The 144,179-nt window shown below is 36.9% G+C and overlaps 9 protein-coding genes and 2 non-coding genes across 18 annotated transcripts; 8 read left to right on the top strand and 3 right to left on the bottom strand.

Moving 5' to 3' along the window:
* Positions 1-22,179: 22,179 nt before the first annotated feature.
* Positions 22,180-26,200, top strand: LOC145087586 (proline-rich receptor-like protein kinase PERK8). Its single transcript, XM_079025567.1, has 8 exons — positions 22,180-24,022; positions 24,132-24,557; positions 24,644-24,730; positions 24,819-24,889; positions 25,050-25,126; positions 25,222-25,369; positions 25,462-25,623; positions 25,702-26,200. Exons 1-8 carry the CDS (start codon positions 23,056-23,058, stop codon positions 25,915-25,917), a joined length of 2,154 nt encoding a protein of 717 aa, XP_078881693.1. The 5' UTR covers positions 22,180-23,055; the 3' UTR covers positions 25,918-26,200.
* A 2,818-nt stretch (positions 26,201-29,018) lies between these two features.
* On the top strand, positions 29,019-31,218 carry LOC145087587 (uncharacterized). Its single transcript, XM_079025568.1, has 8 exons — positions 29,019-29,319; positions 29,584-29,698; positions 29,778-29,995; positions 30,084-30,204; positions 30,294-30,378; positions 30,485-30,598; positions 30,687-30,726; positions 30,812-31,218. The coding sequence occupies exons 1-8, from the start codon at positions 29,146-29,148 to the stop codon at positions 30,965-30,967; spliced, it is 1,023 nt and encodes a 340-aa protein (XP_078881694.1). The 5' UTR covers positions 29,019-29,145; the 3' UTR covers positions 30,968-31,218.
* Positions 31,219-33,219: 2,001 nt separating this feature from the next.
* LOC145087585 (putative isoprenylcysteine alpha-carbonyl methylesterase ICMEL2) lies at positions 33,220-35,954 on the top strand. Its single transcript, XM_079025566.1, has 11 exons — positions 33,220-33,604; positions 33,941-34,014; positions 34,129-34,198; positions 34,275-34,355; positions 34,432-34,506; positions 34,584-34,685; positions 34,772-34,909; positions 35,010-35,075; positions 35,156-35,299; positions 35,378-35,468; positions 35,571-35,954. Exons 1-11 carry the CDS (start codon positions 33,417-33,419, stop codon positions 35,730-35,732), a joined length of 1,191 nt encoding a protein of 396 aa, XP_078881692.1. The 5' UTR covers positions 33,220-33,416; the 3' UTR covers positions 35,733-35,954.
* Positions 35,955-44,726: 8,772 nt separating this feature from the next.
* Positions 44,727-48,307, top strand: GEX3 (gamete-expressed 3). 4 transcript variants are annotated; one of them, XM_079025564.1, is made up of 10 exons: positions 44,727-44,853; positions 44,970-45,029; positions 45,341-45,528; positions 45,603-45,935; positions 46,011-46,566; positions 46,652-46,738; positions 46,834-46,866; positions 46,952-47,154; positions 47,247-47,728; positions 47,980-48,306. In XM_079025564.1, exons 3-10 carry the CDS (start codon positions 45,430-45,432, stop codon positions 48,095-48,097), a joined length of 1,911 nt encoding a protein of 636 aa, XP_078881690.1. In that variant the 5' UTR covers positions 44,727-44,853; positions 44,970-45,029; positions 45,341-45,429; the 3' UTR covers positions 48,098-48,306. The 4 variants fall into 4 exon arrangements, with proteins under 4 accessions (XP_078881690.1, XP_078881689.1, XP_078881687.1 ...); XM_079025563.1 differs by having other exon boundaries at positions 44,733-44,853; positions 44,941-45,029; positions 47,980-48,307; XM_079025561.1 differs by having other exon boundaries at positions 44,733-45,029; positions 47,980-48,307.
* A 31,828-nt stretch (positions 48,308-80,135) lies between these two features.
* LOC145087582 (histone acetyltransferase HAC12-like) lies at positions 80,136-86,344 on the top strand. Of its 3 annotated transcripts, none has more exons than XM_079025556.1 (13): positions 80,136-80,544; positions 80,840-80,939; positions 81,676-81,868; positions 81,986-83,226; positions 83,325-83,732; positions 83,831-84,031; positions 84,151-84,297; positions 84,401-84,694; positions 84,767-84,906; positions 84,994-85,072; positions 85,149-85,547; positions 85,646-85,863; positions 85,943-86,344. In XM_079025556.1, exons 1-13 carry the CDS (start codon positions 80,405-80,407, stop codon positions 86,025-86,027), a joined length of 3,645 nt encoding a protein of 1,214 aa, XP_078881682.1. In that variant the 5' UTR covers positions 80,136-80,404; the 3' UTR covers positions 86,028-86,344. The 3 variants fall into 3 exon arrangements, with proteins under 3 accessions (XP_078881682.1, XP_078881681.1, XP_078881683.1); XM_079025555.1 differs by having other exon boundaries at positions 81,637-81,868; XM_079025557.1 differs by lacking the exon at positions 80,136-80,544 and adding an exon at positions 81,023-81,130 and having other exon boundaries at positions 81,637-81,868.
* Positions 86,345-86,447: 103 nt separating this feature from the next.
* On the bottom strand, positions 86,448-91,508 carry LINC1 (little nuclei1). 3 transcript variants are annotated; one of them, XM_079025558.1, is made up of 8 exons: positions 91,021-91,508; positions 90,342-90,551; positions 89,993-90,246; positions 89,643-89,917; positions 89,476-89,555; positions 87,386-89,379; positions 87,104-87,299; positions 86,448-87,038 (listed from the first exon to the last, which is right to left on the bottom strand). In XM_079025558.1, the coding sequence occupies exons 1-8, from the start codon at positions 91,231-91,233 to the stop codon at positions 86,781-86,783; spliced, it is 3,480 nt and encodes a 1,159-aa protein (XP_078881684.1). In that variant the 5' UTR covers positions 91,234-91,508; the 3' UTR covers positions 86,448-86,780. The 3 variants fall into 3 exon arrangements, with proteins under 3 accessions (XP_078881684.1, XP_078881685.1, XP_078881686.1); XM_079025559.1 differs by having other exon boundaries at positions 87,107-87,299; XM_079025560.1 differs by having other exon boundaries at positions 86,448-87,035; positions 87,107-87,299.
* Positions 91,509-108,780: 17,272 nt separating this feature from the next.
* Positions 108,781-110,330, top strand: CYB-1 (cytochrome B561-1). The gene is made up of 4 exons (XM_079025554.1): positions 108,781-109,110; positions 109,477-109,525; positions 109,659-109,858; positions 109,931-110,330. The coding sequence occupies exons 1-4, from the start codon at positions 108,967-108,969 to the stop codon at positions 110,234-110,236; spliced, it is 699 nt and encodes a 232-aa protein (XP_078881680.1). The 5' UTR covers positions 108,781-108,966; the 3' UTR covers positions 110,237-110,330.
* Positions 110,331-114,245: 3,915 nt separating this feature from the next.
* MEE21 (PIN domain-like family protein) lies at positions 114,246-116,444 on the top strand. The gene is made up of 7 exons (XM_079025552.1): positions 114,246-114,426; positions 114,981-115,171; positions 115,273-115,353; positions 115,438-115,558; positions 115,642-115,938; positions 116,018-116,080; positions 116,159-116,444. The coding sequence occupies exons 2-7, from the start codon at positions 114,981-114,983 to the stop codon at positions 116,255-116,257; spliced, it is 852 nt and encodes a 283-aa protein (XP_078881678.1). The 5' UTR covers positions 114,246-114,426; the 3' UTR covers positions 116,258-116,444.
* Positions 116,445-116,764: 320 nt separating this feature from the next.
* TRNAD-GUC (transfer RNA aspartic acid (anticodon GUC)) lies at positions 116,765-116,836 on the bottom strand. The gene has a single exon. It is a non-coding gene; the product is annotated as a tRNA-Asp (tRNA).
* Positions 116,837-128,355: 11,519 nt separating this feature from the next.
* TRNAD-GUC (transfer RNA aspartic acid (anticodon GUC)) lies at positions 128,356-128,426 on the bottom strand. The gene has a single exon. It is a non-coding gene; the product is annotated as a tRNA-Asp (tRNA).
* A 7,172-nt stretch (positions 128,427-135,598) lies between these two features.
* Positions 135,599-136,738, top strand: LOC145090623 (UPF0496 protein 1-like). The gene has a single exon (XM_079028759.1). The coding sequence runs from the start codon at positions 135,599-135,601 to the stop codon at positions 136,736-136,738; it is 1,140 nt and encodes a 379-aa protein (XP_078884885.1).
* The last annotated feature ends 7,441 nt before the right edge of the window (positions 136,739-144,179 follow it).

Here is a 144,179-nt window from a genome sequence, read left to right as displayed (position 1 = left end):
CCTGATCGGCGATGTAACTGCCACCGGTGGCCCTTGGCCACTGATCTCGTCATTTCCGCGATGTAGCCACCGGAAAGGTAGCCGGATGTTTATGGGTTCCAATTTACAACCTGTTTATTATGGTCTTGAAGTTGGGCGTGATATATGGCTGGGATGTTTGGTATAAACTAGTATTTTCGTGGGTGTTGTAGATGTTGTTTGATGACCGGAAAATGGAGGAAGAACCCACCATGGCCGCCAGCCATGGTGGCTGCCGCCAAGCTCAGCTACCGGCCGCCATAATGTGTGTGTGATTAGTTTGTGATTGTGTGTGATTAGTTTGTGAGTGTGTGTGATTAGTTTAGTATGTGTGTATGTATATGGTTAATTGAGATTAGCTTTGTAAAATGTAACTTGAATTTTGGATTAATGAAAAGAATCAAAAACCACCACCATAAGGTGGTGGCCGCCGCCGTGAGCCGCCATGGACCACCACTACCCGAGGTGGTAGTGGGTGGTGCCCCGCTAGCAAACCCTAATGGGCTTAGAGATTGTTTTGGGCCTTTTGGGCCATGTTTGGGTGGAAAACCCTAATTGTGAGTTTTGGGCTTTAGACTAATTGGGCCACTTGTGGGCCATTGGGATTGGATTGTGAATTAAGCCCAAACTATTCCATGCCATTTATCTAGTGGATTAAAGGACTTAATGGATTAAGTCCTTAATGGGTTAATTGAGAAAATACTAATATTTGAGAGATTATCAGCACACGCGGGAATTATTTAATAAGTGAATATTAAATAATAATCATTGGCAGAAATTAATCTAAGCAATAATGGACTTAATAGATTAAGTCCTAAATGGATTAAGTCCCTAGTGTGTTAAGTCCTTAGTGGGTTAAGTAAGAAACACTTAACCCTAGTTATCATTTGATGTGAAACCCTAATTTCACTTGGGCTTTGTGTTGGGCCATCCGAGAATAATCAAATGGACTAGAGTAATTAGTTGGGCTTTAGGGTAAGGCCTATATGAAGGATTGGGCCTAATTTGGAAAATTGGGCCATAGATGGGCCAGAGTTGGGGCCTAGATGGTTGTATGATATTGGGCCTTAGAATGATACATGTTGGACTGGACTGATCAATTGGGCCTTAAGGGAAGTCCATGTAGAGGTTTGGGCCCAATTTGGAAAATTGGGCCATATGTTGGATTTTGATCCCTAGTTGACTTTGGGCCTATGGATTGGGCCTTGGGCTTGGGTAAGCCAAGCTAGGGGTAATGTAGTAATTATCCAAAGCATGTATTTTTAGTTATGTGTTAGAACCCAATTATTAATTGGGTGTTATTTGGTGTTGACAGTTCGGGAATCTGTCAGCCAGCAGCTGGGGTGGAGTCTGCGGGACTTCAGCAGTGTGGGATTGTGTCTACGGGACTTCAGCAGTGTGAGGTGAGTTTCCTTCCAGTAGGAACGGGTCTAAGGCCACAATGCCGGCCCGTTCAGTTAGCAGTAGTTTCCGGACTTCGGTCCGATGCAGTAGTTAGTATGTTTGATGCCTTCGTGGCTTAGACAGGATTTATGTGTTATGCGTTATGTGTTCCGGGCAACGACCCGATGCAGTATGCAGTATATGTTTTTATGCTAGTTGATATGTTATGCTATGCTATGTTCAGCCAGTTAGTCCGGACTTCGGTCCGATGCAGGGGACGGGGTCCCAGTCAGTTAGTCCAGACTTCGGTCCGATGCAGGGGACGGGGTCCCAGTCAGTTTCCGGACTTTGGTCCTGTAACACCCAAAGTTTGGAACGCCAAGAAAATAAAGAAAACCCCAATTTTAAGGGGAGACTCGGCGAGTCCAAGGAGGGACTCGGCGAGTCCGAGCGGGATCCGGGTTGAGGTGTAAGCGACCAACTCGGAGTCGGCCAAGGTGACTCGGCGAGTCTGGTCTGAGCAAGGAAAACCCTAAATCCGGGACTTGGAGCTTATTTAAACGTCTCATTCTCTCCCCTAGGGTTCCTTTACTGCCTCTCTACCACAGAACACTAAACCCTAGCCGCCATAATCATTTTGGAGCAAGATCTACCCTTAGTGAAGCTTTTGAAGCTTGGAGAAGGAAGGAAGGCCTTGGAGGTGCAAGAAGGGACTGTAGATCCGGGATTGAGCAGACATTTCAGACCAATTGGAGGTAATAAGCCGTTACTTGGACTCCCTTTTGCACCTAGATCTATTCTTATGTGTGAGTTTTGGACGCACTGGCACCGCATACTCCCAAGGGAGTCCCTTTGCGTACCGGTCGACTTTTGTCAGTTCGTCTGGGACGATGCGTAAAGCAAACTCCATCTTGTCTGTGAAGGCATTAGTGTATTCATCCACTGACATGCTGCCTTTCTTCAATATCAGAAACTTATTCTCCAACTCCAATAGATTTTGAGCAGAGCAGAACTTGCGCTTGAATTGCACCAAGAACTCTGCCCAGGTCAGTTGCAGTGGCTCATTAGGACTTAGGATCTTCCCCAAAGTGTTCCACCAACAAACAACCCCACCTCTGAACTGACGTACTGCATAGATAGTTTGCAACTTGCCTCTGCAGCCACAAGTCATGAAGGCTAACTCCATTTCGGAAATCCAATCCATAACTCCAATCGGATCCTCCTTTCCATTGAAGGTCGATGGTTTGCAAGTTAGAAAGTCCTTGTACTTGCATCCCATTCCATCATTCCTTCCACCATGGTTGTCTTGCCTAACTATCGGTGGGTTGGCTTGACCAACAGACCCACTGAAGTTTCCACCTTCCGAGTGCCCTTCATTTAATTCAGGCTCCTCCACACGAATTGACAGTTCTTCACGATTCTGTTGAAGCAACCGTCTAGTTTCATCCATCTGACGATCCAACATCGTCTGAATCATCATTTGTACACCAGCCATGGTTATTGGCTCAGGTGCTGCTGCTACGACAGGTACTTGTTCAATCACTGGTGGTTGATTCCTGTTTTCATCAGCATTTCCAACTCCACTTCTTGTTCTCACCATTTTTGATCTATACACCGAATAAGGTGAAATTAGATCCTCATTCACGATAGATATTCAAATCATCCTTATCACTCCGAAACGTTTACATGCTAGTTCTAATGACGTAGACGCACGCTTAGAATCCTACACACATAAGGTTTCCAGATCCGGTCGGCAACAGACCATAGATCCGAACAAATAATAGCATCAATATAGCTATCACACAAAACATTTAGCACATAAAAGCATTTTAGGCATCATTCCTAAAACGAACTAGTGCTTGTGTCAATTTAGGTGTACTACCTAACATATTTTAGACACACTCCTCCCAATCATCACTTAGCATTCTAAGTTTAAGTCTAGAAATTTCCTACAAATTCCTAGTTCGCTTAAACTAATGCTCTGATACCAACTGTGACATCCCCAATTTTCACGGCCAGAAAAGACCGATTTGCTTATGCTTTGTTTTATAAATCAGAGTGATCGTTTAAAGAAAACGGTTGCGGAATTTGTTCCCAAAATAAAATATGATAACCATTTATCAAAACATTTCTCAAAGAGAATGTATTTCCATTAAAAAATAAAACCTCGGGATGTCATGTTCCGATACAGACCAAAAGCATAAACAATATAAGATAGACCTTACAATAGTTATTCAACTACTGATCTATAAACCAAAACCTCTCGTCAAGTCCACCAACTTATACTCTTGTGTCATTACCTGTAATGCAAAGAAAACTGAGTGGATCAGGCTTGGGAGCCTGGTGAGCATATAGGGTTTTCAACCCACAATAATACAATTATTATATTCAACCATCAAACAATCAACTCAATTACTCATCCCTATTATGTTTCTTAGGATTTTACCCTAGGAATTCAACTACTCGTCATTCCTTCATTCCTAAGGATCGACCTAAGGAATTTACACAAACTTCCATTGCTACATAAGGCGCATCTGCCAACATTATCCTTTAAGCGCCTCTGCCAGGATTACGTCATACACTATGAGGCGCGACTGCCAGGTTTATGACATTCTCTTTTAGGCACATCTGCCGACATTATCTTATAAGCGCATCTGCCAAGATTATCCTATAAGCGCATCTGCTATTATTATGACAATCTCTATTTGGCGCATCTGCCGATATTATTCTCCAGCACATCTGCTAGCTTTATGACATTCTTTAATTGGTGCGTCTACCAATATCATTCTTAATTATCTTTCATACCTCATCACTTTATCACATACCAACTATCTCATCTACCCATGTTCTACCCAACATATTTGTAGATATAGAATACACATACAGTTTATCTATTTTAAAAACTATATAAAACATTCATTCCATACTCATCTCAAATAAACAACAATATATAAACACATAGCACGTATTTTATACCAAATACTTCATATTTATGTGTTAGAAGAAATTAACCACACACTCACACATATAAACCACAATATAATTAATACACTCAAACCATACTTGTATTATTATCGTGTTTATGAAAGGTAGTATACACTCACTTGATCAGAAGATGATCGGACAGCACTACGGCTTATAGAAGTAGTAATCCACAGCAGATCTGGAAGATCTTCACAAAAATCGAACTTCTCGCGGGCAGAGCTTCGACTCGGGAACCGCACTTCTCGGGATCTTCGGGATCTCGGGACTTGCCTCGGGGCTAGAGTATGATACCGGGGCTTCGGGGTGGAATCGGGAGTAAAAATGCAGAGCTTCGGCACAAAGATGAGAAGAAATGAGCAAATAAACCCAGAACCCTCGCATCCTATTTATAGTGAAAATATCTGATGTACTCGCCGAGTAGGGGACACCTACTCGCCGAGTTGGTCCATACTCGCCGAGTAGGGGACACCTACTCGCCGAGTTGGTCCATGTGGCGGCTTTCTGGTGGTGCCACATGTTAAATTCTGGGTTGTGCCACGTCACCCCTATCGCGTGTTAGCCTTCGAACTTAGAAAAATCATAACTCTCGCATACGAGCTCTGTTTTTGACGTTCTTTATATCCACGCGTAGGTAAAATCAAGATCTACAACTTTCGTTTAGACTCCGTTGGCTAAATCTTGACCGATCTCAAATTTAACAGTAGGAGGCGTTTAGACTGTTAAATGACCGCGAAGAATTCGTAACTCCTTCATACGAACTCCGTTTTCGTCCATATTTTTACAGTTGAGTTCCTATTAATGAGACCTTCAACTCTCATTTAGGTCGCGTAAGCCAAAAACCGCTCGAACTAAAATTCGAGTTTCGGGTCGTGCACTGCTAAGCCGAATCTTAGAAAAATCATAACTTCCTCATACGAAGTCAGATTTGGGCGTTCTTTTTATTGACGCTCTTATCTTAACATATTCTACAACTTTTGTTTAGATTGATAAGGCTAAATCTCGCTCTATCGTAAATTCACTATTTACGCTTCCCGGTGCCGTGCCGGTTTTGCCGTAAAACTTCGACAGGTCATAACTTCTTCGTTATAACTCGGATTTTGGCGTTCTTCATATGCACGGAAACCTTGTGACATATACTACAAATTGGTTGAGATTAATCCTTCTAGATAATCTTCCATCAAAAATTCATTTTTGACGCCTATCGTCTTAAAATTGACTAGCCCGAATCTACGGGCGTTACAAGATCCATGCTTGTTTTGGTCTAGAATCCCCTAAAGTATCAGCCCTTGGTATGTTGAAGATGTATGTTTGCCATAAACCCTAGTTTAACGTGTTTTGAGCCTAGATCTCTTAATCTACACGTAAAGTTTGCCACTTTACGTAGGGGATAGGCCTTAGAAGTATGGATCTATAAGTTGGAAGCCCTGTTTGGCTCGAAAAGTCACTGCATGGATTAAGGACTGAATAGACTCGGCGAGTCCTTCGAGTGGACTCGGCGAGTAGCTTGAAGATGAGGAGGAACTCGACGAGTGGGATGAACAGCTCGTCGAGTCGGATGAAGTTAGGCATGAACTCGGCGAGTCGGAAGAACAACTCAACGAGTTGGTTGAAGATTGCCTTGGGCTCGGCGAGTCTATTCTTGGACTCGGCGAGTCAGGTCGTGAAACCCCAAACCCTTCGAGTTGAAACTCGAATCAGTGAGTCGGGTGGAGACTCAGCGAGTTAGACAGGTCAGGACTCGGGAATAGTTGACTTGGCGAGTCGAGTCGCGAATAGAAAGACCTTGAGCATATGAACTCGGCGAGTTATTAAGTGGACTCGGCGAGTAGGGTTGACCTGGAAGGTTGACTTTGACCAGGATTTTGACCTTGACCAGAGTTGACCTAGTTGACCTTTGGAGGTCAGTTGGACTAAGTGTGATATTGACATTGGTAGCTCGAGGAGCTAGTGGAGCAGCAGTTCGGAGTCAGAGGTCAGGTAGCAGTCAAAAGGATTAGCAGCACCAGTTCAGCAGTCTCAGGTGAGTTTCCTTCCAGTAGGAACGGATCTAAGGCCACAATGCCGGCCCATTCAGTTAGCAGTAGTTTCAGGACTTCGGTCTAATGCAGTAGTTTCAGGACTTCCGTGGCTCAGACAGGGTTTATGTGTTCATGCTAGTTGATATGTTATGCTATGCTATGTTCAGTCAGTCAGCTTCGGACTTCGGTCCGATGTAGGGGACAAGGTCCCAGCCAGTTAGCTTCGGACTTCGGTCTGATGTAGGGGACAAGGTCCCAGCCAGTTAGCTTTGGACTTCGGTTCGATGTAGGGGACAAGGTCCCAGTCAGTTAGCTTCGGACTTCGGTTCGATGTAGGGGACAAGGTCCCAGTCAGTTAGCTTCGGACTTCTGTCCGATGTAGGGGACAAGGTCCCAGTCAGTCAGCTTTGGACTTCGGTCCGATATAGGGGACAAGGTCCCGGTCAGTCAGCTTCGGACTTTGGTCCGATGTAGGGGACAAGGCCCCAGTCAGTCAGCTTCGGACTTCGGTCCGATGGAGGGGGCAAGGCCCCAGTATGTGCTTCATATGTTATTGCATGGTATGTGGTAGTTTGGGGGAGCTCACTAAGCTTCGTGCTTACGGTTTTCAGTTTTGGTTTCAGGTACTCAGTTTTTAAAAGAGGAGCTCGGGAAGATTACAGTGCACACACCATTTGTTTAGCCTGGGATGTTTATACTCAGATATATTTGACAGTTGTTAAGATATTTTGAGATGAATTCTTTATGACTCTTATATGACGTTTGATGAATATGGTTTTATTACTTATTTTAAAACGAAATTTTCAGACTGTATTCTTGGGATGTTACAAGTCCGATGCAGGGGGCAAGGCCCAGTATGTGCTTTATATGTATTGTATGGTATGTGGTAGTTTGGGGGAGTTCACTAAGCTTCGTGCTTACGATTTTCAGTTTTGGTTTCAGGTACTCAGTTTTCAAAAGAGGAGCTCGGAAAGATTGCAGTGCACACACCGTTTGTTCAGCCTGGGATGTTTATACTCTGATATATTTGACAGTTGTTACAATATTTTGAGATAAATTGCTTATGAGTTTTATATGAGGTTTATTGACTATGGTTTTTATTATTAAATTAAACAAAATTTTCAGACTGTATTTTTGGGATGTTTCAAGTTGGTATCAGAGCCTTGGTTTGAGGGATTCGGGCGCACTCCCGAGTGTGTCTGAACTCAAACTAAGGAAGTGGTATAAAGTTTTCAAGAGAAAAACCATGGTTACAAAAGAATTTGAGAAAAGAAAACAATTTTAGAAAATTATAAAGAAAAGAGTTTTAGAAAAAGCAAAAAGAGTTTTGAAAAGAGAAAAAGGGTGTGGTGCATGCAATCAGCCGAGCTCAAGTAAGTACTCCCAAATTACCTATACAAGTTTATGATCAATAGTTTTAGTTTCAGTTCCAGTTTCAGTTTCAGTTTCAGTAGAACAACATGCTAGTATAGGACTAAGGATCTAGGAGGATGCCTTATGTGCCTGCTTTATGTGTTTCAGCTTGATAAGAATTTCATGCTAGTATTGAGTAGACAGTAGTAGGATAGCCTGTGTAGGTTATGCCTGATAGTATGAGTTTAGCATTATGTGCTAGTACAGTTTCTTGTCATGAGAATAGTTTTGCCTGAGTATGTTTCCTTTATCCAAATGTTGCTTGCTTTGTGCTTTGTGGGACTCTGAGTGATGGGAGTTAGCCATTAGGTGAATACGTCACATCACATGTGATCAGAGTTGAATAATCTCAGAGTGCTGGATTTGGCCCTACTGCGCAGCTCTTGTTTGAGTCTAACCGTTGTAGGGATGAGACTTTTACTCGAAGGATTATCCGAGCCTCATTGCATGTGATGGTATTCAGGTGGTGACTAATTGGCATTACAAGGAGACCTTCAGCAGCTGAGGACTGGTTTGGGTGGAGTCAGAAGTTCCCTAGGGAAAGCCTAGGAAGGTAGTAGCAGTAGAGTGACTTGGTGGAGTCGAGGCAGTTCTTGAGGAAAGTACGGATAGATGTGGAAGGTAGTATGGGCCCGTACTACTGAAAGCAGAGGATCCGTACTCGAATCAAGGAAGGCTGAGATGAATCTAGGGAACTTGTAGTGTGTGAGATCCCTCGAGATTGGGTGAGTATTGTGATGTTAGTGATGGCATGTTGTCGAGTATAGTGACGCTACGTGGTAGACCAGATGGTAGTTCTGGTGTCGACAGGGGATCAGGCTCGGACTCTGGAGCCGGGCAGATTGATGATCAGATGAGAGAGTTCATTTCATTTGAGAATTTTGCGCAGTATCACTGACCAGACTCCTGTGATCCTCAGTGTGATCAAGGAGGGCATTATGGAGATTTTTGATGAGAGTCCGAGTGCATTCTGAACTGAGATAGCAGTCATGATAGAGACCCTTACGTTGATGTTTCGGGAATTCACAATTGTGAGGCTCCAGATTGTCATGGGGGTTAGGGACCCCATTGTTAGCAGTAGATGGTTGGCAGATGTTGCCAACACTTTTCGTACCAGACGTTGTCTTGAAAGGAGACAAGATCTGACTTACTTCCTGTCACCTGAGGGATAGAGTACGAGATTGATAGGAAGAGGTCGGTAGTGAGTTGTGTGATGATGCGGTTAATGCTAGGTCATGGGATGACTTTTAGACTAGATTCTAGGCAGAGTGTGCCTAGGAGTTTGAGTTGCAGCAGTTGGCACAATGGTTGTTAGATCTCCACCAGAAAACTGAGACTGTGGCAGAGATCACTGCCAAGCCTCGGGAAAGAGCTTATATGGTACCACAGTATGCAGCAGATGAGGAAATGAAGAAGGTAAGTTATCAGAACATAGTGTAGAGTGATAGCAGGGAGATTGTGAGTATCTCGGGGTGCAAGACCCTGAATGATATGACTTCCATAGCTCAAGAGCGGGATATGGACTTGGAGCACATTGGTAAGAGGGAACCAAATCAGTTGCTTATAGTGAGGGGTATCGGGAGGAGACCGTAGATTTCAGATTAGCTTTCGAGAGACCAGCAGGACCATATTCGGTGCAACACTTGCGGGATTAGGAAGTACAATGTCATCTTGGTTTATTCAAAGACTGAGGAGCAGCATGAGAAGCACCTGAGGGAGGTGCTAGAGATTTTGAGGAGGGAGAGAATTTTACAAGGTTCTCTAATTGTGAGTTCTGGTTGCGCGGGGTGCAATTTCTTGGGCACCTTGTCAATCAGAAGGATATTCTAGTCGATCCGGCCAAGATAGAGTCTTGATGCAGAGGAGAATTCTGAGGTCTCCAACTGAGATTCGGAGCTTCCTGGGTTTAGCATGTTATTACCGGAGATTTATTCGGATTTTTAGAAGTTATGTGATCTTTTGGATTAGCTAGTGTTGAAACACTAGCAATGGTAAGTGTGGTTTCTAGTAGATTGGTCATGGGTGGCGAGAAGGATTGGGAATTCTTCCAGTTTTGTGTGCTGTAGGGCATTAGCTGAATCAAAGTGGGGGAGAATCACCCAAGGATTTGGAATCGGAAGCAGTTTTGAGACTAGGATAAGATTTGCATCCTTGTCTGAAAAGGAAGACAGTCCATGTGGTTGTATGGTTCGGGGAGAGTGTGATATGGAAGTTCGGAAAACTTGCCAATACGGAGATCGCGTTCCCGTAATGTTTTCTAGCAGCCAGATAGTGTTAGAGTGTTGTAAGTCTGCGGGTGTAGTCGTAGCGTTCACTAGCAGCCAGATAGTGATAGAGTGTTGTAAGCCTGCGGGTGTAGCCGTAACATTCACTAGGTTATTAGATAGCGTGAGTGCGTCGTTAAGATGCAGGAAGGGCAGTAGTACCCACCCGTTCGGGTATATCAGTGAGGATATGGAAATCCACAGATTGGATTTCGGAGTTTCCCAGACGAATTAGACCTGGTTAAGCCAGTGATAAGACTGTAGAAGCGCCACTACAGAGAAGAGAGCAGAGAAGTAGTGGATTGCTTGAGGTCATTTATGACATAAGGCTACCAATGGTCATGTAACAATCACTTTTTGCCTTGGGTTTGGTGACGTTAGGATTCAACGTATGGATTCGATCAGTTAGATCAGAAAGTTATTAGAGCCTCAGTGGCATGGTAACCAGTGGCAGCTAGTTCTAGAGAAGGAATTTGTTCAAAAGTCATGTGAGGCGACTATATAGGGAGTCCTTTGGCTCCGCAATCGGACTGGAAATCGGCATTTCAGATGATTGACGAACCAATTGAGACCAGGAAGGCCTAGATAGATTTTGGGAAGCAGCCATGTAGCAACATACTGCTTCATGCAACTCAGTATTTCAAGCAGTTCAGTGTTTTCAGGCAGATCAGTGTTTCAAACAGTTTTAGGTCTCCAGCAGTAATGGTATTTGTGGGATTTCATGTATGGTTAGAGTCACAGATAGCTTGGGATATGCTAAGTCACTTATAGCAGGATGATCCGAGTTTTGGCCAAGTATAAGTGAATCACAGGGATAAGTGGACTTGTGATTCTGTTTTCTAGGGTGAGCCCCGAGTTGTCAGAAGTTAAGTAAGTAGTTGAGAGATAAGTGGACTGTATACAAAGATAATGATTCAGTATGAGTGGTCTGTAAGGGATTCAGACCATCTAGAGACATCAAATTTCAGACGGAGTAGATGTTATCTTGTTGCGAAGAATTCTTTCACCCGAGGCTTTTAGGGCTTTGCGAAGATTGGTCACGACTACCTTGGGAAGGCTAGGGTGTTCCAGGATGGTGAACATGTACTTGAGTAGTTAGCGTGTAAAGGATGGTCAAGAATGATTTCGAGGACGAAATCTAATTTAATTAGGGGAGACTTGTAACGCCCCGTTTATTTAAATAAATTAATAAATGTAAGTCCCGGACTAGTTTGTGAAGAATTTTGAAAGTCGAGGGCTAAAAGTGTATGTTCAGGACTTAAGTTGAAAAGATTTGAAGGCTTAAGGGTTTATTGGTGATTTAGGGATCTTTTATGAAAGAAATTTATGGGATCAGGGTTTAAAATGTAAGTTTTGGATTCAGTTTGTAAAGATTTATGAGGTCAGGGTCTATTTGGTATGTTTTGGATTTAGTTTGAAAACAAATTAGGATGGAGGGGCTGAACTTGAATACATTGATCAAAGTTTCATGAGGACACGGGATATACCCGGTGACCCCTTCCCCATCGTTGGAAAAACACAAACCCTAAACTGAAGGGAGCACCTACAGCCGCCACCCCCTTCCTCTTCTCCTCCTAGCCGCCATCACCAAAGAACCACCGGAGCAGCCACCTAGTTCCACCGCCGGCAAGACGAAGAGACTCAAGGGATTAGGAACTCGTTCGTGGGTAGGTTGCTATTTGCGTTTGGGTGGCTGCCTCAGCCCACGTCCGTCGCTATGGCGTTGAGGAGCAGCGGTGTTGCCGTTTAGTGCTGCCACCTCCATCGTTTCCCAGTGACGTCGACTATCGTGTTGCCATTAATAGAAGCTGAGCAAAGGACCCTTTTCTGTCGCCGTTCGATGCTATTTCTGTTGCGCCGCTAATGTCGATGGCGGACTCTCATCGTCACCTGATCGGCGATGTAACTGCCACCGGTGGCCCTTGGCCACTGATCTCATCATTTCCGCGATGTAGCCACCGGAAAGGTAGCCGGATGTTTATGGGTTCCAATTTACAACCTGTTTATTATGGTCTTGAAGTTGGGCGTGATATATGGTTGGGATGTTTGGTATAAACTAGTATTTTCGTGGGTGTTGTAGATGTTGTTTGATGACCGGAAAATGGAGGAAGAACCCACCATGGCCGCCAGCCATGGTGGCTGCCGCCAAGCTCAGCTACCGGCCGCCATAATGTGTGTGTGATTAGTTTGTGATTGTGTGTGATTAGTTTGTGAGTGTGTGTGATTAGTTTAGTATGTGTGTATGTATATGGTTAATTGAGATTAGCTTTGTAAAATGTAACTTGAATTTTGGATTAATGAAAAGAATCAAAAACCACCACCATAAGGTGGTGGCCGCCGCCGTGAGCCGCCATGGACCACCACTACCCGAGGTGGTAGTGGGTGGTGCCCCGCTAGCAAACCCTAATGGGCTTAGAGATTGTTTTGGGCCTTTTGGGCCATGTTTGGGTGGAAAACCCTAATTGTGAGTTTTGGGCTTTAGACTAATTGGGCCACTTGTGGGCCATTGGGATTGGATTGTGAATTAAGCCCAAACTATTCCATGCCATTTATCTAGTGGATTAAAGGACTTAATGGATTAAGTCCTTAATGGGTTAATTGAGAAAATACTAATATTTGAGAGGTTATCAGCACACGCGGGAATTATTTAATAAGTGAATATTAAATAATAATCATTGGCAGAAATTAATCTAAGCAATAATGGACTTAATAGATTAAGTCCTTAATGGATTAAGTCCCTAGTGTGTTAAGTCCTTAGTGGGTTAAGTAAGAAACACTTAACCCTAGTTATCATTTGATGTGAAACCCTAATTTCACTTGGGCTTTGTGTTGGGCCATCCGAGAATAATCAAATGGACTAGAGTAATTAGTTGGGCTTTAGGGTAAGGCCTATATGAAGGATTGGGCCTAATTTGGAAAATTGGGCCATAGATGGGCCAGAGTTGGGGCCTAGATGGTTGTATGATATTGGGCCTTAGAATGATACATGTTGGACTGGACTGATCAATTGGGCCTTAAGGGAAGTCCATGTAGAGGTTTGGGCCCAATTTGGAAAATTGGGCCATATGTTGGATTTTGATCCCTAGTTGACTTTGGGCCTATGGATTGGGCCTTGGGCTTGGGTAAGCCAAGCTAGGGGTAATGTAGTAATTATCCAAAGCATGTATTTTTAGTTATGTGTTAGAACCCAATTATTAATTGGGTGTTATTTGGTGTTGACAGTTCGGGAATCTGTCAGCCAGCAGCTGGGGTGGAGTCTGCGGGACTTCAGCAGTGTGGGATTGTGTCTACGGGACTTCAGCAGTGTGAGGTGAGTTTCCTTCCAGTAGGAACGGGTCTAAGGCCACAATGCCGGCCCGTTCAGTTAGCAGTAGTTTCCGGACTTCGGTCCGATGCAGTAGTTAGTATGTTTGATGCCTTCGTGGCTCAGACATGATTTATGTGTTATGCGTTATGTGTTCCGGGCAACGGCCCGATGCAGTATGCAGTATATGTGTTTATGCTAGTTGATATGTTATGCTATGCTATGTTTATCCAGTTAGTCCGGACTTCGGTCCGATGCAGGGGACGGGGTCCCAGTCAGTTTCCGGACTTCGGTCCGATGCAGGGGACAAGGCCCCAGATAGTCCGGACTTCGGTCCGATGCAGGGGACGGGGTCCCAGTCAGTTAGTTCGGACTTCGTTCCGATGCAGGGGACGGGGTCCCAGTCAGTTTCCGGACTTCGGTCCGATGCAGGGGGCAAGGCCCAGTATGTGCTTTATATGTATTGTATGGTATGTGGTAGTTTGGGGGAGTTCACTAAGCTTCGTGCTTACGATTTTCAGTTTTGGTTTTAGGTACTCAGTTTCAAAAGAGGAGCTCAGAAAGATTGCAGTGCACACACCGTTTGTTCAGCCTGGGATGTTTATACTCTGATATATTTGACAGTTGTTACAATATTTTGAGATAAATTGCTTATGAGTTTTATATGAGGTTTATTGACTATGGTTTTTATTATTAAATTAAACAAAATTTTCAGACTGTATTTTTGGGATGTTTCAGTAGGTTGACTTTGACTGAGGACTTTAACTTGGACCAAGGGTTGACCAGTTTGACTTCCAAGGGTATTTTGGTAATTATTGGAGTTTATTGGTTTTGGTTATTTGGTAATGATCAGTGGTGGAGTTCGTGCTGGTGGTCGGAGCAGCGTGGTCTTGTTTCTTCAAGTCGGCAGTTGCAGGTGAGTTATCCTCACTATATCAACAGGGTCTAAGGCACCAAGGTCGACCCTTTATCGGATGCAAATCCGGGTAGTTGTTGTTATGTTATTGCTTTGCTATGTCTGCATCATGGTAGTTAGGATGGTATATGATAGAGACCTAGTGAAGGTCGGTATCCTGGTATACAGGATGATGCTATGCTAGTGATCGGTTAGGTCGGTACCCTGGTTAGGATGTTGCTATGTTATGTGATATGTTGGGTCGGTTTGATTAGTTGTGTGATGTTATATGATTATATGTTTATGTGCACATAGTTGTTGGAATGGGGCTGGGTTGAGGCGGGTCCTGCTTTTTGCTGTAGGCCAACATACCCAGGGCGGACCGGTTAGACCGAAGGCCCAACGAGCGGTCCGGATAGGCTGAAGGCCCCAAGAGGACGGACCAGACGTGCCGAGGCTCGGAGAGTGGACCAGACAGACTGAAGGCCCGGTACGGGGCGGACCAGTCACACTGTAGACTCAGAGAGTGGACCAAGTGGACTGAAGGCCCGGTACGGGCGAACCAGTCATACTGCAGACTCGGAGAGAGAGTGGACCGGGTGGACTGAAGGCCTGGTGCAGGCGGACCAGTCACACTGTAGAATCGATATGCATGGTTGTTCTATTTATGATATGATATGATATGTGTATGGTATTGTGGTTGGTATTTTGGGGGTAACTCACTAAGCTTTTGGGCTTACAGTTTCGGTGTATTGTTTCAGGTACTTCAGGAGATCGTGGCAAGGCAAAGGCGTGATCGTACCGCTCTTCAGTTTTGTGTTGATGTCTTGGAATACTCTGATAATAAATGAGTTGTAAACCTTTTTGTAATAATTTAATGAGTATGGGTCGTCTTTGAAAAGTTTAAATTGGTTGTAAATTTTCACGGTGTTACATTTGACCACCAGCCACGTACGCTTTGTGTACGTTTGAGTACGCCCAACGTACTCAACAGATCACGCGTTTCTCATTTAAATGACAATGGGACCAATTTGCAACAAATTTCATACTTAAGGGTAGAAATGGAATATACCTGGATCAAGGTGTTATAATTCTCCCCCACTTGAATCAGACTTCGTCCTTAAAGTCCGCTGTTGCGAATAACGCGGGGCAGAGCTCTCACATCTCTGCCTTGGGTTCCCAAGTCCATTCGGAACCCTTCCAATGCTGCCACTGAACCTTGACCAATGGAACCACCTTGTTACGCAATGCCTTCTTCTTCCTATCCAGAATCGCCACTGGTTTCTTAACATAATTCAGACGATCATCAACCTGAATATCATCCAAAGGAACAGTTGTTGAATTATTAGCCATACACTTCCGAAGCTAAGAAACATGGAAGGTGTTGTGAATCTGACTAAGCTCCCCAGGCAAATCCAATCGATAGGTTACCCTGCCTACCCTGGCTAGAACTTGAAACGGCCCACTATATTGATGCCCCAAACTGCCCTATTCCTGAAGCGTATTACACCCTTCCAGGGTGATACCTTCAGTAAAATCATATTGTTGACATGAAATTCCAACTCAGATCGACGTCTGTCAGCATAGCTCTATGACAACCGAGAGGTTTCCGTCACTGATCGCCATTACGAAAGAGTAGAAAATATATGTAATAGCTTAGTATCGTAAAATCTGATTTTAAAGATAATAAGAATTAAATGTGCTATTACATTTATTTGATAAAAACATCCATTAGGCTCGAAAATCAACGTCCGGAAAATTGTAACGTTTTCTAAGATGGTTAACATAATTGGATAGTACGCGTTAACGTGATCTCAATGATATAAAATTCGTAAAACTCCGACTCCAAGGGAAAGAGTTACGGATTTTATAAAAATAGAAATCAACCTCGTAATTAAACTTAATTACGTCAAAACGGTACTTAGAGATTGGTTGAGTTTTTACTAAAAGTGCAAAAAGGAGTTTCGTAGTACTCCTCGAAATAAACTTTAAGAAAAAGTTTGTCGAAAATGGAGTTCATACGAGAGAGATATGATTTTTATAAAATCATTAATTTTTAACCTAAAATCATTAATTTTCAACCCCGTTAGGCACAAAAATGAAAGTTAAAACTAGCCAAAACAACCTAAATGAGAGTTATAGTACCCATTGAGATCATCACATAGATATAGAAAGGGTTTAGATTTGAGCTCGCACGAAGAAGTTACGATTTTTGCAAAAATCTTTCTTGTGTGCCAGGTGCTTGTCTCCGCCAGACGCACACCTGACACCGGATTTGAGTAGATTGTGAAAGACGTGGCCGAGTGGGGGAGTGACATGTGGAAACTTCCAGATTGAGCTATGATTGTTACGCGCGGCGCACGTAGATATCTGCCTGACGTGCACCTCCAAAACTCGACTATAAATAGAGGGTTGTGCTATTCCTGCTTCACACACACTTAAACTTCTCTCTCTTTAAGTCTCGAAGTAGTTTCCATATGGAGCGATCCCCAGAGTCCTGAGCCCGATTCAACCCTACATCAAAGGTTTCACACGACTAGGGTGAGTTCACGACCCCTATTTTACTGTTTTAAATGTTTTACTGGGGAGGGGGGATACATGCTTATAAAATGGTTTTATCAAAATATGTTTATTGTTATAAATATCAAATCATTTTATAAAGCTTAAAACCTTAGGATAGTGTAGCTGTAGATACTATGCCTGGTGTTAAGCTATGATATTATGCCTAAGAGATATGATGTCTAATAGTCTAGGAAGAGATAATACCTAGATGTTATAATGGCCAAATCCCTATGATAACGTGATACCTAGAAGTTATGCTGGTCAAATATAAGGATATACAATGTACTTAGTTGTTACTTTGCCTAAATATCATGTTTTCAAATAAACATAATTAGGGTATATATGAATACTAATCTATACAAAATAATTATGAGATCAAAGGTTATACTTGTCAAATATAAGATAAAAGATTTATATTGTGATAGTTATAGGAAATCCCTAGGAATGATTAAGGTAAAAGATAAAAGATAAATACCTAAGGTCAGTGCGTTAGTGAGATGTTAATTCATTCAAAGGCCTTAATTAAATTCGACATTCCCCAGATACCTATAATCATTAATCTTGCGAGAGCTAGAAAGATATTTATAGATCTATACGGGGTTTGACAACCCCACATGCGATTGCTAGCTACAATCCCGACAATATAATTTTCTTATTATTTACTATTCGACGTCCGTGAAGCGTCGTGGCAGGGCACAATTATTAGTCAAAGAGTGTCGATTATGGGGGCTCATGATAAAATACGTTAGGATCGTTAGATATCTTACAAAGATAGTAAATCAGGATTAATAAAATATATCATAATAAGTTAATAAGATATGATCATTAGATATTCTAAAAGACAACAAGATATGATCGTTAGATATCCTAAAAGATAGTAAGTTAGGGTTGATAAAATACTTTAGGAAATGTTTTTCTGAAATAAAAACGATTCTTAAAATAATACAACCCAATAAAAGCCGAAAACTATAAAAAACTTGTGCACTCACCAACATTATGTTGACGTTTTTCAAGAATACATGTATTCTCAGGGAGATGTGTGTGTATGAGAGAGAGAGAGAGAGAGAATCGAATGTTGTGGAAAAGGATTGAGCTTATGGCGTCTATTTATAGGTTGATCAGCGACCATGCGCGTCGTGCAAAGTCCATACCCACCACACAAAGGGTCGATGTGGTCCCTCAGGTGCGCTGGCATGCGGCAATCAATAGCTGGGGTGTCATGGCAACTTCTAAAAGGTCGTGTGCGGGGCGCAAACACATGCGACAAATTTCAAATTTTAAAATTATGTAACTTCTTCATACGAGCTCCTTTTTTGACGTTCTTTATATCAACACGTATCTATTGGCGATATCTACAACTTTTATTTATACTCTGTCGGCTAGTTTTGACTTTATTTATTTTACACAGGCTTAGACTGTTAAGGCTCGTATAAAATGCATAACTTTGTCATCTGATGTCCGTTTTTGACTGTCTTCTTATCGTTGGACTCCTACTAACGAGATCTCTGACTCTCGTTCAGATTGTTTCAGCTGACAATCAAACGATCTAAAATTCAATATTTGAGATGTCTACTACTACGTTGAATCTTAGAAACATCGTTAACTTCCTAACTGAAGTTAGATTTGGATGTCATCTATATATACGCTCTCGGTTTAATGACTACTATTACTTTTGTTTAGATCACTAAGGCTAAAAAAGTAATCTAACTAAAAATTATTATTTACGACGCGCTTTGCCGAATCGAGTCGAATCACGAAACTTCGACAGACCATAAATTATTCAGTATAAGTCTGATTTAAGCGTTCGTTATATCCCCAGAATCCTTGTCACAACTACTTCAACTTTTGTCAAGGGTATTTAACCTAATTATTATTTTGTTTTGGACACATATTTTATCCTTATTTTATTATATTGTCGTAAGCATGTATACTACAAATAATTGCACATAAATCAATATTACTAAAATAGTTTCCTTTTATTATATCAAATAAGTTACAATGTTGACCCTAATCATCTAATTAATGCATAGCGAGAAACACAGGTGTTACACATACATCGTTATTTCTCCCTTAAAAAACGATTTTTGAGTGTAGGATGTTTGGTCTTCAAGCTGAAGCACAATATGAAGTTTTTGTAGGATGTTCGATTTTGTAGGGTGTTCGATTTTCCATTTATGTTCGAGAACACAACTTTGATTTCTGGGTTTGTCTTCATGTTCTTCAGCAGATTTTTGGATTTATGTTTTTAAGTTCATGTTTGTTGTAGATTTCTGCATTAGAGATGGAGTATTGTGTGTGTTGTTGATCTAAAAATAAAAAATTAAATTACTTTAGATTTATGGTCGGATACTTGCCGGAGAAGACGATCGGAGTCTCGCCGGAGCTGCCAAATATGTCGGAAACTGACTAAACCTCCGATAACAAGTCATAATGATATATTTTGAACAATTTAACAAGTTCAATGGGAAATTATGGACAAAAGAAAAATAAAAGTCAATGACTAAATGTGTGTAAATCAAAAAACATGTTATCCTTTTAAGTCATTATTCCGCCAATTTAATCCAAACATCCATTGAACATTTGATATTTCCGACCGATCCAATCCAATTAATACTAAAAATATTACAAACTTTGTTTTCTCCTTCAGATGTTCAAGAGATTACAAAACAAGTGATTCACCTAGCTAAATCTGAATAGTTACACATCAACTCTTAACAAAAAAAAAACCCGCTACACTATAATAAGAATATAGATATAGATTTATGAAGCCCTAATTGGCATTACATTATGTAAACCCAAAATACTAAAGACAAACAAAAGTAAAGAAAACGAGGCAAAGAGAGAAGAATGTATTTGTGAATCTATGGAATCAAATGACAAATGAACACGTTCGTTTATTGTATATGAATGGATCCACCAAACTTAGATTAGACCCGTGAAGCTCCAGCTTAGACCTGCACATTTGCGATCCTGGACTGGTCTCGTGTTGACCTTGAAACGGTCCGGTCTTTTTGTAGTTGGTCTCGTAGCGGTCCGGTTTTTTTCGGATCGGTCTCATCCGGTTCTGAGTCGGTTTTTTTTTTTTTTTTTCAAACGGGTCTCTTTCGGTCTGATCTTTTTTGGGACCAGTCTCGGTCTTTTTCTGTCCGGTCTCGCGGTCTTTTTCGTGCACTTTTTTCGGTTCGGTTGTCAGCTTTTTTCGGCCGGTTTCTATATTTATTGGTTTTTTTAGTTTCAACTTTGAGTTTTTCCTTCAACAAATACGTGATTAATACAAAAATGATACAATACCGTTCTGAGACCGGTCCCAAAAATACTATACCCTTCTGAGACCAGTCCCAAAAAATACTATACCGGTCTCAGAACGGTTCAGTTTTTTTCGAAACTGTCTTGGACGGTCTTATGTCGATCTTTTTTCGGTCCGATCATTTTTAGGACTTGTCTTTTTTCAGTCCGGTCTCGTTTTAGACTAGTTCATTCTCGGTCTTTTTTTGGGTCCGGTCCAAGAATGGTTCTTTTGTGTTGGTCTACTCCAGCTTAAGCCCTTCTGCTCCAGCCCAGCAACATCCTAAGCTTTGATCCTTCCAGCCCAGCAACAAGATAAGCCCAGATCCATTCCACAGCAGCTCAAATCTTCTTCAATCTCTAGCCCACAGAACTTTATCTGCACAAAACTAAAATACATATTAATTTAAATATTAAGAATAAGAAAAAATGTTTTACCAATCTTAGAAACAAGATTTAATATTAGGAAATTATAATTTATTCAATTTTAATCTTGGTCAACCGATCCAATTAAACATTAATTTTTATTTTTATCTATTGGATATTTACTTTTATTATGCAATTGATCCATCATTAGATATCCAAGTTTTATCCAATTTATCATGCAAATATTTGTTTACTCCTTTTCCTTTCACGGCTCATGACACACACTCGCAGTCGCATGAACTGAAATCAATCAAAACATGACCAAAGTTCTCAAACTTAACCCCTATATACCCTTTGTGAAAAGCACCCTGAACTTTAGCCTTATTACAATATGCTCCCTTACATTATAAATTAAATGTTCACAACTTATACTTTTATGTCAAAACAGTGTTCACATAAGTTGATAATTATAATTATTACTTGCTTTATTTATTATATTCTTTGTATTTATGTAAAATTATTATTTTAAAAACTATGTAATGCTTATAATTTTATATTAAACTTTTTTTTATAAATCCGTGTAATACACGGGTTTCACACCTAATAACATATAACATGACCAAAGTTCTAAAACTTAACCCCTATATACCCTTTTATGAAAAGCCCCCTGAACTTTAGCCTATTATAAATTAAACAAATTTTCATAACTTAAACTTTTATTTAAAGAAAGTATTCACATAAATTGACAATTATAATTAAATGTTCTTACACATATAATATTTATACAAAATTCTTCATAAAGTTCAACTTAATGAAAAACTTTTATTCGGATTTGATAAATGACTTATATGAACCGAGATGTTATAAAAATATACATCCAAACAAACAACTCTTCAGATCTCGTATAAAATAACATATATTAAGATTTTTATAAAATAAGCAAACCAAGAATAAAATGTTCCAGCGAAGTAATTGAAATGGCAAAAAAGACATGTTGCATAAATGTGGAGTAAAGAAAGAGTGTGAAGAGGCATTTTATAGCTGGAGATCTCAACTAACATGATGAATTATTCAATATAGCCTCAACATTACACTTCAATTACGTTTATATTATAATTTAATTAATATATTGTCAAATTGTTTATTTTTAAATATTTTATTACGATTAGTTTAACAAACCAGTCGGAGAAGTGCCTTGGAATAAGCCCAGGTAATTCATTATTATTAATGCATGTCGTCTTAAAATAATTAGATATTAGTTTGTTGATAAAATAGTTAATATTAATAAAATAACTCTATAAATCAATGTTTTCAATTAAGTATTGATAAATAAAAATGTGATTTTAATTAGATGGATTTTCCATTTAAATGAATGTATTGTTTTGACGGTGTTTCGGCTATTAACAAGATATTTATAATAGTTATTCAAAAAAAAACTATTTTTTTAGCCTAAAATGTATCGTTTTTATTTTGGAATTATCTGAAAGTATGGTTTTAAGGATTTAAATTGGAAGTTGATCTTTTTTTTTTTTTTCGTGATAATTAATACAATGTCTAACGAAGTTTTTTCAATTTGTAGTTTGTGCGTTGTGTTTAATACAAACAAAAATCAATAAATAAAAATAAATAAATAAATAAAGCACAAAAATGGAGGATTGAATAAAGTAATGTCTAGAATGATGAAATGTTATCCCTGTTCGTGTCTTCATTCGGTCGTATATGAAATCGTGGTTGCAATCACATGACATGACAGACCACAAATACATGCCCTTCATGATGTTTGCTTTGACTTCCCTTCTACGATGTCGATCACCTTCAATTTCACTATCAACAGTTTCAATACTTCTTCAAAGTCGCTCCCACGTTAACTTTGCACAAATCTAGGCCTACACCAACACCAACACCAGCCCTGCCATCTTCTCTAAAGCAAAGATCTTAACGAAAATTCAAAACCCCCACTTGAATGATCAAGGTCCCAGTCTTTTGACTGTGGGTTGAAGGAGAAGGTTAGGTAAATTATAGCAAGAGATAAAAGATTTTTGTTATCGCTTTAAAGCAGAGTTTATAGGGTTTTTCGTTGTCTACTCTATATCATACTTGATTTTGTGCTGCATTTGCATTTGAATCTGGATTTTGGCCGTTTGATTACTCGTTGGAACTCTGGTTTTGGGTTGATTTGAGTTATTTCATGGTGGTATTGCCAAAATCTTGAGTTTTGAGATTGGGATCCGATTACATTATAGAATTGCGTACTAGGTGTTCGGTGAAATGTTTTGACTTTTTGTTACTGATTACTGAATCTTCAGTTTGGAATTATTCTTGGTGTTCTTGCCTAGATCTTGAATTTTGAGATTTGGGTGAGATTTCTGTACTGGGTGATTTGGGGTTTCGTTACATCAGAGAATCCTCTACTAGATTTATAATTAGACTCTATAAATCAAAGATTTCTAGGGTTCTTGAGATTTAACGATTGGTGTTTCCTGCTACATTGTGACATTATCGATGGGAATTTTGGATTTAAATTAAGCATTTTGTTGGTAAGAGAAGTTTGATCTTATTTCAATGGCTTCGACATCACCTTCTCCAGGTTCTTCTCCCTCATCGGTTCCTCCTGTTGCTTCAAACCCTGTGCCTGTTTCCCCTGTTTCTCAGCCTGATCAGGCCACCGGATCACCACCGCCTCCTGCCCTCCCTTCAGCTCCACCTCTTCAATTGCCTCCACTACCAGTCGCCAGTCCACCGCCTCCATCTACACCAGATGCATCACCGCCACCAGATGCATCACCACCACCACCACCGGAACTACCTGCTTCTCCTCCTCCATCACCTGCAGCACCACCACCAGAATCCCCCGCAACTACTCCTCCACCACTACCACCTCCTGTCACCGCCACTCCACCTGCAAACTCACCACCTCCTCCAGATTTATCTCCTCCACCACCATCAGATGCATCTCCTCCACCAGAACCAACAACTTCCCCTCCTCCTCCAAACCAACCTGACGACACAGTCTCTCCCCCCTCTCCATCTCCACCCGCACCTGTTTCTCCTTCTCCACCACCTCCAGAAAACGTTCCATCACCACCACCCCTCTCCACCTCTCCTCCCCCACCACATGCAAACCCACCTGAAATCCCCGCACCACGTCCACCTGCTCCACCCTCAAACACCTCCATCACCCCTCCATCTTCAACATCCTCACCTCCTCCATCATCAACCCCAATCCCAACCAACTCCTCCACTCCCGCATTCGGAACCCCACCTATATCCCAATTAGCACCACCCACAGAGAAACCAACCGCAAGAGCAACAAACACCACCACAAATGCTAACCAAAATGGTACATCCGGTGGTGGTTCCCGTGGACCAAGAACAGGTGGCGCAGTGGCAATTGGTGTTGTTGTGACATTTGTGACACTCAGTCTCTTCATAATGGCTGTGTGGTTCAAAAAAAGACAAAAGAAACGTGGTGGACGCCCTACTGGTAACTACATCATGCCTTCACCTTCTGCTTCCTCCCAAAAATCAGGTGATTATTTATTATACTACACAACCATTTATGATTTATTACATCTGGTATGCCTTTATTGCGTTAGTTGGGTTCATTAATATTGTTTTTATGTTTTTTTAACTTACAGATGCTCAATTTCTTAGTTCCCAACAATCTGCTCATAACCGATTGGGTGGAAGCCCATCAGGGGTGGGGAGTAATTCCATTTCCATGTACTCACCGGAGGGTGGTGGTGTAGGAAACTCGAGGGCATGGTTTACGTATGAAGAATTATCGGAGGCTACAGATGGGTTTTCAGTAAGCAATATTTTAGGTGAAGGTGGATTTGGGTGTGTTTACAAGGGGTTGTTAACAGATGGGAGAGAAGTTGCTGTTAAACAGCTGAAAATTGGTGGTGGACAAGGTGAACGTGAATTCAGAGCAGAAGTTGAAATCATTAGTCGTGTTCATCATCGTCATTTAGTTTCACTTGTTGGTTATTGTATTTCTGAGCATCAAAGACTACTTGTTTATCAGTTTGTCTCAAACGACACCCTTCATTTCCATCTTCATGGTAACTTTTCAATTCTGTAATCCATTCCAATTTTTTTCTTTTTGCTTTTTTTTTTTAATTATAAATCTCCTCCCTTTGCTTTGTAGGCCCAGACAGGCCGGTTATGGAGTGGTCCACCCGAATTCGAGTTGCTGCTGGTGCAGCCCGTGGTTTGGCTTACTTGCATGAAGATTGTAAGTTCACGTTCTCAATATTTATTTATTTATTTATTTATATTTGTATATTGTATAAGATGTTACATTTTTGTTGTACATGTATCAGGTCATCCAAGGATCATTCACAGGGATATTAAGTCATCGAACATTCTATTAGATGACAACTTTGATGCCCAGGTATCTTATTAACCTTTCGAACCATTGTTTGCAAGATGTATTGTAGTTTTCTTTTTTCTGCAATCAAGAACAATGGTTTGTTTGCAATAGAAAACCAGATAGAGTGATTTATGTATTTTTGAAATGCATATTTATATTTGTGTGATTGGCACTTACTCAGGTAGCAGATTTTGGGCTTGCAAAGTTAGCCATGGATACTAATACGCATGTCACAACTCGTGTCATGGGAACCTTTGGGTAAGCCTATGACTATATGACTATATCCATTTTTTTGGACGTTATAATGTCCTGTCCTGTTTTGTTAAATTTATTTATTTTTTGAAAAATTTCAGATATATGGCTCCTGAATATGCTTCAAGCGGGAAGTTGACTGAAAAGTCTGATGTTTTCTCATTCGGGGTAGTGCTGTTAGAACTAATCACTGGGCGTAAACCTGTGGATGGGTCTCAGCCCCTGGGGGATGAGAGCCTGGTTGAATGGGTAGGTTTATGACTCACTCAGCACTCTTTGACCTAGAAAAATTAAAAAGTTTCATTAAATTAATCTTTCTTCTTCATCATGTGTGGTTTCAGGCTCGACCATTGCTGAATCAGGCACTTGAACACGAGGATTTTGAAGAACTGGTAGATCCGAGGCTGGAAAAGAATTATGTGCAGGTTGAAATGTTCCGGATGATTGAAGCAGCTGCAGCCTGTATACGCCATTTAGCCCCAAAAAGGCCACGAATGAGTCAGGTAATCATCACATCCATGCTTCATTCTGGTAAAAATGAAAATATGGAAACCCTAACCCTAATATCATGAGTGGTGCAGGTGGTGAGAGCTTTGGACTCGATTGTCGAGTTCACAACGGATCTGTCAAACGGGATGAAACCAGGGCAGAGTGAAATCTTTGATTCGCGAGAACAGTCTGCACAAATTAGATTATTCCAAAGAATGGCTTTTGGTAGTCAAGACTACAGTTCTGAATATTTTAATAATAATTCTCAGACCAGTTGGAAGAGTGAAGAATCACGACACATGTTTTGATAATTAACACACACATTCTTTTCTAATTCTCTATCCACCAAGTAAAGATATTATTAAGATAGTATGTATGTATGTGACCACAGAGCTGTTTATTTGTGTGATTCTCTTACACTACACTGTTGGCCCGTTTGGTGTATAGAAAATTGACATGGTGGTTGCCATCTTGTTCATTCTTTATGGAAGGGAAATCTTGTGCCAATTTTTCCATGTAAGTAAATTTTGTTGTCCATGTGATCTAACAATGTAAGAATCTTTTCTTGTTATTCTTCTCTTTCAATGTGTATTTGTGATCCTTTGTTCTGGTGTTTCTGTTAGCACTGTTTCCCTAACATCAAACTCGACTGCCTACAATTAACCACCATTGTGTAAATTTACGAATAAATACTTAATATTACAAGTCAATTGACAATTGTAACATTTGGTTTCCCAAATTTAATAATACTCTCCCCCATCAACATTATGCAAACACCACACTAATACCATCTTCTGGATATTTAAATTTGTTTTCAAGATGTTTGTATCTTTAAAGGACTGTTAGAAAAACATGGCAATGATTATCAAACTGAATTTGGATATTTTTTAGATCGTTTTTGAAACACATTCCAAAACATGTAATTTCAACCCTATAGCCAAAAGGTTACATGAAATTAATCCCAAAAAATTCAATCTTGATTTAAGGCAAAATCCAAGATTCAAATAACAGAATACATGTTATTGTTGTATGTTCTTCAAGACAACAAATTTGCAACATAAAGGGAAAAAAATAAAGCCTGTAAAACCATAACCATACACTTATAGGTTTTGGAAAGTATTTATAGAACGAAGACAATTAATATTTATGTTGAAACTTGACTGGGAAAATCGTGTCTATTGGGAACAAACATGTCAGTTGATTTTGGCAAGAAACTAACAAACAAGATATACTACATGTTACCTATGGATATCATTTTGGTCGGGGTGCTGCCCCACTCCCCTCAAACTCCACCTGAGGCATTGTTCTCACACCCGGTGTCCTTGAGATCAAATCAACTTATGCAATCATACATTCGGGAACCTCCTAAGTTCACAATATAGCAAAAATTGAGCTCCCCAGCTAATCCTGAACATACTAAATGACTTGATAACACTAAAATCATCAACAATGAAGACAATTTTAGAAGAAAGACGGAAATAGTTGAATCTGTAGGAAGGGAAACGATTGTAAGAACTAGATAATCAATGGTTAGACTATTTTATATATATGATGAGAACTAAAAATTACAATTATATGATTTTTTAAAAGAAAGGGAAGCAACTATATGACCATCGGGTATGGTCACCGTTAGGGGTGTTCAAAAATATCCATATTCGAAGTTTCGAATTTCTGAATCCAAATTATCCGAAAAATCGGATATCCGATTTTTCGGAATCAGAATTGGATAGTGTTTTTCAGATTTTTCGGATAACCCAAATATTCGATATCTGAAAATTTTGATTTTAGTTTATACATTATTTATTATTTTAATCACAAATGTCTTATGATATGAATGTTATTAACTAAAACATATTCACAGTGCCCTTAATTAAATACCTATATTACTTCATATGCATTTTTAATTTAAAAATATGTCTTTCTAATTTAAAAAATTTATATGTCTTTAAAATTTGAATAAAATTTCAAATTTTTGGATATCCAGTTTTGGTATCCGAATCCGTATCCGAAATTTCGGATACAAAATCTAATACCAAAAATCAACTATTTGAAATTTCGGATATTCAAATTTTCGGATATCCGATTTTGAACACTTGTACTCACCATAGGAAGTAAACGAGAAAGCATGCAGAATCACACACACTATTTAATGTGGTTTGGTGAATGAGACCTATGTCTACACGACATGAGAGATTATTCTTGTTTGTGAGCTCAAACAGAGCAACTGTACAATCGATACAAACCAAAGACATCGTAATGACTATCAGAAGATCATACAAAAGACCATCATAAATCCTAACTAGTAGCCCATGTTTATAGACTAGGAATAAGACATGAAACCCTGATAGGCCATATTCATCTATTCATAGGTCTAAATAGATGTCAGCCAATCACATGACACCATGCAACTGCTTCTAGAATCTTCAATATTGAGGTAATGTGCATGGCCACCTTCCAAACACCTGGAGTGCCCTTGACCATGCATGATGCACATTCTTCATGCATGCAATGCATTTATGAAGAGCTATCACATGGAGCACCTTTGCACCAAGAGAGGGTCTTTACAACAAGAGTGCACCTTTAGGAGAACCAATGCATTCTCCTCACCTCAAGCGCATTTAGCAAGGTTCTAGTGCATCGTGGAAGGTTAGGATTGCATTTATGAAAACGAGAGTGCATTAGGTAGATCATGGAGCGCATTTATATTTGTGATTTTAAAATTTGTAAACTTATGTTAGTAAGATAAGCAATGTTTTTCTTCGTCGACTGAAATATATAAACTTATATTTGTAATTGTATTTTTTTGAGTTTCTATCTATATAAAAATTGTAATTTTGTAGCAAGAAAAAGAACTTTAGTTTCATTTTAGGGTTATTGTTTGAAGATCGGGACGCAGATGCATTTATATATCCCCAATAGAAATGAGAATGTGGATTTATTCCGCTACTTTCATGTTCCTAAGTTTAACTTAAGGAGATAAATAAAAAGAAATTGATGAAAGTGGAAAGAAAGTAAAAGAAATTGGTGTTTCGAGTTTCATTAAATAAATGAAGTGGAAGGAAATATAATGATCATTTTTCCTTCTAACTTTCCTTCCGATTTGGAAGGATTTGAAGAAAAATAACAAAATGTTTAATTTTTCTCTGGCTTCTTCATAACTCGGGAACACAAAATACAATTTTTTTTCTTTCTATTCTTTTCTCTCCTTACTTCTTTTTTCTTTGCTAAAACTCAGGAAAGGGTTGCAACAGCTGGTGATAGAGATGTTGAGCCCATTTTTTTGTAAACTATAACTTAAAGATCTTTTGAGTGAACAAAAAATCATGAAGGGTTAAAATAGACATATCATATAATTGGTTGTAAAAGGACAACAGTAATGGTTTGGACTTTGGAGAGTGAATAGCCGAAAACCTAGGGGGTGTTTTGTTATTTACCCGATCGTGCAGTATCACTATCATCACAACTCCGTCGTGGTTGCTGAATTTCTTGATAAAGATAAGCAGCGATCAAATTGAAGAGTGAAGAGTGTAGGTATAATGGGGGAAGAACAAGATCCACAGAAGATGAAGAAGATAGCGGCGGCGGCCTATGACTACGAAAACGACCCTAAATGGGCCGATTATTGGTCGAATATTCTCATCCCTCCTCACATGGCTTCTCGCTCCGATGTTATCACCCACTACAAACGCAAATTCTATCAGCGTTACATTGTCCGTACCCATCTTTCACTTCCTCCCTCATTTCTCAATTCGCTCCTAATTTTTCCAATCTTCATCGCGTTTTAATCTGATTGATTTGTGTATTTTGATTAACTGAATAGCTTGACGTTGAACCATCTTTTGATCTTAAAATTTGACTTTTGGTTTTATTTGCAATTGTTAATATAGAATCTTCAGTTCAGTCTTATATGTAAACTCATATTTAGCATTTATGTATCATTTCCTAATTGCACTTGGAATCTATATCGCTATCAGGACCCTGATTTTGTAGTGGAACCGATGACAATCCAAAATACTTCTCAGCCTACAAGATCATCACCTCCACCACCATCATCATCTACAAGAGAACGCAGGCCATCTCAGAACTCAGGTAGATTATCTTCTTTCACATTTATCTGATCTGAATTGCATCATTACTCTTCAACCCCTTGGGGTATTGAACTTTGTAGGATCAACTACACAAGCAACAGGAGCATCGACTATGAATTCAACTCCATTGCGTTGGGATAGACAAACAATACAATTTTCTGTCAATGCTTGGGTGATTGCAGTGGCTGTGCTTGCTATGCTCCCATTCATACCTGCAAGTCTTTCTAATAGGGCATATCGCCTCTCATTTATGGGCACTCTATGTTCATCTTTGTATTCTCTCTACTCTCTATATGGGGTGAGTAATAATGACCTTCAATTTCATCATCATTGAACCTTTTATATGATTGTCATTTCATGATGCTGGTATTCCTTATCGTTTGCAGAAACCAAGGGCATGGAATTTGCAGGCAGTCCAAGTGTGGCTTCAGTCAGTAATTGCAACCAAAGATTTTATCTACTTCATTTACTGCCTCACCTTTGTCTCCTCAAATCTTCAACTTAAATGTTAGTGTTACTTATAAATTCATTTATATGCTCCAAATTTCTTTAAACTTTGCATCTGATTGTTGTTACAATGTTGAATGATATGACAGTTGCTTTGCTTCCCATCTTATGTCGTGCCTTAGAACATTCTGCAAAATTCCTCAGACATAATTTCAGTCAAGCACCCTTGTACAGGTTATATGATATGATATCCCCACTCTTCTTTTATGATCATCATAATTGCACATTTGAGTCATTGTTATGTGTATTCATCTTCATAGTTTCTTTCCATTTTCAACAGGAAGTACTTGGAAGATGCTTGTGTTTGGGCAGAATCAAACACCACAACACTTAGCATATTGTCTTCACAAGCTGAGATTGGAATCGGATTCCTTTTGATTATCTCTCTTTTATCGTGAGTATCTAATTTATCTAGAATTAATCAGTTAAAATAAATCTTTATGTGAGCTGCTTTTTCTAAAATCTTTGATTTGCAAATGTAGGTGGCAGCGTAACATTATACAAACTTTTATGTATTGGCAGGTTAGTTTGATGGTTATAATTCTTAGATTATGTGACATGTTTTGTGATATTTATTTAATTTTTGCATATATTTTTGGGTTTGCAGCTGTTGAAGCTGATGTATCATGCACCTGTGACTGCTGGTTACCATCAAAGTGTGTGGGCTAAAGTTGGGAAGACAGCCACTCCTCTCATCCATAAATATGCTCCATTTTTATACACTCCCTTATCTACAATACAAAAATGGTGGTTTAGGCAATGATCATCATTAAAGGAAACATTGGAGAAGAGTAGAATAAGATTTTTCATCAAGGATTTTTTGAGACAAATATCCGAATCTTGTTAGTTTAACCTAACCTGGATCGTGTTTTTGATTTGTATGTTGGTGATTTTGCAATTTGGATCTATTTGTTTGAGTAGGAGATGGTATCTTGTTGATTCTCTTGAATTTTTGGATTATGGTGTTTTTGTGCTGTAATGAAAGGTATGTTAAGAAAATGAGGCTGCAGCACTTATTCAGGGGTATGACTTTGAAAGTCAACAATGTGTTTGTATATTTGAAATCTAGTAGTGAGAGGAGCATGATGCAAAAGAGCAAATGTGATGGAATGCGATTGACAACTAAAAATAATCCACATAATTCCATGTGCCTTGAAATCAAGACACGTAGTAAGTAGTAACTTGTATGGGTTTATAACTTTTTGTTGATGAATATACATGTCATTTTATGATTTATTTATTTGTTATGATGTTTTGTTTTTGTTAATTATGATATTATTAAATTTTGAATTACTATAAGTTATTACTTTTTGCTTTGGGGGCAACCCACTTGTTTGCGTCTAGTGATTTTTGTGATAAGTTACAAGTTCCTTCGCGTGTACTAGAAAAGAGTTTGGCGGTTGAAATAACAAATGTGAAAAATATTTTTGTTAAAAAAAGAATATCCTGATGTAACATTAGAATGCAGTGGGGTTGAGTTCAAAGTTCAAAATTCGAAGTCAAGATCCTGTGTGGAAAGAAGATGTTTAGAGCAAATGCAACCTAGGGGAAGCAAATCCACATTTATGTAGATAGAAGAAGGGTGCCTAAAGCACTAATGAATGTGATGAAGACTCGTAAATGTCTGATGAAGGGATGCCAAGCATATTTGGCATATGTGGTGGATGCAACAAAGGAGAAAGTTTCTAAGGAATATATTGAAGCTGTTAAAGAACACCCAAAAGTCTTTCCGGAAGACTTGTCTGGATTAGCACTTGATCGTCAAGTGAGGTTTGATATTGCCTTGGCACAAGGGATGACACCAATTGCTAAAGCTCCTTACCAGTTGGCAGCTTTAGAGTTGAAAGAATTGATGACACAAAAATTATGCCTAAGTACTGCGCACCATCCATAAGCCGACGAGCTGAGAGAACAATTCAGACATTAGAAGATATGTTGAGGGCTTGTGTTTTGAAGTTTACGGGTGGCTTGGACAAACATTTACCCTTAATAGAGTTCCCATATAATAATAGTTGTCACTCAACTATTAAGATGGCTCCATACAAAGCTTTGTATGGAAAGAAGTGCATATCCCCATCATGTTGGTTACAAGCGGGTGAAAAGGTGTTTATAGGGTCGGGCCTAATTCACAAGACGACAGAAAATGTTGAAATAATTCGCAAAAGGATGATGGCTACTCAAAATGATGAAAGAGCTATGCAAACCTTAAGAATTGACTGATGACTTTTGAAGTAGGTGATCAAGTTTTGCTCAAAGTGTCACCTTCGAGAGGAGTAATTCATTTTCGAAAAAAAAAGGAAAAGTTAAACCCACAATACATTGGGCCATTAAAGGTCTTGGTGTGTGTCAAAAGCAAACTTACTAGCTCAAGTTACCAACGGAGTTGGAAAGAATACATAATGTGTTCCATGTGTTATTTGAGTATAAGGTTTTGGAGACAAAATGGAACTACTACCTATCCAAGAGATTTGAGTAGATGAGAACAAGTGTTTAATTGAAGAAGGAGAAGTCATCATGATAAGAAAACCAAGAAGTTAAGAAGGAAGATTATTGACTTGGTATTTGTGAAGTGGAAGCATTCGACAAGATCGAATTTTGGAAGACGGTGTCGGAAATGAAAAGAATATATCACCACTTGTTCTTGGACATTGCAATTTTGGGCACGAAATCGTCCTAGGGTAGGTAATTCCGTAATTGTAACATCTCAAATTTATGGCTAATTTTTTCCATTTAATTAATTAAGTAATTAAATAAATAAAATAATAATAATAATAATAAGTAAATAAATAAAATAATTTTAAAACAACAAAAATCAACATTTGTCTTGATAAGCTTTTCCTTAACAAACCCAATACACGTTTTTTAACATATTAACGTCTAAATTATTAAAAACAATATAAGCAAACAACAACGAAATATAATACACGTTTAAATGATCATGAATCCACAATAGGCAATTAGTTGGGATATATAACGGACCTACATCTATTTTTAAACTGAAATTTATGTAAAAAGGATAGGATTATACAAACATCACTAGAAATAATCCGTTTATCTATACAGGGATTATAAATTGGATTCCCTAAAGATTTTCTTTTAGTTTTTTATCCTGATATCCTTTTTACATCCTTGCTATTTTTGAATTTATCCATTTATTCAAAAAAAAAACGCCGGGAATTGGTTAATGCAGGCTTCGAAGCTTCGCTGAAGACATGAAGACAACCAACAACCCTACCTTTGGCAGTGGCACGAGACGGAGAAACTCCAGTAATGTTTCGCCGGTGATAAATTCTGATCAATGCCTACCTCCATCAGAATCCTTCAGTCTCGATTTGATACATGCTGCTACTGAAACTTATTTAATAATTGGTCTTATTTTTACTCTCATCAGCTATCTCGGGTACAATTCTTTTTTTATAATTCTCCGTACTATATATCATTTGACTTCAAATCGTTTGCAGAACAAGTTTTCCACAAAGCTTGAGAAGCTTTCCGCGTTTCATTGATTCTTTACATAAATTTGTATATACAAATTGTTGTTGCGAGAAATGTTAATAGAAAAAAATCGAGTTGCTCCAGTTGAGTATACCGTTATTGCGATCATACAGAATGTAACATAACATTCTGGAGGAACTTTCAGATGTTTCTTAATGGGTTTACAATTAAAAAATCTAGCAATTCTTACATGAATTGTGGCGCTTTAATTTCATTTTTTTTTTTTTTTTTTTTGAATCAGGGTAGGCCGAAATAAGTCGAGGGCTGTTTCCCTCTTGGTTTACACATCGCTGATATCACCTGGCTTGCTCAAAGGTTTGTTTGGTGATGGGTTACTTTTTTCCCTCTCATATCAAGTTTTTTCATACATATTATTAGAACCTCAATCTTGAAATATCATGTTTTGCAATTTAACTTTTAATTTTACAGTTGCATATCAATTTTGCCTCTCAACCCATATCCGTAGAAGTGTGGTTTATGGTGATCAGCCTAGAAATAGGTAATGTCGCCATGTTGATTCGTAATTTAGATGCCACATTATGTTTGTTTATGCATTTAGTTTGATTATTTTCCAGATTGGATCTATTCTTACCAAAAGATAAAGATGGCCCGAAACCTGTCATTATCTTTGTGACTGGTGGAGCATGGATGATAGGGTAAGCAAACACTCAAACTTCATGTCTCCATTATCACTGTGTTTGATGATCCAAATAATTTTTTTCTATTATATAGATATAAAGGATTGGGTGCCCTTTTCGCTCTTCCGTTAGCAGAAAGGGATATCATAGTGGCATCTCTTGACTACAGGTGACTTGACTGACCAAATTCATAAGACTTGAGAGATAAATTATGATTAAAACAGAGATAATTTGGTTTGAATGTAGGAACTATCCTCAGGGTACAATAAGTGATATGGTTGAAGATATTTCTCAAGGAATATCTTTTGTGTGCAAAAACATTGCTGAATATGGAGGTGATCCAAATAGGTGAGCTCCTTGTATACTAATATTTATTGAAATTTGGTATGACATTATATACATATATGCTGACATCAGCCTTGTTTAATTAACAGGATTTATGTAATGGGACAATCTGCTGGTGCCCATATATCTTCTTGTGTACTCTTTCAGCAGGCCATTAAGGAATCCAAAGGAGAGACCATCTCTTGGAGTGTCTCTCAGATCAAAGCTTATTTTGGTTTATCTGGAGTGTAAAAACTAAAAACCATCCATATATCTGTCTTATTTTATTTATTTCTTTTCTTTAAAATGAGAAATTACATTAATCTTTAAACTTTGCAACTCATGCAGCTACAATCTACCAAGTCTAGTTGAACATTTTGATAGTCGAGGCTTCCACCGCTCTATACTTTTAAGGTATTAATAGTATTTTTTGTTTAATTTTAACCCCAAATGCTTTTTTAATTGGTATATTTTGGTAATTAATTAATTAATAGTATCATGGAGGGGGAGGAATCGTTGAAACGTTTTTCTCCTGAAATCTTGATTGAAGATCCAAGTGTTATGAATGCTGTTTCTAAATTTCCCCATGTTATCCTTTTCCATGGAACTGCAGACTATTCAATACCAGCAGATGCAAGGTTTGATTTCCGATACATTTAGTAATATTCGGATATGTGGATGTCTTGAATTAATAAATACTATTTGATTTTTTGCAGTATAAGTTTTGTTGCGAGTCTTAACAGAGTTGGTGTGAGAGCTGAGTTGAAACTATGCAATGGGAAAAGCCATACAGATTTATTTGTTCAAGTAAGTTGACAGTTGATGTTAACTGTTAACTGTTAATTCAAACTAACTCTACTGAATACTGATTGTTTTTTGAGATTTTTCCAACTCATCAATCTGTGACAGAATGCTCTAAGAGGGGGTAAAGATGAGGTATTTGATTACATTGTTGATTACATACATGGTGGTGATGCTGATGCACTTGCTAAGGTTGCTACAGCACCTCCAAGAAAACGCCTTTGTCCAGAACCCATGTTGATGTTAGCTTCCATGTTCAGCCCCTTTTAAGGAGGGAAGTTACTATATTCTTAAAACTTATAATTAAACCACAGCAGGCATTTAAATTTACAGTTTGGAATGTTGTATGTAGATCGATTGTTGTTTGGTGTTGTAAAGTTAGTGTTGTTTGATCTCTTGTAGTCGATTTGAAGACTATGAAGGTTTGCTTACACATAATTACTTGTAAAAATAAAAGGGTTTATTAATTCCACAATAAGGTTTACAAATAAAGTGAATTATTAGTTCTAAGCCCTTTAAATCTTATATATATATATATATATATATATATATATATATATATATATATATATATATATATATATATATATATAGAGAGAGAGAGAGAGAGAGAGAGAGAGATATGGGTCTTTGACTTCGATCCTAAAACTACATGGTTGCTAAATAAACTATGCACAAGCATTAGCATAATAACTGACATCGCTCCCAGCTTTTGCTATTGATCATGCTAAGGTCGCACAAAACAGAAAGAAGTGAACATTATGGTTATTATTAGTATCAGTTGACCAATATTCCTCTAAATTCTGATACTCAATTCAATGATGATGTGTTATATTAGTATATATTAAAATATCATTAAATAAATATTAAATGTTACACATGTCACTATTTAATTGGATAGGATGATTTGTAGGAATAAAAAGTAAGAAGATATTTAATTTCTCTAATTGGTTATAAGTTGGAAGCATTTAAAAGAATAATAAAGATTAGATTTCCTTAGAGTATGCGGTATTGGTCTCGTTGAGACTCGTTGTGGTTGAGGTGGATGGCCGAAATGCCGTTGTAATAGGGGGAACACCGCCCCTACTCATTACATTTCGTTAAGCCGATTCCCAAGGCCGTTGCGACGTATTGAAACGGGAAAAAAATATACGTTGGGGTAATGACCGTTGCAAACGCTCAATATTCAAAATTAAAAAAACAAATTATCTTTTTACCTTTATATATATACTCACTAGGTGTAAGACCCATGTATTATATGGGTTAATTAAAAAAATTAAATATAAAGGTCTAAATATTTAAAAACTTTGAATTTATAAGAAAATAAAAAATAATGAATTATTAAAATTGATTTTTTATCTTTTAAAATTAAATAAATAAACAAAATAAACTAATGAGCTTTAATTTGGGAATTTTGAAATAAGAAGGTTAGTCTATTAATGAGATTAATATTCATTTACTATTACATTTATTGTAATTATTATATTAAAGTATTATGTGAAATTTATTAAAATAGAAAACTCATAAAGTGACATGTGGAAAATAAATTAACTTAAAATAACCACAAAATTAATTGGCAAATTGAATGAGAGTGTGACATGTGGCAAAAAAACCTTTATTTATTAGAGTAGATTTTAATTCAACTTTTACATCTTTCTATCATTCTCTCTATATTTTATACATTTTCTTTAATCAAAAAATGGATCAAAACTTAAACATCCCTTCCATCATCAAACCTAAACACATAACCAAACACAACCTTGCTTTTGGGGTTTGCGGGTTCTAAAAAGTATTTCAACTTTTTATCGTCTCAAAGATTACCACAAATCTCATACCAAGGCGCCGCTTTCAATCTCGCTTCACCACCACTGCAATTTCTCAACTTACCTTACCTTCAACAAAATTCACAACAAAATCTTTTCCCTACGTTTGTTTCGATGCAACAAACAACCACCCAACCACCACCTACAACACAACCATCGATTGAAGTGGAAGCGGGAGGTAGTAGGAGAGGGAAAGGGAAAGGGAAATCGATAGCGATTGAAACAGAAAATGCAGACGTTCCACAATGGTGGACACTAGAGGAGGAATATGCTTTGACGGCGGCTTGGTGTACTACTTCAAAAGACGAACTCCGTGGAAATGGAATGAAGAAATGAGCTTTTTGAGGGTGGTGTGCAACAAGTTTCATGCTATTTTGAAGAAAAAATTGTATCGCGACAATGACATGTTGAGCAGCAAATGGGGTCAAATAACTAAGTGGTGCAGCAAATTCAACGGTATTTACAACCAGCTTGAGGCGCAACAGTAAAGCGGAACCAACGATTTCGATTTGTTCAAATCTACAAAGGAACAATATCGGGTCGAAATGGGACATGTTTTCAACTTTGAAAAATCATGGGAGTTGTTGTGAGTGGATGCAAAGTGGAATAACATGCCTACATCATCGGAGGTTCAATCCAAAAGATCTCGCAATTCGAGTTCGGTCGACGTGTCGGACGCACAGACTCACATCGATCTAATCGCCGACACTGATGAGATCCCGGATGATATCAAGGAGATATCCCCACCACGACAACCGCCCGGACACGACGAAGCGAGGCGCGCTGCAAGGCATGCGGAGGAGGTTGAGGCGAAAGCAAAAGGTGCAGCGGAAATGAGAGCGAAATTCGACGAGCACAATTTATTAATAAAATAAAAAAAAATAAGTTGAAACGTCATCATTTGGAGTTCCTAGAAAGGAAAGCATGGGAGAAGCAAGCGCAAAAAGAGAGGGAACTAATGACACATCAGTTGTCAATTTTCGGACGAGCGATGAGGGTTTGGCACCTGCTGATCTAGCGGTGCTACAAGCGATGAGGGACAAATTAGGAAGCAATATTTGGGTTAATTAGGATTTTATGAGTAATTTGAATGGTATTTTAGTTATGACTTTAGGTTTAAAAATATGTTTTTTTTAATTGTAATCGTAATTTTAGATTTTAAATATTATGTCTTTTTTGTTTTTAAAATTTTATGTTTTATAAAAATATATTTATTTTAGTGATTAAAAAAACGTAAAAAAAAAAAGAAATTCGAAATAAAAAATCAAAAATAAAACATTGATGTTGCATCTTGTTGTTTATTTCCCCACTTGATATTATAACACGATTTGCTTATATGACATGTAAAATGAAACAATTTAATAGCAAAAGAAAAAGTGTCTCTAATTTGTCATGAATAAGGTGTCGAGGCCCTTATACAACCTATATAGGACAAATTACACGAATGGTCCCTATGGTTTGGTGTTTGTTACGCGCCTAGTCCCTAACTCCATTTTTTAACCCTGTCAATCCTTAATAGTTTGGTTTAGTGCACGCCTGGTCCCTCATCTAACCTTCCGTTTGATTTTGGAGTTAAAACCCCCACGTGCCTTGCACGTTGAGGGGTATTTCCGTCATTTTACTTATTCATCCTTTAAAAACCCTAGATTAGTGCATCCCCTTTTCTTCCTCTACGTTTGTTCTCTCATTTCATCTCTCGTTTCTTTAATGGCCAAAAAATCAACAATGATGAAATGTAATTGCGGGCAACCAAGTGTTATACTAACATCATGGACCGACGACAACCCCGGAAGAAAGTTTTATGGCTGCACAAAGAAGGTAAGGTCGTTCTGATTCTAACTCAAGCTTTTGTGTGACAATGACTGCAAATCTGTTGGATTTGAACTTGACAAGGACCTAAATGTAAGTTTATTGGATGGGTTGATGAGGAAGAATGTGGACGATGTACTAGGATAATTCCAGGGCTGTTGAAGGCTAAGAACAAAGTTGAAGCTGAGAATCGACTGCTGAAGATAATCATTATTTTAAGTTGGGTGTTCATAGGAATCATTATTTACAAGTTGTAGTGCTTAAGAAGATCCAACTAGTATGCTATGTATGATGTTTGTCTTTTTTGAACTTATTTTGACTTCTATGATCCATCTAGTTGGTTGTTGTATGTGAATTTGAAGTGTTTCTGGAATGTATTTTGATTAAGTGTTTGTGAATTTGATAATATTTTGGTTAAGTGTTTGATTAAGTGTTTTTGGAGCTTATTTTGACTCCTATGAGCCATGTATTTTCATCAAGTGTTTATGGAACTTATTTGGAAAAGTAAACACTAACAATTGACAAAAACAACTAATAACATATGCTAACAATCTAACAATCGACATAAACAACCAATAACACAAGTGGGATTTAATAAAGGGTAATTGAGTTTCCATACTTTCCATAATATAGTTTCATACATCAACAAAATGGTTAATAGTTTCATACATCAACAAAATGGTTAACCAAAAGCAACATAATTTACCCAAAAGTATTAACCATAAGGACACAGTTTTACCAAAAAGACACAGTTTAACCAAAAGAACTGATTAACCAACAAAATAAACTTTCACTAATAGATCAAGTCTCTTTCCCTCAACCAGCTTTTCCTTTTCCCTTACCAGAACCACCAGGACCACCAGAACCACTAGGAGCACTAGCTTTTTGTCCCTTACAACTCCTTGCATTATGACCAATGTTGTTGCACTTTGAACAAGTAACCGACTGAAGGATTCTTGATGCACTATTACCCTTCACCATGTCATCAATTTCATAAGCTGATTTTCTGCGTTTCTTCTTTGGTCTACCTATTGTGACACGATGTTTAGGAGGAACCAAAGTTGTTGGAAACACAGACTTTTCCCACATGCTTCTCCCATTAATGGGCTCAATTTTGAATGAGTATATCTGTTTCCAAGTATTTAGCCAATATACCTCATGCACCCAAGTTTTTGGTATTCCAACATCCATACTATTCTTCCTCATCTCCCATATAGTAGCAACAACATGTTTGCATGGCATCCCAGTGAGTTCCCATTTCCTGCAGGAGCATGTTTGTTGAACCACATCCACCGCGCATTGGTCCATCCAAGGGCCACTTACCTGATACTTACCATTTCCACAAAATACAGATCTATAATCTTCTGCCTTTTTTTTATATTTTCCAAAGTCTGCATAGCTGTAGGTGTCAAAGGACCAGTACATTTCCCAATTGCCTTTTCTACATTCACAATCTTCTTCATTAAATATTCCCTAATGAACTCTAGGCAAGTAATAATTGGTTTATCACGACCCTCATTCAGTTTTCCATTGAATGTTTCACACAAGTTATTAAGAATCACATCAGAATGTGCTCTCCCTGTCCAATCACATCAATTAAAGTCAATTCTAAAAAACTACACAAACCAGGAAAACATAAACAATGTTATTAGAGTGAAATGTTATACCAGTGAAATGGGACCTAGACCAGTGCTGAGGTGGTATCTTCTTAAGCCACTCATAACAATCCTTGTTTAATTTCTTTAGCTCTTCCATGCCTTTGTTAAACTGTTGTACATGTGTTGCAGTTGCACATGTCCATAAGAGGTCTTCGAAAGGTTTACCCCTCCATTGCTTCCTCATGTTATCCCGAATGTGACGAACACAGTAACGACTTTCAGCACAAGGAAACAAGGTTGCAATTGCATTTAGAATACCCTAACAATCATACATAGATTTTGTTAGTAAACAATTTAGAAATAAAGTAAAAAAATCTATGATTTTAGTACCTTTTGTCTGTCTGTTATAAAAGTGAAATTAGAATTAGTATTCAAGCCAAGATCCTCCCCAAGACAACTCAAAAACCAAGTCCATGAACTGATGTTCTCTGTTTCAACCACCGCATATGCCAATGGATATGTGCCATTATTACCATCTAGTCCCTGCATTTTATGATAAATAACAATCATGAATAGATTTTTACTTATTTTTATGTATAACAATAAGTAAAAGAACCATAACTAAAACTTACCACGGCTGAAAGAATTTGTCCTGGAAATGGACCCTTCATGAAAGCACCATCAAAGCCAAGAAAATCCCTCTTTCCAGCTGCGAAGCCTTTCTTTAAAGCTCCCAAGCATATGTAAATGCGCCTGAATGTCCTCGTTTCACTGTGTGGATTTCCTTCGCTTTCAACATCAACCCTAACAGTCGTATCTGGGTTACGAGTTTGCAACTCAACAATGTAATCTCTGAGTAAACTATATTGAGTAACGAAATCTCCTTGCACAAGGTTTAGAGCCTCAGATTTTGCCCTAAATGTTTTCATCCTAGAAAGATCTACCTTAAACCTCCGTTGAAGCTGTTCTTGCAAAGCCCTAATTGGAATAGTAGGGTTACTTTCAACCTGTTCAACAATGTTAGAAGAGAGGAATTTATACGTACATGCTTTTACTGTTCTAGTTTGAAGACATTTATGGACTTTGTTGTACGTTTTAACTGTCCAGTTGACATCTTTTTTCCATTTACTAGCTAATAAGACCCAAGGACATATTTCTTCTTCATCGTTGACTTCTACATTAGGCCCAAGCTTTGGTATTGTTCCCTTACAAACCCATCTCACTCTATTCTTGTCATTTTTTTCAAGGGCCAGCTCCCTTCTAGTCTCTATGGCATGGAGTTTTACCTTATCCTTAAACTCCTTTGCTGAACCAAATTTTTGAAAAATATAGAAGGGTTCACTAACAAGTGCTTCATCATTCTCATGTGCCCTTTGAATTGCTCTTATTGATTTCTTTCTTTGACCATTAATCCCCTCATCTGATGATGAATCAGATGCTAAAAAGTCAGTGTTAATCACCTCTAAAGCTTCATCCTGTGTGCCTTCATTAACCACAGTGTTAGACGACCCTCCAACCCATTCCACATCTTTGTCGATATTCATTTCAAAATCTTGCATATCCACATTAATATCATCTAATATATTTTCAATGTCCACAAAAAAATCACTATCATCACTTTCATCATTGTCACTCTCTAACTCACCAAACTTACCAAACTCATTAGCATCATTAACCAAGTCATTCTCCATATGATCAGTGAGAGTAGCATCATTACCCAAATCATTCTCCATATGATCAGTGAGAGTAGCATCATTACCCAAATCCTTCTCCAGATGATCTGTGGGTGTAGGATCATTACCCGATTCTTTCTCCATGTGATCCATGTCATCCTCCAAGTCAACAGCAGGTGTGTTATGCCACTCCAGGAACAGTCTCTTTGAAGAAGATGGAGGTTCAGTAATCTCCGTTATACGAACTTTACTGTGGGTTGGGGACATTAAATAGGTGTGCAGAGTAGTTTTGTCATGCTCTATATATACCTCAATTAACTTATGCTTAGCCACAAAACTCCCCAAAAAACGAACATCTTCATCACTAGCTAAAGCGAATAACCCAAAATCTAAATCGCCTAAAGGCCTTTCAAAGTGATAGTAAAGTGGTTTACCTATTGAAGCATACCCTAGGTCTTCCATCATCTCATCAATGTCATGAACGGAAAAGGTATCAATGTCCAGTAAATCAACAAATGTTTGCTTCCCACGAATATACTTCCTTCCAGGAAAGCTTGTAAACTCACCTCCATGGTGCATTCTTATTGAAAACATTGTCGGATGTCCAGATGTAGAGGAGAGAATCGTTTTTAGCTAACAAAATTAAACAATTAACAGTCAATATCATTCAAACGAAAGTCAATCAAACATACCATAACTTTGATCAACGTCAATTTCAGCCATTTCACCACGAATGCGCCAAGAAACCATTGCGATTCTTCGTTCTTGCAGTCGTCGCTACTAGGGTTTTCACGTAAGGATTTTGAACATAGCTATGTGTTTTTTTGGGTATACGATTGTGTAATGTAGAGTATGATCGTTTAATTGAACGCATCGATTTCTTAAACTGGCGGTATGAAGAATAAGTAAAATGACGGAAATACCCCTCAACGTGCAAGGCACGTGGGGGTTTTAACTCCAAAATCAAACGGAAGGTTAGATGAGGGACCAGGCGTGCACTAAACCAAACTATTAAGGATTGACAGGGTTAAAAAATGGAGTTAGGGACTAGGCGCGTAACAAACACCAAACCATAGGGACCATTCGTGTAATTTGTCCACCTATATAAGGATATTATCATTGTCTAAAACCCTAATATTGGACTAATCCAGCCCATTTTGTATCCATAGGGTCTATTTCATAGCCATATGACCCATTTTGCATGAAGGGCTCAAAAATAGTGGCTATTTGGGCCTTGCTTAATTTTTATCTAAATCCTAAAACAAAGTAACAAACTTATGAGATTTGTTTAAATTTTTCCTTTTCTTGCTCTTTCTTGTTTCATTTAAACTTCTCATGAACTTGTAACTTTTCAGTTTTACCAAAAGTTCAAGTTCAAGGTCACTAACCGGTAATTTGATGGTTTTTGTTCTATGGTCGCCTCCCATCAGCATTCATAAGTATTATTTACTAACAAAAATTCATCCACTTCAAAAGAAAGAGAAAAAGAAAGTAAATAGAGCTGAACAGTTTTGGTTGCATTCATATTTTTTTATATTGATTTTTGGCATAGGTTATTTATGTTAAAGGACATCAGAGGATTCAACCCAATTCGAGTAATAACAACGGGGTTTAGTGTGAAAAATATTTAACCAAAAAAGTTTCATGTCATCATCTATTGACTGAATAAAGTCATACCATCATAAGTTATCTTATATAGTATACTAGTTTATAACCCGTGAGAACCACGGTTAGAAAACTAACTAAACTTTCTAAGTAAAAACTCAAAACTATTAATTAATAATTTTAAATAACTTATTAATTAAAATATATTTTTTTGTTATATATAAAATTATAATCGTTGATTCAAATAAATACGTAAAATATATCATCTTATAATTTATATAAATTTTATTTTATTATAATTTGTATAAACTTTATTTTATTTTTATTCTAATATTATTAATATTAATTTAATGTAATTAAAATGTGATTTAAATTTTGAAATTTGAAATTTAAAATGGAGAATTAATAGATTGACAAGTGTCAATAGACAAATGTCATGATATTAATTACAATGCCTAACATTGTGACACATGGCAAAAGAACTACTCTTTTATTAGATAGGGAGATGGGTATTGGTTATAAAATACAATCTTTGATATTTTGTCAAAATCATAAAAATGAAAATTACTTAATTGATATAAAAAATGGATTTTCTAGATATTTAATCAAATTTTATTTTTTAATTATTATTTATTTTTTGCATTTTCCCTTTTTATATAAGAAAAATCAATGGTTTTTTTTACATAGTGGGCCACATTGGTCAATAGAGTTTACGTAGAGGGCCTCATTTCGAGACATTGCGGTGTTTTTTTTTTTTTTTTTTTTTTTTTTGACCACGAGACGAATTAGCCTCCACAGTTAACAGTCCACTCCTCCAGGTGGATCGGCAGGAACACTGTTCCGGCGACGGTTTAATAACCGTTCCTACATTTGAAATCCTCGAGTATGAATTACCTTCACTCTCCTATGAAAACCCTTGAACCTTTTCGATTTTTTACTCAACCATGTCTCTTACTCTTGAATTTTTCAGTATTCTTATACTGTTCATGTTCCGATTAGTTTCTGCTGCCTCGGAGTCTGGTTTTCTTAATCTCCCGTCGTATCAACACTTTATATCAGGTTTGTTTCCAGTATCAAAGTAATCTTACATTAATTCTTAGTGTCTTCTGCTATCCTTGGTGTTTCGATCTCTGTTAAGAAACAAGTAAGCATTTTATGATCATATCTAGATTCTAAATTGAAATTTGGGCTGACTATTGGCTGTTCTTTGATGTGGTAAACTTATGCTTTTGTGTATAATTCGAGGAGCTTCATATCAGCATTGATCAGAATAATATGTAGATTACAGCATTGATAAAGTACTCACGAAATTTACATTTGCAATACATGCTTTTTTCTTTTTGTTTTACCAATTATATGATGTGTTTTAGATAAAGATCGACCAACTAAATCACTCAGGCTATCAAACCCTTTGATTGGTGATGATCAGAAGATTTACACATGTCTGGAAAAGAACTTGATGATTTTCCATAACACCGGCTCCATTTCCAGGATGATACCTCTGAATTACACATGCAATCTTGGTATAACGCCGGTTCTTGGAGCTTCAAGAAAGATAGTATGCATCTATCAAACTCTTGATTTATAGGACCTCAAATAAAAACTGGTTTATGACTGTTTTTCTACTGGCAGGTGTATTTGGTTGCAGGGAACAGAGTTCTAAGAGTCGATACTACCAACACCCGAATTTCTAAAAATGCTACACAAGTGTTTTTGGGTCCAGAAACAGGTGTAGAAGGGATGAATGAGATTATTGGGCTCTCAATAAGCATAACCAGTTTTTGTGTACTTGTGACTATAAAAAGAACGGGACTCTTTGCTTACAGCTACGATGGGAAACTAAGGTGGAGTACTGGACCTGTAATTACTCAATCAAAGAAGTATCGCCAAGGTTGTTGGAAAAACTTCACAGACTGCTTTTTTGATTCAGCCCCTGTCATCGATCATTGTGATGCTAACATTTATGTATGCCAAGTTTCCAACTTCTCCTTTCCTTTTTATCTCTTGAATTCTTAAATTCTGATGTTTTTACAATTACAGGTGTGGAATAATCAAGGGGAACTGTATGCAGTGTCAATTCGTAGTCCACATTTTAAGTGGATTCAGAATCTTAGCTCATTTGGGAAGAATTTAACAGTTACAGCTGGAAACAATGGGAAAGTGTATATCACTGTAGCAGATAGAGCCATTGTTCTTGGTTTAGATGCTGGAACTGGAAGCGTTGTATGGACGCAAAATATAGGGCCATTAAGCACACAAGACCCTGATCCAGTTGTTGATATCAGTGGTTGGATATCTATCGGTTCATTGGATGGGTTTCTGTATTCAATTTCACCATCTGGGACTCTTAAGAAATTCCCAGAGAAAACTGTTATATGGATGCAAAGAATATATGTCAATGATACAGTGATGGTAGTTAATCCGGTTCTTGATTGCTCTGGATATGCGGTTTATATTTCTCAGAGAAAATTCGAGGGAAAGATTAGCCAAATCATTGGTGAATACACTTATGTTTCAGCAGGGACGCCATTGAATGCCGATTTCAAGTTGGTTGTTCCTACAACAGGATCTGTGTATTGGAATGCAAGCTATCCTGGTGATCTGGTTTCCTATGTCACTTGCATCAACTTACTATTGAAAGTTACATAATTTTGACTTTTTTTTTAATTTAATCGAGATAGGTTCGGTGTCAAACTTATTCTACGAGAGTGATCTGAGGCATTTTCTTCTTGATGAGAGTGTACTTCTTGCTTTTCTTTCTGTTTCAGGTAAGTTTTTATTTTATTTTTAATGTTATCAATGAGCTCGTCATGTCGAATTAGTACAATTGAGATTCACAAGTTGATGTTTCTATTTGATGCAGATACTGGGAACCCATTTCCATGCTTTGGCACACGTAATGATCTAATAACTTTTGTTATAAATTATAATCAGATCGAATCTTGTTTTATATATAAACTTTATATTTCAATTTTCAACAGAAGAGAAGCATGCATTAAGATGTTCAATGATGGAAACCAAGCATGTTACACTCTACACAGGCAATGAGAAAGCAATTATATTATTTCTCTTCTTTGAAACAATCCTAATGATAGTACTAGTAGGCCTGGTACAATTTTGTTGCATATTTTGGATGAAAAAGAAGGTTAAAAACCAAGATCTTGCCAAGTTCCTTGAAAAAAGAGTAAGCTGGATTATAGTATACTATTATTTATACACATCTCTTTCCATTTTGTAACCCTTGAGTTATCCAACAATTTGTCGCATATTTCGCAGAAATCGCTTCGGATTCAAAAGAAAGTGTTTGATAGGACAATAACCGAGCTTCAGAAAAAAGCAGCATCGAATGAAGAGATTGAACAACTCGGGGATTTGGTGAGAGAAAGAGAAGACATAGAGAGGAAGCTTTCCACCACTTACAGTTTAGGAAAAGATACGACGACCCAAGAATCAAAATCCCTAATTCCACTCTCTGATAAGAAATCCGGGAGCTTGTCTTTTAAAAGTGGAAGAAGGAAAGAAAGTATGGCGACTATTAGTAACAGTTCTTCGGAGGATGATAGCGATGATGATAATGAAGTTGAGGAAGGAGAATTGAAGGGTAAGGGTTCTATGGAGATAGAAAGTTTTAGTGATGATGAGGCTTTAAACATTGTTCAAACACAAGTGAAGATTCTTGATGAGGGAGATAACCAGAGAGATTTGCCAACTGGTGGTGGGAGTATGCGAAGGAGACCATTATCTTTAAGAAGTACGAAGTAAGTCTGTAAAGAGATCATTATCATTCTGCAGAAGCTTCTTTTTGTGCTTCTTGAATTTGTGTGTGTGTTTTTCAAGAATCATTGGGGAATGGCAAGTATTATAAGTTTTTCATTTTTATCACCCATTGTTATTCTGTAAACGTTCCTAGGTTAAATCCATGTCATCTTGATATTTCATAATTGTGCATTTCTTATATTTGTGTTAAGGGTAAACGGTTAGTATTAATACAATTTTAATGATATTATAGGGAGGTTCTGAGGTGTATTGGTCTCATTGGTTTCCAAGAGGTTTGGTTAAGGTTCACGTTGCGGTTTGAGATGAGTTTCTCACTATATTGTATGGATGTTGTGAATCATTTATTTTAGTTCGTATGTGCTTGTAGGATGTATGTGGGTAGTACTACGTTGTGTTACTATCTTGTAGGTATATGATATCGGCTCAACATAATGAGGCATATGCGTATGGTATTCGCTCAAAATACCGAGGAATACATATAGGACATTTGCTCGACAAACTAAGCAATATAGGAGGGCTGAACATGGGATCAACATTAGCCGACGTGTCCCAAGATAATGTATACTTGTTTTTTAATTTGTTCTTAGATTTACATGTGTGGTTATGTTGTTATATGTTAGTTGTATCCTTATGAAAGGGATAGAACATGTGTAATGTTATATTGTGTATGTGTTGAAATCTACTAAGTTTTGTACTTACACTTTCCCTTAAAAACTATTATTTTAGTATCATCATGTACGAAGGATGGCAAGGTGTGACCGTATACATTGGATCAAATTAGTTATGTTGGAGTTTTCATAATACATTTGGTTAATGCTTCCGTTTAATTTTGGGATTTATAACTTACAAATGAGTTTTAAAGATTTATGTTGATTTTGGGAGTGGTTATGGAACTTTTTAATAATAAAGTTAATGACTTGGTTGTAATAAATATTGTTTTAAAAAGTTCAAATTTATTGTAAATTTTTGGGCGGTACATATAAAATGGGAAGTGATTTATACACAACAGTTTTTTGTCATACACAACAATTCATGCGTTATATAGTTGTACAATACAACATTTTAAAGCATCAATTGTTGTGTACGGAGAAAAATTGTTGTGTACGGATCAACTCCCATATAAAATATGTTAAATCATTTTTAATCATCTTTCTCTTTGTAAATTTCTCCAAGTCTACCTTCTTTTTCATTTTTATGCATTGTAGATAACAGAAATAAAAAGAAAATAGCAACAAGTATGAGTAACCAATAAAACAAAAAATGTTGTTATATAGAGAAAATATTAATCAATTAGGTATCATAAGTTATAAAACCCTTGAGTTGTTGTAATGCCTCAATTCCCAGGTATCAGTTTTATTAGAATTTTCTTGTTTTCAAGGTCTACTCGACGAGTTGGTCGCCCTACTCGTCGAGTAGCAACGAGTTGGTCTGCGTGATTTTGTGACCTACTCGTCGAGTCCAAGAAGGGACTCGACGAGTAGGAGCTGGCAGATGAAACCCTAAATTTCAGGGTATTGCACCCTATTTAAAGGATCATTGGCCTCCCTCAACCTCCCTTTTACAGCTCCTTGGCACCCTTAAACCCTAAATTGTGTGTGTGTGTGTGTGTGTTTCTTTGGTGTGTTAAAGCTTAGAAGAGGAATCTTGGTGAAGAAACACTTGGGAAACAAGTAAATTGAAGCAAGGAAACTCGTGGGAAGCAGAGATCTACTTCAGTGGACACCCTTTCTGAAGGTATTAGGTTGTTACCTTGGCTCATTTCATTCTAGATCTCTTTTGGGTGGATTTTAGGACTTTCCTAGTATGTTTGGAAGCTTTGCTTGTGTATAAGCTAAGATCTGAAGTTGTAACTTCAGATCTGAACTCTCTTGGGTCTTTAAGTCCATAAAGCTTCCAACTTTTGCAAAGATGAGACTCTCCTTGAGTGCAAAACCTCCATTGCAAGCTTAGTTTGTCATTTTAAGACTTTAGGGCTTTGCATGCACGTAAAATTTGCAACTTTACGTGATAAACATGCCTTGGGGGACTGGATCTACAATATGGAGCCTTAGCATGGCTTAAAAAGCCTCTGTATGGATAAATGACTAAATGGACTCGACGAGTCGGATGAACGACTCGGTGAGTCCGATGAAGATTGTCTTGGGCTCGGCGAGTCAGTCGATGACTCGACGAGTCGGCTAAGGTTTTCCCAACCTTTGGACACGTATGAACGCGGCGATTTTTAAGGGGAAAACTCGCCGAGTTGGCCAAGGAGTTATGGCCACTAACACTAGGAACTCGACGAGTCACTCAAGTGACTCGGCGAGTTGGTGAGTATGCTAGGAACTCGGCGAGTGGCTAGATGTACTCAACGAGTTGAGGTCAACATGGACTGTTGACTTTGACAGTTGACTTGGACCTTGACCAAGGGTTGACTTTTTCGACTTCAGGAACATTTTGGGAAATTAGAAATTTACAAACATGGTTCTATGGTGCATTTAGGTGGTGGAGTTGTACCGGTAATCCAAGAGTTTGAGTTTATCTTCGAGTCGACAGTGCGTTGTGAGCTATCCTCACTATACCAATGGGTCCAAGGCACCAAGGCCAGCCCTTTATATATTTGTATTTGGATTATGGCATGATATGTTTATTGATTACATCCTGGTAGTTAGGATGGTGGTGTCACGCTCGTAGATCCGGGCTAGTCAATTTGGAGATAATATGGGTCGAAAACGAATTTTCGACAAAGGATTATTTAGAATAAATAATCTTAACCAAGTTTTAGAATATGGATCAAGGGTTCTGTAGAAATAAAGAACGTCGAAATCCGAGTTATAACGAAGAAGTTATGACCCGTCGAAGTTTCGTAACGGTACCGGCACGACACCGAAAAGCGTAAATAGTGAATTTATGATAAAGTGACTTTTAGCCTTATCCATCTAAACAAAAGTAGTAGAAAATGTTAAACCGAGAGTGTCCATAAAAAGAACGCCCAAATCTGACTTCGTATGAGGAAGTTATGATTTTTCTAAGATTTGGCATAGCAGTGCACGGCCCGAAACTCGAATTTTAGTTCGAGCGGTTTTTGGCTTACGCAACCTAAATTAGAGTTGAATATCTCATTAATAGGAACTCAACGGTAAAAAGACAGACGAAAACGGAGTCCGTATGAAGGAGTTACGAATTCTTCGCGGTCATTTAACAGTCTAATCTCTTCCTACTATTAAATTTAAAATTGGTCGAGAATTAGCCGACGGAGTAAAAAGGAAAGTTGTAGATTTTATTTTTACCTACGCGTGAATATAAATAACGTCAAAAACGAAACTCGTATGCGAAAGTTATGGACGAAGCTTAGTCTCTACTTTTCGAGCGCGGCAAATTCGATACATTTTTGTAAATCCGAGATAGATTGAGAATTAGCCAACGAGGTCTAAATGAAAGTTGTAGTACTCATAAATACCAACGCGTGGATATAAATATCGAAAAAAACGGAGATCGTATGTGAAAGTTATGGACGAAGCTTAGTCTCTACTTTTCGAGCGCGGCGAATTCGATACAGTTTTTGTAAATATGAGATAGAAGGAGAATTAGCCGACGGGGTCTAAATGAAAGTTGTAGTACTCGTAAATACCAACACGTGGATATAAATATCGACAAAAATGGAGATCGTATGCGAAAGTTATGGACGAAGCTTAGTCTCTACTTTTCGAGTGCGGCGAATTCGATACAGTTTTTGTAAATATGAGATAGAAGGAGAATTAGCCGACGGGGTCTATATGAAAGTTGTAGTACTCGTAAATACCAACGCGTGGATATAAAGAACGTAGAAAACGGAGCTCATACGCGGAAGATACGGACAAAGCTTGGAGACTACTTTACTATAAAACTCCTATAAATAAAGGGTGAACTCCTCATATTTTCTTCACACCATAAACCTTTTTTTCTCTAACTTCTCTGTAGCCTCCCTAAACCCCTCCCAAGTCTAGGGAACCTCCCTAGCACGAGAAGGAAGCCCCGGAGCGCCCGACGGCTCCGAGAAGAAAAGCTTTCGGCTCGGAAACGTTGCTCCAGCGAAGCCCGGTTTTTAATAAAAACCCGCTGTAAGTGGGCTACGCCTATACTATATTTATTATAGCTTTTATTTAATTATAGTAACATTATTAGAAACTTAAAATAATTATCTGGGCTATTATTATGAGTTATATTGAGTGTTATTTAACGCTTATATAATAGTAATAATAGCTAGACTATTAATTAGTCGCGGTTAACGTTAAAAACTAAACCCTAATGGTATCGATACTAGGTTTTGTCGAGGAAAATTGTTTTGAGATAACGAAGCGTTGTCTGAGTTCGGAATCACCACCTAATCAAGTGACTGCATGGTCCCTTTCATCTTACACATAGATATGAAGTATTTTATATAAACTACGTGTTATGTGTGCATATTATCTGTATACTTGCTATCTATACTGGATGAACGATTTTATACAAGTTTTAAATGATTTAAACTGTATACGTATTTTATATCTACAAATATGTTGGGGATGACATGGGTAGATGAATGATGAGAGAGAAAAGATGATGTGAGTAAACATAAGCAGCTATAGACTTAGTGCCTAATAAATAACACCGGTAGCTAAGGACTTAGTGCCTATTGGACAAACACTGGTAGTTATGGACTTACTACATGTTAGGAATTTGTAACATCCCCCTCCGGCACGTATCACAATATTGTCCGCTTTGGGCCACTCGGCACGAGGACTTCCCAGGGGGTCACCCATCCTGGTACTACTCCCGCCCGAGCACGCTTAACTGCAGAGTTCTTATGGGATCTGCTGCCCTCACGGCTTTAAAACGCGTTGTGTTAGGGAAGGTATCCACACCCCTTATAAGGAATGTTTAGTTCTCCTTCTCAGCCGATGTGGGATCAGATCTAACCCACTTTCACCCCCCATTATAGGGTTCGACGTCCTCGTCGAACACATCGACCCGTGCCTTGGCTCTGATACCATTTGTAACATCCCCCTCTGGCACGTATCACAATATTGTCCGCTTTGGGCCACTCGGCACGAGGACTTCCCAGGGGGTCACCCATCCTGGTACTACTCCCGCCCGAGCACGCTTAACTGCAGAGTTCTTATGGGATCTGCTGCCCTCACGGCTTTAAAACGCGTTGTGTTAGGGAAGGTATCCACACCCCTTATAAGGAATGTTTAGTTCTCCTTCTCAGCCGATGTGGGATCAGATCTAACCCACTTTCACCCCCCATTATAGGGTTCGACGTCCTCGTCGAACACATCGACCCGTGCCTTGGCTCTGATACCATTTGTAACATCCCCCTCTGGCACGTATCACAATATTGTCCGCTTTGGGCCACTCGGCACGAGGACTTCCCAGGGGGTCACCCATCCTGGTACTACTCCCGCCCGAGCACGCTTAACTGCAGAGTTCTTATGGGATCTGCTGCCCTCACGGCTTTAAAACGCGTTGTGTTAGGGAAGGTATCCACACCCCTTATAAGGAATGTTTAGTTCTCCTTCTCAGCCGATGTGGGATCAGATCTAACCCACTTTTAATTGTAACGTCCGGGTTTCAGGGCTAAGCATTTTTGTCAATGTAATAGTCTAGGTCAACTCTTGTAACTCTTTTTGAAGTAATAAAGATGAAATATTTGAGTATTATGTGAATTATATGTGTTTATTATTTAATTATAAATGTATAATTAATAAAGAATAAAAATGAGCGTCAAAATTAAAGTGTGAGATAATCCTGATATCTCTACATAAAGTTGTAGAATATGTCTCAAGGTTTTCGTGCATATAAGGAACGCCGAAATCCGAGTTATAACGAAGAAGTTATGACCCGTCGAAGTTTCACGACAGAACCGGCACGATACCGGGAAGCGTGAATAGTGAATTTACGATAGAGCGAGATTTAGCCTTAGTGATCTAAACGAAAGTCGTAGAATATGTTAAACTAAGAACATCGATAAAAAGAACGCCCAAATCTGACTTCGTATGAAGAAGTTATGAGATTTTAAACAGACCAATCCTGTCCCGGCTTGTTAAAAATATAACTTTAAAAATAAAGTCAAAATTAGCCGACGGAGTCTAAACGAAAGTTGTAGAGTACGTCTTCACCTACGCGTGGATATAAAGAACGTCAAAAACGGAGTTCGTATGAACGAGTTACAAATTATAATAGCATATTTACGTATTAAAATAAAGTATAAATCATGTATACGTACACATATATATATACATATGTATATATCATTAGAAAGGTATCGACGATGCGGTCATTATAAGACTAATGTTGAGTTCTTTCGACATTAGTTTAGTACAAATATCATTAAATCCATTTATAATAGTATTATAGAGGGGTGTTTAGTTGTTTATATAACTAAAAGGTCATTAAGTAATTATGGAGGGTAGTTTTTGAAAATTCAATTAGTATAAATAAGAGCCTTGGGCTCTCATATTTCTTGCACCATTCTCTTGATTCAAGAGTCTTTCTCTCCTTATCCCCCGAGCATTTCGGTCCCTCGTGATTCGACTTCTCTTTCTGTAGCTTAGTATAGTAAGGTGAGCGCTGAAGCGCTGCACGAATCTTTCTTAGAAAGATTCAGCGACGAAGTTCTGCCCCTGCAGAGCCCGACTCCTAGCTAAAACCCCCTTGTAAGTAAGTTATGCTTACCTTATTTTAATATAGCTTATATTTAAAATTAGTATTGTTATTATGAACTTATAATAAATATTTGAGCTATTATTATAACTTATATAAGTGTCGTTATAATATTTTTTTTTAACTACTCGCGGTACGGGGAATCTGGTTTAAAGGGCCGCATAGGGTTGTTGGATTTCAGAAGTGCTATATGCCAAAATGGTTCTGCCCTCCGGTGTTTTATGTCTGGCCCCTGTCTGTACATAGTGGTTGGAAAATATTGTTTAACGCTTATATAATAATAATAATACTAAGACTAATAGTTGGTCACGGTAAATATTAGACTAAAATTTAGCGATAATAATGCTAGGTTTCGTCGAAGGAAAATAGAATCGTTAGAAGCAAGCGCTGCCCGATTTTGGAATCATCACCTTAACAAGTGAGTGCATAGTTACTTTCAACTTACACATAGATATGAAGTATTTTATATAAATTACGTGCTATGTGTGCATATTATCTGAATACTTGCTATCTATGCTAGATGAACGTTGTTATACATGTTTTCAATGATTTAAACTGTATATGTATTTTATATCTACGAAAATGTTGGGGTAAAACATGGGTAGATGCAATAGGTGATGTGTGATAAAATGATGAGAGGCCTCGATGTTGATGTTGTTGATTCTGTCATCTAGCGGAGTATGGATGACGACCACGGACTCTTCTAGACAGTCCAGTGGAACACTAGCAGGCTCGCAACCTGTAGGTGTTTGTGAACGATATGTTCACCGGTGTACTCCATCCCCCACATGGTTGCCTTTAGGACATTTATTGCTGAGGAATCCCCTTAGCAGTAGTGTCCGTCCCGATGATGATCCTTAGGCTAGGTCCCTTATGATAGGTGTTTAGGGACGTAAAGTGAGGATAACGGGAACGGGTGATCGGGTTATTGTTGATCGATGAAATTAATAAACTTATCTATTGTGGGTTGAAAACCCTATGTGCTCACCAGGCTCCCAAGCCTGACCCACTCAGTTTTATGTATTACAGGTAGTGGCGCATGAGCATAGGTGTGATGTTTCGGATGAGGGATTACGGATATAGGCCTGTAGATATGAAATAATGTAGTAAGGCTTACATTGTACTGTTTATGCTTTTGATCTGTACGAACATGACATCCCGAGTCTTTTAACGAAATACATTTCTATGGAAATGCTTTTGATAAATCTTTATCATATTTTTGTTTTGGGACAAATTCCGCAACACTTTCATTTAAAATGTAACTCTGATTTTTAAACAAAGCATAAACAAACCGGTCTTTTTTGGCCGTGATTTTGGGGATGTCACATAATTGGTAGCTATGGACTTAGTAGCTACTAGATAAGCATTGGTAGCTGTGGACTTAGTACCTGTTAGGAATTGGTAGCTATGGACTTAGTACCTACTAGATAAACATTGGTAGCTATGGACTTAGTATCGGTTAGGAATTGGTAGATATGGACTTAGTACCTACTAGATAAACACTGGTAGTTATGGATTTAGTACCCGATGAATAAACTATAGCAGCTCTGGAATTAGTGATTTACGAACGAGCATTGGAACTTATGGATTTAGTGCCGGTCCTATAACCCTTGAAGCAAAGGACTTCATAATGAACGAAGGCAGGACAGATGACTCTTAGGGTAGACTCTTGAGAGTAAGGAAGATAATGGGGATGGGTAATTGGGTTGATTGTTTAAGCATAATAATTATATTATTGTGGGTTGAAAACCCTATGTACTCACCAGGTTTCCCAACCTGACCCACTCAGCTTATTTATATCACAGGTGTTGATATGAAGTCACATTACACTAAGAGATTAAGGAGATATAAATCACTAGTGATAATGAATGTAAGTTCTGTTTATGCTTAGGTTTCTGTATTAACGATGACATCCCAAATGTTTTAAAATGAATAAAAATACATTTCTTCGGAAATGCTTTGATAACAAAATTATCATGTTTTTCTGGGAAAAAATTCCGCAACGTTTTTTTATTAAAAGAGATACTCTGATTTTTATAAAACATAAACAATATCGGTCTTTTCTGACCGTGAAAATGGGGATGTCACAGTTGGTATCAGAGCATTAGTTTAAGAGAACTAGAAATTTGTAGGAGATTTCTAGACTTAAACTTAGAATAAGTGATGATTGTGAGATGAGTGTATACTATATTTTAGACACAAGCACTAGTTTATTTTAGGAAAGATGCCTAAAATGTTTTATGTGCTGAATGTTTTATGTTATAGCTATAAAGATGCCTTATTTGCTATTATTTGTTCGGATCTATGGTCTGTTGCCGATCGGATCTGAAAATTTTATGTGTTCAGATTTCTAAACATTTGATTACGGTATTAGAACTAACATATAACTTTTCGGTGTGACAAGGAGATCTATACGTCTATCATAAATAAAATCTTTCCTATCTTAAAATTCTCGCCTCGGTACACCGAACGTCTGCTTGGGTGTACAAAACGTCATGGTGAAGACAGACTAGGAAATATCCGAGGAAGATGACAACTTGAGCCTAAGAATGTGATGGGTCATGTATCGGTCGTTGTGCCTGCACCTGAACCTATCACAATGGCAGAAGTTCAGGAAGTGATGTGAACCATGATAGACTGATAAAATAGAGGAAATGAGATGGCTTACGATAGTGAATGATACCTATCGGAAGATATCATAAGAGAGGTATCTTGCCTTTAGAATACGTCTGATAAAATAGTAGTACGTCTAGAGAAGTACGGTACATATGAATGTACACATTTGATTGGCGGGATGACAGAACGATTGGTGTAATTCCTAAAGTTTTCCTATCATCTGGAATTTCCATCACCAACCGAGTTGAAGCAGAATTGATGATTGAAGATACGCATGGAAGAAGTCCTAGTAGAGTCTAGGGAAATTTTAATGATTATTTGGACACACTCGTATGTGTTAAATTGTTTTGTGATTTTAGGACTTGGGGACTGCGAGACAGTACTTGGGACGAGTATGAGTAGCTGTGAAAGGTAGTAGATGCATATACTACCGGAAGCACATGACTCACGCTTGGATTAGGGAAAGTCACAAGGTTACCAAGAAGCCAATAATTGATTCCGTTTTATTCGAGCATGTCGTTACCATTGTTTCGGTAATGACTAAGAAGATTGTTTTTATTCCGACCCTAGTGGTCATATCAAATTGACTCCGACTACGATGAGTATGTTACGTGGTTTGGAGAACAAAGTTCGATGTAACATCTGACTTAAGCTATAGGATTGAAGTAAAAGATAATCGAAGTGATCGGTAGAGGTATCGCGACGATTGCTTGTAGCTATAAATGCTACCTTTTAAGATGTGATTAGAACATGAAGGAAGGTATATTCTGTTCTGGAATTTGACTCTAAAAGACTTGAGTCCAAGTAATACATCATACGATGAGAGGTCATTAGAACATGACCCATCGTTCTATTATGATAATTGAAGGAAGAAACTTATCTCAAGTTTGTTAAAGAGGGAGTCTCCAATAAATATCGAGATCGTGACATGAAGATCATGACTGACAGTCTAACATGAGATAGAGAGCGGGTCCAAGATCGGGCACCGCCTGCGGTCAGGAAATCTTAGAGTTAGATACTCGAAGAAACATCAAAGTTACAGTTATTATTTAGGATTAAGAGATAACGTATGGAGTCATCATGTGAGCCCTATTTCGTTGATGATTCCGGGATGTAATCATCCTTAGGGGGAGATAATTGTAACGCCCGTAGATCCGGGCTAGTCAATTTGGAGATAATAGGGGTCGAAAACAAATTTTTGACAAAGGATTATTTAGAATAAATAATCTTAACCAAGTTTTAGAATATGTATCAAGGTTTCCGTAGAAATAAAGAACGCCGAAATTCGAGTTATAACGAAGAAGTTATGACCCGTCGAAGTTTCGCGACGGAACCGGCACGACACCGGGAAGCGTAAATAGTGAATTTATGATAGAGTGACTTTTAGCCTTAGCCATCTAAACAAAAGTAGTAGAAAATGTTAAACCGAGAGTTTCCATAAAAAGAACGCCCAAATTTGTCTTCGTATGAGGAAGTTATGATTTTTCTAAGATTTGGCATAGCAGTGCACGGCCTGAAACTCGAATTTTAGTTCGAGCGGTTTTTGGCTTACACAACCTAAATGAGAGTTGAACATCTCATTAATAGGAACTCAACGGTAAAAAGACAGACGAAAACGGAGTCTGTATGAAGGAGTTACGAATTCTTCGCGGTCATTTAACAGTCTAATCTCTTCCTACTATTAAATTTAAGATCGGTCGAGAATTAGCCGACGGAGTAAAAAGGAAAGTTGTATATTTTATTTTTACCTACGCATGGATATAAATAACGTTAAAAACGAAGCTCGTATGCGAAAGTTATGGACGAAGCTTAGTCTCTACTTTTCGAGCGCAGCAAATTCGATACAGTTTTGTAAATCCGAGATAGATTGAGAATTAGCCAACGAGGTCTAAATGAAAGTTGTAGTACTCGTAAATACCAACACGTGGATATAAATATCGACAAAAATGGAGATCGTATGCGAAAGTTATGGACGAAGCTTAGTCTCTACTTTTCGAGTGCGGCGAATTCGATACAGTTTTTGTAAATATGAGATAGAAGGAGAATTAGCCGACGGGGTCTAAATGAAAGTTGTAGTACTCGTAAATATCAACGCGTGGATATAAAGAACGTAGGAAAGGGAGCTCATACGAGGAAGATACGGACAAAGCTTGGAGACTACTTTACTATAAAACTCCTATAAATAAAGGGTGAACTCCTCATATTTTCTTCACACCATAAGCCTTTTTTTCTCTCTCTAACTTCTCTCTAGCCTCCCTAAACCCCTCCCAAGTATAGGGAACCTCCCTAGCACGAGAAGGAAGCCCCGAAGCGCCCGACGACTCCAAGAAGAAAAGCTTTCGGCTCGGAAACGTTGCTCCAGTGAAGCCCGGTTTTTAATAAAAACCCGTTGTAAGTGAGCTACGCCTATACTATATTTAATATAGCTTTTATTTAATTATAGTAACATTATTAGAAACTTAAAATAATTATTTGGGCTATTATTATGAGTTACATTGAGTGTTATTTAACGCTTTTATAATAGTAATAATCGGTAGACTATTAATTAGTCGCGGTTAACCTTAAAAACTAAACCCTAATGGTATCGATACTAGGTTTTGTCGAGGAAAATTTTTTTGAGATAACGAAACGTTGTCTGAGTTCGGAATCACCACCTAATCAAGTGACTGCATGGTCCCTTTCATCTTACACATAGATATGAAGTATTTTATATAAACTACGTGCTATGTGTGCATATTATCTGTATACTTGCTATCTATACTGGATGAACGATTTTATACAAGTTTTAAATGATTTAAACTGTATACGTATTTTATATCTACAAATATGTTGGGGATGACATGGGTAGATGAATGATGAGAGAGAAAAGATGATGTGAGTAAACATAAGCAGCTATAGACTTAGTGCCTAATAAATAACACTAGCAGCTATGGACTTAGTGCCTATTGGACAAACACTGGTAGCTATGGACTTAGTACCTGTTAGGAATTGGTAGCTATGGACTTAGTACCTACTAGATAAGCACTGGTAGCTATGGACTTAGTACCTGTTAGGAATTGGTAGCTATGGACTTAGTACCTACTAGATAAACACTGGTAGCTATGGACTTAGTACCTTTTAGGAATTGGTAGCTATGGACTTATTACCTACTAGATAAACAATGGTAGCTATAGATTTAGTACCCGATGAATAAACTATAGCAGCTATGGAATTAGTGATTTACGAACGAACATTGGAAATTATGGATTTAGTGTCAGTCTTATAACCCTGGAAGCAAAGGACTTCAGAATGAACGAAGGCAGGACTGATGACTCTTAGGGTAGACTCTTGAGAGTAAGGAAGATAATGGGGATGTGTAACTGGGTTGATTGTTTGATTGTTTAAGCATAATAATTATATTATTGTGGGTTGAAAACCCTATGTACTCACCAGGTTTCCCAACCTGACCCACTCAGCTTATTTATATCACAGGTGTTGATATGAAGTCATATTACACTAAGAGATTAAGAAGATATAAATCACTAGTGATAATGAATGTAAGTTTTGTTTATGCTTAGGTTTCTGTGTTAACGATGACATCCCAAATGTTTTAAAATGAATAAAAATACATTTCTTCGGAAATGCTTTAATAATGAAATTATCATGTTTTTCTGGGAACAAATTCCGCAACGTTTTTATTAAAAGAGATACTCTGATTTTTATAAAGCATAAACAAAATCGGTATTTTCTGGCCGTGAAAATAGGGATGTCACAGGTGGTATGCTTATGCTTATTGACCTGGTTAGGTCAGTGTCTTGGTTATAGGATGATGCTATGTTGAGTGACCGGTTAGGTCTGTATCCCGGTTATTGGGATGTTGCTATGAATAGTGATCTGTTAGATCGGTTTGACTGTTATATGATATGAGCTAGCGTATGACATTTACATGCACTTGTCTGTTTAATTGGGGGTTGGGTTGAGGCGGTCCTGCTTTGTGTTGTAGGCTAACATACCCGGTGAGCGGTCTGGATAGGTTGTAGGCCCTGTGAGGCGTTCCAGTCATGCTGAAGGCTCGGTAGCGGTCCAGATAGGTTGTAGGCCCTGCGAGGCGGTCTAGTTAGGCTGAAGGCTCATTATGCATGTTATTCTGTGTTTGTTATATGTCACACCCCCAAACCAGAACGGCGGAATCGTTCGAGAGCGGATGACTTCATGTAGTATCATAACAGTTGAATAAATAGTAAAGAAAGCAAACACAACCATCATAAATATAATTTAAAAAGTTACATTTTTTATTATATTACATGTTTCAAAAGAAATTACATTATGATGATAAAATAAGTTTGAAATTGACACCTTAGCGTCCCTTCCCCAAAAGTTGTTGTTACCTGTATTACTGAATCCCTGAGAAATACAAGTAGTTTTGAAAAAGTGTCCAACAATTAAGTTGGTGAGTTCATAAGCATTTTTGTATAAGAATTGTATGTCTTTTTTTATAAAGTAACGGTGTTTGTATCTAGAAAATCCAATATTTTCCATAAATGAATAGTAGTTTTAAAAGTTTCAAAAACCGGAATGCATAATTATTTTCCATACCTAAAATAGTGTAAGTAGATTTATATATGTATATATAATCACTAAGGCGTTTGATAGCCTCGTAAATCAAATGTTTTAATATTTCATGTGAGTTTTATAACCGTACTATTGACCAGACTGCTTGTTACAACGTTCTTCAGGCGTTGGAATGATATGACGTTTGTCACCCCAGACCTGCTGGTCCAACTGTAGCTAACAGTTTAGGTACGGGATAGTCAATCCCGTATAGATCTATACACAAGTATCACGCTCTCCCTACAGGAGATTATGGTTTAACACAAAACTTGAAATGTGTACTTGAATGTACGTGAAGTTAAAGGTCTCACAAAAGTTTGTATCAAATAGATATACGTATGAAAAGTCCATTTTTCTTGTAAATGTAAGTGTTTCCTTTCTATAGTGTTCGTAGAGTGTAAAATATCATAAATATCTCGTAAACTATACCTATTATAGTTTTTCAAAAGTGTGTTTCATTTGAATGATAAACCTTAGTGTGTTACTAACTTTGTATGTAAATTATAACATTAGCAATAATGTTATTATACGTATTTAACATTTATACACAAAATATAGATAAAGTATTTGAAATTGTATGTAACGATTTGCATTTTAACATAGTTTTTCTTGTGTTTCACTTGTATTCCCCCCCCCCCCCCCCCTTAAAACATAGAAAAGACGTGAAAGTATAAGGGTATGAACTCACGTGGAAAGATTGATGATTTGAAGAAAACGAGATTTTCTCGGGCAGAACTTCGACCGGAAAGTGGAATATTCTTCGGGAATCTTGGAGCTTCGAACCTTCGTCGGGACTTGGATACGTAACCAGGATGACGGGATAGTCTCAAGGGGCTCGGAAGTGAAAAAGTGGGAGAGAAATGGTGCGAATTAGCAATTTGAGTCCGCACCCTCGCATCTTTATTTATAGTGGTGGAGGCAGCCTTGTACGTTGGGCGTACTCTGAAGTACGCGGGGCGTACCTCGTCCGCAGCTCGTACGAGATGCGTACGTCATGTATGACGCCTTCCTAGGCTGCCGGACTTCGGATGGGAAGGGGGTAGAGGGGTGTAGGGGAGACTTGGTCGATCCGAGGCCCCGTATGGCGTACGCTAGGCGTACACCCTCGGTTTGTGTGCCTCAATCTTCTAAAATACGTAACTTTCGCATACGAGCTCCATTTTTGACATTCTTTATATCCACGCCTAGGTGAGAACATAATCTACAACTTTCATTTAGACTTCGTTGGCAAATTTTGACTTTATTTCTAATTATATATTTTTAATAGGCTGGGACAGGAAATGACCATTAAAAATACATAACTTCTTCATTCGATGTCCGTTTTCGTCTGTCTTATTACCGTTGTACTGCTATTGTCGAGGTCTTCATCTCTCGTTTAGGTTGTGTCGGCTAAATATCACTCGACCTCTATTTCGAGTTTTTAGTTGTCTACCGCTACTCCGAAACTTAGAAAAATCCTAACTTCCTGATACGAAGTCAGATTTGGACGTTCTTTTTATGTATGTTCACAGTTTAAGGATATCTACGACATTCGTTTAGATACCTAAGGCTAAAAGGTATTTTATTGAAATTTCGTGTTTTACACTTAATAGTGTTTTACCGATTTTGCTGCGGATTTTCGATTGGTTATAACTTCTTCGTTATAACTCGGATTTTCGTGTTCTTTATATTTCTGAAAACCTTGACACGATAACTATCATTTTATGTATCCCAATTGAGACTTTTGAACATTTAATTTATGACGCTATTTTTATTTATTTATCAATTCAAAATATATTACAATACTTAACTTATGTCATTAAATTGACTTGAAATATCGGTTTGTCACATTATATGATGTGGTTATATTTGTATGGCGTTGGTATTTTGGGGGAACTCACTAAAATTTTGGGCTTACAGTTTCAGTTTATTGTTTCAGGTACATCAGGGGATCGCGGCAAGGCGAACGCATGATCGTACAGCTCCTCATGATTTGTTTATGTTTATGTGAAAACTATGATATTAGATATTTTGAAAACAAAATTTTTAATGATAAATGGTTTTAAATGTTTTGAAAAAGTTTTAATTTGACATGAAATTTTTGGGTGTTACAAGTTGGTATCAGAGCCTTGGTTTGAGTGAATTGGAGGAACACTCGTGTGATTCCAGTCTCAAATCAAGGGAAAGATTTTAAAATGGTTTTTTTAAAATGGTTTTCAAAATAAGTAAGGGAGGATGCAAAGTGTACGATTAGTCGGAGCCAATAAGTAATTTGATGTTATGATATGATAGAACAGCATGCTAGTACTAGGTTAGGGATCCTCAAGAATTGCACGATAGAATTGTCTGATTACGTGACGCCTGCTAGCCTAGGGTTTCTTTACATGAGATTGACATCATTATTGTAGTTGCTTCTGTATGTATCACTATTGTACATAATTAAGATCTTATAGCCCAAGAATGTTTGATTTGACCTTATGTACTGCTCTTATTGATTAGGGCTTAGGGTAGGATCGGATATTCAAAAGTCTATAAGGTCCAGCATTATGTATGATTAGCATACACTAATGCTGCAGGGTTGGTGGAAGTTTCATGAATAGGTGGGTTGTGTGAGGCCGGTAGGTCAGTCGTGATTCAATTAGCCTTCCTTTAGGAGTGAGGATTGAGCGCTCGCTATGCTTATGTATATTGTTAGGGTGTTGTGGTGATACTTGAGATAAATATGGGTAGGTGTGGAAGGTAGTATGGGCCCGTACTACTGAAAGCACAGGACTCATACATGTATCAAGGAAGTCACAACCCCTAGGGTTAGTCGGGAGTTGGTTCCCAGTTATTTATATGGATTATCTGATATATTGTGGTATGTTTCAGAATGGTGATGACGAGACGCTTTGAAATTTAGATCAGTCGATTTTTAGCCAAAATAATCTAAATGAGAAATGAAGATATTGTTAATAGGATTTAAAAGATAAAAAGACATTCGAAAAAGGAGCTCGTATGCGAAAGATATGGACGAAACTTAGTCTCTACTCTTCAAGGACGGCGAATTCGATACAGTTTTGTAAATCTGAGATAGAGTGAGAATTAGCCGATGGGGTCAAAATGAAGGTTATAGTACTCGTAAATACCAACGCTTGGATATAAATAACATCGAGAATAGAGCTCGTATGCTAAAGATATGGACGAAAATTAGTCCATACTCTTCAAGCGCGATGAATTCGATACAGTTTTGCAAATCGGAGATAGAATAAGAATCAGCTGACGGGGTCTAAATGAAAGTTGTAATACTCGTAGATAACAATGTGTGGACATAAAGAACGTAGAAAACGGAGCTCGTACGCAGAAGATAAGGACGAAACTTAGGGCCTACTCTACGATAAAATCCCTATAAATAAAGGGTGAATCTTTCAAATTTTCTTCACACCATAAGCCTTTCTTTCTCTCTCTAACTTCACTCTAGACTCCCAAAACCCCTATGAATCCCTAGTAACCTCAAGTTGCTAGAGGAAAGACCCGGAGCGCCCGAAGGCTCCGAGAAAAAAGAGTTTTTCGGCTCAGAAGCTCTGCTCCAGCGGAACCCGGTTTTTAGCAAAACCCGCTGTAAGTGAGGTATGCCTACCCTACTTTAAATATAGCTTATATTTAAATATAATATCGTTATTATGAACCTATAAATAAGATTTATCAGTGATTCAAATTCGTTATACTAATTGATCTACTTACGGGGATGATGCCTAGGTTGTGATGTAGTGAGGTGTTTAAAGTGGGATTTCCAAAACAGTATACTTCGTATACCAAACAGACCTTACCTCTGATATGATCCTACCTGGTTGTTCCTTACTTGATAGATCATGAAGTAGAATTGATTTAATGATGAATCTAGACTAATAATTAGTCGCAATAAAGATTAGAATAAAACTTTGCGATAATAATGCTAGGTTTCGTCGAAGGAAAATAGAATCGTTAGAAGCGAAGCGCGGCCCGAATTTGGAATCATCACTTTGACAAGTGAGTGCATAGTCTCTTTGATGAACATGATTTTAATACAAGTATTGATTGAAGTATTAAATATATGTTTATGTGCGAGTTATTTGATGTTGCCTGAAATACGTGTTAAAGAACATACCTGATTATATATGATAATTTAGGATAAAGAGTAAACCTAAATTAATTATGGGGAATATTGGACAGTATCTTCTTATGAGTACAAGCGAGTTATACATAGAGAATAGAAGTTTAAATTATGTCATTGATCCGGGAGCATGGATTAGACACAGTCATTGTCCCTAGTCCGAGAGTATGGATTAGACATAGTCAATTTTCATTAATCCAAGAGTATGGATTAAAAGATAGTCAGTTGTCATTAATCCGGGAGTATGGATTAAGACATAATCAGTTGTCCCTAGTCTGGAAGTATGGGTAGGACATAGTTATTTGACATTAATCCGGGAGTATGGGTTAAGACATAGTCAGTTGTCATTAATCCGGGAGTATGGATTAAGACATAGTCAGTTGTCCTTAGTCTAGGAGTATGGATAGGACATAGTTATTTGACATTAATCCGGGAGTATGGATTTTGACATTTGTCCCTAGTCCGAGAGTATGGAATGACACAGTTATTGATCCGAGAGCATGGATTAGATCCGAGAGTATAGATTAAGTAAAAAAAATTTTAAGGTCCGAGAGTATGGATAGTGTCGTTGTGAGGATCGATGGGGTGGGGTAAGCGTTGCTTATATATATATATATATATATATATATATATATATATATATATATATATATATATATATATATATATATATATGGTGAAATTGTATATGTTGAGTTCTCCATTATATATATGATATAACATTGTGGGATTGAAACCCTTATGTACTCACCAGGTTTTCCAACCTTACCCACTCAATTTATTTGTATCACAGGTGTCGATACGAAGCTACATTACACTGAGAGACTAAGGAGATGTAGATCACTAGTGTAAATGTAACGCCCTGTTCTAAAATATTCGTTTATGGAATTTCATAGGACAAGGCCAGGGGCGTTTTAGTCCTTTGTCAAATTTGGAGTTATTATTTGAGAAGTTTTTGGGCCGGGTTATGTTGTTAGAAACGTAGGGTTTCTCGTCACCTTTCCGTGGATATTAAGTTCATCAGAATCGGATCTAGAATGAAGGAGTTATGACACTTTGAAGATTTGGCAAGAATGGCCCTTATAGAGAAAGTTTGCATAGAAGACCATACATGCATGTTGGGGTGCGCGTGTTTAGCTGAGTACGCCCAGCGTAAAGGGGCAAAAGATCACGGGTCCTATAGGCGTACGCCCGGCGTACGAGAGTTACGCCCAGTGTACGCTAACAGCTTAAAAACCCTAATTCTTGGACAAGCACTATATAAAGGACATTATAGCTCCAACCCTAGCCCCCATATCAGCCTCCCCAACCTCGGAAGGAACTCTAGAACGACCCTACCTTCATATTATGAGATCTTGATCTTGGAAGGCTTATCTTAATGGTCTTAGCTTGGAAAAGAGAAAAGGAAGATTAGCAAGGAAGAACCTTGGAGGCCAGGGCTTATAGATCTGAGACAACACCATCCTCTGGAACACCTGGAAGCTGGGAAGCATTCGGAGCAGTAGTCGGGGATTTCTCATTCAGGAGTTCATCAGTCAGCATCACAAGGTGAGTTTCCTTCCAGTAGGAACAGGTCTAAGGCTACAATGTCGGCCCGTTTAGCTAGCAGTAGTTTCCGGACTTCGGTCCGATGCAGTAGTTAGTATGTTTGATGCCTTCGTGGCTCAGACAGGATTTATGTGTTATGTGTTCCGGGCCACGGCCCGATGCAGTATGTAGTATATGTGTGTTCATGGTAGTTGATATGTTTATGTTATGCTTTGTTCAGTTAGTTCCGGACTTCAGTCCGATGCAGTTAGTCCGGACTTCGGTCCGATGCAGTATGCAATATATGTGTGTTCATGCTAGTTGATATGTTTATGTTATGCTTTGTTCAGTTAGTTCCAGACTTCGGTCTGATGCAGTTAGTCCGGACTTCGGTCCGATGTAGGGGACAAGGTCCCAGTCAGTTTCCAAACTTCGGTCCGATGCAGGGGGCAAGGCCCCAGTTAGTCCGGACCTCGGTCTGATGCAGGGGACAAGGTCCCAATCAGTTTCCGGACTTCGGTCCGATGCAGGGGGCAAGGCCCCAGTTAGTACGGACCTTGGTCCGATGCAGTGGGCAAGGCCCAGTATGTGCTTTATATGTTATTGTATGGCATGTGGTAGATTGGGGGAGCTCACTAAGCTTCGTGCTTACGGTTTCAGTTTTTGGTTTCAGGTACACAGTTTTCAAAAGAGGAGCTCGGAGAGGTTGCAGTGCACACGCCATAGTCAGTTAGCCTACGAGTGTTTTACTCTGATAATGAGATTATGTTTTGAATTAATACTCTAAAATTATGTTATGACTTATGATACGTTTTTTATAAATATGGTTTTAGTAATGTTTTAAAAGAAATTTTTAGTCGTAATTTTTGGGTCGTTACAAGTTGGTATTAGAGCCTTGGTTTGAGGGATTCAGATACACTTTGGGTGTGTCTGAACTCAAACTAGGGAAGCGGTAAAACGGCTTTCAAAAGAAAGACATTTTCGAAAAGAATTTTGAGAAAAGAAAAGAGTTTTAGAAAAAGCGAAAAGAATTTTTAGAAAGAAAAGAACTTTGAAAAGAGAAAAAGGGTGTGGTGCATGCAATCAGTCGAGATCAAGTAAGTACTCCCAAATCACCCATACAAGTTTATGATTATCAGTTTCAGTTTCAGTTTTAGTTTCAGTAGAACAGCATGCTAGTATAGGACTAAGGATCTAGGAGGATGCCTTATGTGCCTGCTTATGTGTTTCAGCCTTATGAGAATTGCATGCTAGTATTGAGTAGACATCAGTAGGATAGCCTGTTTCGGTTATGCCTGATAGTATGAGTTCAACATTGTATGCTGGTACAGTTTCTTGATTATGAGAGTAGTTTGCGTGAGTATGTTTCCTTTATCCAAATGTTGCTTGCTCTGTGCTCAGTGGGACTCTGAATGATGGGAGTTAGCCATTAGTTGAATACGTCACATCACATGTGATCAGGGTTGAATAATCTCAGAGTGCTGGATTTGACCATATAGCGCAGCTCTTGTCCGAGTCTAACCGTTGTGGGGACGAGTCCTTTAATCGAAGGATTATCCAAGCCTCGTCACATGTGATGGTATTCAGGTGGTGGATAATTGGCATTACGAGGAGGCCTTCAGTAGCTGAGGACTGTTTAGGTGGAGTCATAGGTTCCCTAGGGCAAGCCTAGGATGAGAGTAGCAAAGATTAGTAGTAGAAAAAAGGGACTTGGTGGAGTTGAGGTAACTCTTGAGGAAAGTACGGATAGATGTGGAAGGTAGTATGGGCTCGTACTACTGAAAGCAGAGGATCCGTACTCGATTCAAGAGGGGCCGAGGCAAAACCAGGGAATTAGTAGAGGGTGTGAGAAGTCCCTCAGCAGCGATGTGTATTGATCAGTAATGTGTTATGTTTTCAGCATGGTGACGTTGCGCGAGATATCAGTTGGCAATTTAGGTGTTGGGGAGGGATCTGGCTCAGGTTCTAGAGTCGAGCAGCTTGATGATCAGATGAGGGGTTTCATTTCCGCAGAGATCATGCGCAACATCATTGATCAGACTCTAGTGATTTTTGGTTCGATTAGAGAGGCCATCGTGGAGCTTATGGATAGTCATTTGGAGGCCTTTAGGGCCGGGATAGTTTCAGGACAGATTGGGGCTCGTATAGAGCCCGATGCTTATGGAGTTCCGGGATCCATCAGGGAGGGAGTTCCCATTTTTAGCTCTTATCATCAGGGGACAAGAGTGAGTGGGACACCCTGTCGCTAAAAGAGACCTCTACATGATTGGATAGTCAGGGAGGTTTCGCAGGCCATTCGCAAGGAGCTGTCTGACATTATCGTGAGGGTCACTGATAGGTTGATCGCGAAGCTCCAGGATCGGACAACGGTTGTTCAGACGATGGATGGGCTCGATGAGGTAACGCATGAGCGAGAGACGGGCAGGGAGTCGGAAAAGAAGAAGAAAACGGATGAGACTCAGGTATACACAGGTTCGGGAAAGAGGCCCAAGGGGTCGGATTCGAGATCGAGGGACTACCATAGCCGCAGTCGATGCGGGAAGTGTGGTAGGACGCACGAGGGTGCGTGCAGGCGTAAAAGTGGTGGCGATGATGGATGTTTCAAGTGCGGCCGGATAGGCCATTTTAGCAGAAATTGTATTGTTACCATCGCCCAAAGACTTGACCTGATATGTTTCCATTGCAGTTAGAGGGGCCACAATAAGGCCTACTGTTCGAGTTTGTATACAATAGGGCAGGTGCCAGCTCCTGCCCTTGGGACTTTGAGAGCTACCAGCAGACATCAGGTTCGGGCAAGGGTGCCTACGGCTCGGAGCCGAGTATTCCGGTTGATTTCATCAAGGATTCGAGCAGTACTGAATGATGGGGGTACGTATCTTTTACCTTCCTGTCAGTTATTATTCATGATATTATTGTTATGTTGCTGCATTGATATCAATAAGCATATGTGTTGGGGTATTATATTACCTGCCTATGGTTAAGTTATATGCCATTTGCATACCTTGGAATTAGAATGCTGAATTGGAGGTCGTCCCCTCTAGATCAGGTTACTTCGGATACAGTAACTGTAGCATGTATGTGTAAAATTCGGTAGTGCCTCACTACTTGCGGAAGGTGTTAGTCAGGTAATGATCAATTATATTCTCAGTAATGACAATCCAGAGCTTCTAGTGGAGTAGCCAGTGGTCGGTAAGGAAGTGGGTTAGAGATGTTCACCCTGAACGCAGACTCTCGGGATGCAGTCATTAAAACAAGTAGAGTTAAGGATTGAAGGGTGCTCGGTTAGTTAGCAAGAATGGTTCGGATCTGGTAAGGGTTAGTTGGTGTGACATCCCCAAAATCTCGGCCAGAAAAGACCGATTTTCATTTATGCTTTTAAAATAATTTCAGAGTAAATCCTTTTGATTTGAAAGAGTTGCGGAATTTGTTCCTAAAAACAAAACGTGATAAAACAATGTTTACCAAAGCATTTCATAAAAGAAATGTATTTTCGTTATATAATCAAAACTCGGGATGTCATGTTCCGATACAGACCATAAAGCATAAATGATAACATTACAAGTCATTCAACAAATATATACATATACAGACTTGTAAACAAAACAACTTGATGGTTCATCCATCTTATGCCCTTGCGCCAGTTCCTGTAATACAAATAAAACTGAGTGGGTCAAGCTTCGGAGCCTGGTGAGCATATAGGGTTTTCAACCCATAATAAATAATTATATTTAATTCCACCAACCAACAATAATCCAATTACCCATTCCCGTTATTCTCACTTTACATCCTTAAGACAACTAACATAAGGGACCTAGTCTAAGAATATTTCATCGGGGCGACAACACATGCTTCGGGGGTTCCTCAGCAATATAAGTCAAATAAGGCAACCATGAGGGGGATGGAATACAGCGAATGAACACCCAAGTTCATTAACACCTACAGGTTATGAGCCTGCTAGCGTTCCACTGGACTGTCTAGAAAAGTCTGTGGTCGTCATTTAAATTCCGCTAGATGACTGGATCAAAACAACATCGAGGCCTCTCATCTGTTTATTACACACCAACTATCTACCCATGTTCTACCCAACATATTAGTAGATAAAAATATACATTTTTATACATAGTTTAAAAACTTGTATAGCATGCTTTAATCAATACATATTCCACATAACAGATGAGGCACACACACATAACACGTATTTCATAGAAAACAAATCAGATCCATGAGATAGAAGAGAGTGAATATACATTCACACATATAACACAAAATATACACATAACACGTATTTCATATAAAATACTTTATAATTATGTGTTAGAAGAAAGTAACCACACACTCACTTGATCAGAAGATGATCGGACAGCACTACGGATTACAGTAGTAGTAATCCTCAGCAGATCTGGAAAATCTTCACAAAAATCGAACTTCTCAGGGGCAGAGCTTCGGCTCGGAAACTCTTTTCTTCTCGGGATCTTCGGGTTTCGAAACTTGCTTCGGGTCTCGGGGTTGATACCGGGGCTTCGGGGGGTTAAAATAGGGCTTATAGGGTGTATCGGGAGTGGGAGAGAAGGGATGGAGCAACCATAGTCGGCTGGCCCTTCAAATCTATTTATAGGGCAAATTTGGCCCTTGCCACGTCGTGGGATCCTTTTTCCACATCGTGGGCTTGGTCGTCATTTCATACGTCATTGCAAGTTGCATCTGGGGGACTCCCGGAGGTGTCAGGAGACTTGCCACGTCGTGGCACTGCTTGCCACATCGTGGTCTCTGACAGTTTTGGGGTTTCGCGCCCCGAACTTCAGAAATTCATAACTTTCGCATACGAACTCTGTTTTCGACGTTCTTTATATCGAAGCGAAGGTGAGATTATGCTCTACAACTCTCGTTTAGACTCCATTGGCTAATTTTGACTTTATTTTTAATATATTATAATTATATTACTTATATATTATTTTTAGTAGGCCGGGACAGGAAACTCCGTTCGAAATTCATAACTCCTTCATCTGAACTCCGTTTTCGTCCGTCTTTCCGTCGTTGCACTACTATCGATGAGATCTTCAATTCTCATTTAGATCACTAAGGATAGATATCTATCTACCTTAAATTCACTATTTACATCGCGCTGGGTCGCGCTGGGTCGTGTCAGTTCTGTCGCGAAACTTCGACAGGTCATAACTTCTTCGTTATAACTCGGATTTCGGCATTCTTTATATATTCGGAAACCTCGTTTCAACCACTACAACATTATCCATAGATATCGGCTTTATCTAACATTTCATTTTGACGCTTATTTTTATTCTTAATTAAATTAAGTCACACAATTAAGCACATAACACATAATACTTAAATATTTCATCATTAATACTTCAAAAAGAGTTACAAGGGTTAACCTAGACTATTACATCAATGATAATTCCTAGCCTGGAAACGCAGGCGTTACAGTTGGAGCGCTATCAGAGGTAAACGTGGGCGGGTAACGGATTGCCCCTTTTCATGGAAGGAAGCTTGGGGAATCCTTTCGACCAGTGAGCAGTAAGGAGTTAGTCGGATCCAAGTGGGGGAGAACCCTCCGAGTATACAAGGATTAGAGCACGCAGACCCAGAATGAGTATGCGGCCTCTGAGAAGAAAAGATAGTAGTAGTAGTGTTGTAAGTCTGCGGGGGGTAGTCGTAGCATGCACTAGCAGTCAGATAGTAGTAGTGTTGTAAGTCTGCGGGGGTAGCCGTAGCATTCACTAGCAGTCAGATAGTAGTAGTAGTGTTGTAAGTCTGCGGGGGTAGCCGTAGCATACACTAGCAGTCAGATAGTAGTAGTAGTGTTGTAAGTCTGCAGGGGGGTAGCCGTAACATTCACTAGCAGTCAGATAGCAGTAGTGTTGTAAGTCTGCGGGGATAGCTGTAGCAGTCACTAGCAGCCAGATAGTATTAGGGAGTTGTAAGCCTGAGGATGTAGTCATAGCATTCGTCAGGTTAATAGTCAGCATGAGCGCGTTGTTTGGACGCGGGGGAAGCAGTAGTACCCACCAGTTCGGGTGCAGCAGTGAGGATATGGGAATCCACGGGTTTGGTTTCGGATTTCCCAAATGGTTCAGTTATGTTTAAGTCGGCGATTTGACAGTTGGATCGTCTCCACAGTTATGAGATCAGGGAAGCAGTGGACTGCTTAGGTTCGTGTATGTTAAGGGCTACCGTTAGTCTGGGAGCCATCATGTTTTTAGTCGTGAAATTGATGATGTCAGGATGTGACGTTTGGACCTGATCGGTGGATCGGGAGGTTGTTAGAGCCACAGTGACAGGATAACTAGTGGAAACTAGTTCAAGAGAAAGATTTCGTTCAGAAGTCGTGGGAGCGACTAAGTGAGGAGTCCTTGGACTCCACAGTTTAGTTGGAACTCGGTGTTGCAGATAACCGACGAATGATTGGAGACCAAGAAGGTCTTGAGGTATTTTGGGAAGCAGTCATATAGGCAGTTCAGTGTTTCATGCAGCTTAGTGTTTCAGGCAGTTCAGTGTTTTAGGCAGTTCAGTGGCGTAGGCAATGCAGTGTTTCAGATAGATTCAGTGTTATGGACAATATGAGTATCGAAATGCAAGTGCTGACGGTATGGTTGGTTGATTTGGAAATGGCAAGTCCCTCTCAGTAGGATCAGTTGAGTCATCTGCCAAATATAAGTGATCTGCAAAGATAATTAGGCAGGTAACCTTTCTTTCATGATGGACGACTCGAGTTATTGGAAGTCGAGTAGTCAGATGAGAGATGAGCAGGCTGGTTCCAGCAGCATCGATTCAGTATGGGTGGCAGAGTGGATAGAACAGTTATAGATAGTCGGAGTATCTTCAGAAGTCACTGGAAGCGACTAGGAGATTACGATGGGGTGTAGTGATCGGTGGGAGTCCGGTAACCCAGATATCGGCAGATTAGTTGGACCAGGGTGGTCTCAGTGCATCCGGTAGACGGATAAGGGGCAATAGAATCTTCAGTCAGAGGCAACAAGTTGACAGAGGGTGCTATGCCTCTCGCAGCAGGGTTGGATAATCTCAGAGGGGAGGGTTTGACCTTGTTGCGTAGCTCCCGTATGAGTCTTAACCGTTGTAGGGATGAATCTTTCACTCGAAGGATTGTCTGACCCATTCGTTGGGACGGGTGCTCAGCACTAAGTTATGGAAATAAGAAGCATTTAGTATGTTCCAGCAGTACTGACCAGCACTGAGAGTGGCTGGAGTGATGGACAAAAGGGTTAGAGTCACCAGGCAGGGCGTGGGAGGCGGATTGCAGGTCAGTTGACCATAGCGGACTTCGAGGACGAAGTCTAGTTTAAGTGGGGGAGAGTTGTAACACCCTATTCTAAAATATTCGTTTATGGAATTTCAGAGGCCAAGGCCAGGGGCGTTTTAGTCCTTTATCAAATTTAGAGTTATTATTTGAGAATTTTTCGGGCCGGGTTGTGTTGTTAGAAACGTAGGGTTTCTCGTCACCTTTCTGTGGATATTAAGTTCATCAGAATCGGATCTAGAATGAAGGAGTTATGACACTTTGAAGATTTGGCAAGAATGGTCCTTATAGAGAAAGTTTGCATAGAAGACCATACATGCATGTTGGGGTGCGCGTGTTTAGCTGAGTACGCCCATCGTAAAGGGGCAAAAGATCACGGGTCCTATAGGCGTACGCCCGACGTACGGGAGTTACGCCTAGCGTACGCTAACAACTTAAAAACCTTAATTCTTGGACAAGCACTATATAAAGGACATTATAGCTCCAACCCTAGCCCCCATATCAACCTCCCCAACCTCAGAAGGAACCCTAGAACGACCCTACCTTCATATTGTGAGATCTTGATCTTGGAAGGCTTATCTTGGTGGTCTTAGCTTGGAAAAGAGAAGAGGAAGATTAGCAAGGAAGAACCTTGGAGGCCAGGGCTTATAGATCTGAGACAACACCATCCTCTGGAACACCTGGAAGCTGGGAAGCAGCCGGAGCAGCAGTCGGGGATTTCTCATTCAGGAGTTCACCAGTCAGCATCAAGAGGTGAGTTTCCTTCCAGTAGGAACGGGTCTAAGGCCACAATGTCGGCCTGTTTAGCTAGCAGTAGTTTCCGGACTTCGGTCTCATGCAGTAGTTAGTATGTTTGATGCCTTTGTGGCTCAGACAGGATTTATGTGTTATGTGTTCCGGGACACGGCCCGATGCAGTATGTAGTATATGTGTGTTCATGGTAGTTGATATGTTTATGTTATGCTTTGTTCAGTTAGTTCCGGACTTCAGTCCGATGCAATTAGTCCGGACTTCGGTCCGATGCAGTATGCGGTATATGTGTGTTCATGCTAGTTGATATGTTTATGTTATGCTTTGTTCGGTTAGTTCCGGACTTCGGTCCAATGCAGGGGACAAGGTCCCAGTCAGTTTCCTGACTTCGGTCCGATGCAGGGGGCAAGGCCCCAGTTAGTCCGGACCTCGGTCCGATGCAGTGGGCAAGGCCCAGTATGTGCTTTATATGTTATTGTATGGTATGTGGTAGATTGGGGGAGCTCACTAAGCTTCGTGCTTACGGTTTTAGTTTTTGGTTTCAGGTACTCAGTTTTCAAAAGAGGAGCTCGGAGAGGTTGCAGTGCACACACCATAGTCAGTTAGCCTGGGAGTGTTTTACTCTGATAATGAGATTATGTTTTGAATTAATACTCGAAAATTATGTTATGACTTATGATACGATTTTTATAAATATGGTTTTAGTAATGTTTTAAAAGAAATTTTTAGTCGTGATTTTGGGTCGTTACAGTAAATGAATATAAGGTTTGTTTATGCTTTTGCTTCTGTATTGACGATGACATCCCAATGTTTTAAAAAGGAATAAAATACATTTATTTCTTCAGAAATGTTTTGATAATATATTTATCATGTTTTTCTGGGAACAAATTTCGCAACATATTTCTTTAAAAGATACTCTGATTTTCAAAATAAAGCATAAACAAATTGGTCTTTTCTGGCTGTGAAAATGGGGATGTCATAATCAAGTAAGGGGCAACCAGGTAGGATCCTATCGGAGGTAGGGTCTGTTTGGTATACAAAGTATACTATTTGGAAATTTCACTTTAAACACCTCACTAAATCCAACCTAGACATCATCCCGTAAGTAGATAAATCGATATAACGATTTAATCTTGTTTATAGGTTCATAATAATGATAATGAACTTAAACATAAGTTATACTTAAAGTACAATAAGCATAGCTTAACTTACAGGTGGTTTAGCGAGAAACCGGACTCTGCGCAGACAAAACTTCTAAGCTGAAAGCTATACTTCTCGGGGCTTTCTAACGCTCCGCAGCTTTGCTACTAACACCTAAGTGCTAGAGAAAGGCATTGAGGTTGTGTGTGTGGGGTGGGGGGAGAGATTTGGATGGAATTGTGTGAGGAAAAGAGTGAAAATCGAGCTCTATTTATAGGCTGCCAGCGCCGATTACACGAGGCATACTAAAAAATTATGCAGGGCGTATTGTGCCACATGTCAGCATCTGGTGGCAAGCCGTGGGGAGGAAGGTGTGGTTCCAGATCGCGACACGTGTCACCCTGAGGTTAATCCGAAAATTAATTATATTTTAAAATTCATAACATTCGCATACGAGCTCCGTTTTTTATGTTCTTTATATCCACACGTAGATATCGACGAGAGCTACAACTTTCATTTAGACCCTGTTGGCTAATTTTGAATTTATTTTTAAAGTTATACTTTAATAGGCTTAGATAGTTAAAGTCCGTTAAAAATTCATAACTTTGCCATCCGACATCTGATTTTAACTGTCTTTATATTGTTGAGCTCCTATTAATGAGATCTTCAATTGTCGTTTAGATTATGTCGGCTAATAATCGGTCGATCTAAAATTCAATTTTCGGGTTGTATACTGCTACGTTGGATCTTAGAAAAATCATAACTTCCTCTAACGTAGTCAGATTATGACGTTCTCTATATGCACGCTCTTGGTTTAACATCCATTATGGATTTTGTTTAGATTGCTAAGGATAAAAAAGTATTTTGTCAAAAAATTATTTTTTACGATAGGCGAAGCCGTGTTGGTTTAATCACGAAACTTTGATGGGTCATAATTTCTTCATCATAAGTCGGATTTCAGCGTTTCTTATATATTCGAAATCCTTGTTACGACTACTTCAACTTTCTTTAAAGGTATTGGGTATAATTATTATTTTATTTTAGACGCGTATTTTATTTCTATTTTATTATATCGTTATAAGCACATATATTGCACATAATCTACACGTGAATCACATAATACTCAAATAATTCTTCTTCATTACATAAAACAAGTTACAATTGTTGTCCCTAACTATAACATCATCTTATTAATGTTTAGCCAGAAACGCGGGCGTTACACCACCGGTGCAGGGAAACTCGCCAAACGCTCAGTGCGGCGCGGTGGCAGAAGAGTATCGTGAAGGTCAACCTCATGATGTTCTAGTTTCCCACGATAACACTTTCAAAGAACGAAATCCATTGGCACCAGAGTCTCCACACCTGTTGGTATAATAAAGATGTGTAATCCTCAGTAGGGGGGGGAGATAGTAAAGACAAAAACACTTACCATCGACAACAACATAGAAAACTGACATCTTCCCCCGCGCACTCCATGAAAGACTTATCCCAACACCAACAAGAACGGCTTCCGAGTAATCGTGTAATGTTCGAGAATTTGGTATGTTTCCTTTAACCCCCTTAATGCATAATTCATCTCATTATCGTCCTAAACTAGTACGCGGGGCGTACTCTACGAGTACGCTTAACGTACTAGCATGTTTCTGGATTGCGCATGCACACCCACGTACGCTGGGCATACGCACGACGTACGCATGACATAGAAAAACCCTAATTTTTAGGGCTTGTGCCCTATTTAACAACTTATACCACCCTTGGACATTCTATTGATCAGCCTTCATCACTCTCTACCCTAAAAACGAAACCCTAAGTATCATTTGTGACTTTTGAGCTTGAAAGTGAGTTTTGGTGGTGTTTTTAGTGAAGTAGAAGAAGAACACTTGGAGGTTGCTTGGGAGTAGCTTGAGCTTGTAGATCCAAAGTCATCTTTATCTTAGCAAGTCATTTGAGGTAAAAAGCTCTCATCTTGATGATTCTTTATGCTAGATCCAACTTAGGGTGTTATTTATGCATTTTTGGGTCTTTTGAGTTAAAGTTGACTCTATGCTCTACTCCAGAAGCCATGGGGGTTAGATCTTAACACAAATGAGGTCCATTGTCCATAAAAATGCAACCTTTATGAGTTATTTTGGTCCATGCAAGAGTTAGGTTCTTTGTTATTATTCTTTTTTCTTATTAAGACATACATTGGAGTAAAGTTACCAATTTTACATGTTAAGTCACTTTCTAGAATCAGATTTGAGAGCTTAACATGTTGGCTTAACCGAATAAGTGCTTAATGAGTTGGGTGGGCTGTCTGGGGAGTATGTGGGGCGTACTTGACTCGTATGTTGAGCGTATTGGCCCCAGAAGGAGTATGCCAAGCGTAAGTCTGAGTACGCCCAACGTACTTAGCTGTTTGAATTTTGGGTTGCCTTCCTTGGGCTTGGGCCATATTTTGGGCTTTTAGGGTTTGGGCCTTATTGGGCCATTGGACTTCTGACTTTAGGCCATGGATAAACTGTAGACTTTCTTGGGATTAGGTCCATGATGATTTTTGGGCCCAATTTAGAAGTTGGGCCTTATTGGGCCTTGGGATGCCATTTAGGAATTTGGGCCTTTTGAGTAAACGGGTGGGCCTTGATTATGAGCCAAGTAAGAAAAAGGGTGAAATGGTATTTTACCCTGGATATAGGAAAAATAACTTAGATTCTTGATTATGGGTCGAGATCCAATTATTAATTAGATATTATTTGATGATGTTAGCGCGGAGATTTTCCGGACCAGCAAACTGAGATTTTATCTGAGAGATTCTGCAGCTTGAGATGATTTTCCTCTCTCTCTCTCTCTCTCTCTCTCTCTATATATATATATATATATATATATATATATATATATATATATATATATATATATATATATATATATTTTATTTATATAATGTATATGATTATTCTTTTTAATTTTCAAAACAGTTAAATCTTATTTTAATAAAAATCATTATTGTTATTTTTAAGATTTCATTGTCTTTATTTTCTTTTTATATTGTATCTTTTTTCTAAATCATAGATATTTTTTGGTTTATTATTTGCAAAACATATAATATATATTTTTAACGGAATAAAACATGTTGATATGTAGTTTATTTAACAATTTACTTTTATTTAATTAAAATTTATATCTATGAAATAATATATTTTTTATTTATCATTATATTTTATTTGGTTTTTTATTTATTAAATAAGTCGTTTGGATGGATCAACTTTAAACAAATGTGACAATAGAATGTAATAATTAATATAATTATCTTGTTAATTACATAATCTTGTTTATTTTATTTCTTAATGTTTTAATTATATAATACTAAAGAAACTCATGGTTTTGTCTTAAAATAATCATACATCCTAGTAAATTGAAGTAAAATTACACAAAAACTAAAGTCATTAAAATAAAAATATATAAATATAAAGGTAAGAGACTAATAAATTGTTTGATTTACCAACTTTATATACAAAAATTAAATGAAAAGGGTCAAATTATTCTTTAACTAATGAATTAAAAATACATGCATTTGGCGCCATCGTCCATAAATTAATCAATATTTTTTATTAGCAAGGTACCACTTCATACGACACCCGAAACCTAAGTCATCACTACTACTCGATATGACCCCACAAAATCAGCCGAGCCGAATTAGATAGAAATCATAACCTATAAATTAAAATGGAAATTTAATTCGATTTACCCTAACTTCCTCATCGCCATCCAAACGGGGGACATTCGATTCGTACTTAGATTTCGAAGATAGAAGAAGCTAACAACGATTCTTTGAACATCGAGAGAAAAAAAAACAAACAAAAAAAAAACTTTCCCTCTTTTTTATTTGCCCAAACTAGGGTTCCTTACCAATCGTTGAATTCCTACCCGTTGCGTGTCTTTCGCAATCTTCCTTGAAATTTTCAGATACCCTGTTCATTGTATGTTCTTGCAATTTGAAATTATGAAAGGATGGTTTACGAATTAGGTCACGTACGCGACCAATTCACGAACAAGAACATTGGTATTCAGAAAGAAGGAGGTGTCGCGAGTAATTTGCACAAGAAGCGACGTTCCGGCGTCAATAATGTTAATAAGTTTATCGGCAGCGTGTAAGTTACTTGTTCTTCTTTTTGGGCTTTTAAGTTTCGAATTTGATAGTGGGGGCTGTATTTGATATTAGTTCTTTGAACATTAAGGCGTCTATGAGTTTTGTTTGGTGTAAGTATGTGTTTCATAATGATGAAAAGACAAGTTTTTAGTGTTAATGTGGTATTACTTGACAACTTTAAACTTTATAGCGTGAAGCAAGGGGACAATTAATGCATACATTAGGGATTAGTGATTTAAGTCAAGTGCATTGAGCATTTATTTACTATATTTAATGAGTGTATATATACTGTGTAGTGCCAAAAACTATATGGAGACAACTGTGGGAGAGAATTGGGCATCTGACCTTATCAATCACTTGAACACCCGATTTCCGACTTCTATCGATTCTCAAAAGGTAACCATTCTTGTTCTTTGTCATTAGTAGAATTGGATATTACAATGTGGATGATTTGGTGGTGGTTTGAATCGCGCGTGCAGCTAATTAGTACCATAATGATCGGCATTGGGACAGAATTTAGGGTTCCAACATGTTGATTGGAGAAAACTCTCGATTGGTTGTATCTAATATGATCTGTGGTAGATTGGGTAATGATTATTCGATTTACTCCAATCGCGTGTGTGTTTGTTCTTTTTTATAAGTAGAATTGAATATTGCAAATGTGCAACAAGATTTATTGTTCGGATGCTTCCATTGGAAAAAAAAAACTTCTCAAAATGAGTTGCATCCGATGTGATTCGTGCTAGATCTATTCGCTAATGATTATAAATGGGAACTTTGTGCTTTTCCCATATAGTGAAATCATCAATTTCATTTAAAGCATTTCAGCTGTAAAGAAATGGGGAAAAGTGGTTATAGCATGCCAACTGCCAAGGGCTTCTAGACTTGTTTTTAGCCTTATGAATATTTATCATATTGAAATCGGAATTTCATGCTTCAAAGGTCTTTAATTAGCTTATTTCCATGCATAAACATTTCTTGTTATTGTTGAAGACTTGCCATGTGGAAAATTCTAAATTTCTAATTGTGTTGATAAATATGTGATATGTCGCTTTTCATATCTAAACTTACATACTTTCTGAAACTCTAATAGGAGTATAATGACCACAAGTTACTTGCCCATGGATTGCAGAACTACATTCAACATGATGCTAATCTTCATCAGATAGTATCCAACACCCTTGCTTCCTCTCATTCATCTTTGCCAGACTTGTTGGTTTCACCTGTTTTTCATAGCTCTACTTCAATCTGTCCTGAAAATTACATGAATTTGGGATACAATCATTACAATTCTACTTCAATCTATAATCCTGAGCTTTGTGGAGGTATGTTCTTTGGCTCTTCCATTCCCATTTTTTCCTAACATGCCCCCCCCCCCCCCCCCCCCCCCCCCCACTAAATTATTTATTATTTATGTTTAATAAAGTAATAAACATCTACAGGATCTGCATTTAACGATTATTCCAAGAATAACCCCAGCACAAATGTTGGTTGTGGTGGGATGAACTTAATTTCCCCATTGGGTGTAAAGCAGACTGATCTAGACCTTATTACTTCACCTGAACAAGTATCATCCATCACTGCATGTTCTTATGGAGATATGATATCTGATTCTGAAGCTTTTGATAGTAGAGCTTATTATCAATTGAAGGCTCAATCAAATATGTTATTTGGCAATGATGAAAAATCCAGAAATGAAGTCGCAATTCAGGCTCAACCACATGTTTTGGAAAGTTCAAATCAAATCTCTAGTTTGCAAGTCCTTAATTCATATATCATGTACAAAGATATGCCAGCAGATTTGAGAAGAGAAGTTCCTTTCCAAAATTATATGCATGCAGCAGAATGCAAGGACAATTTTTGCAATTGCTCCATGTATCTTGAACTGGCATCCCATTTTGACAAGTGTCATGATTCAAATTGCAGTATTTGCGGGCCCGCAAGGTCTTTATATGGTACTAATAAATTTCAATTGGAATCTAAAAAGAGAAAGATAGATGAATCAGAGCCCACACTTTATGCTGATCCGAGTCACACCGGAACACTTTCAGAAGATGCATTATTACCTACAAAATATCAGAAGATGGAAACAATTGTATCTAATGAAGATGTTCAGGAAGTAGTACAACTACAAACAGAACTTTTAGGAGCAGATATTGACTCAAAACTTAGTGCAAATGGAGAAGAAGAAGAAGAAGAAGCCAGGGATGATGATCAGAAAAAGAAGTTGAATGGTGAACAAGAATCAACAGGGCTAAAACAAAGTGATGATAATGGTATTACAAACAATGAAACGAACAGATCAGAGAAGATGAAGATGCAGAGTGTGTCTTTAGCTGATTTTTTCACTGCAGATCAAATCAGAGGGCATTTGTTGAGTTTTACCCCTCAGAAGGATGATGTATCAGGAAATAGAGAACAGTCAATCGGTCAAAACAGATGCCAGCTGTGTACCATGGATAAGCTTGTATTTGCCCCATCACCTATATACTGCTCATCTTGTGACACCCGTATCAAGCGAAATGTCGGGTATTTTCGATCAACAAATGAAATTGGTATACGCCATTGTTTCTGTATGTCATGCTACAGAGGATCTCATGGGACTAATATTATTATGCGCGGGTTTTCTATTCCCAAATCAAATCTCCAAAAAGCAAAAAACGATGAGGAAAAAGAGGACTCCGTAAGTTGTTGATTTTATCATTTTAATGCACTAACCTTACTTGTCTGTGGTCTTAACTCTTAATCTATTTGGTGTTGATGACTTACTTGATCATGCAGTGGGTTCTTTGTGATAGATGTCAATGCTGGCAGCATAGGATATGTGGTCTGTATAATGATGAAAAAGATGTGGAAGGGAAGGCGGAATATATTTGTCCTAAATGTTATTTAGAAGAAATAGAGGATGGAACACGTGTTCCCTTACCAGAAACCAATGCTTTTGGAGCAAAAGATCTTCCAAGAACTAATCTGAGTGATCACATAGAGGAAAGGCTGTGTAGGCGTCTGAATCAAGAAAGACAAGAAATGGCAAAGATTTCTGGAATTGAACCCAATGAGGTACCTGGAGCTGAAGGCCTTGTTGTGAGGGTAGTTGTGTCTGTTGAGAAACAGCTGGAAGTGAGACAGAAGTTTAAAGACATACTTCATGGAGAAGATTACCCATCAGGATTTACATACAGATCAAAGGTAACTATTATTATTATTATTATTATGCTTTCAGCTTACTCATATGTCTAAATAGGCATCTCATCTGACATTATATATCTATATCTTTTTGGCATCAGCTGATCTTTTTGTTCCAGAATATAGAAGGGGTAGATGTGTGCCTGTTTGGAATGTGTGTTCAGGAGTTTGGATCAGAGTGTGGGGGCCCAAATCAACGTTGTGTGTATATCTCGTATCTTGACTCTGTAAAGTACTTTAGACCCGAGAGAAAGAGTGTGAGTGGTGAATCTCTTCGGACCTTTGTTTATCATGAGATATTGGTACTTCAACTTCTTTCACTTTTCTTTTGTTTATTTTATGAACACTTGTGTTTGTGTGTTGATGAACTTGATTAAAAGTATCTCTTTTGTTTTTTTGCCTATGTTATGATGATCATCAGATTGGATACCTCGAGTATTGCAAGACACGGGGTTTCGCCACCTGTTATATATGGGCATGTCCTCTAATAAAAGGAGAAGATTACATTTTTTACTGCCATCCAGAGACTCAGAGAACACCAAAGCAGGATAAGCTACGCCAGTGGTACCTCTCTTTCTCTCTGCAGTCTGCACATAAGGTGTTTGTTAAAATGCCCCAAAGTAAGAGAGTATATTTTGCTGATTTTTTTTTTTTTTTTAATGTTTAGGTACAAGTCAATGCTAAAGAAAGGGGCGGAAGATGGTGTTGTTGTGGACTACACAAATTTATACAATCAGTTTTTTGTTGCTAGTGGAGAGGGGAATAGAAAGATAACTGCAGCTCGTTTGCCCTTTTTTGATGGTGATTATTGGTCAGGGGCAGCTGAAAATATAGTTAGGAAACTTGAAGTAGAAGAAACTAGTGCTGGTGGATTGCAAAGCAAGCTACCTAACAAGAGAATCTTGAAAGCCATGGGACAAGATAAACCTGATGTTGCAGTCAAGGATGTGTTAGTGATGCAAAAGGTAATCTTTTTTGCTTGCTGTATGCTCTGCCTCACTTAGACTCATATTCTTGTTTCTTGATTTTACTTGCAGCTGGGCCAAACTATTCTACCTGTGAAGGAAAACTTTATGATTGTCCATTTACAACATGTTTGTACTCATTGCCATGAAGTTATATTATCTGGAAGCAGATGGTTTTGCAGCCACTGCAAAAAGATTCAACTATGTTCAACGTAAATGACCTCTTTCTCTTTCTCTTTCTCTAAATAAAAACATACGTGTTTACTGATGATTATGGTGTGCTTCACTTCATTGCGCAGATGTTTTAATGCTGAGAAGAATCTTTCCAGGACTGAAATGCACACATGCCATTCTGGTGAAAAGAATCTACTCTCTGAGGTGAGAGAAACTCCATAAAAACACACCTTAAAGGCCTTCCTTTTTCTTGTTAGTGTTAATGTGGTTGTGTTTACAGGTTGTGGTGAAGAATGTGACTGTTGATACCAAAGATAAAGATGATGTGTTTGTGAACAGTTTCTTTGAGACTCGTGATGCCTTCTTAAACAAATGCCAGAAATCCCATTTTCAGTTTGATACATTATCCCATGCCAAATATTCATCTATGATGATCTTGTATCATCTAATCCACAAGCCGCCTCCTATTAAACCAACCTGCACTGCTTGCAACAAAGATGTTGTGGTTGAGGGATGCTGGCATTGTGACATCTGTACAAAGTATAATGTTTGTGAATCATGCTATAAGATGAAACGTGGTGCTTATCATCCTCACAGATTAAATCCACCTTCACTCATACTTGTCAGGGGATCGAAACCTGGACATGGACATCTCCAGAAGCAACAGAAACCCATGACGGTATCTATGATTCTGAACAACTTTTACTTTCTTACGTTAATCAAGTAAAAAACAAATGTTGAATCTTAGATAATTTTTTATATTCCTTTCCATTGCAGTTGAAAGCAGTGCTGGATGTTTTAATGCATGCATCTGAATGTGCGAGGATCCCGTGCTCTTATACAGAGTGTGTAACTATGAGAAGACTTTTCTACCATGCTTCTAGATGTAGTGTGAGGGTTCCTGGAGGTTGCCAATTTTGTCAACGGGTATGGAGAATATTAAAGGAGCACTCACAAATATGTAAAGATTCTGATTGCAGGATACCTCGCTGCATGTAAGTTGTACCAAAAACTCTCAATCTTACTACAACCCAAAAAGTGTCTTGTAATGTAATGTGTGGTTTTGTGGTTCAGGGATATAAAGAAGCACAAGGAGCTTAAAGCCCGATCGGCTATGGCTAATCAAGCACCACCAGTAGCAGGAGCTTCCTGTTACTAAATCACCTCTACAGTAAAGAAAATAAAGTTGAAGTGGTCACAGTTTTGCACAACTAACATGAATAGATAAAGTTTGAGCTTTTGTCATCATATCATATCAACAACATAAGTGATGTGTTTTTGCTCTGTGTCCAAGCTCTATATATATATATATATATATATATATATATATATATATATATATATATATATATAGTGTTTAGAGTAGTTAAAGATAACTAACAGTAGTTGGAGCATTTGGTCTGTGGATGGTTTTTCAGGCACCAAACCCTAGTATGTATAAATCAAATTTTCAATTTTACATTTCTTGTTTTTGTATCTCATGGTTAGATGCACTAGCAAAGATGTTTTCATTTGATATTTCATTTGAATGAACAATCATGCAAAATGTCGAAACAAACAAGATAAGACACACTAGAAATTATAAATAGAATGAACAATCATAATCATGGTCTGTTAACACAAAATGAAAATCAAGTGTGACAATCCAGGTCCAGTGACAAGTTAACTGGCCATAGCAAATTTATGTTGCAAAGCAAAAGAAATAAAAAAACAATCTGACTGAAGATAGATAGAGATATACCATACCAAGCCTAGGAAACTAGCTACAACGTGACTCCTACATAAACAATTAATAGACGACACTAGAAACAAACAAAGAAACACAACAAACAACTCTTGACGCCAAAAAGGTGGGAGTTGTTTGGACTCTATGCATGCATGATATATATAAAAAAAGGCTTCTACTTGTTCCTCATGTTGAGATAAATGTCCACAGCTTTCTTCCAATGGAAACTTCACCAGGATGCTCGACCTCCTCCTCTTCATCTTCAGACTCATCATCATCATCATTATCATTGTCATGTTGGTCTTGGACAGCAGCAGGAGGAGTTCCAGTCTGGTGCTGTCTGTGCTGTTGAGGCGTCCCGTTGACTTCTTCACTCAAAGCAACACCAACATCATCTGAGCAATTGTTTCCTGCCACCTCATTCTCCCCATCTACAACTTTCTTCTGATACCATACCAAATAAATAGATTATCAATATAAATTCAGATTAAATAGGAGACAGGAAGGACTACCTCCAGAAACCCATCATGATGATGATGATGATGGGGTTGTGAATCTTGGGTGTGATCTCCATTAGCAAGACTAGCTGAAGCTCCAGGTTGAGGCTTTGCTCTTCTCTTTCTCCCAAGACGTCCGCTTCCCTTTGAGTTATGTGACACCGACACATCATCTTCTTTAGTTTGATTAGACAAGGCGGGGGCTCCACTGATGATTAACAGGGAAGAAATGTAGGTAGACTAATAAAAGATTATGGCTTAACAAAAAAACAAGTTGTAAATGCAGTTACTTACGCCTTGGGTCGACGAAGGTTGTATCGTCTAACTTGAGGTTGAGGTTGAGGTTGAGCTTCAACTTTCTGTCTCCTACTCCCACTGTCAGAATATTCACTGTAGTCAGGATCTTCTTCAATTGCACGCTTACGCCTTCCCTTTGATGTTTTTGATGTTCCCTCAACACCAACACCAACTTCAGAAGAGTGCTCAACACCATTGTTCTCACTAGTTGCCCTTTTAGGACGCCCTCTCCCTCTAGTGGTAGCCCTCCTGGTTCGTTTACTCTGACTTTCATTCCTCATATCAGAAGGAGACTGCTGCTGGGAAACTTCTTCAATGTCATGTGTCTGGCTGTTGGTGTTTCCATGATCATCATCACCAGCATCATCCACGGATTGGACCCTCTGGACATCAAAAGAATCCAATACAACTCTAGCTGACACTTCCTGTTCTTCCTCGGAGCTCAATATGTATTCTGGTATTTCTCCAACATCTACAAGCTTCTCTTGTGCTTGTGTTGCTCCCTCTGTACTACCATCTTCAACGCCACCTTCACGCACATTCTTCTTCCCAGTTGAGAATATAGAGATCTTTGAGGTGCATTTTCGTAACCAGGTCAAGGTCCCACCAGAAGCAGGAGATCCTGAATTATTATTACCCATGGCCATGGATGTCCCTACATTTGGTCTCTCTGAAGTACCCTGCCCAGCTTCTTTCAAATACCCATCAAACTTTGGGAGAGGAAAACTATCTGCGTTCTTCATTTCCGATAAAGATTGAAGATCAGAGAGTACAAACTCAGAAACTCTCTCTCCACACTCCTTGCACCCTTTGTTTTCCTCAACGAATGCCACAAACCGTTTCTTTTCCTTGAGAAACTGTTCGCGTTGATCCTTTAACTTTATGCTGAGGCTAACAAGTTCATCTATGTCTTTTTTCATTTCAAGCTGCTGCCCTTCTAGATGCTTCTGGTTTGCAAATACATCTTGTTTTTCCTTTTCTAACTGTATCCTTTCTAGCTTCATCTCTTCCATTTCTCTACTTGCAACATCTTTCAAGTACTTCACATTCCCCAGCTCCCTGTCTCTCTCTTCTTCAAATGATTTTTTTGCTTCACGCATGCGGTTCTCAATCTCCGCCTCTTTCCGCTGCATTTCAGTCTCCAGTTCTTGTTTCAGAACCTCAAATTCATGAAGCATTTGGGATTTCTTACTCTCATATTGCTCTTCCAACACAGATTTCTCATGCTCCATGGTAGCAGCAAACGACTCTTTAGCCAATCTCAGAGCTTCCAACTCTCTTTCCACATAAGCTTGTGTTTCCAGCTTCTCGTTGTTCAACCTTTCTTCTTCTAAACGGTTTGTTTTTTCTATCTTCTTCTTCTGTGCAGTAAAAGATTCCAATTCCTTCTTTATTTCAACTCTTTTCTCATCAAGATCTTCCCATTCCTTTTCAAACTTCTCCTTCTCCTGCTTCAGATTTTCCCTTTCATTCAAAACCGCTTCTCTCTCTTGCCTGATTTTTTCTATCTCTTGCTTCAGTTCAGACTGCAAACGGGCATGCTCGCACCTCTCTTCTTCTGTGACTCGAAGCCTTTCACGTTCGTCACTTATCTTCAATTTTTGCTCTTCAATTTCACTACTTAACTTCTCAAGCTCAACCTTGAGATTCAACAAATTCTCCATTTCACTGCTTAATTCTTTCCTTTCATTCTCTAGGTTCTTCTCCTCAGATTTAAGGCTCTTCTCCTTCTCCTTTAAAGCTTTCGACTTCACATCAAATTCCTTCTCTTTCTCCTTGATTTTCTCCTGTTTCTTTTCTAGCGCCTGTTCTCGTTTTGCAATCTTTCCTTCCAAGTGATTGACTTCAACTTCCTTCTTCTCCACCTCAACAACCCTGTTTTTGAAATCCTCATCCAATGATTTTCTCTTTTGTTCCATTTCCAACTCAAATTCATGCGTCCTTGCATCCAAAAGGACCTTGTGTTCATCCAAAAGTTTTTGAAGCTCTACCTGTAAGTACCATGAAGTTGAATTGGTTGTACATATTAGAACCAACACTATATGCTATAATACATGAGTAACAACTAACAAGCCACAACAACTTACTTTTTCTCTTGCCTTAAGCTTCTCCTCCAGTTCTAGTAATCCTTTCTCCCTTACCTCTAACTTCTTCCTCATAGATGCAGCTTCCTGCAACAAAACACAGATGTTCTTTATCATACACGATACAAATACAGAACTCTAGAAAACAACTGGCCAAAAGCCTTAAAAACTTGCCTTTTCTTTTAAGACCAGATTTTCCATCCTGGTGCTAATTTCATCTTCTTTAGTTTTAAGAGCTGAATCAGCCAGGTCAATTTTCTTCTGTGCCTCTTCAAGTTCAAGCTGTTTCTGTTTAAATAACCTATCACTATCATTTGCCCTCTCCTCTCTTTGGTTGAGTAACCTACGGACCTCAGCCAGCTTCTCCTCTCCCTCTTGTAACTTTCTCTCCCAATCCCTCAAGTCCTCCCTTTGGTGAGATAGATTGCGCTCATGTGCATCTCTCCTAAAAATATATATAAGAAAAACATAAGAAAATAATGTTGTGAAAGAATAAAATTTAACAAAATGTGAAGCATACTCGGAATTAAATGACATGCGCTCTCTCATGAGTGAAGCTTCTTTTGACTCGATCTCAAGCGATCTTCTCTGAAGCTCTGATGTCTTCCTGCTGACCTCAGCAAGCTTGGCATCAGCAGCACGCAACTTTGCCTCTACCTCCAATGATCTCCCTTCAACACTAGTAGCCAAAGCATTTGCTTCCTCTAACTTCGAATCAGCAGTGAACTTTATTTCTGCATGTTCTGACCGCATTTCACGCAAAGCCTTCTCTAACTGCAGTAACCAATTGATTAAATGTTAGCAGTTCTCTTATTTAAGTTGTATTGACAATGACATCTCAATCGAAGGTCAAGTTAAGATGTTATTACCTCATGGACACACTGTTTTTCAACCCCCAATGCTTTCCTCAACCTCTCCTCACGCTTCTCCACCTCAGATATTGCAATAAGATGTGCTGTTTTCTCTCTCTGAAGGAGCTCTTTGGTTTCGGATAATAGTTGCTCATATTGTTCGTTTTTGGACACCGATTCTTTTTTCTCAATGAGAAGAAGGCCCATGTTATATTGATATTCATAGAGCTGTATAGACCAATTACCAGATGAAATTCAGTAGGTCTACCAAATATACTAGACAAACAGAATGAAGAAATAGCATTGACATAAGGAAAAAAAAAAAGGTAAGTAGCAATTCACAATTTTCTCACAAACTCTCTTTCTCAGACCTCTTTGAATCACTTCATATAAACAGATAACTGCTATGAACTTACTACGGGTGCGGTTTAAGAACCCAGTTGTGACGTTATATTCACTAAATATTTCTAGAGTAACTGGTGCTTGCTCAAACTTCATCATCCATCAAATTGAGAAATAAATTGGTTTACTAAGACCCTAAAAAGAAGCCTAATTATGCATGCTTTTACTAACTAAGTAAGAACGAACTTCATAAAGATCTAAACTCAGATCACAAAATCAAGAAAACCCACAACAGCAACAAAAAATAAGATACTTAAGCAGCTTAAAATATAAAAAAGTATTAATCTTTACTAACCTCCTTCTCGAGGCTAGAAATCTTATCAATCACAACGTCTTGATCCATAATCCCAACGTTGGATACCAAACCCTCGGGTGTAGACTCACCAAGTGCAAAACCCTTATCCCTAGGGCTCGAATTAGGGCCCGAATTGGCCAAGACGATCCCGTTTTTGTCTGCTCTAGGCGAAAGCCAACCCGACCACGGCTTCTTCTGAGGTGTAACCATCATAATCCTCTCAAAATTGCAGATCCTATATCTTCTAACTTCATAAAGAGTGAACAAAAATCAATCTTTTTCGCCCAAAAAGCACCAATCAGATGTTCCAAATCCCGAGAGTAACTAGACGAGTAATAGAGGAAAGAAAGAAGATCAACCCTAACCGGACGTGAGAAAAATCCCAAATTCCGACGAATAAAAGCAGTTCGAATCCGGTAACGTCTCCAAACTAACTTTTCTCTCTCTCCAAAATGTGCCGAGAAGCCAACCTTTTGGTGGGTTAGCGCGGATCACTCACGTTATTTCTCAATTTTTATTTTATATTCCAGGCTAGCACAGCAATTACACGTTGAAATTACTATTATGTCCTTCTTACGTTTCAAAGTGATTTTAACGTGCAGAATTATTTTATATGTGTCTTTCTTCTTTTTAAAAAGTAATATTTTTATTTGTAAAATCTTATTTTTTTTATTAGACATAGAAACTCTACATCAAAATTGAGATGATTTATTAATAATAATAAAAAAACAACTATATTGTTTTAACGGTAAACATTGGTTAAAGGCTTAAAGCGGTATCCTTTTTGGAAATTTAACAGGCAGGCCGCCTTTGGGGAAAGAACGTGGGTGTTCGAAAGTGTATGTCAAAATGACGCTTCTGTCCCTGTAAGTGGAAGAATAAAAGTGCACAACAAATAAAATAAAAATTCGAGAAAAGCTAAAGTATGGATATAAATACTTGTACATTGGTTTGGTAAGTTGTACGTTGATCTGTAAAAGGATATTAACTGGCATATTCTTCGACTCCACGTGAAGCAACGATGCCACGAAGTGGATAAGGTCATTACTAATTTTAGTTTGAGTTTACGGACATTTTTTTTATTTATTTATTTTCTTAGAGTAAATTACATAAATCGTCCATATAATACATATAAAATTACACTTTGAGTCCATGTTTTGAATTACTTATACGAATAATTCTCATAGTTGCATTTTTGATTTTTCCCCGTATAGTCCATGTTTTCAGCTTTTTATATGAATAATAACTAGATGTGAGACTTGTGTATTACACGGATTATAAAAGAAAGATTTAATATAAAAAAATTATAAACATACATATTTTTTACAATATCAAAAATATTGAATTTTTTTGTGAAATCTTTTCCTTTAATATAATATAATTTTGGAATTGTTAATAGAGTTTAGCTGTGAAATTGACTAACATATGCATATTATCAAAGAATTAAAAATGAAGAAAATTAAGGTTTGTATAGCAATTATTCTAGAGTTTAATATAATTAAATACTTTATATGTATAAACTATGTATTCAATTCGAAAATTTTTAATTTAAGAAAAGTGAAAAAAAACAGAAAATGATATGTAGAAAATAAGAAATTCATGATATCTAAGAAAATTACATGTGTCAAATGTATGCATAACATAATATGTGGCATAATCATTTTCATTTATTAGGTTAGATTCTCATAGTTGCATTTTTTGTCTTTTGTATATATGTAAAATGACTTTAATATCCTTACATAATATTAAGTTCTCTTACTAAATTTAAATTTTTATGAATATTAAATTAGAAAGTTCTTTTTCCTTCTCCCTCCTCCGACATCACCACATGTTAGATCACCCTTCACCACCCAACCTTCATCCATGTCCCTAATATTGAAATATTAAATGAAATCTTAACCTAAACCTAATCAATTAAACTTGATCTTTAAAATAGCTTTGTAATCTTTATTGTGATCAAGTTTATAAAATTTTGATCTCCTTCACGCCTAATCTAAATCAAACCCATAAAATCGAACCTATTAGCAACTATACATAGTTTGGTATATATTATGTATTAGTTTAGCATATATTATGTATTATTGTATTTCTATATTTACCCTCCATGTACTTTGTATATATGATCGTGTTTGATGTATAAAGAAATCATTCGGTCATATTATCTCTTTATTGTTTCCTAAGCTAGTATCAGCATAACCATCGATCCTCTAAACCCAAATCGTTGGCAACCTAAGTTATTCCTCTTCTTCTCTGCTGTTCTTCAATATGTCACCCCCACTCCAAATTCCGAGAGAAATCTCCTCATGGCTACTCTTATCCATATGCTGACTATTAAATTGTCATCTTCTAATGTGGGAAAATCAAGTTTATCATCTCCTATCCCATCAACATTTGTTAGGTTATGTGATTGGATCAATTTCAGAACCACCAACAACTATTGTTGGTGAAAAGAATTCAGTTCTACCAAACCCAACACATGTCGTTTGGTTTGAAGTCGATAAACGTGTACGCCTGCTTCTCAACTCTTCCTTGACCGAAGAATCCATGACTGAGTCCCTAGGCCATTAAAATGCTCGACAACTCTAGATCTCTTTAGAATCGACTTACAACCATGATTATGCTGAACGTTCTCAAAACCTGCGTGATTCTCTCAAAATATTATATGTATGTTAGATCTAGTGGGAGAGTATGTATCTTTATTGTCTTGTATGTCGATGACATTCTACTCATAGGAAACGACATCCCTACACTTAATCGTGTAAAAGCATGACTTTGGAAAAAGTTTCGCTATGAAGGACTTAGGAGAAGTTGCCTACATACTCGGTATATGTAGATATAATTTTCAAACTTATTGTAACGCCTAATTCCCGGTATGTATTTTATTAAATATTTGTTTATTTTTGTATAGAAACTCGACGAGTTGGAGGCCCCAAACTCGTCAAGTAGGAATGGAAATTGGGCGCATTTATAAAGTCTACCCGAAGAGTTGAGAGCCTCAACTCGACGAGTAGGCTGACAGGGGTGAAACCCCAGTTTCGGGGTTTTGTACCCTATTTAATCATCTTAATCCCCCTCATGCTAGCCTCATTTCCAGCCTCCAAGTCCCAAACCCTAAATCCAGAAACCCTAATGCATCCTATGAGCTTGTGAGACATTTTTTAGTGAAGTTTTGTGTGTGTTGAAGCTTGTGAAGGAAGGAGAAGCTTGGAGATTCAAGAAGAAGCTAGTAGATCGAGAGACTCCATTTCATTCTCATCATTTCCTGGTAAGCAAGTCTCAAACTTGCTTAGTGACTTCTTAGATATCCTTATTATCATTTTTATTGGGTTTTTGGTCCAAGAATTATGATCTTTGGGAAATGGACGTCCCAAGTGAGTATACCTTCAGATCTAGAACCTTTAAGGGCTCTCATGGTATAAATGTGCAAACTTTATGGCCATTGAAGCCCTATGCAAGCTTTAGGATGTCATTTTGGCCTTTTAAGCTCCAAAAGGTCGTGCATGGAGAGAAATATGGAAGCTTTACGTGTTCTTGTAGTGTATAGGGTCTAGATCTCAATTTCTATGCCTTGGTTTAGAGTATTGATGGCGTTTGGATCAAGATCTAGGTCATAAATAATTGGGGTTTGAGCTAAACCTATTATGTAAGTCTATTAATGGGTAAAGTTTGAAACTTTATCCTTATAACGACATTTTCAGTGTATATGTGAAGTATGAAGCTCATATCTGAAGAATAAGGGCTTAATCCATTAAGATGATGCAACAGACTGAAGAACTCAGTGAGTCCATAGAGGGACTCATCGAGTTATAACGATTTGTCATGATTCTGTAAAGGACAAAACTCAACGAGTCTAAGGAGGGACTCGACGAGTTGACTCGTTTTATCACGATTTTGCTGAGCATGGAAACTCGGCGAGTCAGAGGGATGACTCGATGAGTTGAGTCAAATCGGGGTGTTGACTCAGACTTTGACTGGACATTGACTTTGACCTTGACCTTAACTTTGACCAAGGCTGACCCATGAAGGGGTCTTGAGTATAGAATGGTATCTAAGGGGTTGTTTCTATATAGGGTATGAGTAAAGCCGATTGCAGGAGCATAGACGTTCAACTATTTCACCTGACATTTTAGGTGAGTTTACCTCCAGTAGGAACGGGTCGAAGGCACCAATGTCGGCTCGTTTATGTATGTTATCATATTCTAGATTAAGGTCTGATGTCGGGCAGTGCCCAATGTAGTTGTGTATGTGTTTCTGGACTTCGGTATGATGTCGGGGAAAGCCAAGGAATGTTTGTATGCTTGATGTATTTGTGATTCGTGTATGTGCTTGTTTTATGTGTTTTCGAACTTCGGTCTGATGCGGGGGAAAGCCTAAGGAATGTTTATATGTTTCCGGATTTCGGTATGATGTCGGGTATGGGCCCGAGGAATGTTTATATGTTTATGTTATGTGTTTACTTATGTGTATTTGTTGATATGTTATATGTATACTGAGCTTTGCTCGATATCGGGTAGGGCCCGATGTAGAGAGCAAGGCCCAATGTATGTTATTATGTGATTATATGATTATGTGTATGGTATGTGGTAGTTTGGGGAGACTCACTAAGCTTCATGCTTACATTTTTCAGTTTTGGTTTCAGGTACTTCCGGTAGCAAGGGGAATAGCTCAGGATGACTGCAGTGCACACACCCTTTGTTTAGCCTGGGATGTTTTACTCTGATATGTTGACATGTGTTTTTGATATGATACTCTGATTTGATACGTTGACTTATTTTTTGGATGAAATGATTTGATAACTATGGTTTATTTAATAATTAAAAATGAAATTTTTGGACTGTATTTTTGGAATGTTTCAAGTTGGTATCAGAGCCTTGGTTTGAGGGATTCGGGCACACTCTCAGGTGTGTCTGAACTCAAACTGAGGACTTGGTATAAATTTTTAATGGAAAAACCATTTTTACAAAAAAGATTTTGAAAAGAGAAAAAGGGTGTGGTGCATGTAATCAACCGAACTCAAGTAAGTACTCCTAAATCACCCATACAAGTTTATGTTATGATATGCTTATGAGACTTGCATGCTAGATTAGGGTTAAGGATCTAGGAAGGATGCCTTATGTGCCTGTTATATGTGTATGAACTTTATGACCTGCATGCTAGTACTGATTAGTCAGTGATATGATGGCCTAATTAGGATATGCTTGATTATGTTTACTCAATGCTCGAATGTTGTTTGCTTTGTGCTTTTAGGAGTTCTAGTTATCTCTAACTAACTAGTAAATAAATATGTTAAGTTACATATTGTGAGGACTAAATAATTTCAGAAGGTTAGTTTTAGCTCTATTTCGCAGCTCTTGTTTGATTCCAACCATTGTAGGGTAGGACCTCTCATTCGAAGAATTATATAGTCTTAGTAATATGTAATGGTATTCGCGAGCTAGTTAGGGGGGTAGCAGGGACTTCTTATGCAGCTGATGGCGGAGAGTGGGTGGTGATTACCCTAGGGCAAGCCTAGGATGAGATTAGCGTGAGAAAAACAGTAGAAGGGACTTGGCAGAGTCAAGGGAGTTCTTTAGGAAAGTACGGATAGATGTGGAAGGTAGTATGGGCCCGTACTACTGAAAGTAAAGGACCCGTACTCGAATCAAGGAAGGCTGAGATGAACCCATGAAACTTGTAGTATATTGACGTTTGTTATGGTGTATTTTCAGTATGGTGATGCTACGCACTAGGCCAATCGGCAGTTCTGGTGCCGGTGAAGGATCATGCATTCATGCTCGGGCTCTGGAGTCAAGCAGCTCGATGGCCATATGAGAGAGTTCATTTCATCTGATATCACGCGTAGTATTTTAGACCAGAATCCTGTGATCTTCGGCACAGTCAAGGAAGGCATCTTGGAGATACTTGATGAGAGGTTGGGTGCATTCCGCACCGAGATGGCTTATGTGAATTTTTAATGCACTAGTTTTTTTTATTTATAATTCTTAATTTAAACGAAATACATACCAAAATAAAAATACTAATATTAATTCTAAAAAACGCAAAATAAACTAAAAATAACATAAAAATAAAAATAAAAAGGATAAACTAAGTCACTCGTCATCCTCGTCATTTTGTTGTTGTGTCCCCGATGTGCCAGCTCCATCCTGTCATTGCTGGAATGATTGGGGAAAAGGGATTGGATGATGATATCCCTCCGAAGCACAAAACCCAATCAATTGTATCACCCCGAGTTCAGAAGTGAAAGTTCAGGGTTCTTAGTGTAAATAAGGAAGGTCGACTCGGCGAGTCAATGGATAGACTCGGCGAGTAGAGTTGGGGTTCTGGTCACGTGTTAAGTGACCAACTCAGCAAGTCGGCAGCTGGACTCGGCGATTTGGTGCTGAAGGAAGAAAACCCTAATTCGGGGATTAGTATCTCCTAACTATACCTATTATAGTTACTAGTAATGTATGTATATGACTGAATGAAGGTATGCATTTGCTACCCAAAGGTACTGAACTGACTGATAGAACTTTTATGTCTACATATGTATACATAATATGTAACTAATATTTAGACGACCTTCAGACAAATAACCAATACCCAAAGGCCACATCCAAACAAGGAAAAGGAATTAAAGCGAGTTAGCAGTCCTAAGTCCTTTAAACATTACTTACATAACTATACATATATAGGCATGTATTTGACAATATAAAAGTTTAAAAGAAGTCTTGTAAAACATTTGAAGAGTTCAATAATAAAATTGATGACTTGATATCAATTTGTAAAACGATTTAAAAGCAGTTTGTTGACATAAATAGTTTAAAGTATAAGAAATCCTTTGTTTGAAACACAGTTATAACATAATTTGTAAGGAAAGATTTAGTATAGAAAACAAGTTTGATAAAGAGTTTAACATGTAAAAGCGTTTGGAAATCATTTTGAAGTAGTTTTGTTGACAAGACAGTTTAAAGCATAGTAAATCCATTTGTGTACTAGTTATTAATCACATGTGATTGATATAATAACTAGTATAATTCAATTTGTATTCCCCCCCCCCCCTATGAAAGCATTTAAAGACATTTAAAAGATTAATTAAGGGGTATGAACTCACCGGTAGTGAGTGGTTTGGATGAACGGATGGTATAGGATGCTAAGTGTTAAGTGAAGACTTGAGCACACACACGAATCCTATTTAACATATATTGACACATATATGTCTCCAATTAGTCAATTAACAACTAATTACTCAAATAAAGACACCCTAAAACATGGATAACACTTTGATTCAAGTGCTAGGAGTACATTAGGGTTGCATCTAAGGAGTGTAAGGCTTCTCAAAGGAGTATATGGTCCAAATGGTAACAACTCATGAGTTTACGGCCCATGGTCATTTCCCCATGAGTTTACAGCCGCAAACTCATGGTATTAAGTGCCATTTTGTGTATTGAGGTCTTATAAGTCACAAAGAAACATCCTTACTTCAAGTCTAAGCCTTAGGAAGTCATGGTGGCACAATCTCACTCCTTTATAGAGTTTACGGCCCATAGACCATTCCTCATGGGTTTACGGTCGTGAACTCTATGTATTCATGGTCTTTTTGATGTTTAAGGTCCCTAGTTCAATGGTGGTTGGTTCTAGGCTAAGTTCTAGTCATTAGGGAGGAAAAAAGGGCATCATTGCACACTTAAAGGGAGTTTACGGCCTTGGGAGATCCTTGGCCGTAAACTCTCTTCCAACCCACAAATCTTGATGTTTCTAAGGTCTATACAAGATCAATCTAGTGTATAACAAGCTAGGATAAGTGTACATGCAATCTAGGAGCTTGATTGGGTGTTTAAGGTCTAAGAACACTAGTGTGTGTTATTAGTGTTCTTGGTGTTTTGAAGAACACTTGAAGATCTAAGTAAACATGAAGAATTCATGGATGAAATGGAGTATAACAACTAGATTAAAGGTTATAAACACAAATCAAACAAAGAAACACTTACATTTTAGAAGATTTGGAAGAAGAATTGGATGATACTTGAGAGAGAAAATAGTTCTAGACTTTGAAAAAGTGATAAAATGACTAAGTGTCACTTATATAGTCCTTAGAGTTTACGGCCCTAATACCATTTGGGCCATAAAATCCAAACTCTTGGAGTTTAGGAACTTAAATGTTGCACACTTTACCCTAAAGTATCCTCTCTCCAGTTATCTCTTGCAGTACTAGGCTTTAGAACGCTCAAACTGACTCCAAAAAGCTTAAAAGTTAGCAGAAACAGTTTTGACTTCTATTGAAGTGTTTGACTGAATAGGATAGAAAATTTTGGGTTGTCACAAACAGTACCAAACTATTGAGTTAATTATGAGCTCTTCCTTCTTCCTTGGTATGCAAACCAATTTCCAGACCTTCTTTCCTTCTGATTTTCGACTCTAGAAACTCTCAAAGTCAGCCAAAAGTCCCCCAAGTCGTAATGATCAAGAGAATATATAGTTTTCTGAATTATACATGCTCACGTCGTGAACAAGCATGTCTCACGACGTGAATTCGTTGTTATCCGTGTTTGACAAGGATTCTTCCACGCGAAGTTTATCTTTTGGAATATTCCCACTTACGTCGTGAGTCTTCAATCCTCACGTCCTGAATTAATCTGATTTCGTGGGTTTCTTTTTCTATTATTCTCCAAGCCTCCAAAGTTCCAAGCTTTGTCGTTTTTAGTCCCTTTTCTTCCAAATGTGTTTTATTTGGCTGCCAAGTACAATTTAAACTTATAAGTATCATTATTCAATGCAAATAACCAAAATATGCATAAAAATGTAAGTAAATATTGCCTAAAACATGTATAAATATGGCAATATCAATGGTTATGAGCGGTGATGGAGGAAGAGGTCAGATCTTGCAAAAACTCGTGGTTTATGGTAATAGTGTGGTGCGGAAACACATTCAAAACACTGAGATGAAGGTGACGGTGTTCGTTGATTGCGGATTTGGAGGCTTCCGATGAAAATCCGACCAGATATGAATAGATCTAATGAGTTGGTAAATCTCGTAGTTCACAATTTGGAGGCTTGAAATCTGATGACTTGGTAGCAACGATGGTAGGATGATGCAGCAGCGGAGGTAAGTGGATGATGTAGGTGGCAGAATTGGTGTTAGACTTTGAGTTCATGAAGCTTAATGAGAGAGTGTGAATGAATAAAATTAGTTAGTTTTTTTTTGTCTGATAGTTAATGTTAAAGTAGTCAAAATATAAAGAATTTTTGAAAAAAATGCCCTTTATTAAAAAGTTTCTTAAATGGTACTTAACTTTTAGGGATTCTCATTTGAACTTTTACTTGTATATCCTCTAATCTAATAAATAAAACCAATTTTGCCACGTGGCAATTATTCCGCCTCCCCCAAGCTTCTTTTAATGTGAATTTCCATAAATGCCCTTCCGATTTAGTTTTACCTAATTATTTAGGTTTCATGAATTAGCCCTTGCATCTGTTTACGATTCTCCTTCTATTGTTGCTATCATTCAACGATTTTTGTTCATTTTCGTTTTGTTACTTTATTCTTCAATCCCACATTGTAAATACCCGGTGCATCCATCCCCTTCACCAACGTGTGTGTTTTTGTGTGTTATTATCACCGTCAACTCCTTATGGATACCTTCTCTTTAATTCAAGCATTTTGTTTGTTAAAATGTTTTTCTTATTATTAGGGTTTTGATTGACCGACTCTATTTTTTATTCAAATCTCTGGGTTTCAATTTTAAATCTTATCAAGTTTCGATTCCAATTTAATAGGAATCATGAATGGAAGATATATGAAGAGTCGAAGCCAGAAAACCCGCTCACCATCGCTGATCTTTTTCTACCCATCTCCTTATTTGTAAAATTGCAAAATTTCATGTTTTGAATCAAATGATATATGGGCTTGCTGCTGAACATCCCTTGGCTGAGAGCAGAACCTTGTGTCAAATTCTTATCCAAAAAAAAAAAAACTAACGCCAAAGAAAATCCTTTTTGAATCCTAACCTCCATGTAAACCAGAATTATACATGTAATATTTGTAGGTTTTTGGGGACACGTGAAGTTATAAACTTAAACAAACATTTGGAAGTATAACCCTAGATTTCAAGTAAGTATTCATTTCCACTCTAATGATTTAGACCTTAGATGTTTATTACTATCAGATATATTGAATCTATTTGTTGTTGGAGTCATTAGGAACACATATTGTACTTTAAAAGTAATTTTGATATAATTGATATTAATGGAACATGTTACAATAAAGATGTAAATATAATTGCGTTTAATGACATTTTTTGGTACATTTTATTATGTATTTAGAAATATAACCGTTTTTAATAGGATCGTTAACTGGAGCAATTTTGTCATCGTCTTTTTAACCAATTATGACATTCTCTTTGTATGTATTTGTGTATAAAGTAATGCATTTAAATATTGAATCTCAAACAGCCTCTATAATTTATATGTCTGCGTTTATGGAGAATTCATGTAAAATAACTTTAATAGCATCCTACTTTGTTTTCGTGTGTATTTTTCATACATTCTCCTTAACAAGACCAATTTTGCCAATACAAACTTGCAACTGTTATTTAGTACTGACTATATATATATTGAATTTTTCTAAGTTACATGCAATAAACTATAATTTGTAGGGACCATTCCTACAACTGTTACCATCCTACTTTCCTTATATGTTGTTTTATATTTAGAAAAGAAATCATTGACAGGGACCATTCTTTCAACTATTATTAAGTACATGTATGTACCATATTTATATATTTTCAGTTTACAGGGACCATTTTTGTAAGCTGTAATTTATATGATCCATTCCAATTGTTAACATCATACTTTTATTATATGTTTATTGATGTTGTACTTTGAATCAATTTGGAATATTTATTTAAAAAAATATATCCACTAAAAAAACTCTCTAATAATATTAACATGTGTATGTTCTGTGTGCGTTATTTTTAAGTTGTTTTTTTTGTCAATTTTTTTTTCTGGAAAATATGCAAAAAAATAGCTTTCTACTTTCAAAATATATGTAAGTAGGATGTTTTCACATTTAAAGGATTTTTTCCAATCAATATACCATTATCTTCCCATTTAATCTGATATTAGCATATTAATTATGTTATATTTGTGAAATCAGCTAACATCGACTGCCCTTTTCATCCTTCAGTTAAACTGTGTTGTTCCTTTTATGTGTATGTTCTTTGAGTACAATACATCAGGTTAGTAGCACCAAATTAATTTTTTCGTTTATCCCCAATATACCCTTATCAGTATGATCATCAAGAAGGCGATAAAAGAGAAATATTAATATGTTTATATAAAAAAACTCAGATAATATTAACATGTGTGTGTTAGTTTTAAGTTATTTTTTTTGTGTTAATTTTCGTTTTTCCTGAAAAATTTGCAGAAATAGCATATTCTACTTTCAAAAGATATGTAAGTAGGATGTTGTTTTCCCATTTATATGTTTTTGCTTGACGAATATACCTTTATCTTCCAATTTTATAAAATAATATTTTGTAATTTCTATTTCTAAATTTCTCCTTACTTTTTTTCTCAAGCGTTTTACTTTGACGTATAATTCTATAAATAATGTATTAGCAGATTGTGAAGGAGGAGGTGTAAGCATTTTTTGGATATATGTAGAAAATAACAATGTAACTTTAAAAGTACATTGCTCTTTTATGGTAAAATTAATATATTTTTTGTAACTTCATAATGCAACAAGTACCATTTGTGTACATTAATCAATGTTCTTTTTTATACTTCAACTTTAGTCGAATAATATCATTATATTGTGGAAAATTGTTGATTGATGTGAACATAAACATAATCCTAGATCGAAGCTCTATCTTCTAAGAAACACTAAATAAAACACTTACTTGATGGCATCCTAACTTCATTTCAATGTATGATGCTATAATAAACTAATTATTGAAAGTACATTGCTATTTCTTGCATTTAACCTATTAAACAAAAGGATTTTAGTTTACCTGGTGGAAGTATGGCGGATATCAGAGAAGTTATAGGTGGATTTCTTGGCAATGTGCTATAGGGCTGATTAACAAATTTTATGAGAAAAATATTAGTCAAAAAACGTGAAATCTAATGATTAAAAATACTAAGCATATATTATTTATGAATATATTAAAATAAATCTTTGATTTTGTGTTACCATTTTTAATTATCAATATTATTTTTCTTTCTTACCCGTGGTTCCACGGGCTATAACCTAATATATATATATATATATATATATATATATATATATATATATATATATATAAGTGGAGGATAATCTTTACATACGATAGCTTCGCGAAGTGGAAAAATGAAAAATCAAAATGAAAAAAAAAATCTGAAGCGACATGATTGTTACTGAAAGTGTAAAATCAGCTATCACAACTAGGGGACCCAAACACCATAATTTGAGACCCCGAACTTAGACAATAAAAAAATGGCATACTGAAACGTTTTTGTGAGCAGTAATAATAGCATTGGGATGATTTGCTTTTGAAAGTTTAAAAATGATCTTTATCTACAACTCTATACCCACAGAACACGGACCAATTTGTTGGCATGCGTTACCATCGCGGTAATAGAGAACTTACGTATCAGATCCACACAGTCAAGAAGGAAGAAATGGTAAAACTTTCATATCCAGTACCCAAATCAAAATTCAAGCACTCAGTCGAAGAAATTTTAAGAAATTCAAAAAAGTTGATTGAAGACCTCAAGCTCAAAATGAAGATACAAATCCAAGTTCAATCAAATCATAAGCCATCTCAAAGTCAAATATGGCGAATGAAGAATTGTGTCATATGGTACTTGTGGCTCTTAAAAAAGTGAAAGCATAGGAGTTGGGCCCTTTCGGGTGGGCTCACTGCTTCAACGAAAACTGATTTGCCGTGACGGGTTCTAAGGATGCATTGATTCTAAATTTTGACTATCTAGTCTTAAGGACATGAGATCCTGGACTATGTTATTTTCGATCACAAAGCCAATTAAGGTATAAAATTTAAATAAAAGTATGGTTGGATCATTGGGTTACACTATTTCGTGGTCTTCCTCACTTTGGGAGTCTATAATACATGAAAGGTAGTCGAATGGTCACCTAGGTATTAGTGATTGGAGCCTCATTGATGTAAAGTCTGATCGTATAAAAAAATTATTTGTCTTTTGAATTTTTCTTCAGTTCATTTTTCTTAAGAATTTTCTTGTACATATGTTATTTTCATTCGTTTTTCTTTTATTGCGTGCGTTCACTCTTAATTCCGTTTAGGTCCTTTTTCGTTTCTTTCGTTCTTTTCATCTCAATTCCTTTTTAGTCAACTATCGTCTTCTCTAGGGTGATTCTTAATTTTTTTCTTGCCTGAGGACAAGAAAGGTCTAAGCTTGGGGAGGTTTGATAGGTGTATTTTGTGCACCTATTTTGTATATTTATTTCCGTCTTTTCATAACATTCTACTTCATAATTCTTACATTTAGTTAATTATTTAGGCAATTGCACATTTCATTAAGAATGTATGGTACTTCACTATTTTTGATTTATTATGCAGGCATTATGGAGCGTGGAGCTTGGAGTATGGAACTTGGAGCTTGGAGCATGAAACAAGGAGCTTTGGAGCATCAAGAAGAGATGGATTGGTTATGCCATGGAAGAAAACATGAAAGACATAACCTGAGTATGTGTTGCATGATCATCATAGCAAAGGACTACGTTTGAAACATAACTCGTGTCACACCGACACAGGTCTTATTTGTCCTTTCCCATCTTATATTTGAGCAACATGACTCGTGGTGAAGCTAGACCGAAGAAGGAGCCAACGCTGAAGACTTATTGGACTTTTAGCAAAATGCATGGGCCATGCTAAAAACACATGGGCAAAAGGCATGGCCATGCTAAAAACGCATGGTCTTATGGAAATCATGTGAGCAGTTAATAAAACAAAGGGGGCCGACACTTATGAGAGGGAGACAATTTTTTGAGCAACTTTGGGCGATCTTGGGCAATTTTGGGGAGATTTCTTGGAGCTTTTGAGAAAACCAAATCATTGCAACACACTTTTGATTTCATTTTGTAAGCATTAAACATTTCCAATTCCATCGTTCTTTTTGATTGATTTTGTTCTTAGCCGTATGTGGCTAAGAAACCCTAATTTATAGTTCTTGTTCAAAACATGTTGATTTCTTGACTTGAAGCATATGATTTGATGTTTGATTTGTGATTCTGTTCTAGTGATTATGATTTTGTTTAAACTGGAATCCTTGAATTTGATTTGTGTTTGATAGGCCACTTTCATGAATTGAATTTTTGTGTAGGTAATTAACTTTTAGGGCACCTAATCGTTTTATTAAGTTAATAATGATAACAAACAATAAGTTTTCTTATAGTAGACATATATCACATGTTTCCCACTTCCGAGCGTATGAGAAGAAATGAACATTGTTAGGAAGCTTGTACAAAACTTAATGCGGTTTTTCAATACGATATAAGAGCGTGTTTAGGTTGAATTAGTAAAGCTAAGTCTAGTCAAATAGCGTGTTTTGGTTAGATAATTTGGCAAGCGAGATATATTAGAGCGTGTTAATATCTTTCAGTACCAACTTAGAATAGCAATCATGAATTACATCAAGTCAAAATCAAGTTGAACAAGGACATTGAGAACTAGAATTAGAACCATTCAATTAAATTGTTTACAAGTTTATTTCATTTTCTGCATGTTTTTAAAGTAGATTGCTATTTTATTATTTTACTTTTGCAAACAAAACCCCTTTTTTAATATCAAAGTATCTTGCACAAAGAGGTATAGACTTTTATCACGTGTCTTTGTGGTTCGACCCTGCTTGCCTTGTACTACTTTTTTAGTGCATTAAAATAGTGTATTTGGGGTCTGTTGTACCCCTATTATTTGTTGGGTCTTACACAACTAACACGGACCAACTTTATGCTTAAGGCCAAGGGATGAGCTAATGGAAATAGAAACTTAAGCGATTGTGAGCCTAGATAATGACAATAGCAACTTAAGCAATTATGAGCTTAGATACTCAAAATGCGAGGTGATGACAATAACAACTTAAATGATTGTGAGCCTAAATAATGGCAATAAAAGCTTAAGTGATTGTGAGCCTAGATACTAGATGTATGCATGTATATGTATTGTGATGAATGATATTTTAGGGTTCTCATTAAGCTTCATGCTTACCTAGTTGATTATAAATATTTTTCAGGTACTTCTTCTATTCGTGAGAAGGGCAAGACTCGACTGTACACACGCACATTGATATTTCCACATAATGTAATTATATTTTGATTTAAATGAAATAAAATTGAAAAATTTTATGGTAAAAATTTAGGACGTTCCACATATCATCCGCATAGATAAGGCATGAATAAGTTAGATCATTGTTCGAAAGACTAATGTCGTGATAATGAAACTTCTCTCAATCTTCCAGCATAGACACGTTAAGACTCTTCATAGCGACGATGAAAATAAAATATGAAAAAGGGCCACCTTGTCTTGACCCTTTTCAAATGTCAAACTCTTTAGTAAGTGAGTCATTCCCCAAAAAATCGAAGCTCTATAGGAAGAAAGATAACCCTTTTATTCAATATATCAATTCCAACCAAACTTCATTTGTTCAAAAATCGAGTCCAAATAACTCTAATTTAAAAGGTAGAATTTCGTATATGCCCGTGTTAAACATCTAAATATCGTATTTATCCGACCTAAATTCTAAATATCGTATTTGAACTTTTAATGTTATTTAATATCATATATACCCAAAATTATTTTTTGATAATTCTTATGATTTAATAATCATTTTTTATATTCTTAAATCATTAAAATTAAAATAAAAAGTAGATGGACCATAATGCCCCTTAACCTTAAATCCAATACAGATCACGTTGAAGTTACGATCACTGCTTCCCATCTCACGTAGCCTCCTAATAGTTTTGATCGCAACACGTCTCAACCTTCTATTCATCACCTTTGTTGTCAAACACACGCATCACACGACCTCAACTCTATTTATATTTCCATCTCTCTAATTTCGTTGATGTTGATTGATTTGTCCAAGTGAAGGTTTTCATACAAATACGTGAAGGTTTTCACATTGGATCCCATATTCTGATTGTTCAAGACTCGTATGAACTTTGTCTATTACATAACTAGCATTTGTGAAGCAAAACTGAGACAAAGAAAGATAAGATAGACTTCTAAGAACACAAATAAGATTGTTTTATCAAAAGATTGTTTGCAATCAAATGTCCGCAACAAAAACAACATAAAAAGAATTGAAATTTATCAAAAGAACCCAATCAAATGTCTGCAACAACAACATATAAAGAATTGAAATTTGTCATAAGATTGTTTAAGAAATTGTAATTGAAGAAAGGGTATTGAATGTTGCTTTCGTTGTGAAGGGTGAAGATACTTATAAAAATATGCTTGAGAGGCCATTTAGCATGATATTTACACTTGCTTCAGCGCCACTCTTTTTACCCATTTCTATCAAACCAACAATCGTTAAGAATTAGTATAAACACATCCAAATTGAATTACCTAACTCTGCCTTTTTTCAAATTACAATAACTTTCTATTGGATGTTCAAAGGGAAGAATCAAGATAGAAATGACCTGAAATCGAGAAGAAGATACTTATGTAATCAAAATTACTTGCAATTGGAGAAAACTCATATGGAGAATTCTTCAATATAACATAAGTGTTTATGATTCTGGGAACCAAGATCAAGTGTAATTGTGTTGCTTGCATCGAAATTACCTGAAATTGGAGAAACTGGCCAGCGACGGACAAAGGATCTGGAGGTGGGGAGAAATATGACTGATGTATCCAGGTTAAAAGGGATTTAAGATTAAGGGGCATTATGGTCCATTCACTTTTTATTTTAATTTTAATGTTTTAATAATATAAAAAAAGGATTATTAAATGTTAAAAATTATAAAAAAAAAAGATTTTGGTATATATGATGATAGGAAACATTAAGAAGGGCAAATACGATATAGTGTTTAAGCTGAACAAATACGATATTTAGAAAGCCAAAATTCTGCCAATTTAAAAAGTCAAATGCTTTATCAAACTCTACTTTGTAAATCACTCATTTTTTTCTTTGCTTTTTAATCTAAGTAATAAATCGTTTATCATCAAAGGTTCGTAGTCAAGAATATTTCTCCCTTCTACATAAGAACAATTTGTGATTAGAGTGACATATGATGTACCTACAACTTAATTTTGTGCTTTATCATTAAAGTGGAATTATGTATGTGTCATGTGTGAGTTCATTCAAAGGAAAATTAAATAAATAATTTTAGTTGCTTAATTATTAAAGCTTAAGTGATTCTAATACACATTATTAATCTTGTTTGTTTATATTTCTAAATTTGTTTGCAATAGTTAAAGTCGTTTAAATTCTTTTTAATTTCTCTAAATTAGACATCGTGTTTTGGTTTTGATTAATCATTTTAAAAAATTAAAACAACTTGATGTATAAAAATTTGATCACACATTTTTCTATGCATTCGACACCGTGTCCTGTCAATTTAAAAACAATCAATTTTATTTTTGACATATTAACGAGAACACGATCAAATAATATGACACAAAAATGGGACTCGAACAAAACATATTGCGGAAAATAACTCGTAAACGTTTCAGAACAGGGTACGCTTCAATTTTAAAATGAAAGTCAAACATGTAAGGTTTAGGTCTCAAGTTCTTTCCAAATCTGATACCAACCAACCTGGCTTCCATTGTCATCGATGTCAAGTTTACTAAATTAATCTGTACTGGCGTCACAGATTGTCTTACCTAAATCCGTGTCAACACTTTTAACCTCGCCGGAAACCCTATCAAATTGTAAACCCTTGCTACTCCGTGCTTGCTTCTGTGTGTGTGTGTGTGTGTGATTGCCGATTGGAGCAGGAAGATGGCGGTTCCGCAGGTGAAATTCCCACTATTCTTATGCGTGCGGGTTCTAGGTGTAATTGTGGCTGCTTTGGTTCTGATATGGAATATCAGCTATAGAGGAGGATTGGCTCTCATATCAGACGACAAAAGTCTCATCTTCAATGTAATTCTCTAAATCAAAATGTCATATTGTTTGAGTAGAAAGAAAAACCTTATTGATTCTTAGCTTTTTATGCTTGCAGAGGATTTAGGGTTTTATTTAGCAATGCCATAAACATAATGATCTAGCTCTTGCTTAAAACGCATGATTCGAATTTCAGATTCAAGTTCAATAGATCTGTAATTGATGATCTAATGTAGTTATGTTTAACTGTTTATTCTGCACCAATTGGCAATTACCAGACCTATTGTAGAGCTTCTGTTTGGATTTATAACTTCAGGCTTTAGTCACCTGCTAATGACACTTCCATTTCACTGATAGAGAAAATTTTGAATACGATCTGAAGAATCTGTGATTACTGTACTGCAGGTTCATCCTGTTCTGATGGTGATTGGCCTTGTTCTGCTGAATGGGGAAGGTAACTAACTGCATTTAATTATGACTTGCTATGATGACAAATGAAATGATCACACATATACTCACAATCATCTACCCACAAAGTCTTTTCTTCTTCATGCTTTAATTCATAGTTCTTGATGGATGTGATGCAGCCATGCTAGCATACAAAACAGTAACAGGAACAAAAAGTTACAAAAAGCTAGTGCATCTCTCCCTCCAGTTCATGGCATTTCTGTTTGGCATAATTGGTTTATGGGCTGCTTGGAAGTTCCACAATGACAAAGGCATCGACAACTTTTACAGTCTGCATTCATGGTTGGGGTTGGCTTGCTTATTCCTATTCACCATTCAGGTTCTCAAAATTTTCTTTCTTTCTATCATCTTTTTTTGGTGTTACTGATTCCATTATTGAATGTTTGTTTAGTGGGGAGCTGGATTTGTGACATTCTGGTATCCGGGTGGTTCAAGAAACAGCAGGGCATCTTTGATGCCATGGCATGTGTTCTTTGGAGTGTATATTTATGTGCTTGCTGTTGCTGCTTGTGCTACTGGGTTGTTAGAAAAAGCTACATTTCTTCAAACCAACAACATAATTTCACACTATTCCGCAGAAGCAATGTTGGTGAATATTTTAGGGGTTCTGATTGTTTTGTTGGGTGGTTTTGTTATTCTTGGTGTTATATCACCACCAAATGGCAAAGGTGATATTCTTAGAGGATCCGTAGAGTAAATAAATAGGAGTTGTATTTGATCCGTTTTTGGTTTTTCAAACTTGTGACTTTTTGAGTTTTGAGTGAGTAATCAATTAAGAAATATTATACGCATTTGTGCTGTCTGTGGTTATCTTCAGCTATCTTCTCTGTTCATGGTAAGCAACCGATCATAAACAATAACCCATTTTCCGTTTATTTGTCTTGAGGATTATGAGCATTACATTGAAAACGGATTTAATAATGACACACATTGTTTATACACGCTGTTATCCAAATATAGATTTGGTCATATTAAACTTGCGCATCTTCAAACATCACATATCTAGATTCTTTATTGAACATCTATTTGATGCATCAATAATAATGAGTAATAAAAATTATGATCTATATGTTTTGAGTATACATCGGCAAATCGTACTAAAGAATATGCATTTTAGAAACTGTTTTTTAATTTATTTATTTTTTCTATCTTTTATTTGTCATTTTAATGCCATCTCAACAACAAAACCTTCTATTTTTTATAACTAAACTAGAAAATGACTTTGTAAGATAATCAACTCTCACTTTTGTATACATGTTTAATATGAAAATTACACGAGCTTTTTAAAACTTATCATTTTGATAAGGTGTTGTTGATTTTTTATTTTATTTTATTTTGTACACATGATTTACCATTAAATTTTTATTTTTACACGATTTACCATTAAATTATGGTCTATTCAGACCAACATCATTCATTCACACCACCATCCATCTTCTGTCGCCACCATCCAACCCCAACAACAAACATTACCTTCCATCAACACCATTTGGCATCACGGTCACCAATCCCCACTATTAACTGCCACCATCACCAAGTAAATGTTGATGGTTGAAGAAATGATCATAAAATTGATAATGGTTGGAATATATGGAAATGACTAAATATCCACAAAACTTAGCTTAATGGTAAATTGTGTATGTAATTGTAGGTTTAATGCTATTTCTTAATCAGAAAAAATGAGTTTAGTGATGTTTCTTGAGCAGATAAACCGACAAGACCTATTATAGCATGTCAAAATGATATTTATTGAATAACAAATATAAATTTAATGGTAAATTGCATATAAAAATGATTAAATGTGTATAAAAATGATGTTTATTACCCTACAAAGTTGTCACGTTAACTTTTATACATCATTTTATCATATTTTCTTAATAATTTTTAGGACATATTGTGTCTATTTAGCATGCATTTCATATATTTCATTACATCGTTAGTTTTGGACAATATTACTTATTTAAGTTAAATTTGTGCAGTTTAATGTAAAAAGACAATGATATTTTCGAGCAACGATATAAGTCATATGAAAATCTTTGCACCCACAATTATGTAACAACGTTAGTGATCAAACACAAAGCAATATAAATGGATTTTGACATTTTTTTTTCTAGTATTACACGGTCTGATCGAGGAGTAAATGTGGTCCAATTGAGTTGAAATTCTATCGACGTCTTCCTAACTCATATATTTTTAATCCCCATCAGTCGGATTAAATCTAAAATAACAAAAAAAAGTTATTTCACTCCGAAATCCAGGATGATATGTATCGAAAAGAAAGTTACATTGCAAAAAAAATGTTATAATTCTTAGCATAATTAACATCCTTTTCTTTTTGTTCTAAAAAAATATCATTTTGTTATAGAATAGCAAAAGTAAGAAAAAATATTAGGTATGGTTGTGCAAACCATTGATGAACTAGTTGTTATTTAGTTGCTTGTCCCGACAAGCTTTTTGTTTTGTTGATGTCGTTATGAAAAAATTATTTCCTTTCAAGAGTCTTATAATTTTACCATAACATTATTTTTTGGTGTGTTAAAACCGGAAGCACTCAAAGTTTATTTATTTATTTATTTTTTAATTTTTAATTTTTTTAGTTATTGCCAATATTACATGTATCACAAATTTTCTAATTACTATAAAAAAAATTCGTAAGAAACTTTAAGTTTACAATTTTTTAAAAATTTTTTTTACCTTTTTTTCTTCATATTATATTTGTAACACCGAAATTTCAAGACAATTTTTCATTTAAAAATAATCGTTTAATTCTTAAAATACTTTGCTTAAAATCTCATTCATAATCGAATTACAAAACATAACTCCATTTTCACTTGCATAATAAACCAGGATCCTCAAAACATGACTCTTTCTCTGGTGTGTACAATCGAGTCGGTACCGTCCCGTGATCCTGAGAGAAACTTGAAACACATAACACAAAAACACTGTAAGCACGATGTTTAGTGAGTTTCCCAAAATACCACACATACACATATTAGCCACTCGAGACTATAACTTTGTGGGTCCGTGGACCCTACTCTATGAACCCTCTGGTTCTAACTCTGGGAACCTTCCGGTTCTAACTCTGTAAACATGCACAACATAAATCACATAGAAATAATGCAGTACAACACATAACATACAAATACTCTGTCACATAACTCTGGTTACCTACTCAAGGTAAAGTATAGTGAGAAGACTCACCTCGCGTATCTCGATAACTCGCAAATCCCGGAAATCACTCGCGCTCGATCCTCCGAGCTATAATTCTCCTATAACACAATATATCTCTAATTAACACTTTCACAACTAAGGTTGACTACCCCTATTAAGTCAACACTAGTCAACTCTGGTCAACGGTCAACGGTCAACTTTGACCGGACTCGGCGAGTGCACTAGAGCGACTCGGCGAGTCTATACGTGTTCACTGACTCCTTAGGATCCTCTCTGGACACGTCGAGTACCTCCCTGACTCGACGAGTTCCACCTGGCATGAATCGCGGGGCCACCACGACTCAACTCGCCGAGTCTCAAGAACAACTCGGCGAGTTCCAGCTCGACTCAGTCCACCTGTCAACCCTCTCTAACTCTCCCTGACTCAATGAGTCAACCCTTAACTCGGTAAGACCACTCACTAAGTGGTTATGGACAATCTTCATGTTACTCGCCGAGTCTGTTCTTCGGACTCGGCGAGTCTAAGCCATGCATGAACTCAAACTCACTCCTGAGATCAGATCCGTTCTAGTAACTCATAGATCCAGTCCTTCCAAGCACATTTATCACGTAAAGTTACAATCTTGGTGCTCATGCAAAGGTCCAAAGGCCTTATTTGATGATATGGTCTCTAGAATGCTATTCCAAGCTCATGGCCTCCATTAACACTCATAAAGCTTGAGGGAAAAGAGTCTCTGGACCTCTTTGGGTCCAGATCTAAAGCATCAACACAAAAAGAGGCCAGTTACTCCATGAATCATTCCACAAAAAAGCCCTAACTCTAAGATTTACACCAAGGGCTGAGAAAGGAACGGATGGTTACCTTAAATGAAGTCTCTGGACTCAGGAATCACTAGATTAGCACCTCCTTTGGTCTCCTCTTGCCTTGATCCTCTTCTATGTGCAAAATCACCCACAAGTAAACAAGGATCTTCCTCTTTTCTCTCACAAAACGCTCAAGGACTCTTTTAGGGTTCTCTCTGGGGTTGGTGGCCGCAAATGATGGCCATAAGCCCCTTTAAATAGGTCTCATACCCTGAAATTTAGGGTTTCATTAAACAGCGTGGACTCGCCGAGTCCACCTTTTGGACTCGCCGAGTCCGGACGCGAACCCTTTCCCAAACCGCGATCATACTCGGCGAGTTTGAGCTCCAACTCGCCAAGTCTCCTCACAAAACACCAAAATTAAGAAGAATAAATAATACCTGAGAATCCGGGCTGTTACAATATTATATGTATTTATACATGAAAAATGTTTAATTAAACATGCGTATCAGAAAAATGACAATTTAGGATAAAAACATAAACTTATTATAAACTTAAGAATTGTTTTATGAATTTTTTATTTACAGTAAACCGATAATAAGGTCCAAAAAAAACTTACAAAATTTCGATTTTAATACATAAAAAAAATATGTTAATGTAAAAATATATCTTTTAGAAAATTTAAAAAGTATACTTTTAAATATATTTAGTTATTTACCAAATATCGAAAATTTGTAATTTAACCTGAAGAAATCGGAAGCCCTAGCTCTTCAACGTGCGCCTACAACCCAACAGCCAGTACCGCCGACGATTCCCTCCGGCCACACCAGACGCCTATCAGCTCGATTTCTCCCGAGTCTTCTTCAGCTAATCGATTTCTCCGACGCCGGCTTCAGCTAAAGCTTCATTAACGTTCGATTTCTATCTTTTATTTTGAGTTCGATTTCTGCCACGTTCCCCTACAGCTTTATACGGTTCTGAATTTGAAATAGTGCTATAACCTTGGGTTTATGTGCTTGTATAGGTTGCACCTTCATTGATTCTAAAATTAGTTTTTGAAAATTCTACACTTTCTGCTTCTAGCACCAAATGTTGGAATCAATATGTAAATGTTTAATGTTTATTAAATTATTATTTGTCAGTTTATATTGATGATGGATAGTGCGAAAGTATTGAAATGGATATGCATTCCTAAAAGAAAGTATCACAGACAATTGATTTTGACTCTCAAAGATGATGCTAGAACCCTCTAGTTTTGTGGTTTGAAACTTAGGATTGTTTTTGATAGCTTTGTTATTAGAGATTATATTTACTATTTTGTTGATTGAGAATTGTAAAGGAATAAACAAGTAGGTCTTTCTGTTGTTTTTTTTTTGTTTTTCAAATAGCATTGATATGAATATAATGGATCCATTTGTCAAGTTGCGATGATTGATTGATTGATCTCCTTATCCTATATCTTACAGATGAGATTGAAAAAGCAGAAGCGTCATCGCAGAAGTGTTAGATTCTACACAACATGCTTTGGTTTCAGAGCACCCTTCAAAGTTTTGTGTGATGGAACATTCATACACCATCTTCTTGTTAATCGCATCACTCCAGCTGACACAGCCCTCTCTAACATCCTAGGTGCTCCAGTCAAAATGTTCACAACCAGGTTTCATAATCATTTACCTTTTTACCCTATTCTCTTCTACAACCTGTAACATCTCCAAAAATTCTTACACTTACATCTTCTTTCCCCCCCTTCTTCATCAGATGTGTTCTTGCAGAGTTGAAAAGTCTCGGTGAATCCTACTCTGATTCTCTTAATGTGGCCCGTGATCTTGCACCTGCAAGGTTAGTATCCACTATCCAGTAACCCCTTCAGCTTTTGCAATTATATTTTCATAAATTTATAAAAAAAGGAAAAGTTATATTCAGGTGTGATCATGAGCAGAGGAAGAGTGCTGTGGCCTGTTTAACAGAAGTTATTGGAGAAGACAATTCAGAGCATTTCTTTGTTGCTAGTCAAGATGCTGACTTGCGCAAGAAGTTTCAAGAGGTTTATTTTATACTTTCTTTAATGGTTTATGGAAACTTTAAAACTATATCTTATGCCTTACTATGTATGTTTAATGAATACAGAAACCAGCTGTCCCTGTAGTATTTGCACTTAGAAATGCTTTGTTTCTTGAACCTCCATCTCAGTCTCAGCAACAGTTTGCCAAATCTGCTGAAGAACAACGCTCACATATGAATGAGTTGGAATTTAAGATGCTTGTTAAAAAGAAAAAGAAAAGTTCAGTGAAAGAGGAATTAGGAGAAGCCTCTGATGAGGATGAAGATTTGTCAAAAAAGATTATAGAAGATCTGAAGAAAAATGCTGCTAAAAGGAATTCGGATGTGAAGGATAAAGTACAATTCAAGAGAAAGAAAGCCAAGGTTCTTCAGCATATTTCTTTGATGGTGTTCTTGAATCTTAGATATGTATAAGCGATTATAAACTCATTTTTGTTTTCAGGGTCCAAATCCGTTATCTTGTAAGAAGAAGAAAACCGAGAACCAAAAACCTGTTGCTAACAAGGTAAGTAACTTTTAAAATGAGTGTTTATGTTTGGTGGATGTGTTGATGCTTATTATATATGCTTGCATTTCATTGCAGGAAGGTAATGAGAATGAGAGTGCTGAAACAATAAGGAGCAGGAGCAAGAAAAGGAAGAGGTCTCGTAAGCAGAAAAATCTCACTGATTCAACTGGCTAAATCATGTTTTACATATAAAGTCTTCACAAGATGAAGTGATTTGTTTGTTTTGTGATGAAGTTGTCAAGAACTACATATGAGTAGGAGTTTTAATGTAGAGCTTAGGCTCAATTTTTGTAGTAATTTATGGGTTCTGAGTATTATAGCCTATTATAGTTAATTTATGCTAATGTGGGTTTTTTGTTAATCTGGATGCTAATTGTGAAGAGATGGTGTTTTTGTTGAAGTATTATCGATTAACGAATAACGATGCAAATAATAAGACATGATCAATAAGTAAATGTGGATGAAGAGAATAAAAAATCAATATATGAAACAAAGTTTTACCAGCTAACCTTTAACGAATAATGGTATAGCTGTTTAAATGTAAGATTTGGTGTAAGATTAACTTTTGAGAGTATGGGTGTAATATGAGTAAATGTAGTTGTACAAAAAAGAGCAAAAAATTATGGATCAAAAATTGATATTTGTAACATGGACGTCTTCTAAATGTCAAAAAACATAAGGCGCCGTTGCCGGGGATCGAACCCGGGTCACCCGCGTGACAGGCGGGAATACTTACCACTATACTACAACGACATTTTTGATTGTTTTGTATTATCTTATTATAAAAAGAATACGTACAGCTTTTGCTATGAAATTCTGGCTCGAGCATTTTTAGCTTAATTCGCTTTTTAGCTGAGTTGATGTACACTAACCATAGTTTTGGATTTTGTTAATTCAAATGAATAAAAGTCGAATAAAATTGTTACCCACAAGTGGGAAGATGGGCTTTATATAGTAATTGAGAATATGATGTGTATAGGTAAATATATTCAATTTGAATCATTACTCCATAAGAAGATAAAATGTTTGTGTATGGTGAGATTGAAAGGACACCATATCAGTTATGTGATTCTTAAAACCATAAATCTGCTTGTTGAAAAAATGTTTCTCCTAAGTATCCAATATACTACTCGATCAAAATGTTTGAGTTTTATATAAATAGAGTTCATGACCTAGCACAATATTGGTTAGCGCAAATCTAGATGCACGAGATGATGTCCCATATCCAATAGCTTCTTGATAAATGATTTATTTAACCGAATACTTCATTGAACAAATGCTAGACATCTTCGTGAAAAAGACGACATGATGCATATGTGCATAGATTACACGAGTTGATAAATGTTCATCAAACGACGTTGATAATTATTACAGATGTTACAAGTACCATGCCATTTTGTTTGAAAAAACAGAAAAATATTGTAGCTTGTTTGGGAGGAGAGAGTTCTTCCCTCTCAACTCACTGTCATATCAACTTTTATATTTTCTCTCTCTTCTATCTTTTCCAACCGACTACATATGAAAACCTTATCTTTTCCAACCCACTCAATCTACTTTCACATTATTATTTTTTATTTAATTAAATTAGAAAATATAAAATAAAATAAAATATAACATTTTTTCATTTAAAAATTATTTTGCTAATTTAAAACAAAAAAATTCTACAATGATATTAAAAATAACATTTAATTAAAAAACCACACTACAAAAAAAAAAAATACATGATAATTACAAAAACACAATAATTAAAAAAACACACTTAAAAAAAAACAACATAATTTAAATCCTAAAACGATACTTAAAATTAACTAGTTATTATCCAAAGTTGTAATGTAGACATGTTCAATGTAATCAATAAGATCAGATCGAAGTTGGTGGTGGGTTTCAACATTGTCATAACCCGTGCAAACATTTTTAATATATCTGAATGTCCTTTAAGGACCCCAAAAGCACGTTCTACGTCATTTTTTTGTTGATTCTTGTGCCGCCTTGAACCATATATTTTTGTCGGTTACTGGATATGGATATGCCTTCACAAATACAACCCATGATGGATATATTCCATGCGACATCTCCAAATTCACGTTCATTTTAAAAAATTTATTTATGCTTATTTGAAAATCAGAGTATTCATTTTAAAAAAAATAATATTGCGGAATTTGTTCCCAGAAAATATGATAATTATATTATCAAAACATTTCCGAAGAAATATATTTTGTTTATATTAAAACTTTGGGATGTCATCGTCAATACAGAAAGATAAACATAAACAGACCTTACATTCATTTACACTAGTGATTTACATCTCCTTTAATCTCTCAGTGTAATGTAGCTTCGTATCGACACCTGTGATACAAATAAACTGAGTGGGTCAGGTTGGGAAACCTGGTGAGTAAATAGGGATTTCAATCCTATATATACATATATATATATATATATATATATATATATATATATATATATATATATATATATATATATATATATGTTTTAGAGCTCACAACATATACAATTTCACCTCATATAAGCAATTTTATCCCACCCCGTCGATACCCACAATGACACGATCTATACTCTCGGATCTAAAATTAACCTCTTTACCTAATCCATACTCCCGGACTGGGGACAATTGACTATGTCCAATTCCTGCTCTCGGATCAATAACTATGCCCATTCCATACTCTCGGACTAGGGACAATTGACTATGTCTAATCCATGCTCCAAGATTAATGACAAATAACTATGTACTCTCCATACTCTCGGACTAAGGACAAATGACTATGTCTAATCCATGCTCTCGGATCAATAACTATGCCCATTCCATACTCTCGGACTAGGGGCAATCGACTATGTCTAATCCTTGCTCTCGGATCAATGAAAAATTTTAAAGTTCGAATCTCCGTGTATATCTCACCCATACTCATAAGTGGATACTACCCGATATCCATCTCAATTAGTTTAGGTTTGTCTTACACCCTAAATCATCATATATTATCAGATATGCTTTTAACAAGTATTTCAGGAAATAACAAATATTTCACACAAAAACATATATTTAATACTTTAATCAGTACTTGTATTAAAATCATGTTCATGAAGGGACTATGCGCTCACTTGTTAAAGTGATGATTCCAAACTCAGGCAGCGCTCCGCTTCTAACGATTATATTTTCCTTCGACGAAACCTAGTATCATTACCGTTAGATTTTAGTCTAATATTTATAGCAAATTTTTACGAGAGATATTGTTTTATAAGTATAAACAATATTTTTCAACCACAATGTACAGACAGGGGCCAGACATGAAACACCGGAGAGCAGGACCATTTTGGCATTATAAAACTTCTGAAATCCAACAACCCTATGCGACCCTTCAAACCAGATTCCTCGTACCGCGAGTAGTTAAAAGATATTATAATAACACTTTGTATATTATATTTTATAATATATTTATTTTTTTATAATTTCATAATAACGATATTGAACTTAAACATAAGCTATACTTAAAGTAGGGTAAACATAACTCATTTACGGGGAAATTTGGCTAGGAACCGGGCTCTACAGGGGCCGAACTTCCGAGTCGAAAAATCTTCTTCTCGGAGCCTTCTGGCGCTCCGGGACTTGCTTCTTAGCACTTCGGCTGGGTTATGGTGTGAGGAAAATGAGTGAGCCTGACATGGTATTTATAAGCTAAAAAATGGCTCAACTCAGTTAGTTCTGAGCCTCCAACTCGTCGAGTTGGGTTCCTGGTGTCACCATCTGGTGGCAAGGCGTGGGGAGGAACCAATGGCTCAGATCGTGCCATGTGACCCCCTTCGCAGCGGCACCCTTCCGACTTCTAAATTCAATAAATTTTTCATACGAGCTCCGTTTTCGACGTTATTTATATCCACACGTAGGTATTGACAAGATCTATAACTCTCCTTTTTACTCCATCGGCTAATTGTCGACCGATTTTAAATTTAACATTATGAGAATATTACACTGGTTAACGACCGTGTAAAATTCACAACTTCCACATACGAACTCCGTTTTCGATTGTCTTTTTATCATTGAGCTCCTATTAATGATATATTCAATTCTCATTTAGGTTGTGTCGGCTAAAAATCGATTGATCTAAATTTTGAATTCCGGGTTGTATTTTGCTATGTTAAATCTTAGAAAAATCATAACTTCCTCATACGAAGTCATATTTTATGCACATTCTCAGTTTAACGTATACCACGACTTTTGTTTAGATATCTAAGGCTAAAAAGTAATTTATCAAAAATTCACTTTTTACGTTACGCGGTGTCGTGCTGGTTTAGCCATAAAACTTCAACGAGTAATAACTTTTTCGTTATAACTCGGATTTCAACGTTCTTTATATGTACAGAACCCTTGTGATATATATATTATAACTTAGTTAATATTATTTATCCTAAATAATCATCTATCAAAATATCATTTTTTGACGCTTATCGTCTCTAAATTAATTAGCCCGAATTTGCGGGCGTTACATTCCATCCGTAAGATAGTAACCACGTTGTAGTGTTCATTATTTAGATAAAATGAACAATCGAGTCCTATTCCATGATATTTGTCATCAAACAATGGTGATTGGTAGAGTACGTTTAAACCATTGTTCGAACTGGCTACACCATAAAATGCATGCCAAAACCATAAATCTTGTGACGTCATCGATTCTAATATCATTGATGGATACTAATGGTCACCTCTCATTAATTGGTCTCTCAATTCCATTGGATAGTTCCTCAAAATCCAGTGTGTGCAGTCAATGCTACCAAGCATTCAAGGGAATCGATCTCTAGCTTCATGTGCTTTATACAAAAGTTGAATGTCAATGGATGTTGGACGATGTAAATATTCAACCTTATACATTTGTACAACATTGTAGCAAAAGTTTTCAAGAGCTTCACAAGAAGTTCTTTCTAACATATTCAGATACTCATCTAACGAGTCTGGGTTATAACCCTTCGCTAATTGACGTATTGCTGATGTGCATTTTTGTAGCGTACTGAAACTTCTTTGATTTGTTGCATCCCATTTTGTTTGAAAATAAGGATAATTAATCTCCAGGTCACCAACAAGCCGCATAAACAAACCTTTGCTCATACGGAACCTTCTGCGGAATTGCGTGTGACCATAGGTAGAATCATCCGCAAAATAATGTTGGATTGGCAGTCGTTCAACCTCTAAACTGTGACATCCCCATTTTCTCGGCCAGAAAAGACCGATTTTGTTTATGCTTTATAAAAATCAGAGTACCTCTTTTAATAAAAATTTTGCGGAATTTGTTCCTAGTAAAACATGATAAACACGTTATCAAAGCATTTCCGAAGAAAAATATTTTTATTCATTTTAAAAGATTTGGGATGTCACCGTCAATACAGAAACATAAGCATATAACTTACATTCATTATCACTAGTGATTTATATCTCCTTAATCTCTCAGTGTAATGTGACTTCATATCAACACCTGTGATATAAATAAACTGAGTGGGTCAGGTTGGAAAACCTGGTGAGTACATAGGGTTTTCAAACCACAATAATATAATTATTATGTTTAAACATCAAACAATCAACCCAATTACCCATCTCCATTATCTTCCTTACTCTTAAGTGTAACATCCGGATTTTCGGGTATTATATTTTATTCTTTATTTTTGGATGTTGTGAGAAGACTCGACGAGTTGGTGTTTAAACTCGCCGAGTATGGTCGCGGATTCGCATCCGAGTTCACAGTTGGACTCGGCGAGTTCATGAGTGGACTCGGCGAGTCCACGCTGTTTAATGAAACCCTAATTTCCAGGGTTTGAGACCTATTTAAAGGCCCTTAGAGCCTTCATTTGTGGCCACCAAACCCCAGAGAGAAACCCTAAGAGATCTAGAGCGTTTGTGAGGAAGGAGAGGCCATTCTTGATCCTTTTGTTGGTGTTTTTGCAAGAGGGAGGTGACCAAGGCAAAAGGAGGCTGAAGGAGGTGCGATTTTGGTGATTTTTGAGTTCTTAGAGACCATATTGAGGTATTTTGCTCGGACCTTCTTTAGTTTTGGTGTTGATTCTTAGTGTTAGGGTTTTCTAACCCTTTTTGAGGTTGGATAAGTGGAGCATTTGGTCCCTTCTCGAGTCTATGTCTTGGATCTGGACCCAAAGAGGTCCAGAGACCTTAACCCTTGGAGCCTTATGAGTCATTTTGGGAGCCATGAGCTTGGGATGTCATTTTTGGGGCTAAATCACCAAGTTAGACCATTTAGATGTTATATGAGTATCAAGGTCTGAACTTTACGTGATTATCATGCTTGGGAAGGCCAGATCTATGAATGTATGGAACAGATCTGACCTTAGGAGGTCAATGGAGTTTGTGCATGGCATGAACTCGCCGAGTCCGAAGAATAGACTCGGCGAGTAGGATGAGGGTTTCCCGTAAATCACTCAGTGAGTAGACTCACCGAGTTGGGGAATAACTCGGTGATTCAGAGAGAGTAGGGGGACTGGAGTTCAAGGCAGAAATCGCCGAGTTGTTCTTCAGACTCGGCGAGTTGAGTCGAGGTGGCCCCGCGATTCATGCCAGGTGTGACTCGTCGAGTCAGGGGAAGTACTCGACGTGCCAAGAGGGGGACTAAGAGAGTCAGTGGGCACGTGTAGACTCGCCAAGTCGCCCAAGTGCACTCGACGGGTTGGGTCAAAGTTTGACCGTGGACTTTTGTTGACTTTTAGGGTTGAGTATAGTGGTATTTATGAGAGTATTTACTTTGTGTGATTAGGGGGAGGCTAGATCACATTTCTACCGAGTCAGAGACTTACCGAGACACCTGAGGTGAGTCTTCTCACTATACGTTACCTAGAGTGGTATTACGTGTGGACCAGAGAGTCTTATGTGTTACGTATGAGATTATGTGCTATGTGTTATATGTATGTTGTATGATGTTATAGACCGGACCGAAGGGTCCAATGATACAGACCGGGCCGGAGGGCCCAACGAGCTATGACCGGACCAGAGGGTCCAACGAGCTACGGGACTGGAGGGTCCCGCTGAGACACATCGACCAGAGGGTCATATTATAGCCTCGAGTGGCGTATGTGTTGTATGCGGTATTTTGGGGAACTCACTAAGCATTTATGCTTACATTTGTTGTGTTATGTGTTTCAGGTACCGGTGATGAGCGCGGGAAGGCGTCAGCATGATTCGTACACACGCACATTGGAGTTTATATATATTTTGATCTTGGGATTTTGTACTGATACAATGTTGATACAATGTTTTTAAAATGATTGGGAATGATATTTTATGGTTTTTCAAAAGTGAAAATTTGTTCAAATTTTACGGTGTTACATTAAGGGTCTACCCTAAGAGTCATCTATCCTGCATTCGTTCATTTCGAAGTCCCTTGTTTCTAGGGTTTATAAGACAGACACTAATTCCATAGCTGCCAATGCACTAAATTCATAGTTGCTAAAGTTCATTCATCAAGTACTAAATCCATAGCTACGAGTGTAGGTACTAAGTCCATAGCTACCAACGTTTACCTAACAGGCACTAAGTCCATAGCTGTCATGTACTAGGTCCATAGCTACCATCACCTAACAGGTACTAAGTCCATAGCCACCCGTGTTTACCTAATAGGTACTAAGTCCATAGCTACTAGTGTTTGTCCAATAAGCACTAAGTCCATAGCTGTCGATGTTATTTATTAGATACTAAGTCTATAGTTGCCAATGTTTAAGCACATCATCTTTTATCTCTCATTATTCATCTACCCATGTCATACCCAACATATTTGTATATATAAAATACATATACAGTTTAAATCATTTAAAACATGTATAAAATCGTTCATCCAGCATAGATAGCAAGTATACAGATAATATGCACACATAGCACGTAGTTTATATAAAATACTTCATATCTATGTGTAAGATGAAAGTAACTATGCACTCACCTGAGAAGGTGGTGACTCGGCACTCGAACAACACTTCGTTACTCTCAACATAATTTTCCTCGGACAAAACCTAGTATCATTACCACTAGAGTTTAGTCTAATATTCACCGAGACTAATTAATAGTCTGACTATTATTACTATTATATAAGCGTTAACAATACTTATATAACCCATAATAATAGCTCAAGTACTTATTATAAGTTTCTAATAACGTTACTATAATTAAATAAAAGCTATATTAAAAATAGCGTAGGCGTAACTCACTTACAGCGGGTTTTATAGAAAACCGGACTTCACTTGGATCAGCGTTCCCGAACCGAAAGACCCTTATTCTCGGGACTCCGGGATCCTCGGGGCTTCCTTCGGGTGCTAGGGGGTTTACCTAGACTTTAGGGGGGTTAGGGAGCTTAGAGAGAGAGAGAGAGTATAGAGAGAGAAAGAAGAAAGTTGAGGGGGTGAGGAAATGGCATGACCCGACACTTCTATTTATAGGGTGAAATCCTGATGGACTCGCCGAGTCGGTTCACTGACTCTCCGAGTCGGTGCCACTTGTCAGCTTTCTGGTGGCAAAACGTGTGTGGCCTATATTGTGTCACATCACCCCTTTTGCAGCAGCACCCTACCGACTTCTAAACCCCGTGACTGTTGCATACGAGCTCCGTTTTCGACGTTCTTTACATCCACGCGTAGGTAAAAACAAGATCTACAACTTTCATTTTGACTATTTCGGCTAATTTTTGACCGATCTTAAATTTAACAGTAGGAGGAGATTATAATGTTAAATGTCCGCGTAAGATTCATAACTTCTACATACGGACTTCGTTTTCGTCTGTCTTTTTATCGTTGAGTTCCTATTAATGAGATCTTCAACTCTCATTTAGATCACGTAGGCCAGAAACTGCTCGAACTAAAATTCGAGTTTCGGGTCGTGCACTACTAGGCCAAATCTTAGAAAATTCATAACTTCCTCATACGAAGTCAGATTTGGGCGTTCTTTTTGTGTATGTTGTTGATTTAACATATACTACAACTTTTGTTTAGATCATTAAGACTAAAAAGTCCTCTATCGTAAATTTACTATTTACATCTCCCGGTGCCTTGCCGGTTTCGCCGTAAAACTTCGACGGGCCATAACTTCTTCGTTATAACTTGGGTTTCGACGTTCTTTATTTGTACGAAACCCTTGAGACGTATTCTAAAACTTGGTTAAGATTATTTATTCTAAATAATCTTTTATTGAAAAGACGTTTTCGACCCCTATTATCTCTAAATTGACTAGCCTGGATCTACAGGCGTTACATAAACGATCTATGTGGATTGCATGTCTCCTTTGAATGTTGCTTTAACTACCATTATTCTGAAGAAGAGGTTGTGCAGTACGAGACAATACAAGTAACAAATTATTGTTGATAAGTTTATCCTCAGATGATGAACTATCATTGTTAACTTCCATTGCTATTTTCTGAATGTTTAGATTCATTTTGAAAAAAGAGAAAAGATAGAGAGACAATGAAACAAACACACACACACATATATATATATATATATATATATATATATATATATATATATATATATATATATATATAGAGAGAGAGAGAGAGAGTGAGAGAGAGAGAGAAAGAGAGAATCTTAATAAAAAGGAAAAAATAAATATAAATATAAAATAAAAAGAAAAATAGGAAATAGAAAAAAGAAAAAGAAAAGAAAAAGAAAAAACCTAATAATAGAGAAAAAGATTCTCCAGTCAAATGATGATGACATTTTGAACTTCATGGGTTCTCCAACTCCCAACCATATTTACTTGCAATTTGTCTTTTCCTTTCAAGCACCGTAAACAAAATAACTCTAGTCAAATGATCATGCGGTCGGAGAAAATACTTAATATCATGGTTCTTTATCTCTCGATCCAACAGTTGAGCTTTTCGTTCTTCATTGGCTTCGAGAATGCGTAATTTTTGTTCCCGGTACCGTTATCTCTGTTCCGCCTCTGTTTCGGTTGCAGTCTTGATGCCGACAATTTGTTTGATGAGATCAAACATTTCAATTTACGTTAATGATGTGGATGCCGCTTTCTTTCCTTTTTTCTCTGAGGCGGTGAATCTTCAACACTAAACGATTGTTGTTGTTAGGTGGAGAATCCAGGAGGATATTGTGGATCAGATGATGATGTGTAGGCTTTGGATGAAGATGTTTTGGTTCGTTTTGAAGAAGGAGGCGGGGAGTCTTCACTTGCTTTTGTAACTAGTGCCCATTTCGCGTTGTCTTTCGACCACTCCTAAGCTTGTTGATGAGGAAAACCTTTTAGTTAATAGTCCTCTGATACTCGCTTAGTGAAGATTGTAAAACATCAACCTCAGATGTCCTGCTAGCCACACTGTTCATCTTATGGCTATAGATGTCGTTGTAATCGTTACATTTCTTTTGGAGGTCTTTCCATTTTGAGTTTACTTAGTGTTGTGACCGATCCGAACCTCTCATTTGAACACTAAAATGCTCTATGCATCAAACCTTTGTTGATTTGCGCGTTGTTTATCTTTAGAAGCATCAACATATGCCCTAGCCAAAGCCAACTCTTCAAGTTCCACCTTGTTCTTTCGCTTCTGGCGATGTGTTTAGTTGCGTTTTTTTCTCAACAACAGATTGCAACTCTTTGTTGGTTTCTTGTTTGGTTTTTTCAGGAGTCAGGTCGTCACCAGAACTGTCAGATTCTACGTTCGGAGTATCACGAAACTGGAATTTCTCGGGTTGAAGATTGGAATTGGGTTTTTGGAACCCTTTGAGAAAACTGATTCCATGGATTATAACTCTGATTTTCTTCTGGAAACCTAAATGTGTTGTAAGATCGTTGCACCGGAAAATTGTTTTGGGTAGTTTTGGTTTTGTTGGTAGTTATGGTATTGCTGATAGTTTGGATTTTGAAAATCTAGTGAAAAAATGAAATATCTTTACTTAAACTGTCTTGTGTGAATTTGTGTCGGTGGCTAGAACCGGTTCGTTTAGCTTACCCTCAAGAATCCATTAAATGTAACCAAAGGAATTGAACAAATATAAATTTTTTCTAGAAAAAAAAACACACTACAAATGAATGAAATATTTATTCATCTTTGTAAACTTAAATAAAAGAAAAAAACGAAAATAAAAAGTTAAAAAGAAAATAAAGGAAAGAAATCGTATGAATATGATCAAAATACATTCAAATGTGGTGAGATGCATTCAAATAAAGTTGGCAAAGAATCTATGTACATGAATTGAATAAAGTCCATACATTCAATAAAGTCACATGTCACAAGCACTAAAAGACAAATATATCCAATGCTCAATACATATGGGTTTACCAACCCATTTGAAACTACTTAACAATGAAACCGATGAACCCTCTCTTTCTAGGTACTGTTTCCCGTTAGTACCAGCTCATCCCTCTTTCGAAACTGCGTCGACTCGAGAGACCTAAGGGACTTAAAATGAATTAGGTGGTTTAAAAGTTAAAACAACTCTACCCCTCAAAATTGGCATCAGACATGCAATTATTTTCTTTATAAAAACATGTTACATTATAAGGAAAAAATAAAATAAAAAATCTGATGGTTTTCATATAGGTTGTATCTTTTACAACATTTTTTTTGGATTACATTTATAAGATGATTTTATTCAACAGTTTGATCACTTCTTTTGTAGGATATAAGATGATGATTTATTATCATTGGACAATCTTGGTGTTTATATTCGCATGGTGAACTCTTTCATTATTGAGGTTACAAGTCAATTTAGTAGTTAAGGATATTTTCGTAGTTTAATGTATTTTAAGTTAGTTTGGTAGCTAGAAGACTCTCCTCTAAACTCATCGATTATCTATATAATGTTTTTTCATTATTCATATAATTCAATTAAGAACATTAATGGGGTAACTATTAGCAAAATAATGTTCATGAAAGATTATTTAATAACTACGCTAATTATGAACAATATTGATCAAATATATATGATAAGAACAAAAATAAAGAGATGAAATAAAGGTCTTTGACCTAATTTTTCACACTATGGTTCATGGTTGCTTAATTCTAAAGGCCGGTCTAATAATAATTTCTTTTGGTTATGGGTGTATTTCCATAATTAATTTTGTAGGATGCTGAATCCAATCTAATATGAAAGTTCTTGTATCAATTTCTTGATGATCACATTCTTTCAAAAAGAAAATATATTATTGTTTTAAAATATTTTGGATGAATTAAATTTGTTGCTAAATAGTAAATCCTGTTAGCCGATGCTTTGGGCTTTACTACTCAAAGGCCGAAGTCCAAAGCCAAAAAAAAATAGAAAGAGTAAAACTTCGCCGTTGCCGGGGATCGAACCCGGGTCACCGCGTGACAGGCGGGAATACTTACCACTATACTACAACGACATTTTGTTTATCATTTTTCTAAAATATAAGATCACCATGAAGGAAAGCAACTCCATCAAATTTGAGATGATGGTTCCAGCACTTTTTTCTCAATCCGTTTTTAGGCGAGTTATACGTGATGTCTATTTCTTTTAAAAAATTATAATTTTTAAAACTTTTGAATATGTGACCATATATTTAAATCTTATTTATATAGACTATAGTTATTAATAATCAAATACATATATCTGTTACGTAATAACAGTCAACTATATTGAATTTATGTTTAATTTTGTGATTTTTTACTATATCTACATGTCTCACATGGGAAATGTATAATTTTTTTTATTTTATCAGTATATTACAATTTACATAGAATAAGCTTGTGTGTTTTTTTAAGAGTTCAATAAATATTTTTGTTTGAGAAGATATAATTTTTCTATATATTAAATTTATTTGATTGATTTGATTGTTTTGTTTTGAAACAAATGCTTTCTATCATTCATTTTTAGAAAAAAAAAAGCGTTCAATTATTTATCAAACATCTAAATAATTTTCAATAAAACCCATACATTTTATAAGACCAAATAAATAGTTAATTAGTTTTATATCCGTGTACAAGTAGTTTAAATTTTGAACTAAATATCTAACTTGTTAAAAGTTAAAACACAAAGAAAGGACACAATGTTGGTGATTTGTTGTAATCAATATTATTTAAGTGTAATGGGATTACTTTGTTGACCAAAGGTGATCTTGATAAATATTAAACAAGTAAGGAAGGTGTGGAGTACACACTTGTTTAAATTTGATCAAGTTTTCAAAGTACACTGTCATTTAGGGGCGGAGCCCCTAAACGAACGGGGGTCCGGGGGCAGCGCCCCTGGGAGCGGGGTCCAAGGGGCGGCAAGGGGCAAATTAAAGAATGCATCAGAAAATCGTATGTTCAGAGAATTGACCATTGTTTGACCCTTATCCAAACTTCCGTTTTATGTCAGTTTTTACAGTTTATGACAGTTTGAAACTGTCATATGACAGTTTTCAGACAAAGATCATAAATTCGGTTTTTGGTCTCATTTTCTGGTACAGACGGAATCATCATCAAAGCATTCTAAATTCTTGTCTCTCTGAGTCTTATCCGATTAAAGAATATTGGGAGTACCATCCAAATGCTTTAATCTGAAAGTGTTTTACATAATTCTCAAAATTCCAAGCCTTACTATACCCCAATTTGTAACACACAATAAACATGAAATTAATTTTATACCATTTTTTGTAACGTATCGTTTTCACGGCAAAACATTTCATATTATTAAAGTAAACTTCCTAACTATAAATCTATTATTAAGAAAACCCTTTATTCTAAAATATGTTTATTGAAAATTAAAGCAATATAAGTAACATGGAATCCTGAATGATGTTGATAAGTGTCTAGAGTCCCCCATTTGTAACATCCCAAAAATTTTATAAAATTAAAATTTTTCAAAACAACCTTTTTTCTATAGAAATGTTTACAAAAACCGTTGTTCCCAAAATCTTATTTAAAAATCAGAATCTCTTTCAACATAGTTTTCAGAACATTTACATTATCAGAGTTTCCCAAAATTCATAAGTCCAAAACGCAAGGATGTGTACGGTCACACCTCCACCTTGCCACAACCCATTGAAGTACCTGAAACATAATCAAAACCTGTAAGCACGAAGCTTAGTGAGTTCTCCCAAAGTACCACTACATAAACATAACAAACAACATCATGCAGAAATGAGCCTTCAGCCTGACTGGACTGCCTCGCAGGGCCTTCAGCCTATCTGGACCGCTCCCGAGCCTTCGGCATGACTGGATCGCCTTATATGGCCTACAACCTATTCGGACCGTTCGCCGGGCCTTCGGCCTAACTGAACCGCCTCACAGGCCTTCAGTCTATCCGGGTCGCCCTGGGTCTGTTGGCCTTCAACACAAAGCATGACCACCTCAACCCAACCATACACACACACATGTCGACATATACATAACTCATAAACACATAATCAATCAACAGGCAAACACAGATCATACAAATCAATAAGCATAGCATCATCCTATCTACCAGGATTTAGATTTAACCGATTACTACAGTACTTAATTATACGATGACCAGGATAACAATTTGAAGGGTCGGCCTTGGTGCCTTCGACCCAACAAGTACAATGAGGAACACTCACCTCGAATACAGAAGCTCCCCGAAAGAAAGTCCTTGGTTGCTGCCCTGTCGGCTTCCGAGCTATCAAAACAAACAACACGTCCAATTAGCAATTGGGTCCCACGCTATAATCCATAATCCATGCTTGGGGTAAAATGACCATTTTACTCCTAACACAACATGAAACAAAACTGAGGATCAAAACCAAAAGATCCACAAAGGCCCACTAATGGCCTAATTTTCCGAATTGGGCCTAACCCCATATGGGTCTTATCCTAAGCCTATAGTTTTCCTTGAATCCAAATCAGGTTATCACAAACACCCGTCGGAACAAACTTGGTCAAAGACATACGTCAAAAGTCAATGTCAACGGTCCAAGTTGACCCAACACGCCGAGTTGTCCTTCAACTCGTCGGGTTTCTCCATCAATCTGCACAGATAGGGAAAAACCAAGTCAACTCGCCGAGTTAACTCACCAACTAGCTGAGTTCCTCCATCAACGTGAAAATGTCGGGGAAAACCGAGCCAACTCGCCGAGTTCATCCAACAAACTCACCGAGTTCTCCAGAAACCACCTCTTAACACATTAAACACTTAATCTATGACGTCATGACACCAAAACATAAATCTGACTTCCTTGAGCTAGAAAACCACATAAAGTTGCCAGCTTTATGTTCATGCACGTCTAAATGAAGCTCTTAAGCTTGGAATAGACTTAATAATTGACTTAATGCATGCATGACACCAAAGTCCTCAGAAAGTTTGCACCTTTAAGCTCAAGGCACCAAAACCAACCCAGATTTGAAAGAACAACCCCTAAAAGACTTTACTCCATCATCCTCCCCAAAAAGAGGCCAAAACACAACAAAACCCAAAATAAGGAGATCTAATCAACTATTAAGCAAGGTTAGGACTTTATACCCGAAATGTGTTGGAAATGGAGCAAAGAACCCATATCTGAAAGCCCCTACTCGAACCACCACTTTGCACCAAGCTTTTATTCCTTCAATGTTCTTTAAACACACCCACAATGAACTCACAACACTCAAGGAAGCTCTAGGGTTTCGAGATTAGGGTTAGGAGCAATGGAGGCTGTAAATGATGTCAACACTTGGGACTTAAGGTGTTTAAATAGGGTGCAACACCCTAAAATTAGGGTTTCCTTATGAGTGGCCAACTCGCCGAGTTGAGGACCCTTAACTCGTCGAGTTGTCTTATTAAACTTCGCGGTTAAGCCAACTTCTACTCGCCAAGTTGAGGCTCCTCAACTCGTCGAGTAGACCCATTAAATCCCCACGATTCTTAATCTTCAACTCGCTGAGTCGGCTCCTCCAACTCGTCGAGTTCCACTTGAAATTGGCATAATTCCACAATTAACCTTCTAGAGTCCGAGTGTTTCAGCATTCGCCTTCCCACGATCATCGATAAAACCTGAAAAAATAATAAAGTAGGTATACACAAAGCTTAATGGGTTCTCCCGAAATACCACCACGCAAACATATAACAACATGTATACTGGGCCCATAGCTAACATACTAGATTACGCCTGAGTCCTCAGCATGAGTCTGGCTTGCCTATCGGCCCACAATTCATGTCTGGCTAACCCCCGAGCCCACAACATAAGTCCGGTTTACCTCTCAGGCCCACAACTTATGTGTAGCTTGCTCCCGAGCCCATAACATAAGTTTAGCTTGTCTTTCGGGAATGCAACTTATGCGTGGCTTGCTCCCAGGTTTGTTGGCATCCGCACAAAGCAGGATCGCCTCAACCCACTACCACCATATGTCGACATATAAACAATCATGGATCAAGTAAGCACATAATACAGGAAAACATAAATCATACAACTCACTACCGCCTACTAGTCCTTTCACATCACATTGTCCTGCTACTAGCTAACCTCTATGAAATGCGTAACCATAAGTAACCATAGGTGAGATAGCCACCCAAACAGATGATCCTACTATAGAGCCACAACCAAACAAGTAACAAACAAGAAAGCCTAGATCAAGAGGTCTCAGGCTATCCTACATGACTACATACAACCCTTAAGGCACTCCACTAGATGATAACTAGTATACTAATACTACGACATCATCCTATCGTATACGGATATACACAGATCCAACAAATCACTACAACACATCAACATCCTATATACCAGGATATAGATCTAACAGATCACCACATCATAAAAACATCATATATACAAGGATACATAACTTAGTGGGCCGATATTTGTGCCTTCGACCCACATGTATAATGAGGAAAACTCACATGAATCGAAGAACTCTGAAACACTGTGATACGTTCCCTTTTCAGCATTGCTTGCACCCGCGAATCCACTAATACCAGAACCAGATAGAATCTTAATCAATAGCCTAAAATCCTCAAGTTTGACCCAAAGTCAAGCTTGGTCAAAAACTCAATGGTCAACGGAAGTCAATTAAAGTCAATGTCCAAGGCTGTTGAGTACGCCCAACGTACTCAACGTACGCCCAACGTACGTTTCCTGCTCTTACTCTTTCATTAAGGACTTTATCCATTAAGGCCTTTTGTCCAGAGCTCAGATCTAGACTCAAAACATCGATTTAAGTCATGAAGTTTCCACTTTTATGTCTGTCTATGGCTAGAAAAGGTCCAAAAGCTAAAGCCCTAACTTATTAATCCATTAAGACATCATAACTCTTGCGTGGAATGGATAAAAGGACAAAGATCACATTTTTATAGTTCCTAATAGCTCCACAATATATAAAGTTTCCAACTTTATCCATTGGGATAGTGCAAACAACCAAGATTCAGTCTTTAAGTCTCAAAGAGACCAAAAGTGCATCGTTCTCAACTTAATCCATTAAGCCCAAGTCTCCAACCTTCATATCTAAATCAATATGATGTTTAGATGGACAAAGTTTCCAACTCTATCCACAACAAGGTCACAATCTTTCAAGATTTAAACTTTGTGCACTAAAGTGACCAAAAGCTCATAACACCCAAAACTAGCTAGATTTAACAAATGCATCATCAAGATTCAAGCTTTATACCTCCAGAATAAAGATCAAGGTGAACAAGGTCTGGATCTACAAGCTCCAATGCAACCAAAACTTCTCCAATGAGCTCTTTCTTCTCCAAGATACACCAAGAACACTCAAAAGCACTCAAAAACACATTCTTTTGCCCACAAGGCTCAAACTAGCGTTAGAGTTTCAAGGGAGGACATTGGAGAGGTGGAGCTTGAGAATGGAAATGGTTTAGGGAAGTTAAGGAGCTTAAACAGGCCTAAAAAACCCGAAATTAGGGTTTGGGTTCTGATCGCGTATGCCCAACATACCAGGTTAAACTTCTGCGATCAGCCATGCCTAGTACGCCCAACATACACCTTGTACGCCTAGCGTACTAGACTAAACCTAAAACCTTCCTAATTTCTAACAATCATAACTTCTCTGTTCAACTCTATTTTCAATGATCTTTATATCCACAGAAATGTATTGAAGAGCCCCACACTATTATCTAGATATATTGGACTAAAAACTTCTCGAATAAAAATCCATATTTCATGCAAGAACCATGTTTAAAACTTCCCCCTTTCTACCCTTCGGCCCAATACAAAGTTCAAGGGTTAAATCTCATAACCATCATTACCTCCTTCCATGAAGACTAAACTTTGCCTCCTTAAGGCCCATTGCCTTTACACAAACGATTTCCGGCCCACGAACCTGAAATAAGAAACGACATGAAATAGGATGTTATATTTTTATCACTAATTTTGAATGCACAACTCAAATACAATTGGTTAAAATTGTTTAGGTGAGCAATCTTACTTATTTATATGTTTTAATAAATAGTAATGACAAATTCATAATAAAAGTATACTTTATAAAATCTAAAATTTCCGGACCAAAATAATTCCTATCATAACTAGACTATTAGAATATTAGAAAAAAAAAACTAATTGACTTATATATTAATTTTCAAGGTCGGTGGATGGTTCTACTAACGTTTTGTACCCTTTTATTTTATATAATAACACTTTTCACTTTTGTATTTCGTAAAATGTTACTTTCATCTATTGACTTTGAACTTTTTAAAATATCACTTTCATTCTTTCGTTTTCTAAACTTTCACATTTTACCTCTCTGTAGTATATATAATATGATTTTCTTATGATCACCACTATTCAACTTTATAAAATATCACTTTCACCCATCGACTTTGAACTTTGTAAGATATCAATTTCACCTCCTTAACTTTCTAAACTTTCGTGTTTACCCCGTCCACCGACAATCATCATCCCTCAACTTTATAAAATGACACTTTGATCTTATCGACTTTGAACTTGGTCTGTCGCACTACTTTATAAAATGTCACTTTCATCCTCTACACTTTAACCTTTCTAAAATATCACTTTCTCTACTTTTATTTTCTAAACTTTCATGCTTACCTAATAGTATAGATATAATTTGATTTTTTTTATGGTTATCACCCTTCAACTTTATAAAATGTTATTTTGATTCCATCGATTTTGACTTTGTAAAATGTCACTTTTACATTCCCAATTTTCTTAACTTTAATGTTTACCCTATCCACCAACAACTATCTTCCGTCAGCTTTGTAAAATATAATTTTGACCACCTCGATTTTAAACTTGGCCCCGCCGCAACGCACGACGGGTAAGCAACTAGTTATGAAGAAGATGTAAGATTTACATTTTTCTTAAGCATTATTGTCGAATATTTAACTCAAATATTATTGAGTTTAAATATTAATCGGAAGCATCGATGGTTTTATAACATATAAAAAGAATTATGATGTCAAAAATAGTTTGAACTTTGATGTGTGTAATAAGAAAAATACATATATAGAAATATTTAAAATCACGCTTTTGAGTTTTCTATCTGAAGGCAAAGCAAAGCTTATGTAATCTTTGACTGATAAAAGATCCTTTGGGCTTGCTCCCCACTCTTCTATTCTAGTTTCAAACATTTTGGGTGTAAACCCCACAATCTGCTTCTGATTCTGATGGGTTGTATTTTTAGCACAAATTCAACCAACAATCATGCATCGGCGTCGTTGTCGGCGTCATCTTCATCAATGTCGAATTCGCTGCACAACCCAGATCTAGACTCCTACCAAGATGCTTGTCGAACGGATCCGGAGCTTCAGTCCTTCGATTCAACCCTCCAAGACCGAACCAACAGAGTAATTAACACCCTCGCCGATGGCGTTGAGGTCCGTTCCCTTTCTCTTGACTCTCTCTGTGAAGTCACCGGAAGTTTACTCGATATGAATCAAGAATTAGTCAAAGTCATACTTGAATGCAAAAAGAACATTTGGGACAACGACCAGTTGTTTTCGTTGGTTGAAGATTACTTCGAAATTAGCATACAAACCCTAGATTTCTGCACATCTCTTGAGAATTGCCTGAAAAATGCTCGATCTACCTTATCATTTCTCCAAAATGCAATGAACCAGTACGATTCAGATACTAATCGCTTAAATACCCTAGAGCAACTCAAAGAATTCAAAGCATTTGACAGTCCGTTTTCAATAGAGTTCTTCGAATTGTTTCAAACTGTTTACTATAAGCAACTTACGATGTTAAAAAAACTGCAAATTCAAAAGGGTAAAGTGGATAAGAAGTTAAAATCAATGAAGACATTAAGGAGATTGAGTAATGTGATATTCGTGACCATCTTTAGCACAATCCTGATTTGCTCAGTAGTGGCGGCTGCCGTTGCTGCTCCACCATTGGTAACAACATTGGTGGCAGCTGCCGCCATGCCACTAGGATCAATGGGGAAGTGGGTTAACTCATTATGGAAAAAGTATGAAAGGGAATTCAAAGATCAGAGGGAGATGATGAGCGCAATGCAGATCGGGAATTACATTGTGATCAAAGATCTGGATAACATCAAAGCTCTTGTTGACAAAATGGGGACTGAAACGGAAGGTATTTTGCAGAATGCGGATTTTGCCATGAGGGAAGAGGGTGAGGAGGCGGTGGGGATGGTGATGGAGGAGATGAAGAACATTGTGAGTGTATTTGCAAAAACAATTGAGGATTTGAGTGAGCATTCAAGTAAGTGTATAAGGGAAATAAGGAGAGCTAGGATTGTGGTTTTGCAGAGGATTATCAAGCATCCTAGTGACTCACTTTAGGTAATTTGATGTTTCTTAATTCTTAACCTTGTTTTCTGATGCATGTGTACTCTATTACAAATTTACAATCAGCATAAACATGTTTAACTATGGAGATTTCCCAATCGGGATCCTTTCTTCAAGTTTTCGAGTAGTACCCCACATTGCTTGCTTCTTATCAAACTATGGAAATCCCCCACCCTCATACCATCACTGTCATTGAACAACGACACCGCCTACTGTCTTGAGAAAACCATCCATAATAATAAAAAAAGAATAAATAAATAAATAACCATCGTCAAACCACTTATCCTTTAACTAATCAACTCTATGTATTTGCTATCTGTAGAGTACATTGAACATACAGAAATGAAGTTTCTCTTATTCGTATTAACTACTACTAATACTGTTTATTATAATTATTTTATAGTTATTCGTATTAACAACTACTAATATTGTTTATTATAATCATTATATAGTTATTTTAGATGTATAAGTCATAAGCATTTTTGAAAAATAAGGAGCATGTGACTTTTCAAAAGCTCCTTTTTGAGGGGTTTAAAATACTAGTTCTAAAAACACTTATCAATTTGATAAACACTTATTGACTTTTTAAAAACTAATCAGTCAATATTTCTTTTTATAAGCAATCCTCATTAGTTGAAATCGTTCTTGTTCGATCATCTTACAATACGATCGTGCCTCTGAACTTGTTCTTTGATTATCGATTGTCTATTGTTGTACGTTACAACTAGTATATTTGTTTCTCCCATAATGATCCTAATTGCTCTATATCATTGCACACGATACTTCCTCTCTGATTGAAGGCTGACCAATACCATCTTCAAAAGAAAATGAGAAGATGAAGGTTGAAAGATTCAAATTTCATCCATTTTAGTGATAAAGTTTATGGATTTTCGCCGATTTGCTCCTCTTCCCCTTTATTTATGTCACCGATTTGCTCCTTTCTCATTTTTTACTGTTCATGGTTCTCTAATCTTCAATTGAGTTTTGGGCAAAAGGTTAAGTTGGAGGTGGTTCATGATAGTGATGGCAATGGTTGATCATGAGTCATGAGAGGTAAATGGTTAAGTTGGAGGTGAGAAGTGTTTAGAAAAAAGAGAGGGACAAGAAAGAAGGAATATGGTCTCAAATGGGCGGGTTGGTGTCACCTTTTGATATTTAATAATAATAGAGTATTAATATAAATAAAACGTATTATAAAATATAATTAAATGGTAAATATCATTTTAGGTCGATCATAATATCAAATCCACTAAAAAATTGTTTTTAAAAATAAAACAAAGTTTTTTTGGACCGCATCACTATAGAAAACAATAACAAAAAAATAAAAATAAAACAAAGTTTAACCAATTTCTTAGTTTCCTTAACAAATAATAAACCACTAATACCATTTTTATAGTTTTTCTCTTGAAATTGTTTAAAACTTCCGGTTTTTAATGTATTCTTTTTGAAAATATCCATTTATAATATATTTTTATCTTCTATTATTAAAATGTTAATCAGAATTGACAGTGAATGTAAGTTTTTTTATTTTTTATTTATTTATTTATTTATTTTATATTGAATCATATAGTTAGTTTCTACAAAAAAAAAATGGCAACAATCCGATATTAGTTTATTGAACGAGTGGAGATGCTCTTCCGGACAATCTGACGTAGCAATTGATAATTATTAGTATTTAAAAGAAAAGTCGGTGTTCATCGTCTCAGCATTATTTATTGTTTCTCTATAAATAAATATAATAAATAAAGAGTTTTTAAAACTGTAGTATCATTTAATACGAATATTCAATTATTAACCAATGTCAACTATAAATTTGCAGATCATATTTAAATTTAGGACGAAGAAATGAAATATTGTAATCATAACGCAGGTTTCTTATATGGTTTCGGTAGAATGAATATTTATATAACTGTCTTTTATATTTATGTTTGTTATATTTTATGATTAAGATCATCTTCGACTAACTAATTAAAAAGATAGTTGGTAGCTAATAAAGCTATTTATGAATTAATAGTGCTGGTACAAAATAGCTGATTGCAAATATAAAAACGTCATAAAATTTTAAAAAAGTTTTATGATTTTGACGTTCTTAATGAACATCTCAAATCTTTATTGTAGTTAAATATTTTTATCAAATTTGTCCAACAAAAATATTTACATTGTTTTGACTAGTAACCAACGCAAAAAGAACAACGAACATTAATATTTTATAATGAGCCATATATAACAATTTGATAGTTATCATGAATCATCCTAGGGTATTCGTAAAATTGTGTAGATATTGCTAAAAGTATAAGACACCTACTGTATATTTTGTTTCTTCATATTATTTTAGGTTTACTCTATATTAAAATTAATACTGCTAAACATTATCTATAATTGTTTATATGTTTTGGTTCAATATAAATACCGACAATAACCTAAAAATGAATGGTAAAAGGATCTATGTGGAATGATGTCCAAATTGTTAAACTACCCATAGTAACTCTGCTAGATGGATTTTAAGTTGGCTTGATGAATCATTTTTTATATTTCTTTTTATTGAAACTATGATAAGAATTAATGCATTATCTTGTAAGAGTATCGCTTAAAAATATTTAATATTAAACAAATGTACAACTCATCAAAGATATCCTCTATATGGAAATCATTTTATACTATATAATAAAAAATATTAATCGTATCTTGAATTTTAAAAAATATATGTTATAAAGTTGTTAATTTGTTCAAATCAATTATACATAAATAATCCATTAATACTTACCAAAAGTTTGAAAACTTGAATTAAAAAAGTAATTAAAAAATCTATCTGGAACAAATAAAGATTATAAAATATTAAATGCATGTATATAAATTAATTTATATTTCTTAAATCAAACACCAATATTAATTATATTACATAAATAGTATAAACAAACAATATAAACATAAGATATAAACATAAATATTTTATTTAAAAGTGGTAATTTTTTATTACATAATAACTACTAATAAAATCTAACAAATTATTTCCCTGTAAGAAACTATTCGCCAAAAAAAAAAAAAACCATTTATCACCGCTATGCGCGGGCACACATCTAGTTAACTTTAAATGACATTTTTTAATTGGTTAGCATTTAACATGTTCCATAAAAACTTTGAACGAATCAAAATTTTCTAAACGTTTAAAGAATTTTATATTTTTTTTATTCATTATGAGATGGAAATTATTCATTAAGAAATTGAAATCGTTAAACATTAAATGATTATGTTTTTACCAATGAAACTAAGATGTTTCCTTAAAATCACCACTTTGACCACTCCAAAAATAGTCACCTCATTATGGCATCTTATTGTCAAATGACTCATATCACCACCACTTCCCTACCATGCACCTACAAAATAGTCACCATTCCACATCATTTTTACTATACTTGTACTCTATATATTTTGGGTTGTACATTTAATAGAGATGTGAAGAAGAAAAAGATAGACAAAGAGAAACATTATAAGCCATGGTTCGAATTACGACCTTGCCCACCACACCACCATTGGGAGGGTGTTCATGCCACAACACACACAATAACATCCACTCGAGGTGACCTAACATTAAAAATCACAGTGTCCATGTCATAGGATGGAAAAAACGTTGTGTGATGTCTTTTGTGAGACTGGTCATGATTGATGATTGTGTGGTAGGTTGTTTTGATTGTTAGTGGATGTTACGTATAGACCACTTCTTTTTTCTTATAAGGTCTAAGGTGGACCCCTACATATTTATAGAATTTGAAATTATGTTTTACACATTGTTTTGCACATTCGTGATATTTTGTTACTTATTGCGTTGGGTGATGACCGAGGAAAGAATGATTTACACGTGAAATAAATTGGGTCCGATTTCTCTAAGAGTGTATACAACCCCAACAACTAACAATAAAGAATTTGGGACCACAAAAAAAAATATTTGATAACAATATTTACCAATAAAAAACAAGTTAATGGTAACAATAGCAAATCAAATATGTGGCATTAACACGTGGATCCGTTAGGACCACTACCACTTAGGTGGTGTATAACTGTGTATCAACATTCAACAAGGAGATTTTGGAAATTAGGGATGAACAGATATGTGATTTGATTAGGGCCTATTTTAAGGACTTGTTCAATTCATTAAATTTAGGCCTCAAAAAAAGAAAAACACATATATTCCGGAATTTTTTTTTGATTTTAAAATATAATTTTAAAATTTTTACATTGAAAACACATAAAAATACTAAATTATTACTTCTCACAAAGATTGTCATCCTTCTAACATTTATTAAAACAAATTTTTCAATAAAGGCCTTCACAAGGAGTTTTATCTAGGGATGAGCATAGGCGGTTACCCGCCTCATTTGACGAGAACCGGAATCGGAATCGGAACCGGAACCGGCGGTTCCTAGAAAGTTAAAACCGAAACCGGAACCGCTATAGGCAGTTATTAAATGTTTGGAACCAGTCTCGGAACTAGCGGTTCCGGTTCCGAGAGCGGGTAACCCGGTTACATTAATTTTGTTAACTTTTGTCGATAAAACTGCAATTTAGTTCGATCCAAATCAAATCAATTCGGACCAAGACGGAAAAAATCAGACCAATATATTCTAAACCGGTCTAAGTAACACACACACACACACACACACACATATATATATATATATATATATATATATATATATATATATATATATAAACCGGTTCCAGCGGGTATTTGTTCCGAAAAAATAAGAACCGGAACCGCCTAAGGCGGCTCCATAATTTTAGGAACCGGAACTGGAACCGCTTAAGGCGGTTCCTGTTCCAAAACCAGCAGTTCCAAAAGCGGGTATCCGGTTCCGATACTCATCCCTAGTTTTATCTAAAATGTTATTTTCAAAAGATATCAAAGTTAATCCATAAAGTTGTTTTTGTGTCACTCTGGACTTTAATAACTTCAATCTAGAAATTTTTTGTTTTACAGATGCAACAATAACATGAATAGTCAATAAAATTATATATGATATAGATCTATTGGGAAAAATAAATACATCTTAAAAGCTTTAAAATTTAAATACTCGGCGTCTTTTCCTTTGGCAAAAAATATAGAGTAATTTTAACCTAGCATATAATTCATTCATTCAATATCAGATTGTTCACTTTTCTTAAATGAAGTTAAGACCTTTGGTTATTAAGACATATATTAAATACTAGTTTATAACCCGTGGAAACCACAGTTACAAAATTAATTAAATATTCATAGTAAAAAATTCAAAATTATTAATCAATTATTTTATATAAAATTTTAAATACATTATTAATTAAGAGATTTTTTATTAGTTATGTAAATTTATAATTATTGATTCAAATAAATATGTGTAATTAATTTATCATATATATATTAGACTCTTTTTATTTGTGAACTAATGAAAACAATAATATAAAATTTAAAATAAAGAATAAATAGATTGACAAATAACATCACATTAATTATGAGGTTTAATGAATTTAAAATGGAGAATTAATAGAATGACAAGTGACATCATATTAATTAGGAGTTCTAATATTATGACACTTGGCAAAATGACTACTCTTTTATTAGTATAGAGATGTGCTAATTAAGCATCAACCATGTTATTAAAACTTATTATATTCCTTGGTGTCAATTGGAAGAGTTGGAGAAGGATTAGGACCCAAGGGAGCAAAAATTAATAAAAAGACGTGTTTCTACACTAGCGGGGTAAACACTGACAGCTTCATGCTTAGTGCAAATAAACTGAGGGGGAAAGGGGGGGTATTTAATGTTTATTCCACCCTTGTAACTTGAGTTTGACTTGTTCGTTTGACCTCTAATTTCTTCCATAGCTTCTATACAAACTCGAAATTAGTATTTAAATCATATAATGAATTAAACAATTATGTGGGGGCATTTTGGTCATTTTGTAATGCTTTAATTGTGTTCAATGGGTGATGATAAGAAAGTATTTTGTCTTAGAAATAGTAAAGAATCGTAGCAATTGCATGAGGTGAGTTATATCGGTAGTACATTTCCTTAAACCGTATTTTATGTTTTGTTCAATGGTTTTTGATATACTATATCCTTGATTGAAATATGTTTGGTAGATGTATTTGTCTACATTTACGAAAATAATTTTAAAGTAACTTTTTGAATTCAAAAAAGCCTATGCTTGTTTTAAAACATGTTTTGAGCATCCAATATGTGCATTTACATACGATAGGTTGACTTAACTGGCCACAATATTTGGGATCCCTTATATTTGTTGAATACCCAACTATAGGGTTGTGAGAGGTGTTCTAGAATATCGTTACATGCATGAGTGGACTAGCTATCCCTTATTTGGTCTTATGTGATCGTTCATCGGTACCTAGTTTGTAAAATGGACACAAGTTGAAGGTTGTGCCATGTGCTCATCATTAATGAGCCCATATTTACCATCATTTTGGGAGATTTATACTTATGATATTGACTTGGGATTGAGAATAGAAAAATATTCATTTTCATTGTTTAGTTTTACTAAATTATTCATTTGTTGTTAGTTATATTGGAACATGTTATTATTTGCTAACAAATGTTTAGCCTTGTTGATTATTTGAAGTATAAAACTTATATTATGGGTCTTATGTGCCACTTTTAATTTGAAATATTAGTTATATTTATACCTTAGATTTGGTATACTGAGATTTTTGAGATATTTATGTTCTAAAAACCTTTTTTAGAGGTTTAAATTTGAGTATGGATGACCGTTGTCATCAAATACTCTTAAAATTCAACAACGGGTATACTAACTAGACTTTTCAGGCCTAACATTCCTATTTTGACATATGCTCAAATTATAGATACATATAAGAGATGATTTGAAGTTAGTGAGGATATTTTGAAAGCCATAACTTTTGTTGTATCATTTGAATTGTGTTTTGATTACTTATTGTTACTGCCTATTACTTTCGAATTATTAACTTTTTGTTTTAGGACTTTGGGATCTTATTTTCGTGCTTAAAATCTTTGAATTAACTTAAACTAAAATCAATTAGGTTATCAAACTATTTTAAAATCACTCGTGTGAGGGATGTTTCAGAACACCTACCTCCCCATACAATGCTTTGATCACTTTAATCCACAAAGTGTATTGTTGTTAAAATAAGAACAACATTTAAATAGAAGCATGTCTGAAAGGAAAAAAACTACTATGTAACACCCAGTTTCCAGAACAGATCGGTTTAGGGCATCAAGGAGTTAAAGACATGGTTTTTGGGTAAAACCAAGTGTCACGACGTGACCATAGAGAGATCACGACGTGACAAGTGAATAAATGAAAATGTTGATTTAACTAAGCTCATGACATGAGATGTGTTGCAGCCCAAGCCCATGATCTTTTAGGGTTTCCTTTATATTTAAATCCTATAAACTTCATTTTAGGGTTCA

This window comes from Lactuca serriola, chromosome 2, assembly GCF_051521515.1.
Source record: "Lactuca serriola cultivar US96UC23 chromosome 2, Lser_US96UC23_V15, whole genome shotgun sequence".
Lineage (NCBI taxonomy): Eukaryota > Viridiplantae > Streptophyta > Magnoliopsida > Asterales > Asteraceae > Lactuca > Lactuca serriola.
Note: the sequence above shows the minus strand (reverse complement) of the source record. Positions and strands in the feature narration are given on the sequence as shown.

What these genes read in the sequence shown, in the direction of transcription:
- MEE21 (XM_079025552.1), top strand. Translation starts at nt 114,981, where the DNA reads ATGAGATTGAAAAAGCAGAAGCGTCATCGCAGAAGTGTTAGATTCTAC. An exon ending in GTCAAAATGTTCACAACCAG is followed by an intron (nt 115,172 to 115,272) that starts GTTTCATAATCA and finishes CTTCTTCATCAG; the next exon opens with ATGTGTTCTTGCAGAGTTGA. An exon ending in TGCGCAAGAAGTTTCAAGAG is followed by an intron (nt 115,559 to 115,641) that starts GTTTATTTTATA and finishes TAATGAATACAG; the next exon opens with AAACCAGCTGTCCCTGTAGT.
- LOC145087582 (XM_079025555.1), top strand. Translation starts at nt 80,405, where the DNA reads ATGGTTTACGAATTAGGTCACGTACGCGACCAATTCACGAACAAGAAC. An exon ending in CTTCTATCGATTCTCAAAAG is followed by an intron (nt 80,940 to 81,636) that starts GTAACCATTCTT and finishes AAACTCTAATAG; the next exon opens with GAGTATAATGACCACAAGTT. An exon ending in AGCAACAGAAACCCATGACG is followed by an intron (nt 85,548 to 85,645) that starts GTATCTATGATT and finishes TTTCCATTGCAG; the next exon opens with TTGAAAGCAGTGCTGGATGT.
- LOC145087586 (XM_079025567.1), top strand. Translation starts at nt 23,056, where the DNA reads ATGGCTTCGACATCACCTTCTCCAGGTTCTTCTCCCTCATCGGTTCCT. An exon ending in TGCTTCCTCCCAAAAATCAG is followed by an intron (nt 24,023 to 24,131) that starts GTGATTATTTAT and finishes TTTAACTTACAG; the next exon opens with ATGCTCAATTTCTTAGTTCC. An exon ending in CGTGTCATGGGAACCTTTGG is followed by an intron (nt 25,127 to 25,221) that starts GTAAGCCTATGA and finishes GAAAAATTTCAG; the next exon opens with ATATATGGCTCCTGAATATG.
- LOC145087587 (XM_079025568.1), top strand. Translation starts at nt 29,146, where the DNA reads ATGGGGGAAGAACAAGATCCACAGAAGATGAAGAAGATAGCGGCGGCG. An exon ending in AGTCAAGCACCCTTGTACAG is followed by an intron (nt 30,379 to 30,484) that starts GTTATATGATAT and finishes CATTTTCAACAG; the next exon opens with GAAGTACTTGGAAGATGCTT. An exon ending in AAACTTTTATGTATTGGCAG is followed by an intron (nt 30,727 to 30,811) that starts GTTAGTTTGATG and finishes TTGGGTTTGCAG; the next exon opens with CTGTTGAAGCTGATGTATCA.
- LINC1 (XM_079025558.1), bottom strand. Translation starts at nt 91,233, where the DNA reads ATGATGGTTACACCTCAGAAGAAGCCGTGGTCGGGTTGGCTTTCGCCT. An exon ending in TTTCTAGCCTCGAGAAGGAG is followed by an intron (nt 90,552 to 91,020) that starts GTTAGTAAAGAT and finishes TGGTCTATACAG; the next exon opens with CTCTATGAATATCAATATAA. An exon ending in ATGATGGGTTTCTGGAGGTA is followed by an intron (nt 87,039 to 87,103) that starts GTCCTTCCTGTC and finishes GTATGGTATCAG; the next exon opens with AAGAAAGTTGTAGATGGGGA.
- LOC145087585 (XM_079025566.1), top strand. Translation starts at nt 33,417, where the DNA reads ATGAAGACAACCAACAACCCTACCTTTGGCAGTGGCACGAGACGGAGA. An exon ending in GTGGCATCTCTTGACTACAG is followed by an intron (nt 34,507 to 34,583) that starts GTGACTTGACTG and finishes GTTTGAATGTAG; the next exon opens with GAACTATCCTCAGGGTACAA. An exon ending in ATACAGATTTATTTGTTCAA is followed by an intron (nt 35,469 to 35,570) that starts GTAAGTTGACAG and finishes AATCTGTGACAG; the next exon opens with AATGCTCTAAGAGGGGGTAA.
- LOC145090623 (XM_079028759.1), top strand. Translation starts at nt 135,599, where the DNA reads ATGGGTTGTATTTTTAGCACAAATTCAACCAACAATCATGCATCGGCG.
- CYB-1 (XM_079025554.1), top strand. Translation starts at nt 108,967, where the DNA reads ATGGCGGTTCCGCAGGTGAAATTCCCACTATTCTTATGCGTGCGGGTT. An exon ending in ACAAAAGTCTCATCTTCAAT is followed by an intron (nt 109,111 to 109,476) that starts GTAATTCTCTAA and finishes ACTGTACTGCAG; the next exon opens with GTTCATCCTGTTCTGATGGT. An exon ending in TGTTCTGCTGAATGGGGAAG is followed by an intron (nt 109,526 to 109,658) that starts GTAACTAACTGC and finishes GATGTGATGCAG; the next exon opens with CCATGCTAGCATACAAAACA.
- GEX3 (XM_079025561.1), top strand. Translation starts at nt 44,915, where the DNA reads ATGTCTCTTACTCTTGAATTTTTCAGTATTCTTATACTGTTCATGTTC. An exon ending in GTATCAACACTTTATATCAG is followed by an intron (nt 45,030 to 45,340) that starts GTTTGTTTCCAG and finishes GATGTGTTTTAG; the next exon opens with ATAAAGATCGACCAACTAAA. An exon ending in ATTTCCATGCTTTGGCACAC is followed by an intron (nt 46,867 to 46,951) that starts GTAATGATCTAA and finishes AATTTTCAACAG; the next exon opens with AAGAGAAGCATGCATTAAGA.